The sequence below is a fragment of the Microtus pennsylvanicus genome, chromosome 4 (genome assembly GCF_037038515.1).
Source record: "Microtus pennsylvanicus isolate mMicPen1 chromosome 4, mMicPen1.hap1, whole genome shotgun sequence".
Lineage (NCBI taxonomy): Eukaryota > Metazoa > Chordata > Mammalia > Rodentia > Cricetidae > Microtus > Microtus pennsylvanicus.
This window is the reverse complement of record NC_134582.1, coordinates 97,484,718-97,628,896: the sequence shown is the minus strand read 5'-3', so window position 1 is coordinate 97,628,896 and position 144,179 is coordinate 97,484,718. Positions and strand designations below refer to the sequence as shown.

The 144,179-nt window shown below is 42.1% G+C and overlaps 7 protein-coding genes across 7 annotated transcripts in view; all 7 read left to right on the top strand.

Annotated features, from left to right (window-relative positions):
• Positions 1-3,750, top strand: part of LOC142848205 (serpin B9-like) — a 10,837-nt gene extending 7,087 nt beyond the window's left edge. The window contains exons 6-7 of the mRNA XM_075969942.1: positions 421-576; positions 2,015-3,750. Of these exons, the coding sequence (XP_075826057.1) occupies positions 421-576; positions 2,015-2,419 (561 nt within the window). The 3' untranslated portion in view covers positions 2,420-3,750. The remainder of the gene's footprint in view (positions 1-420; positions 577-2,014) is intronic.
• Positions 3,751-29,685: 25,935 nt separating this feature from the next.
• On the top strand, positions 29,686-36,952 carry LOC142848792 (serpin B9-like). The gene is made up of 6 exons (XM_075970969.1): positions 29,686-29,859; positions 30,543-30,680; positions 31,136-31,253; positions 33,414-33,556; positions 35,152-35,307; positions 36,548-36,952. Exons 1-6 carry the CDS (start codon positions 29,692-29,694, stop codon positions 36,950-36,952), a joined length of 1,128 nt encoding a protein of 375 aa, XP_075827084.1. The 5' UTR covers positions 29,686-29,691.
• An 11,667-nt stretch (positions 36,953-48,619) lies between these two features.
• LOC142848791 (serpin B9-like) lies at positions 48,620-56,504 on the top strand. Its single transcript, XM_075970968.1, has 6 exons — positions 48,620-48,790; positions 49,476-49,613; positions 50,069-50,186; positions 52,338-52,480; positions 54,076-54,231; positions 55,468-56,504. Exons 1-6 carry the CDS (start codon positions 48,623-48,625, stop codon positions 55,870-55,872), a joined length of 1,128 nt encoding a protein of 375 aa, XP_075827083.1. The 5' UTR covers positions 48,620-48,622; the 3' UTR covers positions 55,873-56,504.
• Positions 56,505-68,012: 11,508 nt separating this feature from the next.
• On the top strand, positions 68,013-75,264 carry LOC142848790 (serpin B9-like). The gene is made up of 6 exons (XM_075970967.1): positions 68,013-68,186; positions 68,869-69,006; positions 69,462-69,579; positions 71,726-71,868; positions 73,462-73,617; positions 74,860-75,264. Exons 1-6 carry the CDS (start codon positions 68,019-68,021, stop codon positions 75,262-75,264), a joined length of 1,128 nt encoding a protein of 375 aa, XP_075827082.1. The 5' UTR covers positions 68,013-68,018.
• Positions 75,265-86,966: 11,702 nt separating this feature from the next.
• On the top strand, positions 86,967-97,424 carry LOC142848789 (serpin B9-like). The gene is made up of 6 exons (XM_075970966.1): positions 86,967-87,140; positions 91,031-91,168; positions 91,623-91,740; positions 93,882-94,024; positions 95,619-95,774; positions 97,020-97,424. The coding sequence occupies exons 1-6, from the start codon at positions 86,973-86,975 to the stop codon at positions 97,422-97,424; spliced, it is 1,128 nt and encodes a 375-aa protein (XP_075827081.1). The 5' UTR covers positions 86,967-86,972.
• Positions 97,425-111,647: 14,223 nt separating this feature from the next.
• Positions 111,648-118,898, top strand: LOC142848788 (serpin B9-like). The gene is made up of 6 exons (XM_075970965.1): positions 111,648-111,821; positions 112,504-112,641; positions 113,097-113,214; positions 115,360-115,502; positions 117,096-117,251; positions 118,494-118,898. Exons 1-6 carry the CDS (start codon positions 111,654-111,656, stop codon positions 118,896-118,898), a joined length of 1,128 nt encoding a protein of 375 aa, XP_075827080.1. The 5' UTR covers positions 111,648-111,653.
• Positions 118,899-130,589: 11,691 nt separating this feature from the next.
• Positions 130,590-141,046, top strand: LOC142848787 (serpin B9-like). The gene is made up of 6 exons (XM_075970963.1): positions 130,590-130,763; positions 134,654-134,791; positions 135,246-135,363; positions 137,504-137,646; positions 139,241-139,396; positions 140,642-141,046. Exons 1-6 carry the CDS (start codon positions 130,596-130,598, stop codon positions 141,044-141,046), a joined length of 1,128 nt encoding a protein of 375 aa, XP_075827078.1. The 5' UTR covers positions 130,590-130,595.
• The last annotated feature ends 3,133 nt before the right edge of the window (positions 141,047-144,179 follow it).

Sequence of the window (144,179 nt, the reverse complement as noted above, 5' to 3'; positions counted from 1 at the left end):
TTAATATTGAAATTGAGTGATTAAGATTTCCATTTTAATTAGAGTATAATTTGAATTAAAGTAGATATTAGAATACTTTTCCCAATCCCTATAAAATATAATTTAATGCCATTTGAAGTGTTATGAATGTTAACCTGAGAGCTGTAAGAGCAAAATGAACCCTTTCTTCCTCGTGTTGTTTTGGTCAAGGTGTTTTATCACCACTGTAGAATCCTATCTGCAATAGTCCTCTATCTGCTTACACTCGATTTCTTAAATAAACCAGGAAGAGGCTGGCAGACATTGACTAAGTGTTCACTGGACTATGAATAATGTTTTCATTGTGGTGCTGAGAACACTGCTGACATTAACTTCAGCTCATCTGGAAACCTTCTGACCCCTCTAAACAACATCTTTTATGCTTTGGATTCTTCTGTACAGAATGAAGAAAGACCAGTGCAGATGATGTATCAGAAAGGCACATTTAAATGCGCCCTCGTGAAGGAAGTACAGGCACAGGTGCTGGAGATGCCCTATGAGGGCCTGGAGCTGAGCTTGTTGGTCCTGCTCCCGGATGATGGTGTGGACCTCAGCCAGGTGAGGCAGGAGAATCCTTAGCAGTAACCACTCTAAATGTCTCCTAGAAGAATCCAGGACCGCCGTTATCCTTCCTTATTAGAACAGAACTCATTGTTTTTACCTTTCCAACTGCTATTTGAGCAAGTGGTATTCCCAGACTAAGCCTCAAGCTGTGTGCAGTTTCTATGTTTGGGGACCGCCCCCCATTGTGGGCAGTGTGACCTTGTCATATGACATAACTTCATCACTAGAACAGAAGATGGTACCTGATAGGATGAAATGGGGGCAACTCGAGCAAGAAACTTAACACAGTGCTTAGAAAATAGTCCCTCTCTGTAAATAGAATGGTATGGTGGTCTATGCCAGTGTTTTAATGTCTGAGAACATAAAACAGACAGAAAAAGTATTGCAGTTCACCGAAGATAGAGGACGAGGAGAGGTGCCAGCTGGGCAGGACAGAGTCAGGCACACCATAATGGCGCATCTTGGTCTTCCTTGCAGCAGGATACCCCACAGTCTGTCATCCATCCTCTGAAAGGAGGGCAGAGCAGTGTGCATGACCCAAGGGGTCTTTGTAAGCAGAACAGCTCCCTTGGCTCTTCTCATCCAGCTCCCTAGCTGTGGCATTGCTTCTCTGGTGTTAGTTAGTTTTCCATCACTGACAAAAATGCCTGACATGAATAACCTAGGAGAGGAAGCATTTATTCAGGCTCACAGATTCAGAGGACCATTTTAAGTTACCTGGCACATTCTTGGTTTCCACTGTAACAGGTGCATGTGGCAGAGATTTCAGACTTTTTAGTGAACAGGAAGCGGAGAAAGGAGAAGAGATATGGACTGAGGACCAAGGATGACCTTCATGGGCACACTTCCAGTAACTACTTCCTTCAGTCAGCTAGAGCCCTCATGCATACATAATAGAATCCTCCGAAAATGTTGTTACCAGCTTCAGAATAAGAATTCACTATGTGAGCCTTTAGATGGAATATCTCATTAAAGCCACAACAGTTCACAAAATACATAGCATCTCAACCTGGATAGACCTTCCTTCTGGTGTGGCTCACACCAAAAGTCTTTTTCAATTTTATTTTATAATTTTTGTTTTAGCATCTGTGGTTTATTGCCTTCACAACTAGGTCTAGATCAAGAGAACAAAAGCAAACACAACTTAAACCATGAACACCTAGATACAGACGCCTGTCAGAATAAAAGATATCTTGGAAGGGATTTAGGAGAGGATAGCCAAGTCTTCCTACCTCTGGGCTGTTGGCCACCATGCCCACCAGGGAAGTCACGCGCAAACTAGCTAGATAGTTGGACACTCACACTGTCTGGCCCTGTGAATAGGCAGTGCCCCAAGTAGGATGATAGAGGGTTCTGTGAGCAAGAAGTTATTATGAACCTCTGGGTAAGACCTCAACTGTGAATCTGACAGTCTCTAATTCTATTTTATCAGGTGGAAAATGGTCTCACTTTTGAGAAGTTAATGGCCTGGACCGAACCAGGCTTTATGAAAAGCACTGATATTAAGGTTTTCCTTCCAAAATTTAAACTGAAAGAGGATTATGACATGGAGTCTGTGTGTCAGCACCTGGGAATGGTGGACGTCTTCCAAGGCAGCAAGGCTGATTTATCAGGAATGTCTCCAGAGAGAGACCTGTGTGTGTCCAAGTGTGTTCACAAGTGTGTTATGGAGGTCAATGAAGAAGGCGCCGAGGCTGCAGCAGCTTCTTCAATGATGGTTCGAGGTTGCGGCGTCGCCGTTGATCCAACGTTCCGTGCAGACCACCCCTTCCTTTTCTTCATCAGGCACAACAAAACCAATAGCCTCCTGTTCTGTGGCAGGTTCTCCTCTCCATAGGGGCCCAGGTACCATGTGGGGGAACAATTATCTCTTCAGTATCTTCACCGCTCTTACAGCTGTGAGGATGATGTATGAGGGACACCAAGTCCCAAGATGAGGGCACTTTCCTCCCCTGCCAGTCTCATCTTACAATGACAGCATTAGTCTCCCCCTCTCCCGACTTTCATCTGTGCCCTTTGTCACAGGACTATGGAGTGCTTTGGTTTTTGTTATGGGAACAACAAAGAAGGCAAACTAATCCCACAAGATAGCCTATAAAGTTCTCTAAGGTTACCCTAAACAAACACCGCCACTTTCTGCAAGACAAGCCATGCCAACTATATAAGCTGTGCTTTCCTGGCTCCTCACCTCTTGCCATCGCTTGCCTTAACCTGCTTGCATCCTAGTAAATGCTTCTGTGGATGATGACGACTACTGCAGTTTTCCTAGTGAGTGGTCCTTAATGCACATTGTAACTTTAGTTGCTTTGCTGTTTGCTGCTCACCAGGTCTATGCCCACCACTGTGTTAGGCTTGGGGGTGTGTGCGGACATGTGGTCCTCAATTGATAACCTTGAATATCTGCTTTCAACTTATCTATCTAGCTGTCATGACAGCTAGCTTGAACTACTACATGTTCCCTTGCAGAAGTCATGCTTCTGTAGACTATTGTCTTTCTCCCTCACTATCTATTATAGTTAAATTCTATGAAGTCCTTAAATGCTATTTCAAAATAAAATTATTTTTCTCACCAACCATGTATGCATTTTGAACATTAATTGGACCACTTAGAGTTTTTGCTTTATCTGTTAGCTTTCTGCATCTTAGAAAACCTCCCAGCTAGAAGCTATAGTCACCAAGGGCCAGGATTATCTCTTACTCTGCTGTATAGCCACTTACAGGCAGTTATAAGTGATTTCACTGTGTGTAATAATGCCATGTGGGACTGGAGAGCTGGCTCAGATGTTTTGGCTTCTACTGGCTCCTGTATGCATATAGTGTATGTATCCTTACTCAGACTCCTGGATCCTATATACATATAGTACAGACTCCTGGATCCTGTATACATGTAGTACATGATCTTCAGTCAGACTCGTGGAACCTGTGTGCATATAGTGCATGTATCTTCACTCAGACTCTTGAATCCTGTATACATATAGTGCATGTATCCTTACTCAGACTCCTGGATCCTGTATACATATAGTGCAGACTCCCGGATCCTGTATACATATAGTGTATGTAACTTCACTCAGACTCCTGGGTCCTGTATGCATATAGTGCATTTATCCTCACTCAGACTCATACACAGACAAGTAAATTTAAAAATAAAGGAAATTTTTAAACAAGAGTGCCATAAGTTTTATTAATGGTCGGATAATATCTACTACTATGACTCTTTATGTTTATTGCGGTTATTCTTGTAACAAAATCAGCACTTTATGGGTAAGCATCCATGTCTGTCAGTGACATTCTATTATCATATTGTCATCCCCTTTCAAACACACTGTGTCACCATCAAGAAATTCCTTCCCATTCTTCCTTCTTCTGTCCGTGTAACCATCAAACTCCCCGAGTCTGTAGGTTTACTGACTCTGGAATTTTATATAGATTGTGTCTTTGTTTTCTTCATAGTGCTCTGGATGCCCACAGATTTCTTTTTTCAGTGAAGTTCCACTCATTTCCTATTGTTTTTGTCACTCAGTCTCTCTGTGCCTCAGCTAAGAATCCCACAGCCAAACTCAAGGTTTCAAAGACCTGCCCCTCTTTCCCTCCAAGGCTTTCATGGCTTGTGCCTTTATATTTAGATCACTGATCCAGTTTGAATTAAATTTTATAAAGGTTGTGAAGTAAGAGCCCAATGTGATTCTTTTGTATATGAACATTAGGTTGTCCCAGGACTTGTGATTGTTTTTGAGTTGAAGAAAAAGTATTGATGACCAAGGAAAAGAAAAAGTAATGCTTCAAGTCATGGGGTAGGGTAGAAGTTCGTCATTTACTTATATTGAACAACACTGTAAGACTGAAAAAAATATCGGAAATCAGTAGGACACGAACAGGGACAGATAAAAATTTCTGCAAGTTGACTCAGTAGCTGAAGGTGCTTGCTGCCATGCCTGACTGTTGAGTGATTGCTGGAATGCTCATGGAGGAAGAAGAGAACTGATTCCAGCAGGCTGACCTCTAACCTCACTGTGAGCACCACAGCTTGTACACACACACACACACACAAATAATTACGGTAAGTCAGATAAAATGAATCAGTAAGTTCATAATCAGAAAAATACACATAAAGCATCATCAGTTTCCTGTCATGAAGTTAATCTTACCAGAAGCCGGAAAGTAGGGTCATAGAGGCCCATGGGATCATGAAAGTGGTAAGGCTAACCCACGACATACTCTGGCACTATCCTCAGTCAGCATGTGTCATGGGTTCCAGAAGATTCACTCTAGGACATATCCCAGTCATGTCTCACACAAGTCCATGAAAGGACAGTGAGTTAGTTGGATGTTCTCTGTTACCACATTTGTAGCAGCAAATAATGGACCCAGGTGTGCAACAAACACAGTCGATACAGAAAGATGTACACTAAATACTGAATAGGTGCCGGAAAATTGTTCTGATTGAATCACTGCTGAGTTCTTCTGGACCCTCAAAGAACTGGAACACCAATGTTCCTCAAACTATTATGTAAATAAAAAAAAAGGAAGGAACTCTACCAAGCTTTTACTCAGCGCTAGCATTATCTTGATACCAAAATGAGATCAAGAGAGAAAACAGATATAAAAAAGCAAATTATGGACAAATCTCCCTTTACATAGGTGAACGCAGATGCAAAGAAAAACAAAACAAAAAACAAACCATACAACAAAAACCTGAACAAAATCCTTGCAATCAGGAAATATGAAGAAGACCATTTATAGGATTAGCAGGTTTGTTCCAGAGATTGGTGATGGTATGCTGATTAGTTTGCATCAACTTGACAGAAACCAGAATCACCCAGGAAGAGGGACCCTCAGTTGAAGAATTACCCCCATCAGATAGGCCTGTGAGCTTCTCTGTTGGACATTTTCCCTTTTTAAAATCGTATTTATTGAGTTATTGAGCTGTATATATTTCTGTCCACTCCCCTCAGTGTCTAGCCTCTCCCATGATCCCCACGATCCCAATTTACTCAGGAGATCTTGTCTTTTTCTACCCTCAACGTATATTAGATCCATGTATGTCTCTCTTAGGGTCCTCTTTGTTGTCTAGGTTCTCTGGGATTGTGAATTGTGGGATGGTTTTTCTTTGCTTTCTGTCTGAAAGTCACTTATGAGTGAGTACATATGATATTTGTCTTTCTGGGTCTGGGTTACCTCACTTAATATGATGCTTTCTAGATATATCCATTTGCCCGCAAATTTCAAGATGTCATTTTTTTTCCACTATGTAGTACTCCAATGTGTAAATGTACCAATTTTCCTTATCCATTCTTCAGTTGAGGGGCACTTAAGTTGTTTCCAGGCTCTGGCTATGACAAATAATGCTGCTATGAATATAGTTGAGCACATGTCCTTGTGGTATGATTGAGCATGCTTTGGGTATACACCCAAAAGTGGTATTGTTGGGTTTTGAGGTGGGTTGTTTCCCGATTTTCTGAGAAATTACCATAGTTATATCTGAAGTGGTTGTGCCAGTTTTCACTCCCACCAGGAATGGAGGAGTGTCCCTTTTACCTCTACGGGACATTTTCTTAATTAAAAATTGATGTGGGAAAGCCCAGAGCACTAGGGGACATGCTATCCCTGACAATGTGGTCCTGGATTATATAAGAAAGCAGGCTTAGTCAGGTATGGGTAGCAAGCCAGTGAGAAGCTTGGCCAGTCGTGGGGAACCAGCCAGTGAACAGTGTCCCCCATTGTTTCTGCTTCAGTTCCTGTCAGAAGAAACTGCTTTGAGCTCCAGCTCTGGCTTCTCTTATGATGTAACCATGTAACCTATGAACTTAAATAAGTTCTTTCCCCCAAATTGCTTGTGGTCAGTGCTTTATCAAAGCGACAGAGAGCAAGCTAGAGCAGGTAGTTCAATACATTCAAATCAACAGTTATAATCCATGACATAAATGGACCCAGGGACACAATCATGTGATCATCCGGATAAATACAGAAAAGGCTCTTGACAAAAACCTATATCCCTTCATGATAAAAGTCCTGAAGAAACACGAAATAAAGGAAACATATCAGAATATAATAAAGCCTATATCTGCTGGACATGTAGCTAGTATTATGCTTCAGAATATTAATAATAGTATAGGAAAAAGTATTTGTACTCAAATCAGGAAAATGATGAAGGTGTCCACTTGCTGCATCATGCCAATGCAGTGTTGACAATACTAATAAAGCAATAGAAGACAGTCAAATAGAAAGGCCATAAATAGGAAAGGAAGAAGTTAAAGTATTATTATTTGCAGATGAAATGATTCTGTGTGAAAGAGATCCTAAAGAATCCACTAGAATGTTCTTTTTTAAACTTGTTCATTGTTTGTAGGTGCATGAGTGTTTTACCTGCATGTATGTATTTGCACCAAGTATATGCCTGGTGGATTCCCTGGGACTGCAGTTACAGACAGTTATGAGCTACCATGTGGGTGATAGAAATCAAACCTGGGTCCTCTAGAAGAGTATCCAGCATTCTTAATCATTGAGCAATCTCTTTGGCCCCCAGAAAATTCCTAGAGCCTGTGCATACTTTAAACAAAGTGGCAGATTAAGAAATTAGCATAGAAAATCAGCATCATAATAAACATGCTGAGGGAAAAACCAAGCAAAGGATCCCATTCAAAACAGCCTAAGAAAATGACTCTGAATAAGCCCAACGGAAGACGTCAACAACCTCTGTAATGAAACCTTTAAAATACTCAAAAGGGAAACTGAAGAAGACACTAGAAGATGTATAGTACTCTTTCAGGCTCTTTGGAAGCATCTACAGTGTGAAATGTTCATCTCCTATAGGCTTTATTATGTCCAGATAGGTTTCTTTTATTTTGTGTTTCTTCGGGACTTCTTCATGTAGAAAGGAGACAGCAGATCCTTTTCTTTGACCTTACACAAAAATTAACTCCAAATAGGCCTTAGTGTAAGACCTAATTCTCTGAAACTTCTGGAAAAGAAAGTGAAGAATGCCTTAAGAATGGGAGGCAGAGCATTAATACCCAGAATAAAGAACTCAAAAGCTAAACAAGAAAAGAATTCGTTAAAAATGAACTAAAGGGCTGAACATGAGTTTTCAAGAAAGTCAGATGAGCAGTCAGTGAATACATCTGGAGGTTTTAAACATACTTGGATAGCAGGGAAATGCAGCTAAAACTACTTTGAAATTCCTTATCAGTATGACCGCCATGAATAAAACCAATGCCAACAAGTACTGGTGAGGATGGGGAAAGAAGAGCCCATATGCTCTCACTGTTTGTGTGATTAGAGCAGCCACTAAAAAAATCAGCACAGAGCTTCCTCAAAGAGCTAAACAGAGCGACCATGCAACTCCTGGGCCTATTCCTACAGGACTCTACGTATTCATAATATCAAGGAAATGGAATCGGCCTGGATGACCATCGAGAGATAGGTTGCCAGAACTATGAAATTCCCAGTTCCTCTTGTGTCACTTTCGATGGCAGTGCTCTGGTACAGAGGCCACACTACCACTGACATAGAAGTTGAGAGTCACAATCATTCCCCTAGGGTTTTCGGTGTAAACAAATAGCCAAACACCAGAGCCTGGCTTCCCTTTGGTGGTGTGTGAAAATCCTGAATCAAGTTCATGTTTCAGTGAGTTGAACTTTCTACCTCCTCCTTCTTGTTTTCAGTAACATCTGCTTCCTTTTTTTTTTTTTCATGGTATGTCTTCTTCTTTTAACATGCAGTTTTTCTTTCATCTTTAATAAATGGTAAATTTTTAGTCTTTCTTTTCATTTTTAATTGTTTTCTTTTTTATTGTGCTATATATTTTTCTCTGCTCCCCTCCCTTCCTCCCTGTACCCCTCTACCCTGTCCTATGCTTCCTTTTAAATGAGCACTCCAACCCAGATCACTTGTCAAGGGGCTCAGGTTTCAGGTCCCGACTCAGGAGACTTCCTTGGCACTGGGCCCATGTATCCCCCTGGAAAATGCTGCCTTCTCGCCACTTGCTCATGAAGATTAGGAGTAGTTTGCTTTAAAACGGAAACAATAAACCACAAAGCACATTAAAATTTTAGGGAGCATATTTGAACCTTCATGAACTGGGTTCACTTGGAGAGACTGATGGGAAATATAGAAAGTGTCTGCAGAATCCAAATTTTTTTAAAAAAAAAATTAGTTCCCCGGGGTTAGAGAGGAAAGTTCTACTTAGAGGTTAATTAACAGCTAATAAAATTCCAGGTTGTTGCTTATTGGGGAGGAGTGAGTTCTCGGTCTAGGCCCTAACTACCTTCACCTGAGTGGCCTGGGTCCTGGAACCGAGATTGGGGACTGCAAGGGAATGAAGAAAGGACAGAAATACAGACACATGTTCATAAAAGCTGGTGTCCAGTAGGGTATGGATACTCTGATGGAACCATACCAGCTACCATGGCAACCCAGAACCTCAGCATCTTTATCATGTACAGCACAGGGAGAGGGTTGGCTAGTGTAGGTATGAGATCTCTGCAGGCAAGCAGTCTCAGGCTGCAATTCCCTGGCAGGAAGAAGCTGCCATTGTTTGTTTTTGTACACCGTGGTCTTATGTCACACACAAGCCCAGGAGGAAAGCTTTGCCGTTCCTCTAAGCCTCATCCAGGTAAAGCGTTGCCCCTATCATGGGACTGAGACATTGGGGTCCTTGACACCTAGCCATGCCTATGTCAACAATACTCATTCATTCGGGGCTCTACTAACACAAGACTTCCTCCAGTCCCCATCCTAACCGAGCAAATGAAAAATCTAGATGGAGTCCATCACAGTAATCAAAGCTACCAAGTCAAATCTAAGTTGCCTTGTGACCTTCAGACAAGGCAGGAGAGAAAGGTAACAGCCAAGTTTCCCAAATCTGCACAGCCACGAAGTCCCTCTGCTTTGACTCTTACAAAAGGAAGTCAACTTTCTCTGCTGTGACAGAATCAACGATTAAAACAAAAACAATCAACAAAACTACCACTGTACTCGAAGGCCAGGCTCACTGTGAATCGCAGTTTCAGAGGTCCGGATCTGTGATTTCAGTAGTTTGGAGGCCCACAGTACAGGAGAGCATCATGGCAGAGGTGCAAGGTGTAGGAAGCTGTGCCTTCACAGTGGCTATGAAACATGAGAGGAAGAAGCCCCAGATCTAACAGTCCTTCCAGCATACCCCCAATGACCTTCAGATTTTTTCCTCTAAAGGTTCTGTCACCACTCAGTTGTGCCACAAGCCGGTGACTAAGCTTTTGGGGTAGAATTCAGGTCCAAAACCTAGCACTGAGGTCAGTTAGTTTTCTACTTTTCTGTCTCCTTGTCCCTGGCTTATCAGGAAAATAATCTGCTTTTAGTTCTATGTTTATTCATTTTTTATCTTGTTCTTTGCCCAGGAACCCAGCCTCCTCTGCTCAGCTTTCCAAAATTCACGTGACTCCTAGGAATGAGGAATGCTGGACAACGTGGAGATAATTAGAACATGTGTCACTCTTCAAAGGAGTATGTTGTGTATTTCAAAAGAAAAACATACCTGGCTATAATACGAGCTGTGGCACAGTAAGGCTGTGTGTAGAACACGTCTACAACCGGAAGTGAAGATCTCTGAGGACAATAGTTGGGCTCAGCTCAGATGTTCTTCACCCGAGGACTCAGGTACTGGACAAGCAACTGTCACCAAGTCAGCCTGGACAGTTGATTTGAGTGTGTTATGTAGTGACCTGGACAGGATCGCCATTACAAGATGGCGCCAACATCCTTTCTTGTTGGAAATAAACAACTCCATATTTGGCTATGCCTTTGAGAGCTGCGTGTCCCCTGTTTCCTGCATGCGCGGTGGATGAGGATCCTTGAGCCTATCCTGATGCGGTCTGATGTCAGCTGTTGGTGGCAGCCAATCACAGGGCGACCTGTGTGCCATTTCCCTATTTAAGCAGCTGCCTAAGAGCCCTTCACCCCTTCGCTTCATGCTGTCTCTCCCCTTAGCTCCCTGCCCCTTCGCTTCATGCTCTCCCTACCCTTCCCTTCCTGCCCCTCGTTTCCTGCCCCTTTTGTTTCATGCTCCCCATCAATCAAGGGCACTCCAGTAAAGCGTAATCTGAGTGAAATCCTGATGTGGTGGTTGTTTTTTCTCGCCGGTCGAGAAGTCCGCCACATGTTATCTGCTGCTTGTGATGACTAAGAATGAACACACACACACACACACACACACACACAGTTAGTTGTACAAGTAACTAAAGGAAAATAGAGGAACTCTCTGCAGTAGGAGGGCTTCCAAACTGAGGGAAGCACTGAATTACCTGTGTGGGAAAATCTTTAAAGGGCTTACGGCAGGAACCAGTCACAGACTGGGATAATTCCTATTGAGGTTAGTTAGTTCACTAATTAGCTAGCTCATGGGTGGAGCTAATGGGGGCTACCAGACTCTGTGCATATTCCTCTGGCCCAGGCAGGGAGATGAACAAGTGAGCATCTTTCTCTCTCCACCCTTGATTCAAAAGAGAAGTTTTCTAAATACCTCCCTTCTCTTTCCTGTGTCTCTCTATTTGTCCTTGGTTCCCAAAGCCTCTATGGCTAATTTTGGTCAATTATTAGCTAGTTCAAAACTCTAATTCAACATAAGCTTTATTGTCAGGCTATGGAGTACCAGAATACAATCAAAATTTCCACAACAGTCCCCTCTAGAAGTTAGCATCTGAATTCTGTATGTCTACCAGGTAGACTTAACAGGACACCTGGAGCAAACACCTTCACAGCTGAATTCCTGGACTGAACAGAGGTTTGGGATAAACCATGGACAGCCACTGTGTGCTCTTTGCATCCTATGAACTTACTCCCATTTTACCCTGCCCACCAGAGACCTAAGGTTCTCACTAGATTTTTCTTTCTCCAGGACTCATGTGTTTCCCAACCCCCAACTGTCCCAACCAAGCAGAGGCCAGACCTGGATGAGGTCAGGTAATTTCCTCCTCCCCTAGCCTGGGGCCCTGACCATGAAGTCCACACCCTGCAGAGAATAAAGAGGCTTCCTGGACAGGGAAGGCAGCAAAGCAGCACTCTGGGACCTGAAGCCTTGAACACTGTGCTGGGAGACTGTGATATTGGCAGGTGAGGGTGTCTGGCTCAGTCCAGGGTTGTGGGGGATGTAGAGGCCACCTTTAGAAGGCCCAAACTGCATCCAGAAATGGAATCCCAGGACCTTAGAATTAAAAGGGATAGAGGAAAGGTGGTGTCTGGTGGGTCTTTATAGAGGTCACTTCTCTTGAAACCCCAGTTGGGCAGTGGTAGCAATGCTGATCTTATTGTTGGGGTTCTGGAGCTGTACTGATCCATCTCAGTCAGGAATAGGTACAGCAGAACCTCAGTGGCCTTTTCCACTGTCCTCTGTTCTTCTTCCTCTCAGGTTCTACCAATTAGCCCATTTGACTAACTCTGTCCTCTACTCAAGGATCTGCAAAATATTATCTCTTACTTCTGGGCCCTTTTAGCCCTACAGGCTCTACTCCAATCTAAGCACTGCCCATTTCCCCTCTTAAAATGGCACATGTTGATTGTAACCCCAAAATTTATCCTGAACATGCTTCAAGCACTTAGCATCAGGGTGCCAGATATCTCCTATTCCTTCAGAGAACTTAAATAGTGGGGAGAACCATCAGTAAGAGAAAGGAGTGCACTTAGGAGTGAATAAAGAAATGGTTGAGGCAGGAGGATTAGACTAACACAGCAGAGACCCTGAGGTTGAAAAAGAGATGACTGAATAGCTTGAACTCACTGATAGTGATGGGGTAGATGACTTTCTCAGTGGAATAAACACCACTTTGGGAACCCAGATTTAAATTTAAAGGGACATAAGGATGGGAAAGCATGTTGGGGTGGCAAAAAGGTCAGATGAGAAGATCAGATGGTAAGTCATTGAAACAAAGCAGCCCCAACTTTCCTGAAGAGTTTTGGGGGAACTAGGGGAAGAATAAAATAACCTGAGCGCTCTCTCAAGATGCTGTGTCTTTCTGAATAGGCGGAAGGTAGAAGTCTGAGTTGTGATGTTATGAATCTGCCTAGGATGTGTGATCTGCATTTTAACACAGTGGAAAGCATTCTGGAACAAGCTTCCAGTGCTCAAGGGTCATGTGACAGGGAGCGCACAGTCATGGGATGTGCAGGGACTCGGATTTTTGTTAGGAAGTTAGGAGAAGCCATTTAGTCTGGACCAAGCTGTCCATTTATCCGGGACTGAGGCATGCTCAACAGAGAAGCAGACTTGGTGGGATCAGTTGATCATTGCCCTCCGAGCAGCCACTGCAGGTGGTGTTTCCTGCTGCACAGCAGAGCTGATGACACCAGATTGTCTTAGGGTCTCATTCAACATCTCAGGGTCTTTCCTGCAGCAACTGCAAATGTGGAGACACTGTCTAATGCACACCTGGACATCTCAGAGGAGTCTTCGCAGGCACACACAGAATGCAGCTTTGCTGAAGTCAGACTAGAAGACCTAGATACACATAGCTGTTTTTTTCTTCCCCTCCTCTTCTCTTCCTTCTCCTATCTTCAACTTCACCATCTCCAGAGAGAGGAACTGGATTGTATGGGAAGATTCCAGAGTCCACTTCTCTCAGCTGTGTTTTGTGTGTGCCGTCCTGATGATCTGACCTTCTATATATGCAGATGGGACAGATACTAGTTTGGTCTGCTTCCGTGACCACACCTAGATAATAACCTTAAAATTGGAAGGACTGTGACTGAGAATAAAACTTAAATTTGAAATATTAAGTACTTAGGAGTTTTGAAATGAGAACCAAGAGTAGAGTCCCAGATTTCCCCAAGTCAGATCAGGGAACCTCCAGCGCTGTACTGAGTACCATTTCTCCTTTGCCTCCAGACTCTGCATCATGAACACTCTGTCTGAAGCAAACGGCACCTTTGCCATCCACCTTTTAAAGATCCTTTGTCAAAACAACCCTTCGAAAAATGTATGTTACTCTCCTGTGAGCATCTCCTCTGCTCTAGCTATGGTCCTCTTGGGGCCTAAGGGAGACACTGCAGTCCAGATATCTCAGGTAAGTTACCTGTCACCTCTCACCTGTTTTACTTGCCTAAGAATTGCTGAGAAGGGAGGGTCAGAATACCACACTCTGTTTTATGAGGAAGGAAGAGAATCTCCTCCAGTAATACTTCTTAAAGGCAACGATTTTTCATGAGTAATCTTTTGGAGAGATCCCAAAATTTTATTCAGATTTCACTTAAAAAATGCTTCATGAATAGACTCATGCTAGGTCATGAGTCACACATGATAAATTCAAACTTCTAAGAGGACTGAGACAGGATGATCACAAGTCCAAGGTTACATGCACAACTTAGTTCCACATGAGGTTTGTTTTTTTGCGTGTAATCCATGGAAGGAGGGTGTTGCAATTACAACTCAATTGTAGGACTCTTGGAGCAAGTTTAAGGCCTTATATTTAGCCCAAACACTTTATTGGGGCAGGGGGGAGATGTCAAAAATATTTGAAACACCAGTTTCTTAGATAGAATTCATTTTTAGAGCAATAGATTTTGTAATTATTTATTGGAAAGGAAAACTAATACCTGCTTTTTAATTGTTTTGTTGTAAATCTTACTTATATCAGAACCTTATGTACATCACTGTCTTCACCATCTCTTTAGCTTGCAAATTCTTTTTACAACCAAAATTCTTCATTACTGATGTCATACTATTTCATTGTTTTCATTTACAGACACTTGGTTTAAACACAGAGGAAGACATTCATCGGGGCTTCCAGTGTCTTCTCAGAAATCTGAAAAAGCCAGACAGAAAGTACTTGCTTAGAATGGCCAATAGGATCTTTGCAGAGAACACTTGCGAATTACCCCCAGTAAGTTGTATCAGTAGGATGATGAAAATTGAATTAAAAAATGTGTTGCTATAGATTTCTATTGAAGGTCCTAGAGAGCTTGAGAAAATTATGAATCAATTTCTAGTGAATGTGACGATCCATTTTTATAACAGTTGCTTTTAGAATGATGAGACAGTAGGGTCCTGAGTTCTTTTTTTTTGTTTTGTTTTGTTTTGTTTTGTGTTTTTTTTTTATTGATAAAAGGAGAATAAAGAAAAAAAACAAATCTCCACCTCCTCCCAGCCTCCCATTTCCCTACCCCTCCTCCCACTCTTCTCCCCCTCCTCCCACTCTTCTCCCCCTCCTCCCACCCCTCTCCCCTTCCTCCCACTCCTCTCCCCCTCCCTCTCCAGTCCAAAGAGCAGTCAGGGTTCCCTGCCCTGTGGTAAGTCCTAAGTCATCCCCCTCCGTCCATATCTAGGAAGGTGAACATCCAAACTGGCTAGGCTCCCACCAAGCCAGCACATTGCGTAGGATCAAAACCGCGTGCCATTGTCTTTGGCGTCTCATCAGCCCTCATTGTTCGCCATGTTCAGAGATTCCAGTTTTATCCCATGCTTTTTCAGTCACAGTCCAGCTGACCTTGGTGAGCTCCCAGTAGATCAGCTCCACTGTCTCAGTGGGTGGGTGCACCCCTCGTGGTCCCGACTTCTTTGCTCATGTTCTCCCTCCTTCTGCTCCTCATTGGGACCTTGGGAGCTCAGTCCAGTGCTCCAGTGTGGGTCTCTGTCTCTATCTCCATCCATCGCCAGATGAAAGTTCTATGATGATATGCAAGATATTCGTCAGTATTGCTCTAAGATAGGGTCATTTCAGGTTCCCTATCATCAGCTGCCCAAGGAACTAACTGGGGACCTCAGCTTGGGCACCTGGGAGCCCCTCTAGGGTCAAGTCTCCTGCCCACCCTAAAGTGGGTCCCTTAACTAAAAATTGTGGTTCCATGCTCCCCTATCCAACCTTCCTTTATTAGGGTCATGAGTTCTAAGCCAATCTAAGCTACACAAGGAACCTAAACTCCATAAACTTGCCCAAAGATCACAATTTTAAAACTATACCTTGAAATATTTCAAACCTGAATACTTGTAATTTTCATTAATTTGGGTCTTATTATTCTTACTTACAAAAACCTAGTACATGAAGATGTTTGGTCTTTGCCATTATATTCAGATGACTGGGAAGCTTGCTAGCTAACAATTTATTTTGCAATGTTATTTCCCTGAACATTTTCTCTCCAAAGACCTTTAAAGAGTTCTGTCTTCAGGTCTATCACTCGGAGCTGGAGCAGCTGTCCTTTGCCAAAGATCCAGAGGAGTCCAGGAAGCACATAAACACATGGGTCTCCAAATAGACTGAAGGTCAGAATGTCAAGTTATTTCACACCCCACATTCTTATCCTTACCATCTACCCCTCACTCTTCTTCCCTCCCTCCTCTTTCCTTTTAGTTTCCCTTCTTCCTTCCCCCCCACCCTCCCCATGGACTACATGTTATTTCAGGAAATCAAAGGGATTCAGACTAACATCATTATATGTGGTATAATTCAGACCTCAGTAAATTCATAGAGGTTTTACTCAGACACTTAGTTTTGAAAATTAGACTTATTTGTATATTTCTTCAGGACAGATGGATGATACAAATGTCATGAGAACTCATGGGCCTGATTTCCAGTTGAGCAGCTTACATTAGAAGACAGGGTGGTCTGCAGGGTTGGCAGGTCATGTGACTCTACTACAAAGATTTATGTGGAGATCTTCCTCATAAGTCTTCCCTGGGCCTCTTCTTCCTACAGTTTCTATGGCACTAACCCCCACCACCATTGTGTCTTAAGAGGATTCCGCTTTCTGATTCCACCCTTCCTGCCTCAGATCCCTCACTTACATGTGGTGAAAGCAGCCTAGATTTCCATTGAAAATACTCTATCAGGGCTGCTCAGCTACATTGACCTAAAAGAACCTTTCATTTGGGTTGAACCTTTTTTGTTTTTATTTTAAAGATAATATGTTTGAGAATTGGTCTCACAGATCTTTGAGAGCATTGTCTGATAAGTAAACCAAACAGCTCTATCCCAATAAGTATATTTCTATTTGTGCTAACAGAGTGACAATAATCATGAAAACCTTTTCTTAAAGACTCCGCAATTATTTGCCCATTTCTTTTTGTTAGAAACTTACCTCTTCTACACTTTTGATATTATAAATGAGCAGGATTCTCTTGACCATTGATGGGATCTCCCTTAATGGAGAAGAAGGGAATCTGTTCTCTTGCCTATGTTGTTTCTTTTGGTGATGGAGAGTGTAGAATAGTAATAGCTATTCAACAAACTACTTTCTGCCTTTGAGTCTCTGACATGTTGTGCTATGCTAGAATTGGGCACGGCCATAGTATTGTACATAAGACTCTGTATGTAACATTAGTGTATTACTCTGTGATCTCTAGAGGAACAGAATGAATATATAATACAGATGGGATTTAAAAGATTGGCATATAAAACACAGGCTGACTGGATGTAGGGGAGATGGCCTTGGACTTCACAAAGGGCAGAGTTGCCTGCCCTCTCTTAAGGAGTAATCCCACAATGATCATCTGCATGTGGTGTGTTTGAGAATCTGGGAGCATTTCCATTCTCTGTGAGCCTGAAGATCTTATAAAACTAAGTCTGGCATAAAATCCTAGATTCTAGAAAGCCACCAGTCTTTGTCCACATGAAGGCCAAAGTTACTGAGTCCGGACTGTATGAACAGAATTTATATAAAGGTTTTCCTTCCAAAATTTAAATTGGAAGAGCATTATAAAATGGAGTCCATGTTTCAGCACTTGAGAATGGTAGATGTCTTCCAAGGAAGCAAGGCTGATTCATCAGCAATGTCTCCACAGAAAGACCTATGTCTGTCCAAGTTTGTTCACAAGAGTGTTGTGGAGGTCAATGAAGAAGGCACTGAAGCTGCTGCAGCCTCAGCCATCATTAGTTATGACTGTGGCCTTGAAACTGACTTAACATTCCATGCAGACCGCCCCTTCCTGTTCTTCATCAAGCACAAGGAAACCAATAGCCTCCTGTTCTGTGGCAGGTTCTCCTCTCCATAGGCACAATTACCATGTCAGAAGCAGTTCTCAATTCAGCATCTTGACAACTTCTGTAACGCTGTCAGGATGGGCATATGGCGGAACCATGTTCCAAGGTGAGGGCCCATTTCTCCTGGCACGCTGATATTCAGATGTCCTCATTCATCTCCCCCTTTCCTGACCACATCTATGGCATTTGCCAGGTCTCAGGGTCACACAGTGCTTTGGTTACCTGTTATGTAAAACAACAAAAGAGGCAAACAATTCCACTAGGTAACCACAAAGTTGTCTATGGTGACCCTAATAAGCACCACACACACTGCACAGACAAATCATGCCAACTATATACTCAGTGCTCTCCTGGCTATTCAACTCCTGCCATCACTTGTCCTAATCTGTACTCATCATAGTGAACACTTCTGTGGATGATGACCGCTATTGCAGTTTTCCCAGTGATTGGTCCTTAATGCACACTTTAATATTACTTTTCTTTGCTGTCCACCTGTCACCAGGGGTGTGCCCACCACTGTGCTAGACTTGGGGACAGATGCAGACAGTGTGGTCCTCTAACAGTTGGACTTCCCTACTTTCTCTCAAATTATCTATCTGCCATGACAGCTACCTTGAACTACTATATTTTTCCCTGCTGAAGTCATGATTCTGTAAACTATTGTTTTTATCCACAAGCAATTGTACTAATCGAGTTCTGTGGCATCCTAATGACCATTTCAAAATAAATTTTGTTTTCTCACCAAACATGTATGCTGCTGAATAAATAAGAGAGGGAAGTCTGAGTTTGCATTTGCTTTAATTAAAAATATCAACCTTGGATGAGGAGGCAGAGTCAGCAACTAGCTGATGGAATGAAATCATAGAGACAGAGGGCGTCTGGAAGAGAGATGGAGAGATACACAGGTTGTAGGGAGGGACTTTTAGCATGGCAGGTTTTTGGTTTTTTTTTGTTGGTTTTTGGTTTGATGGAGCAGAAGGAAGACAGTGGCAAGGAGGAATTATCAGCAAGTTGCTCTTTAATCTCTGACTTAGCAGGTTTCACCCAGCCTCTGACTTCTGGGTTTTATTAATACATAGGAACAATTGATGCTTATTTAAAACTACATCTATTGACAGAGATAGGAGGCAGATCTGGTAGGATGTAAAAGTCCTGCCGGGCGCTACTAGAGAAACACGTCAATAACTATGGAGTCGCAATTATTGGCTGAGACAGCAGTAGATGCAGAGCAAAGCCCCGCACAAAACTGAATCTGCCACCTCCATGTGTCATGGTGACTTTGATAGCCAAGTCTCAAAATCCTGTATCTCTGAGGGTTGTAATCACTGGTTCCAGTTTAGCAGGGATTTGAATGTCTTTTGGGTAATGATAATGTTAAAATATTGTTTTGTGCTATCCTGCTACATCGAAACGCTTGCTCCAGAGTTGGAAATTGACTGTACTGATAGCTGATCCACCTTAGTCTATGGCAGGAGATAAAAAAGCGAGACAAAACAGCTTTAAAAAGATAGAATATTAGCTTCACTTAACTGCCTGAAACTTTTGCTAAGATATAAACCTTATCTCAAGACTTATGCAACTATTGTATGAATTTTCTATACCCCAAGATTTAAAAGCTTATTTAAAGCCGTTAAAAATTTATAGAATCTGTAATAAAAATTGACTTAAAACTTACAACACAGAGTTAATGATTAAATATTTATACACATGATGGAGGAAGGTCATTGGCTAATAAAGGAACTGCCTTGGCCCATTTTATTGGTTAGAAGATAGGTGGGAGGAGTAAACAGAACAGAACGCTGGGAAGAAGAGGAAGTGAGCTCAGACTCCACAGCTCTCCTCTCGGGAGCAAACACCTCAGAGAGATGCAATGCTGCGCTCTCCCGGGCAGATGCACACGATGAAGCAAGCCGCCAGGTTAGACATGCTGAACCTTTCCCGGCAAGACCGGTGCTCACAGATTATTAGAGATGGGTTGATCGGGATGTGAGAATTAGCCTGAAAGGGCTAGAGCTAAAGGGCCAAGCAGTGTTTAATAGAATACAGTGTCTGTGTAATTATTTCGGGGCATAAGCTAGCCGAGCAGGCAGCCGGGGTGCTGGGGACGCAGCCCCGACGCCCCTATTACTACATACACACGTAACCTTACCATTCGGGTTGTAAAATTCAGCAATAGACAGCACCACCATCATAAATGAAAACAAAACACCCAATCAATCAAGTCTACAGTCTGGGACAGTCTCTGAATACAAAACCCTTGCTTTTCAACCTCTGTAGTTCTGCTACTGGCTAACTGTTTGTTGATTGAAAACTCCATACCTGAAACATGTTTATGTTTTATGCATAAAGCTCACCCTGAGAACACCTCGACAAAGAATCACTAAGAATGTATTTCTATCAGCTGGGAGGCAGTGGGACATGCCATTAATACCACGTGTGGGAGGCAGAGGCAGGTGGATTTTTGTGTTCAAGGCCAGCCTGGTCTACAGAGCAAGTTCCAGAACAACCAGAGCTATAAAGAGAAATCCTGTCTCAAAAGAAAAAGAAAAGAAAGAAAGAAAGAAAGAAAGAAAGAAAGAAAGAAAAAGAAAAAAGAGGATATGGCTAGCCTCCCTGACTATGAATTTTGTTAAACATTATCTATTTTTATAAATTGAGTCATAGAAAAAAAACAGTGATTTTTCTGGAAAGTACCCTATGAAAGGACCAAGAAAATTAAATCACCAGTTTCCCCCATGGACTGTACTTACAATTTATACTAAAAGAGCTATAATCAAGAATTGTAATATTTATAGGTCAAATTAACAGGTACAAAACTGTAAAATCCTAATCTACAGATTACTAACTTGTTGTAAACACTTAAAGATAATTAAGACATACAGATTAATAGTCACCTTATAAAGGATGAGATTCTAGAAAACATAAAAGTTAGTGAGTGAGGCAACCCAGAAAGACAAATATCATATATACTCACTCAAAAGTGGCTTTTAGACATAAAGCAAAGAAAAACAGCCTACAAATCACCCTCCCAGAGAACCTAGAAAACAATGAGAACCCTAATCTTCATGGGAATGAGGATCTAATCTACATGGGAAGTAGAAAAAGACAAGATCTTCTGAGTAAATTGGAAGCATGGGGACCATGTGAGAGGGTTGAATGGGAGGAGAGAGGCAGGGAGGGGAGCAGAGAAAAATGTATAGCTCAATAAAATAAATAAATAAATAAACCATCAGATTCTTTAATATGTTCAGAACAAAACCTGTGCTCATGCCAAGTTCAATATAATTTTTTTTTACAAAATGAACTTTATTTAGTCTCCTGCATACGTTTTCAAGGTTAAGGCTAAAACAAGTAACTAATACAACTAAAGTTTATTTAAAATCAGGTATACTTCAAAGAGCACCCTCAAAAATTATCAGATATCTGCTGAATATGGCATTGGATATTTAACACTCTCTAACAACGTACAACATTTGATTCTTTTAACACAATCTGTTTCCTACCAAGTCTCACAAGATCTCATCAAGTTTCAGTGTATTTGGAGGCTAGTTTTCTGCACTGCCCCCACTTGGAGAAGAGCTGCTGGGTGCAAGAGGCTGTGGGAATGTACAGCAGTGACAACTAGTAATTAACAGGAAACCCTCTTGGGGAGCCCCACTTGCCAAAGCCATAGGGTTAGTGACGATAAATGACTCGTGGTTTTCTGTCCATACCTTTCTCTGGTGCCACTATCATACCTCCGTAATAAGAGCAACTGTGGGGTTCTTTCCATAAGCATTTGGTGCTGTGTTTTACACTTACTGGGCAGACACATATCTATGGATAGTCAGGAAGATGACTTCTGCTCAATTGTATAATTCTGATGAATAGATATGCTCCTATGATACTTTACATTACTTACACTGGCAAAGGATTCTCAGTCACAAAGACAGCCCTTTACACAGAGAGCTAATTTTAGATTCCAAAAGAAATTCAAGGCAGGCTAGTTGCCCCTGAAGATGAATAACCAGTTACCCAAGGAAGCAAACAGAACGGTTGAAGGTCTCAGGCTACAATCCATAGTTAAATATTCTGTTGAATGGACAAAAAAAAGTCATACTCACACCCTAGACCAAAACATTCTGTAGGCAAACCACTTCATGGGTGGAATCTAATTTTATCTCCTTAATGAAACTGGAACCTTAGTTGGATCCTTAGACTTTTGTTTGAGGTAGAAAGGTATCTACTCCTCCATTTCTGAAATACAAGGTCTATATATTAGCCACACTTGTTGACAATAACCTTGAGAGAGCAGAACTCTCTGTTCTGAATCTAGGCGGGACCTTTTATTGAGGTAGAAACACAATAACCTTGAAGAAATAGAAGTAAGTTCCAACTCTTGACTTTTGGTCAAGGTGGAAATGGGCTCACATTTTTAGACCTCCACACTTTTCCAGAAACTGGCTATCAAAGCTCAATTTGGTATTGAACTACTGAAGTCCAGCAGTCAAAAAAGTCGCGATCAACCTACCCCTGGACCCAGCCATACTACTCTTGGGAATATAGCCAAGAGAGGCCCTATCATACAACAAATGTATATGCTCAACTATGTTCATAGGAGCATTGTTTGTAATAGCCAGAACCTGGAAACAACTTAGATGCCCTTCAATGGAAGGATGGATGAAGAAAGTATGGAATATATACATATTAGGGTATTACTCAGCAGTAAAAAAACAAGGACTTCTTGAATTTTGCACACAAATGGATGGAAATAGAAAACACTATCCTGAATGAGGTAAGCCAGACCCAAAAAGAGGAACATGGGATGTACTCACTCATATTTGGTTTCTAGCCATAAATAAAGAGCATTGAGCTTATAATTCACGGTCCTAGAGAAGCTAAGTAAGAAGGTAAATTAAAAGACAAACATATAGGCATCCTCCTGGATATTAACCTTCATCAGGTGATGAAAGGAGACAGAGACAGAGACCCACATTGGAGCACCGGACAGAAAACTCAAGGTCCAAATTAGTAGCAGAAGAAGAGGGAGAACGAACAAGGAACTCAGGACCATGAGGGGTACACCCACACACTGAGACAATGGGGATGTTCTATCGGGAACTCACCAAGGCCAGCAGGCCTGGGTTAGAAAAACCATGGGATAAAACCGGACTATCTGAACATAAAGGACAATGAGGACTACTGAGAACTCAAGAACAATGGCAGTGGGTTTTCTATCCTACTGCACATACTGGCTTTGGGGGAGCCTAGGCAGTTTGGATGCTCACCTTACTAGACCTGGATAGAGGTGGGCGGTCCTTGGGCTTCCCACAGGTCAGGGAACCCTGATTGCTCTTCGAGCTGATGAGGGAGGGTGACTTGATTGGGGGAGGGGGAGGGAAATGGGAGGCGGTGGAGGGGAGGAGGCAGAAATCCTTAATAAATAAATAAATTAAAAGAAAGTCCCATTTGTCTCTCCTAATCAACATGCCCAATTAAAATTAAACACCTCATCCTAGCATGGGTTTCCCCCTTTTACCTTTATAAAGTGCCATTTTGCTATGGGCTATGATTGTTTCCTCTCCATCCAGAGATAGTCCTTTATCCCCATCCTGGAAAAAATACCCTTGCCCTCTTTCCCATGTTCCCTGCCCCTTCTACCTCACCTGCTACCTTTTGTCTTTGTCTTTTATTCCCTACCCTCCGTCCCTCTGTCCCTCTGGGGGACAAATAAATCTCCTTTGCAGTGAGAACTTGATCTTTAGGGTCCTGAGTGGATTCTGTTTCTAACAATGATGCTATGACTAAGATATTGGCCTATAGGATCCCTCCCTTGGCCCAGTTCTTGCACATTCAGACCTTAAGGTGCCAGCCTTCTCCGAATTGATGAGTTTTCCCCTAAACGCCCTATGTTCCTACAGCTGATGAGTACATTCTGTTCAGTTCATTGTAGCCGGCAAGCTTTCCTTTCTTTTGGTGAGTACACTGCTGGAATCTGGTGAACAATTCCTAACCATCCCAAAGCTCTGTTGACAGATCCAGGATTCTACTATACATACACTGGGCTCTGCCTCTTGGTGATGGAGCCTGGGTGACAACCTCTGTCCTTCCTTCCAGATATCTCTGTTCTTTGCTTCTTCAGAGAAATGAAAATGCTCTGTCTCTTGACTTTGGCTCACCAGTCTCCACTGGAAATCGGAAGGCTTTATTCACTCAAGAAACTTATAGTAATGGTGTACTTTAGCACCCAGCAATAACTTTGGTGCCTGAATGTGTCTCTGCTTCCTTTTCTGTCTGCTCCAAGACTTCTGTGTGACCCCTTCACACTCTGAACTATTACAAATAATGTAATTTTTCATCTCCTATTTAACCCTTTGAACGCTACAGGAATACTGACTGCCAGGAACTCTGTGCATGCCAGCTGCTACACTGCCTGTGCTGCCATGTCTTTCCCCATCCCAACTACATATAGCCCATGGTGCTGAGGAGCCCACCTGAACCAGAGTCTCAGCCAAGCCCCTATTGCTACCACTGCTACAGTCCCCATTGTCCACAGGTGCCCCCACTTTCCTTTCTGATCTCCTGACCTACAGTAAAGCTCCAACACCACCTCTGATTCTCCCCAACATTTGGCATCAGGCCATACACAGAGCCCCAAGCATTCTGCATGGGCCCAGTCCAGTCTAGTCCAGTCCAGCTTGACCTGGAGAGGAGGCGTCAATGCTAATCCTCAGCAGAGCATATCACTCTATCCGACATTCCTTAACAACATCAGTACTCCAGTTTCTTGCCTGTCCCTCCAGGAAAAGCAGCTTCCATAGGCCTAAGCATGGCTTTCATGAGTATTTCCTCCTCCGTCTTTCTAGGACTCTGGCCACATGCCCATCCTTCAACTTCCTCCTTAGTTCTGTAGCTTCCTTAGACTAGTGTAGAGCTACTGAGATGTTTTGCCACCTCTGCCTCTGGTGTAGGAGTGCCTTCGGTCAATGTGTTGCTTTCATTGGTTAATGAATAAAGAAACTGCATTGGGCCTGATGATAGGGCAGAACTTAGGCAGGCAGAAAGGACAGAACTGAATTCTGGGAGGAAGAAAGCAGAGTCAGAAGAGAAGCCATGGATCCTCTGCCTGAGACAGACACCAGTTTGAATGTCTGGTGAGCCACTGCCACGTGGCAATACACAGATTAACAGAAATGGGTTAAACTAATATGTAAGAATTAGCCAATAAGAAATTAGACCTAATGGCCAAGCAGTGATTTAATTAATACAGTTTCTGTGTGGTTATTTCAGGTGTAAGCTAGCTGGGTGGCTGGGACAAACAAACAGCCCTCTCCTTACAACATGCCTCCATAACTTTCAGAGTTTGTTCCAACTGTATCACATCAGTACTCCAAGCAATTTCTTGCCTGTCCCTCCAGGAAAAGCAGCTTCCATAGGCCTATGCATGACTTTTGTGAGCATTTCTCCTCTGTCCTTCTAGGACTCTGTGGCCACATAACCCATCCCTCAATTTCCTCCTTAGTTCTGTAGCTTCCTTAGGCTTGTGTAGGGCTACTGAGATGTTTTGCCCCCTCTGGTTTTCAGAGATTATTTCAACTGTATCACTCCTCAGTGCCTTCAACTCCTCCTTCCTGTTGCCATTACTCAAATAAGCTCCATCTGGTTGAATTAAATATCACCATCCTCACCCTGAAACTAAACTTTCCTGCCACCCACGAACCTGCACCCAGGGTATGCTTAACGCCCAACGTCAGCTCTGCCTCTGCTGTTGCACTGTTACAGATGCCTTGCCCTCCCCCACTCCCTTCCAGAAGTCAAATTCTCCACTTTTAATTATGTTATGGCTCTTCTTATCTCAAACCTCACTCTGTCAGAGCTCTTGCCATTTTCCCAAATTATTACCCAATTCCTGTCCTGACACTGCCTACAGGTTAAACTGAGTCATACAAAGATAAATGATTTACCTGAGATTGACAAGATGTTCATTATAATTACTAGCAGAATGGTAATTCATATTTTACCCTTAATAGCCGTACTGTGACAAATATGAAAAGTAAATTGATGAGATACAAACCTTAGAAAGACAAATAAATAAAAATAATAGAAATAATCAGATGCAAACAGAAGAATTTAGACAAGAAACTACTGAGTCACCAAATGATCAAACTGGAGAGGGGTGGCCTAACATGGTTAGAAAATCAACTTTAGGCTATCCAGTTACTATACAAGAACTACCAGAAAACAATGATCACCATCAATGGTATCAAGAAGTAAAATGGAATCCTATCGAAATATAAGATTTAAAGAGATTTATGAAAGTGGTCATTTCATACAGTATGCAGTCACCCTATGTGAAGCAGTTGTTAAATTCACGGGGAAATCAGAATAGAATTTCCCTGAAGACTGGAAAGATTTGGAAACAGTGATATTGGAAGCTGGTCTTCAGTTACAAAGGCAAACATGGTGGAAAGGGGAAGTTGGGTCATAGAACAATGAAATAGGGCTTGAAGTATTAATATTTTCCAAGATTAGTTTCTAGGTAAAAGTCAATGTGCTGAGTTACAAAGTCAGCTTGAATCTGTTAGTTTCACCTTGGTGCTATGTTTTTTAGAAATTTTAAATGCTTGGGATTGGGATGAAGAATCAGGAAAGTGGTTTGAGTCATTTACTAAAATTTTCCAAGGCACAAAAGAAGTCTTGACTGATTTCTTGAAAGATTGACGTCATCTATAAATAGAAAAGTATCTGATCCAGAAGTCAGACAAATATTAATAGAATTTTTGGCTTTTGAAAATGTTAATTCAGAATGCAAAGCTATTATTAGGCCTTTAAAGGGAAGATTGGAACCAATAAACGAATGGATTCAAAATACGGATGATAGTGGATTTTACATTCATGATGCTATTCTGATAGAAGTAATTTCTAAAAGTTTGATGAAAAAGCAAAATGTCATATGTTCCAGTTGTGGTAAACAGGGTCATGTGAAAAGGAATTGTAGGCAAGGTATTCCTAGAAACAATGTTTTTTTTTTCAGGAATAATTTAAAAATAAGTCCCCAGGATTCTAGAGTATGCAGAAGGTGTGGCAAATGCTGGTATTAAACTGATTAATGCAGATCAATAAGCAACAGGTAAGGTAACACTAGGAATAGGGAAGGTTAAAATCGCCTTCAGGGTGGAGAACACAGGGTGACTGAGGAAGCAGATGCTGCTCTGCACGTAAATGACCTAACCCTTCCCTCAAGCAAGATGAGAAAGCAAGCTTCAAGCTGACATAACTTCAGCTGCTCTCACTTCCTGCTGGGTCTGGGGTTGGAAGACAAGTGGTGTGAGCAACCTCTGTGGACACATGGAGCCAAGCAAGAAGATATGAACTCCCTGAAGAAACCAATGGCACCAGGAACTTTCTGGAAGGAAGAGATTGGTGGGAAGCTGGGCATCCATAAGACAGGAAGGAGAGCACATGGAGAGGAAGGCTTTCTAGACTGAGTCTGACACAGGGATTGGGGAACTGAGTGAGCTCTCAATCTCAGCAGAATAAAACCTTGACCTTGGGGAGAACGGGATGTGTGATCCTGTATATGGTATTAGCTGATCATTTGTGTATGTGTGCGCGTGCGTGTGTGTGTGTGTGTGTGTGTGTGTGTGTGTGTGAAGTCTCCAATGATCCTATTTCCCAACAACTCATCTTGAAGTTCTGTTTATGTGTCTTGGTCTCATGTGGGTTAAATTATTATAGTTTTACAATTTGTTCTTAAATAACTGAACAAATAGAAATTGACCTCAAGTAAATAAAATGGGGGTAGGGTACTTTATCATCATTTTAGGATGTAATTTTGGAGACTCACTAAAGCCAGATGTGTAGCTACTGCTAAGACACTGAAGCCAAGCTCTCCTTGAGACACATGAATGCTCATATGTGTCCCATTCTCTCTTTTCCTACTGGGTCTTTCTTTGTATGTTACGTGTGTGTGTGTGTGTGTGTGTGTGTGTGTGTGTGTGTGTGTGTGTGTGTCTGTCTGTCTGTCTGTCTGTGTGTATGTTTGTGTTTCTTAATAATCCAACTCTGAGTTACACTGGCTCATCCTGAAATTCCTTTCTGGGGGAAGCCAAGAACTATGGCTTGACCTGAGTTTAGGTCTTTGAAAAGAACTCAGCCTGTTGAAGGTGGCAGTGTGCAGCGTGTCGGTGGCCCTCACCCCAATCATGGGCACATGAAACAGTAACAATGAACCTAGGAAACATCAAGGTACTTAAAAAAGACCACACACATGACCACATATTTCATTCACAAGAAATAAATGGTCATTACTGGCAAACACCGGCAGAAAGCAGATTACTCATTGATAGGCAGGAGGGTGCGTGTGGGAAATGGATATTGATAATCAGAAGAAAACATAAAAATCAGGGATTGGATGGTGATGACTGTCATATAGCTACACAAGTATACTCAAAGGCACAGAACATATGTTTTAAACTATTAGTATCTTGAGAACAAGGGTTTCTGATATAAATACATCTGTCCTGGGTCATAGTTCCTAACCTGACATCACCATAGCCAGGTGGACAAGCATCCCCAGGATCTCAGAAACACTCCAATCCAGGGTTCTGACCTCTGTGGGCATCAGACATGCAATTAGTGCACAGACATACATGCAGACAAAACGTTCACATACATAAAATACATTACTTTAATTTAAAGTTAAAGAATGTAAAGCACCTAAGGTGCCAAATTTGAGGAGGACTCTCATTAGATGTTCAAATACACTGTGCCCTGTCCAGGGATGGAGGACACAATGTTCTGTGCAAGTATGCCTCCATGTCTGTTTCTGCCATTTGACAAGGAGAAGTCCTCCAATGGAGCAGTATATACTCCAGCATTTGCGAAGGTCTCTTCTGGAAGTTAGCACCAGGATTGTGTGTCAGGGTCTATGCTAGTGCAAACCTAACAGGACACCTGGAGCCAACTTCTTCACAGCTGAACCTCTTGCATGGAAGGAGGCTTGTAATCAGCTACAGCTTCTGGACTCTTTTGGCACCCTGGAGAAGCTTCTCCCTTGGGGCCCTGTCATTCAGAGACCCTAAGCTTTCACTGTTTTTTCTTTCCTTTCTTCAGGGCCCAGGTGTTCCCCACCCCCACCCATCCTCAGCCAGCAGAGGACAGAGCTGGATGAGATCAGGTCCGGTCACCGTCTCCACCCTTGGCTTGGGGCTCTGAGATGATGTCACCACCCTGCAGTGAATAAAGAAGCTTCCTGAACAGGGTAGGCTGCTAGACTGCACTCCAGGAGCATCAAGCCTTGAACACTGCACTTGGAGGCTGTAAAGGAGACAGGTAAGAATGCCTGGCTCAGTCCAAGTCTATGGGACCAGCAGAGTCCATGTTTAGTAGAACCAGCCTGAGTCGGGGGAAGGAACTCCAGGAAACGAATGTTAGTAAAAGTGACAGAGGGCACGTGGTATCTGGTGGGTATTCACATAAGAAAATTTTCTAGAAACGCAGTTGGCATTGGCAGTGAGCCTGGGCTTAGTGCTGGAATCCTTACGCTGTATTGATTCATCTCAGTCAGGCATAGGTGCTGCTGGGTCTCAGTGGTTTTCTCCATTGTCTTCTCTCCTGTTTCCTCTCTGGTCCTATCACCGAGCCCATTTGACTACCTCAGCCCTCTCCTCAAGTATCTGTGAATTAACTCCTTTCTTCTGTGTGCTCTAAAGGTCAGCTGGCTTGCTCCAATCTGAGCTCTCCTCATTCCCTCCTTAAAATAAGTGATCCCATGTTGACTGCATGTGACCTAGATGTTCATGTCTGTTTTCTTCTTCCCTTCCTCTCTCTTCCTTCTCCTCTTTATCCATGACCTCACCATCTTCACAGAGAAAAGCTAGACTGTATGGAAGGAGAATAGAGTCCCTCTCTCTCAGCTGTGTCCTGTGCGTGCAGTCCTGAAGATCTGACCTTCTACCTACACATATGGGACAGATGCTAGTTTGGTCTGCTGCCATGACCACACTTAGATAATAACCTTAAAATTGGAAGGACTGTGACTGAGAACGAATTTGTAAAATCCAATTTTATGTTCTTATAACTTTGAAATGAGAACCAAGAGTAGAGTCCCAGATTTCCCTGAGTCAGATCAGTGAACCTCCAACGCTGTACTGAGTACCATTTCTCCTTTGCCTCCAGACTCTGCATCATGAACACTCTGTCTGAAGCAAACGGCACCTTTGCCATCCACCTTTTAAAGATCCTTTGTCAGAACAACCCTTCGAAAAATGTATGTTACTCTCCTGTGAGCGTCTCCTCTGCTCTAGCTATGGTCCTCTTGGGGGCGAAGGGAGACACCGCAGTCCAGATATCTCAGGTAAGTTCCCTGTCACCTGACACCCATTTCACATACCTAAGAGCTGCAGAGAAGCAAGGATAGGCATATGCATAACCAGTTTCATGGGACAGGGGCTAAAATGAAGGAAGAGAATATTCTCCAGTAAGACTTCTTTAAAGCAATGATTTTTTTCATGAGTAATGACTTGGTAATGTCTCAAAATTGTCTCCAGACTTCACTTAGAAAATGGTGCATAAATAGATTCATGGTAGGTATTGTGGCAAGGCTTTAAATTCCAGCTTCTAAGGAGATGTAGACAGGATGATCACAAGTTCAAGGCTACCTGCACAACTTAGTTCCACATGAGGTTTGTCTGTATTTTTATGTAATGGAAGGAGGGTGTTGCAATTACAACTCAGTTGTAGGACTCCTGGAGAATGTTTAAGGCCTTTTGTTTAGTCCCAAGTACTTCAGAGAAAAAAAATGACAAAAATATTTGAAACACAGATTTCTTAGATCTAATTCATTTTTAGAGCAATAGAGTTTGTAATTATTTATTAGAAAGTGAGACTAATGCCTGCTTTTAATTATTTTGATATCAATTGTCTTTACATCAGAACCTCGTATCCTACCTTAAACATCTCTTATTAGCTTGCAAATTCTGGTTACAACCAAAATTCTTCATTACTGATGTCATGCTATTTCATTGTTTTCATTCACAGACACTTGGTTTAAACACAGAAGAAGACATTCATCAGGGCTTCCAGTGGCTTCTAAGAAACCTGAACAAGCCAGAAAAAAAATACTTGCTTAGAATGGCCAATAGGATCTTTGCAGACAACACTTGTGAATTACCCCCAGTAAGTTGAATCAGTAGAATGACATCAATTGCTTTGAAAATAATTGTTGCTATAGAGAAGGATCCCAGAGATCTTGAGGAAATGAAGGGCAAACTTTTAGCCAGAGCGATTGTACAAATCTATAAGACCTCCATTTAGAAGACTGAGACAAGACAGACACGCGCTCTAGGACAGCATAGTCTCCATAGTGAGACTCGACTCCCTAACTTTGACCAAGACCAAAATTCTATAACGATACTTTGAAATATTTTAAATCTAATTTTGTGTAATTTTTATTTATTCAGGTCTGGCTATTCTCACTTACAAAGGCCTAGTACAAAAAGATGCTTGCTCTTTAAAGTGATATCTACACTCATTTTAGTTTTGTTCTTTAATGTCTTAATATTCAGAAGGTCAGGTTCCTTGCAGACACTTTATTTGCCCATGTTACCTTTCTGAACATTTTCTCTCCAAAGACCTATAAGGAGTCCTGTCTTCAGTTCTATCACTCGGAGCTGGAGCAGCTGTCCTTTGCCAAAGATCCAGAGGAGTCCAGGAAGCACATAAACACGTGGGTCTCCAAACAGACTGAAGGTCAGAATTTCAAGTTATTTCACACCCCACATTCTTGTCCTTTCCATCCACCCCTCTCTCTTCTTCCTTCCCTCCTCTTTCTTTTAACTTCCCTTCTCCCTCATGGACTAATCTCATGTTATTTCAGGGAGTCAAAGAGATGCAGACTCACATCATGATATGTGGTATAATTTAGACCTTAGTGAATTCATGGAGGTTTTATTCAGACAGTTAGATTTGAAACATAGGGTTATTTGTATATTTCTTTCTTTTTAAAAATGGTTTCTATTTATTTTATGTGCATTGGTTTTTGGCTACATGTGTATCTGTGTAAGGGTGTTGTATTCCCAGGAACTGGAGTTACACACAGCTAGGAGCTACCGTGGGGGTGCTGGGAACTGAACTTGGGACCTCTTGAAGAACAGTCAGTGCTCTGAACCGCTGAGCCATCTCTCCAGCCCAGTTTTGTGTATTTCTACAGGACAGAGGGATGATAGAAATGCCATGAGAAATCATTGGTCTGATTGCAAGTTGAACAGCTTACATTAGAAGACAGGGGTGGTCTGCGGTGTTGACAGGTCATGTGATTCCAACATAGAGATTCATGTAGAGATCTTCCTCATAAGTCTTCTCTGGGCTCCCTCTTCCTAAGGTCTGTATTGCCCCGCGCCCCCCCAACCATTATGTAGAAGAGGATTCCTGCTTCTGATTCCACCCTTCCTGCCCCAGATCCCTCACTTACATGTGGTGAAAGCAGCCTTGATTTCCATTGAAAATACTCTATCAGGGCTGCTCAGCTACATTGACCTAAAAGATCCTTTCGATTGGGTTAAGCCGTATTTGTTTCTATTTTAAAGATAACTGCTTGAGAATTGGTCTCACAGATCTTTGAGAGCATTGTCTGATATTTAAACCATCCAAACAGCTCTATCCCAATAAGTACATTCCTATTTGTGCTAACAGAGTGACGATAAGAATGAGAATCTTTTCTTAAAGACTCCGCAATTATTTGCCCATTTATTTTGTTAGAATCTTACCTCTTCTACACTTTTGATATTATAAATGAGCAAGATTCTCTTGACCATTGATGGGATCTCCCTTAATGGAGAAGAAGGGAATCTGTTCTCTTGCCTATGTTGTTTCTTTCGGTGATGGAGAGTGTAGAATAGTGATAGCTATTCAACAAACTACTTTCTGCCTTTGAGTCTCTGACATGTTGTGCTATGCTAGAATTGGGCATGGCCATGGTATTCTAGATAAGACTCTGTATCTAACATTAGTGTATTACTCCGTGATCTCTAGAGGAACAAAATGAATATATAAAACAGATGGGATTTAAAAGATTGGCATATAAAATACAGGCTGATGAGTGTATGGGGGATGGCCTTGGACTTCACAAAGGGCAGAGTTGCCTGCCCTCTCTTAAGGAGTAATCCCACAACGATCATCTGCACGTGGTGTGTTTGAGAATCTGGGAGCATTTCCATTCTCTATGAGCCTGAAGATCTTATAAGACTCGGTCTGGCATGGAAAGCCTAGAAGATTCTAGAAAGCCACCAGTCTTTGTCCACATGAAGGCCAAAGTTACTGAGTCCCAGCGTCAGCTAAAAACGGTAGGCCTAGGGCACAAAGAGAATAGATGCACTCATCAGCGAGGGCTGAAGGCAGGCAGGCAAAAGCAGTGCTGCTTCTCCCTCAGTCCTTTAGTCAGGGCAGCACAGGAAGGCATTGCCCACTCTGGGGAGTGTCTTCCCCCTTAGTCACTTTCCTAGGAAATGTCTCCACGGGACTGCGCAGAGACATGTCTCTTAGTTGATTCAGACTGTCAAGATAGTAACCACCAGAGCATCCAAGGTTAAACATTAGTCCCCGGTGACCCCTTCCACATTTCCTGCTTCTTTATTCTCCATTCTGGAGTCACTTTTTCTGCTTTTTCCAAACCTGCTTTCTGTGAGAGACTTGGAAATCGTTCAGCATCCTCATCTTGAGGATGGTCATTCGGTGCACATGATCTCCAGTCATACATGGATGCTGGCATCCTGTTTTCTTTTCTTTTCTTTTATTTCCTTTTTTTAAGCAAAATTTGAAAGTGATTCTTGAATCTGCCCAGATGTAACATCATCTTATTTCTCATGCGTGTGTATAAAACGAACCTGAATGATGTCTCTGCTTTTTCAAAAGGGAAAATTCCAGAGTTGTTGTCAGATGGTTCAGTTGATTCAGAGACCAGGCTGGTTCTTGTCAACGCCTTATATTTCAAAGGAAAGTGGCATCAACAGTTTTACAAAGAAAGCACGAGGGAAATGCCCTTTAAAATAAACCAGGTAAGGAACAGTATCCAAAAGTTCATGCCAGTGTGTCAAAGAACTTGCATGGAAATGTGTAAAGGTGAGTGTGTAGCTCTGGGGTTCAGTGGTAGATATCGCATGTCTTGTGGGGTGCTGAGCTTGATCCTCAGCCTAGACAGATGGAGAATAGGAAGGCACATAAAACCATTAGAAACTAATATTTTTGAATGCAAGGTTAAAATATAGAAAATTGATAGGAATATGGAACATTAACGGCCTATATTATTTTTCATCCTTTTGGGGGCAATTTCCACTTTTGACAATTTCTTGTGTGACCATTGCTTCTACCTCTCTCTAAACTAAATTTTCCTTATGTACAAAAATGTCAGATATGACTTCTTATATTATATTAGTATAATATATAGATGAAGCATGATACATAGTAGAAAGGCTGTTTTCTGAGAAGATGTATCTGTCTGCACTATCATTTACACCACTATGGAAATATCCCAGTCTAATGTATGAAAACTTTTCTTTTAACTACAATTGATTATGCCTCCTTAGATACAATGACTGACAATAGTAAATGGTGAAAGCCTATTTCTGGTGTGATCTTAGCTGACTTTCTATTAGTGAAACAAACTATCTCAGATAATCAACATAAAGTAGGAAATATTTAATGGAGCTCATGATCCCAGTAGTTTCAGTTTGGGTCAGTGGGTCCAAGCACTTAGGGTTTCAGTGGTACAGTACAACATGCAGTGAAAATGCATGGTGGTGTTTGGTCACCTCACAGCAGTCAGGAAGCAAAAGGAAGAGGGGTGCATTGTCAAAATCCTCTTCAGGGGCAGCCCCTCTCCAAAACCTAACTCTTCTCTAATAGGCCCTGTGTCCTAATGGATTGTTCAGACCCCAGTAGTGTGAACCTGTGGACAATGGCTTTGAAACATGAGACTTGGTGGAACATTATTGGCCCAACTATGACTTTAAAATATTAATAATTGAATGACACATTTCTCCTGCTGGTAACACGTGAGATTTCCTAAATAAATGTCTGCTAGGTTGCTGTTTTGTTAACTGGAGACAAACCAGAGCCATTTAAGAAGACTGACGCTACATGGAGAAACTGCCTCCATAAGATTGGCATTGAGACAAGTCTATGGGGCACATTTCTTAATAATTGGTGTGGATCCATGCCACTCTGGCTAGTGCCAACCCTGGGCAGGAGGTCATAAACTGTATAAGAAATCAGGCTGAGAAATCCATGGGGAACAATCCAATAAGCAGCACTCCTCTATGGTTTCTGCCTCAGCTCCTGCTCAGAATTCCCTCAGGGAGGGAATGTGCCCTGAGAGTTGTAAGAAGAAGAACCCGTTTCTAACCAAGCTGTTTTGTTCAAGGCCTTTTACCACCGTGTAGAATCCTATCTACTACAGTTCCATATCTGCTTACAACAACTATTTTAATGAAAGCAGGAAGAGACTGGTAGACTTTAACTAAGTGTTCACTGGGTCATGATTAGTGTTGTCATTGTGAGTGATGAGAACACTGCTGGCATTAACTTCAGCTCATTTGGAAACCTTTTGACCTCTCTCAATAATGTATTTTATGTCCTGCGTTCATCTGTTCAGAGTGAGAAAAGACCAGTGCAGATGATGTATCAGGAAGACACATTTAACCACGCCTACGTGAATGAAGTGCAGGCACAGGTGCTGGTGATGCCCTATGAGGGCCTGGAGCTGAGCTTTGTGGTCCTGCTCCCGGATGATGGTGTGGACCTCAGCCAGGTGAGGCAGGAGAGGTTGTGTTATTCGACACTCTAAATGTCTTCTAGAAGAGTCCAGTGTCTGTTCTCATTAGACGATAATTAATTCTTTTCATCTTGGCAACTTCATGGAGAGTGGGTAGTTCTAACAGACTGAGCTTTGAATTGTGTCCAGGTACAAGGTTTTAATGTGTTCAAGACTCCTATTGTGGGTTGGGTGACTTTGCCATATATTATAACTTCATCACAAGGATATGATATGATGATCACTATCTGATAGGATGAAATAGAAATTCAGGCAGCAAACTTAGCATAGTGCTTGGAAAATAACACCACTCTGTAAAGAGAACTTCATCGTCATCCTTCTTATTATTTTATTTTAAAATATTAGAACATAAAATATACAGAAAAATAATGCACTTAAACCTAACAAAGTGGAAGAGGAGGAGCTACATCTGCAGATAGAAGAGTCAGGCAGATCATTATGGGACTTCTTGCTCTTCATTGCAGCTGGATGCCCCACTATATCACAGCCAGACTCTGAATGGAGGGCAGTGCAGTGTGAAAGATCTAAGGGGTCTTTGTAATCAAACAGATTCCCTGGCTCTTCTCATCCAGCTCCCTAACAGTGGCATGGCATATGTAGTGTTAGTTTTTCATCACTGATAAAATGCCTAACAAAAATAACATTGGAGGGGAAGGATTTATGTAGGCATACAGATTTAGAGAGCTCCTTTCAAATTACCTGTCCGCATCTTACAGTTCCATTGAGGCAGGTGCATTTGGCAGACATCACAGGCCTCTTAGTAATCAGGAAGCAGAAAAATAAGAAGGGACGAAAAACCAAGGACGTCCTTCATAGGTAACCTCCAGGAACTGCTTCCTTCATTCTTCTAGATCCCCCTGATGCCTAAAAAAAGGTACAAAGAGCTGCAGAGCAAGCATTTACTATGAGAGTTTTTTTGAGAAATTTCACATTTAAGTTACACAACCCACAAAACACAATCTACCCTGGAATAGACCTCCCTTCCAGGGGGTTGAGGAGAAGGTGGCCAGGTCTTCCTACCTCTCAGGCTGATGGCCTCCATACCCATCAGGGAGCCGCACACTATCAGGACAGTGGGACACTCATGCTGTCTGGCCATGTGAAGAGGCTGTGCCCCATGTGGGATAATGGCTCAGTCTGTGTGCAGGAAGTGACTATGAAACTCTGGGTAAGACCTCAACAGTGAATCTGACAGTCTCTAATTCTAATTTGTCAGGTGGAAAACAATCTCACCTTTGAGAAGTTAACAGCCTGGACCAAACCAGACTATATGAAGACAATTAATATGAAGGTTTTCTTTCCAAAATTTAAATTGGAAGAGGATTATAAAATGGAGTCCGTATTTCAGCACTTGAGAAGGATGGATGTCTTGCAAGGAAGCAAGGCTGATTCATCAGCAATGTCTCCAGAGAAAGACCTATGTCTGTCCAAGTTTGTTCACAAGAGTGTTGTGGAGGTCAATGAAGAAGGCACCGAAGCTGCAGCAGCCTCGGCCTTCATAAGTTATTTCTGTGCATGTAAACCTGACCTAACATTCCGTGCAGACCGCCCCTTCCTGTTCTTCATCAGGCACAATGAAACCAATAGCCTCCTGTTCTGTGGCAGGTTCTCCTCTCCATAGGCACAATTACCATGTCAGGAACAGTTCTCAATTCAGCATCTTGACAACTTCTGTAACGCTGTGAAGATGGGCATATGGTGGAACATGTTTCAAGGTGAGGGTACATTTCTCCTGGCACTCTGATCTTCAGATGTCCTCATTCATCTCCCCCTTTCCTGACCACATCTATGGCATTTGCCAGGTCTCAGGGTCACAGAGTGCTTTTGTTCCCTGTTATGTAAAACAACAAAAGAGGCAAACAATTCCACTAGGTAACCACAAAGTTGTCTATGGTGACCCTAATAAGCACCACACACACTGCACAGACAAATCATGCCAACTATATACTCAATGCTCTCCTGGCTCCTCACCTCCTGCCATCACTTGTCTTAATCTGTACTCATCATAGTGAACACTTCTGTGGATGATGACAGCTATTGCAGTTTTCCCAGTGATTGGTCCTTAATGCACACTTTAATATTACTTTTCTTTGCTGTCCACCAGTCACCAGGTATGTGCCCACCACTGTGCTAGACTTGGGGACAGATGCAGACAGTGTGGTCCTCTAACAGCTGGACTTTACTACTTTCTCTCAAATTATCTATCTGCCATGACAGCCACCTTGAACTACTATATTTTCTCCTTGCTGAAGTTATGATTTTGTAAACTATTGTTTTTCTCCACAAGCAATTGTACCAGTCAAGTTCTGTCACATCCTTAAAGACCATTTCAAAACAAATGTTCTAGAAAACATAAAAGTGAGTGAGTGAGGCAACCCAGAAAGACAAATATCATATATACTCACTCAAAAGTGGCTTTTAGACATAAAGCAAAGAAAAACAGCCTACAAATCACCCTCCCAGAGAACCTAGAAAACAGTGAGAACCCTAATCTACATGGGAATGAGGATCTAATCTACATGGGAAGTAGAAAAAGACAAGATCTTCTGAGTAAATTGGAAGCATGGGGACCATGTGAGAGGGTTGAATGGGAGGAGAGAGGCAGGGAGGGGAGCAGAGAAAAATGTATAGCTCAATAAAATTAATAAATAAATAAACGAATAAACAGATTCTTTAATATGTTCAGAACAAAACTTGTGCTCATGCTAAGTTCAATATAATTTTTTTTTTACAAAATGAACTTTATTTAGTCTCCTGCATACGTTTTCAAGGTTAAGGCTAAAACAAGTAACTAATACAACTAAAGTTTATTTAAAATCAGGCATACTTCAAAGATTGCCCTCAAAAATTATCAAAGATCTGCTGAATATGGCATTGGATATTTAACACTCTCTAACAATGTACAACATTTGATTCTTTTAACACAATCTGTTTCCTACCAAGTCTCACAAGATCTCATCAAGTTTCGGTGTATTTGGAGGCTACTTTTCTGCACTGCCCCCACTTGGAGAAGAGCTGCTGGGTGCAAGAGGCTGTGGGAGTGTACAGCAGTGACAACTAGTATTTAACAGGGAAACCCTCTTGGGGAGCCCCAATGCCAAAGCCATAGGGTTAGTGACAATAAATGACTTGTGGTTTTCTGTCCATACCTTTCTCTGGTGCCACTATCATACCTCCCCAATAGAGCAACTGTGGGGTTCTTTCCATAAGCATTTGGTGCTGTGCTTTACATTTACTGGGCAGACACATATCTATGGATATTCAGGAAGATGACTTCTGCTCAATTGTATAATTCTGATGAATAGATATGCTCCTATGATACTTTACATTACTTACACTGGCAAAGGATTCTCAGTCACAAAGACAGCCTTTACACAGAGAGCTAACTTTAGATTCCAAAAGAAATTCAAGGCAGGCTAGTTGCCCCTGAAGATGAATAACCAGTTACCCAAGGAATCAAACAGAACGGTTGAAGGTCTCAGGCTACAATCCATAGTTAAATATTCTGTTGATAGGACAAAAAAAAAGTCATACTCACACCCTAGACCAAAACATTCTGTAGGCAAACCACTTCCTGGGTGGAATCTAATTTTATCTCCTTAAAGAAACTGGAACCTTAGTTGGATCCTTAGACTATTGTTTGAGGTAGAAAGGTATCTACTCCTCCATTTCTGAAATACAAGGTCTATATATTAGCCACACCTGTTGACAATAACCTTGAGAGAGCAGAACTCTCTGTTCTGAATCTAGGCGGGACCTTTTATTGAGGTAGAAACACAATAACCTTGAAGAAATAGAAGTAAGTTCCAAATCTTGACTTTTGGTCAAGGTGGAAATGGGCTCACATTTTTAGACCTCCACACTTTTCCAGAAACTGGCTATCAAAGCTCAATTTGGTATTGAACTACTGAAGTCCAGCAGTCAAAAAAGTTGGGATTAACCTACTCCTGGACCAAGCAATACCACTCTTGGGAATATACCCAAGAGAGGCCCTATCATACAACAAATGTATATGCTCAACTATGTTCATAGCAGCATTGTTTGTAATAGCCAGAACCTGGAAACAACCTAGATGCCCTTCAATGGAAGAATGGATGAAGAAAGTATGGAATATATACATATTAGAGTATTACTCAGCAGTAAAATCAAGGACTTCTTAAATTTTGCACACAAATGGATGGAAATAGAAAACACTATCCTGAATGAGGTAAGCCATACCCAAAAAGAGGAACATGGGATGTACTCACTCATATTTGGTTTCTAGCCATAAATAAAGGGCATTGAGCTTATAATTCACAGTCCTAGAGAAGCTAAATAAGAAGGTGAATCCAAAGACAAACATATAGGCATCCTCCTGAATATTAACCTTCATCAGGCGATGAAAGTAGACAGAGACCCACATTGGAGCACCGGACAGAAATATCAAGGTCCAAATCAGGAGCAGAAGGAGAGAGAGCACGAACAAGAAACTCAGGACCATGAGGGGTACACCCACACACTGAGACAATGGGGATGTTCTATTGGGAACTCACCAAGGCCAGCAGGCCTGGGTCTGAAACCATGGGATAAAACCGGACTAGCTGAACATAAAGGACAATGAGGACTACTGAGAACTCAAAAACAATGGAAGTGGGTTTTCGATCCTACTGCACATACTGGCTTTGGGGGAGCCTAGGCAGTTTGGATGCTCACCTTACTAGACCTGGATAGAGGTGGGCGGTCCTTGGGCTTCCCCAGGTCAGGGAACCCTGATTGCTCTTCGAGCTGATGAGGGAGGGTGACTTGATTGGGGGAGGGGGAGGGAAATGGGAGGCGGTGGAGGGGAGGAGGCAGAAATCCTTAATAAATAAATAAATTTAAAGAAAGTCCCATTTGTCTCTCCTAATCAACATGCCTAATTAAAATTAAACACCTCATCCTAGCATGGGTTTTCCCCCTTTTACCTTTATAAAGTGCCATTTTGCTATGGGCTATGATTGTTTCCTCTCCATCCAGAGGTAGTCCTTTATCCCCATCCTGGAACAAATACCCTTGCCCTCTTTCCCATGTTCCCTGCCCCTTCTACCTCACCTGCTACCTTGCGTCTTTGTCTTTTATTCCTTACCCTCTGTCCCTCTGTCCCTCTGGGGGACAAATAAATCTCCTTTGCAGTGAGAACTTGATCTTTAGGGTCCTGAGTGGATTCTGTTTCTAACAATGATGCTATGACTAAGATATTGGCCTATAGGATCCCTCCCTTGGCCCAGTTCTTGCACATTCAGACCTTAAGGTGCCAGCCTTCTCCGAATTGATGAGTTTTGCCCTAAACACCCTATGTTCCTACAGCTGATGAGCACATTCTGTTCAGTTCATTGTAGCCGGCAAGCTTTCCTTTCTTTTGGTGAGTACACTGCTGGAATCTGGTGAACAATTCCTAACCATCCCAAAGCTCTGTTGACAGATCCAGGATTCTTCTATACATATACTGGGCTCTGCCTCTTGGTGATGGAGCCTGGGTGACAACCTCTGTCCTTCCTTCCAGATATCTCTGTTCTTTGCTTCTTCAGAGAAATGAGAATGCTCTGTCTCTTGACTTTGGCTCACCAGTCTCCACTGGAAATAGAAAGGCTTTATTCACTCAAGAAACTCATAGTAATGGTGCACTTTAGCACCCAGCAATAACTTTGGTGCCTGAATGTGTCTCTGCTTTTTTTTGTCTGCTCCAAGACCTCTGTGTGACACCTTCACACTCTGAACTATTACAAATAATGTAATATTTCATCTCGTATTTAACCCTTTGAACGCTACAGGAATACTGACTGCCAGGAACTCTGTGCATGCCAGCTGCTACACTGCCTGTGCTGCCATGTCTTTCCCCAATCCAACTACATATAGCCCATGGTGCTGGGGAGCCCACCTGAACCAGAGTCTCAGCCAAGCCCCTATTGCTACCACTGCTACAGTCCCCATTGTCCACAGGTGCCCCCACTTTCCTTTCAGATCTCCTGACCTACAGTAAAGCTCCAACACCACCTCTGATTCTCTCCACCCATTTGGCATCAGTCCATACACAGAGCCCCAAGCATTCTGCATGACCCCAGTCCAGTCTAGTCCAGTCCAGCTTGGCCTGGAGAGGAGGCGTCAATGCTAATCATCAGCAGAGCATACCACTCTATCCGAAATTTCTTAACAACATCAGTACTCCAGGTTCTTGCCTGTCCCTCCAGGAAAAGCAACTTCCATAGTCCTATGCATGGCTTTCATGAGTATTTCCTCCTCTGTCCTTCAAGGACTCTGTGGCCACATGCCCATCCTTCAACTTCCTCCTTAGTTCTGTAGCTTCCTTAGACTAGTGTAGAGCTACTGAGATGTTTTGCCAATCTGCCTCTGTTGTAGGAGTTCCTTCTGTCAATGTGTTGCTTTCAATGGTTAATGAATAAAGAAACTGCATTGGCCCTGATGATGGGGCAGAACTTAGGCAGGCAGAGAGAACAGAACTGAATTCTGGGAGGAAGAAAGCAGAGTCAGAAGAGAAGCCATGGATCCTCTGCCTGAGACAGACACCAGTTTGAATGTCTGGTTAGCCACTGCCACATGGCAATACACAGATTAACGGGAATGGGTTTAACTAATATGTAAGAATTAGCCAATAAGAAATTAGACCTAATGGCCAAGCAGTGATTTAATTAATACAGTTTCTGTGTGGTTATTTCAGGTGTAAGCTAGCTGGGTGGCTGGGACAAACAAACAGCCCTCTCTTTACAACATGCCTCCATAACTTTCAGAGTTTGTTCCAACTGTATCACATCAGTACTCCAAGCAATTTCTTGCCTGTCCCTCCAGGAAAAGCAGCTTCCATAGGCCTATGCATGGCGTTTGTGAGCATTTCTCCTCTGTCCTTCTAGGACTCTGTGGCCACATACCCATCCCTCAATTTCCTCCTTAGTTCTGTAGCTTCCTTAGGCTTGTGTAGGGCTACTGAGATGCTTTGCCCCCTCTGGTTTTCCTAGATTATTTCAACTGTATCACTCCTCAGTGCCTTCAACTCCTCCTTCCTGTTGCCATTACTCAAATAAGCTCCATCTGGTTGAATTAAATATCCCATCCTCACCCTGAAACTAAACTTTCCAGCCACCCACCAACCTACCCAGGGTATGCTTAATGCCCAACGTCAGCTCTGCCTCTGCTGTTGCACTGTTACAGATGCCTTGCCCTCCCCCACTCCCTTCCAGAAGTCAAATTCTCCACTTTTAATTATGTTATGGCTCTTCTTATCTCAAACCTCACTCTGTCAGAGCCCTTGCCATTTTCCCAAATTATTACCCAATTCCTGTCCTGACACTGCCTACAGGTTAAACTGAGTCATACAAAGATAAATGATTTACCTGAGATTGACAAGATGTTCACTATAATTACTAGCAGAATGGTAATTCATATTTTACCCTTAATAGCCGTACTGTGACAAATATGACAAGTAAATTGATGAGATACAAACCTTAGAACGACAAATAAATAAAAATAATAGAAATAATCAGACACAAACAGAGGAATTTAGACAAGAACCTACTGAGTCACCAAATGATCAAACTGGAGAGGGGTGGCCTAACATGGTTAGAAAATCAACTTTAGGCTACCCAGTTACTATACAAGAACTACCAGAAAACAATGATCACCATCAACGGTATCAAGAAGTAAAATGGAATCCTATCGAAATATAAGATTTGAAGAGATTTATGAAATGGTCATTTCATACAGTATGCAGTCACCCTATGTGAAGCAGTTGTTAAATTCACGGGGAAATCAGAATAGAATTTTCCTGAAGACTGGAAAGATTTGGCAACAGTGATATTGGAAGCTGATCTTCAGTTACAAAGGCAAACATGGTGGAAAGGGGAAGTTGGGTCATAGAACAATGAAATAGGGCTTGAAGTATTAATATTTTCCAAGATTAGTTTCTAGGTAAAAGTCAATGTGCTGAGTTACAAAGTCAGCTTGAATCTGTTAGTTTCACCTTGGTGCTATGTTTTTTAGAAGTTTTAAATGCTTGGGATTGGGATGAAGAATCAGAAAAGTTGGGTTGGTGAAGATCTTCTCCCAGTCAGTAGGTTGCCTTTTTGTCTTAGTGACAGTGTCCTTTGCTTTACAAAAGCTTCTCAGTTTTAGAATGTCCCATTTATTCAATGTTGCCCTTAATGTCTGTGCTGCTGCGGTTATACATAGGAAGCGATCTCCTGTGCCCATCTGTTGTAGGGTACTTCCCACATTCTCTTCTATCAGGTTCAGTGTGTTCGGGCTGATATTGAGGTCTTTAATCCATTTGGACTTAAGTTTTGTGCATGGTGATAGATAGGGGTCTATTTTCATTCTTCTACAGGTTGACATCCAGTTGTGCCAGCACCATTTGTTGAAGATGCTTTCTTTCTTCCATTGTATACTTTTAGGTCCTTTATCGAAAATTAGTTGATCATAGGTTTGTGGGTTAAAATTCGGGTCTTCTATACGATTCCATTGGTCGACTTCTCTGTTTTATGCCAGTACCACACTGTTTTCATTACTGGAGCCCTGTAATAGAGTTTGAAGTAAGGGATGGTAATGCCTCCAGAAGATCCTTTATTGTATAGGATTGTTTTGGCTATCCTGGGTTTTTTGTTTTTCCATATAAAGTTGATTATTGTCCTCTCAAGATCTGTGAAGAATTTTGATGGGATCTTGATGGGGATTGCATTGAATCTATAAATTGCCTTTGGTAGAATTGCCATTTTTACTATGTTAATCTTCCCAATCAAAGAGCAAGGGAGGTCCTTCACCAACCCCGCGACAGACAAAGGTCTGATCTCCAAAATATATAGAGAACTCAAGAAACTAGACTTTAAAATGCTAATTAACCCAATTAAAAAATGGGGCACTGAACTGAACAGAGAATTCTCAACAGAAGAAGTTCAACTGGCCAAAAGACACTTAAGGTCATGCTCAACCTCCTTAGCAATCAGGGAAATGCAAATCAAAACAACTTTGAGATATCATCTTACACCTGTCAGAATGGCTAAAGTCAAAAACACCAATGATAGCCTTTGCTGGAGAGGCTGTGGAGGAAGGGGTTCCCTCATCCATTGTTGGTGGGAATGCAATCTTGTGCAACCACTCTGGAAAGCAGTGTTTCGGTTTCTCAGGAAATTCGGGATCAACCCACCCCTGGACCCACCAATACCACTCTTGGGAATATACTCAAGAAATGCCCTATCACATGACAAAAGCATTTGTTCAACTATTTTCATAGCAGTATTATTTGTAATAGCCAGAACCTGGAAACAACCTAGATGCCCTTCAATGAAAGAATGGATGAAGAAAGTATGGAATATATACATATTAGAGTATTACTCAGCAGTAAAAAACAAGGACTTCGTGAATTTTGCACACAAATGGATGGAAATAGAAAACACTATCCTGAATGAGGTAAGCCAGACCCAAAAAGAGGAACATGGGATGTACTCACTCATATTTGGTTTCTAGCTATAAATAAAGGGCATTGAGCTTATAATTTACAGTCCTAGAGAAGCTAAATAAGAAGGTGAACCCAAAGACAAACATATAGGCATCCTCCTGAATATTAACCTGCATCAGGCGATGAAAGGAGACAGAGATAGAGACCCACATTGGAACACCAGACAGAAATCTCAAGGTCCAAATCAGGAGCAGAAGGAGACGAAGCACGAACAAGGAACTCAGGACTGCGAGGGGTACACCCACACACTGAGACAACGGGGATGTTCTATCGGGAACTCACCAAGGACAGCTGGACTGTGACTGAAAAAGCATGGGATAAAACCGTACTCTCTGAACATGGCGAACAATGAGGGCTGATGAGAAGCCAAGGACAATGGCACGGGGTTTTAACCCTATTTCATGTTCTGGCTTTGTGGGAGCCTAGCCAGTTTGGATGTTCACCTTCCTAGACATGGAAGGAACGGGGAGGATCTTGGACTTTCCACAGGGCAGGGAAACCTGACTGCTCTATGGACTGGAGAGGGAGGGAGAGGAGCTTGGGGTAGGGGGAGAAGGGTGGGAGGAGGGGGAGGGAAATGGGAGGCTGGGAGGAGGCAGATACTTTTTTTTCTATTCTCAATAAAAAAAAGAATTGGGGAAGTGGTTTGAGTCATTTACTAAAATTATACAAGGCACAAAAGAAGTCTTGACTGATTTCTTGAAAGATTGACGTCAACTATAAATAGAAAAGTATCTGATCCAGAAGTCAGACAAATATTAATAGAATTTTTGGCTTTTGAAAATGTTAATTCAGAATGCAAAGCTATTATTAGGCCTTTAAAGGGAAGATTGAAACCAATAAACGAATGGATTGAAAATACGGATGATAGTGGATTTTACATTCATGATGCTATTCTGATAGGAGAAGTAATTTCTAAAAGTTTGAAGAAAAAGCAAAATGTCATATGTTCCAGTTGTGGTAAACAGGGTCACGTGAAAAGGAATTGTAGGCAAGGTATTCCTAGAAACAATGTTTTTTTTTTCAGGAATAATTTAAAAATAAGTCCCCAGGATTCTAGAGTATGCAGAAGGTGTGGCAAATGCTGGTATTAAACTGATTAATGCAGATCAATAAGCAGCAGGTAAGGTAACACTAGGAATAGGGAAGGTTAAAATCTCCTTCAGGGTGGAGAACACAGGGTGACTGAGGAAGCAGATGCTGCTCTGCACGTAAATGAACTAACCCTTCCCTCAAGCAAGATGAGAAAGCAAGCTTCAAGCTGACATACCTTCAGCTGCTGTCACTTCCTGCTGGGTCAAGGGTTGGAAGACAAGTGGTGTGAGCAGCCTCTGTGGACACATGGAGCCAAGCAACAAGATATGAACTCCCTGAAGAAACCAATGGCACCAGGAACCTTCTGGGAGGAAGAGATTGGGGGGAAGCTGGGCATCCATAAGACAGGAAGGAGAGCACACGGAGAGGAAGGCTTTCTAGACTGAGTCTGACACAGGGTGTGGGGAACTGAGTGAGATCTCAATCTCAGCAGAATAAAACCTTGACCTTGGGGATAACGGGATGTGTGATCCTGTAAATGGTGTTAGCTGATCATGTGTGTGTGTGTGTGTTTGTGTCTGTGTGTGTGTCTCTGTGTTTGTGTGTGTCTCTGTGTGTGTATGTTTGTGTTTCTTAATAATCCAACTCTGAGTTACACTGGCTCATCCTGAAATTCCTTTCTGGGGGAAGCCAAGAACTATGGCTTGACCTGACTTTAGGTCTTTGAAAAGAACTCAGCCTGTTGAAGGTGGCAGTGTGCAGCATGTCGGTGGCCCTCACCCCAATCATGGGCACATGAAACAGTAAGAATGAACCTAGGAAATATCAAGGTACTTAAAAAAGACCACACACATGACCACATATTTCATTCACAAGAAATGGTCATTACTGGCAAACACCGGCAGAAAGCAGATTACTCATTGATAGGCAGGAGGGTGCGTGTGGGAAATGGATATTGATAATCAGAAGAAAACATAAAAATCAGGGATTGGATGGTGATGACTGTCATATAGCTACACAAGCATACTCAAAGGCACAGAATATATGTTTTAAACTATTAGTATCTTGAGAACAAGGGTTTCTGATATAAATACATCTGTCCTGGGTCATAGTTCCTAACCTGACATCACCATAGCCAGGTGGACAAACATCCCCAGGATTTCAGAAGCACTAAAATCCAGGGGTTCTCATGCTGTCTTCTGAACTCTGTGGGAATCAGACATGCAATTAGTGCACAGACATACATGCAGACAAAACGTTCACATACATAAAATACATTACTTTAATTTAAAGTTAAAGAATGTAGGCACCTAAGGTGCCAAATTTGAGGAGGACTCTCATTAGTTGTTCAAATACACTGTGCCCTGTCCAGGGATGGAGGACTCGATGTTCTGTGCAAATTTGCCTCCATGTCTGTTTCTGCCATTTGACAAGGAGAAGTCCTCCAATGGAGCAGTATATACTCCAGCATTTGCGAAGGTCTCTTCTGGAAGTTAGCACCAGGATTGTGTGTCAGGGTCTATGCTAGTGCAAACCTAACAGGACACCTGGAGCCAACTTCTTCACAGCTGAACCTCTTGCATGGATGGAGGCTTGTAATCAGCTACAGCTTCTGGACTCTTTTGGCACCCTGGAGAAGCTTCTCCCTTGGTGCCCTGTAATTCAGAGACCCTAAGCTTTCACTGTTTTTTTTTTCCATTCTTCAGGGCCCAGGTGTTCCCCACTCCCACCCATCCCCAGCCAGCAGAGGACAGAGCTGGATGAGATTGGTCAGGTCACTGTCTCCACCCTTGGCTTGGGGCTCTGAGATGATGTCACCACCCTGCAGTGAATAAAGAAGCTTCCTGAACAGGGTAGGCTGCTAGACTGCACTCCAGGAGCATCAAGCCTTGAACACTGCACTTGGAGGCTGTAAAGGAGACAGGTAAGAATGCCTGGCTCAGTCCAAGTCTATGGGACCAGCAGAGTCCATGTTTAGTAGAACCAGCCTGAGTCGGGGGAAGGAACTCCAGGAAACGAATGTTAGTAAAAGTGACAGAGGGCACGTGGTATCTGGTGGCTATTCACATAAGAAAATTCTCTAGAAACGCAGTTGGCCATTGGCAGTGAGCCTGGGCTTAGTGCTGGAATCCGGACGCTGTATTGATTCATCTCAGTCAGGCATAGGTGCTGCTGGGTCTCAGTGGTTTTCTCCATTGTCTTCTCTCCTGTTTCCTCTCTGGTCCTATCACCGAGCCCATTTGACTACCTCAGCCCTCTCCTCAAGTATCTGTGAATTCACTCCTTTCTTCTGTGTGCTCTAAAGGTCAGCTGGCTTGCTCCAATCTGAGCTCTCCTCATTCCCTCCTTAAAATAAGTGATCCCATGTTAACTGCATGTGACCTGGATGTTCATGGCTGTTTTCTTCTTCCCTTCCTCTGTCTTCCTTCTCCTCTTTATCCTTGACCTCACCATCTTCACAGAGAAATCTAGACTGTATGGAAGGAGACTAGAGTCCCTCTCTCTCAGCTGTGTCCTGTGCGTGCAGTCCTGAAGATCTGACCTTCTACCTACACATATGGGACAGATGCTAGTTTGGTCTGCTGCCGTGACCACACTTAGATAATAACCTTAAAATTGGAAGGACTGTGACTGAGAATGAATTTGTAAAATCCAATTTTATGTTCTTATAACTTTGAAATGAGAACCAAAACTCCCAGATTTCCCTGAGTCAGATCAGTGAACCTCCAGCTCTGTACTGAGTACCATTTCTCTTTTGCCTCCAGACTCTGCATCATGAACACTCTGTCTGAAGCAAACGGCACCTTTGCCATCCACCTTTTAAAGATCCTTTGTCAGAACAACCCTTTGAAAAATGTATGTTACTCTCCTGTGAGCGTCTCCTCTGCTCTAGCTATGGTCCTCTTGGGGGCGAATGGAGACACCGCAGTCCAGATATCACAGGTAAGTTCCCTGTCACCTGACACCCATTTCACATACCTAAGAGCTGCAGAGAAGCAAGGATAGGAATATGCATAACCAGTTTCGTGGGACAGGGGCTAAAATGAAGGAAGACAATATTCTCCAGTAAGACTTCTTTAAAGCAATGATTTTTTTTCCATGAGTAATGACTTGGTAAGGTCTCAAAATTGTCTCCAGACTTCACTTAGAAAATGGTGCATAAATAGATTTATGGTAGGTATTGTGGCAAGGCTTTAAATTCCAGCTTCTAAGGAGATGTAGACAGGATGATCACAAGTTCAAGGCTACCTGCACAACTTAGTTCCACATGAGGTTTGTCTGTATTTTTGTGTAATGGAAGGAGGGTGTTGCAATTACAACTCAGTTGTAGGACTCCTGGAGAATGTTTAAGGCCTTTTGTTTAGTCCCAAGTACTTCAGAGAAAAAAAATGACAAAAATATTTGAAACACAGATTTCTTAGATCTAGTTCATTTTTAGAGCAATAGAGTTTGTAACAATTTATTAGAAAGTGACACTAATACCTGCTTTTAATTATTTTGATATCAATTGTCTTTACATCGGAATCTCATATCCTGCCTTAAACATCTCTTATTTGCTTGCAAATTCTGTTTACAACCAAAATTCTTCATTACTGATGTCATACTATTTCATTGTTTTCATTCACAGACACTTGGTTTAAACACAGAAGAAGACATTCATCAGGGCTTCCAGTGGCTTCTAAGAAACCTGAACAAGCCAGAAAAAAAATACTTGCTTAGAATGGCCAATAGGATCTTTGCAGACAACACTTGTGAATTACCCCCAGTAAGTTGAATCAGTAGAATGACATCAATTGCTTTGAAAATAATTGTTGCTATAGAGAAGGATCCCAGAGATCTTGAGGAAATGAAGGGCAAACTTTTAGCCAGAGCGATTGTACAAATCTATAAGACCTCCATTTAGAAGACTGAGACAAGACAGACACGCGCTCTAGGACAGCATAGTCTCCATAGTGAGACTCGACTCCCTAACTTTGACCAAGACCAAAATTCTATAACGATACTTTGAAATATTTTAAATCTAATTTTGTGTAATTTTTATTTATTCAGGTCTGGCTATTCTCACTTACAAAGGCCTAGTACAAAAAGATGCTTGTTCTTTAAAGTGATATCTACACTCATTTTAGTTTTGTTCTTTAATGTCTTAATATTCAGAAGGTCAGGTTCCTTGCAGACACTTTATTTGCCCATGTTACCTTTCTGAACATTTTCTCTCCAAAGACCTATAAGGAGTCCTGTCTTCAATTCTATCACTCGGAGCTGGAGCAGCTGTCCTTTGCCAAAGATCCAGAGGAGTCCAGGAAGCACATAAACACGTGGGTCTCCAAACAGACTGAAGGTCAGAATTTCAAGTTATTTCACACTCACATTCTTGTCCTTTCCATCCACCCCTCCCTCTTCTTCCTTCCCTCCTCTTTCTTTTAACTTCCCTTCTCCCTCATGGACTAATCTCATGTTATTTCAGGGAGTCAAAGAGATGCAGACTCACATCATGATATGTGGTATAATTTAGACCTTAGTGAATTCATGGAGGTTTTATTCAGACAGTTAGATTTGAAACATAGGGTTATTTGTATATTTCTTTCTTTTTAAAAATGGTATCTATTTATTTTATGTGCATTGGTTTTTGGCTACATGTGTATCTGTGTAAGGGTGTTGTATTCCCAGGAACTGGAGTTACAGACAGCTAGGAGCTACCATGGGGGTGCTGGGAACTGAACTTGGGACCTCTTGAAGAACAGTCAGTGCTCTGAACCACTGAGCCATCTCTCCAGCCCAGTTTTGTGTATTTCTTCAGGACAGAGGGATGATAGAAATGCCATGAGAAATCATTGGCCTGATTGCAAGTTGAACAGCTTACATTAGAAGACAGGGGTGGTCTGCGGTGTTGAAAGGTCATGTGATTCCAACATAGAGATTCATGTAGAGATCTTCCTCATAAGTCTTCTCTCGGCTCGCTCTTCCTAAGGTCTGTATTGCCCCGGCCACCACCACCATTATGTAGAAGAGGATTCCTGTTTCTGATTCCACCCTTCCTGCCTCAGATCCCTCACTTACATGTGGTGAAACCAGCCTTGATTTCCATTGAAAATACTCTATCAGGGCTGCTCAGCTACATTGACCTAAAAGAACTTTCCATTGGGTTAAGCCGTATTTGTTTCTATTTTAAAGATAACTGTTTGAGAATTGGTCTCACAGATCTTTGAGAGCATTGTCTGATATGTAAACCATCCAAACAGTTCTATCCCAATAAGTACATTCCTATTTGTGCTAACAGAGTGACGATAAGAATGAGAATCTTTTCTTAAAGACTCCGCAATTATTTGCCCATTTTTTTTGTTAGAATCTTACCTCTTCTACACTTTTGATATTATAAATGAGCAGGATTCTCTTGACCATTGATGGGATCTCCCTTAATGGAGAAGAAGGGAATCTGTTCTCTTGCCTATGTTGTTTCTTTTGTTGATGGAGAGTTTAGAATAGTAATAGCTATTCAACAAACTACTTTCTGCCTTTGAGTCTCTGACATGTTGTGCTATGCTAGAATTGGGCATGGCCATGGTATTCTAGATAAGACTCTGTATCTAACATTAGTGTATTACTCCGTGATCTCTAGAGGAACAGAATGAATATATAATACGGATGGGATTTAAAAGATTGGCATATATAATACAGGCTGACTGGATGTAGGGGGGATGGATTTGGACTTCACAAAGGGCAGAGTAGCCTGCCCTCTCTTAAGGAGTAATCCCACAACGATCATCTGCACGTGGTGTGTTTGAGAATCTGGGAGCATTTCCATTCTCTATGAGCCTGAAGATCTTATAAGACTCAGTCTGGCATGGAAAGCCTAGAAGATTCTAGAAAGCCACCAGTCTTTGTCCACATGAAGGCCAAAGTTACTGAGTCCCAGTGTCAGCTAAAAACGATAGGCCTGGGGCACAAAGAGCATAGATGCACTCATCAGCGAGGGCTGAAGACAGGCAGGCAAAAGCAGTGCTGCTTCTCCCTCAGTCCTTTAGTCAGGGCAGCACAGGAAGGCATTGCCCACTCTGGGGAGTGTCTTCCCCCTTAGTTACTTTCCTAGGAAATGTCTCCACAGGACTGCCTTGAGACATGTCTCTTAGTTGATTCAGACTGTCAAGATAGTACCCACCAGAGCATCCAAGGTTAAACATTAGTCTCCGGTGACCCCTTTCCTGCTTCTTTATTCTCCATTCTGGAGTCACTTTTTCTGCTTTTTCCAAACCTGCTTTCTGTGAGAGACTTGGAAATCGTTCAGCATCCTCATCTTGAGGATGGTCATTCGGTGCACATGATCTCCAGTCATACATGGATGCTGGCATCCTGTTTTCTTTTCTTTTCTTTTATTTTCTTTTTTTAAGCAAAATTTGAAAGTGATTCTTGAATCTGCCCAGATGTAACATCATCTTATTTCTCATGCGTGTGTATACAATGAACCTGAATGATGTCTCTGCTTTTTCAAAAGGGAAAATTCCAGAGTTGTTGTCAGATGGTTCAGTTGATTCAGAGACCAGGCTGGTTCTAGTCAATGCCTTATATTTCAAAGGAAAGTGGCATCAACAGTTTTACAAAGAAAGCACAAGGGAAATGCCCTTTAAAATAAACCAGGTAAGGAACAGTATCCAAAAGTTCATGCCAGTGTGTCAAAGAACTTGCATGGAAATGTGTAAAGGTGAGTGTGTAGCTCTGGGGTTCAGTGGTAGATATCGCATGTCTTGTGGGGTGCTGAGCTTGATCCTCAGCCTAGAAACATGGAGAATAGGAAGGCACACAAAACCATTAGAAACTAATATTTTTGAATGCAAGGTTAAAATATAGAAAATTGATAGGAATATAGAACATTAATGGCCTATATTATTTTTCATCCTTTTGAGGGCAATTTCCACTTTTGACAATTTCTTGTGTGACCATTGCTTCTACCTCTCGCTAAACTAAATTTTCCTTATGTACAAAAATGTCAGATATGACTTCTTATATTATATTAGTATAATATATAGATGAAGCATGATACATAGTAGAAAGGATGCTTTCTGAGAAGATGTATCTGTCTGCACTATCATTTACACCACTATAGAAATATCCCAGTCTAATGTATGAAAACTTTTCTTTTAACTACAATTGATTATGCCTCCTTAGATACAATGACTGACAATAGTGAATGATGAAATCCTATTTCTGGTGTGATAGTAGCTGACTTTCTATTAGTGAAACAAATTATCTCAGATAATCAATTTAAGTAGGAAATATTTAATGGAGCTCATGATCCCAGTAGTTTCAGTCTGAGTCAGTGGATCCAATCACTTAGGGTTTCGGTGGTACAGTACAACATGCAGTGAAAATGCATGGTGGTGTTTGGTCACCTCACAGCAGTCAGGAAGCAAAAGGAAGAGGGGTACATTGTCAAAATCCTCTTCAGGGGCAGCCCCTCTCCAAAACCTAACTCTTCTCTAATAGGCCCTGTGTCCTAATGGATTGTTCAGACCCCAGTAGTGTGAACCTGTGGACAATGGCTTTGAAACATGAGACTTGGTGGAACATTATTGGCCCAACTATGACTTTGAAATATTAATAATTGAATGACACATTTCTCCTGCTGGTAACGCATGATGTTTCCTAAGTACATCTCTGCTAGGTTGCTGTTTTGTTAACTGGAGACAAACCAGAGCCATTTGAGAAGACTGACGCTACATGGAGAAACTGCCTCCATAAGATTGGCATTGAGACAAGTCTATGGGGCACATTTCTTAATAATTGGTGTGGATCCATCCCACTCTGGCTAGTGCCAACTCTGGGGAGGAGGTCATAAACTGTATAAGAAATCAGGCTGAGAAATCCATGGGGAACAAGCCAATAAGCAGCACTCCTCTATGGTTTCTGACTCAGCTCCTGCTCAGAATTCCCTCAGGGATGGAATGTGCCCTGAGAGTTGTGAGATGAAAGACCCCGTTTCTCCCCACGCTGTTTTGTTCAAGGTCTTTTACCACCACGTAGAATCCTATCTACTACAGTTCCATATCTGCTGACAACAACTATTTTAATCAAAGCAGGAAGAGACTGGTAGACGTTAACTAAGTGTTCACTGGGTCATGATTAGTGTTGTCATTGTGAGTGATGAGAACACTGCTGGCATTAACTTCAGCTCATTTGGAAACCTTTTGACCTCTCTCAATAATGTATTTTATGTCCTGGGTTCATCTGTTCAGAGTGAGAAAAGACCAGTGCAGATGATGTATCAGGAAGACACATTTAACCACGCCTACGTGAATGAAGTACAGGCACAGGTGCTGGTGATGCCCTATGAGGGCCTGGAGCTGAGCTTTGTGGTCCTGCTCCCAGATGATGGTGTGGACCTCAGCCAGGTGAGGCAGGAGAGGTTGTGTTATTCGACACTCTAAATGTCTTCTAGAAGAGTCCAGTGTCTGTTCTCATTAGACGATAATTAATTCTTTTCATCTTAACAAATTCATGGAGAGTGGGTAGTACTAACAGACTGAGCTTCGAATTGTGTCCAGGCACAAGGTTTTAGTGTTTTCATGACTCCTGTTGTGGGTTGTGTGACTTTGCCATATATTATAACTTCATCACAAGGATATGATATGATGATCACTATCTGATAGGATGAAATGAGAGAAATTCAGGCAGCAAACTTAGCACAGTGCTTGGAAAATAACACCACTCTGTAAAGAGAACTTTATCATGATCCTTGTTATTATTTTATTTTAATATATTAGAACATAAAATATACAGAAAAATATTGCACTTTAACGTAACAAAGTGGAAGAGGAGGAGCAACATCTGCAGATGTCAGGCAGATCATTATGAAACTTCTTGGCCTTCCTTGCAGCTGGATGCCCCACTATATCACAGCCAGACTATGAATGGAGGGCAGTGCAGTGTGAAAGATCTAAGGGTCTTTGTAATCAGAACAGATTCCCTGGCTCTCCTCATCCAGCTCCCTAACAGTGGCATGGCATATGTAGTGTTAGTTTTTCATCACTGATAAAATGCCTAACAAAAATAACATAGGAGGGGAAGGATTTATGTAGGCATACAGATTTAGAGAGCTCCTTTCAAATTACCTGTCCGCATCTTACAGTTCCATTGAGGCAGGTGCATTTGGCAGACATCACAGGCCTTTTAGTAATCAGGAAGCAGAAAAATAAGAAGGGACGAAAAACCAAGGACATCCTTCATAGGTAACCTCCAGAAACTGCTTCCTTCATTCTTCTAGACCCCCCTGATGCCTAAAAAAAGGTACAAAGAGCTGCAGAGCAAGCATTTACTATGAGAGTTTTTTTGAGAAATTTCACATTTAAGTTACACAACCCACAAAACACAATCTACCCTGGAATAGACCTCCCTTCTAGGGGGTTGAGGAGAAGGTGGCCAGGTCTTCCTACCTCTCAGGCTGATGGCCTCCATACCCATCAGGGAGCTGCACACTAGCAGGACAGTGGGACACTCATGCTGTCTGGCCATGGGAAGAGGCAGTGCCCCATGTGGGATAATGGCACAGTCTGTGAGCAGGAAGTGGCTATGAAACTCTGGGTAAGACCTAACTGTGAATCTGACAGTCTCTAATTCTAATTTGTCAGGTGGAAAACAATCTCACCTTTGAGAAGTTAACAGCCTGGACCAAACCAGACTATATGAAGAGAATTTATATAAAGGTTTTCCTTCCAAAATTTAAATTGGAAGAGGATTATAAAATGGAGTCCGTGTTTCAGCACTTGAGAATGGGAGATGTCTTCCAAGGAAGCAAGACTGATTCATCAGCAAAGTCTCCACAGAAAGACCTATGTCTGTCCAAGTTTGTTCACAAGAGTGTTGTGGAGGTCAATGAAGAAGGCACTGAAGCTGCAGCAGCCTCGGCCATCATTAGTTATGACTGTGGCCTTGAAACTGACTTAACATTCCGTGCAGACCGCCCCTTCCTGTTCTTCATCAAGCACAATGAAACCAATAGCCTCCTGTTCTGTGGCAGGTTCTCCTCTCCATAGGCACAATTACCATGTCAGAAGCAGTTCTCAATTCAGCATCTTGACAACTTCTGTAACGCTGTGAGGATGGGCATATGGCGGAACCATGTTCAAAGGTGAGGGCCCATTTCTCCTGGCACTCTGATATTCAGATGTCCTCATTCATCTCCCCCTTTCCTGACCACATCTATGGCATTTGCCAGGTCTTAGGGCCACAGAGTGCTTTGGTTACCTGTTATGTAAAACAACAAAAGAGGCAAACAATTCCACTAGGTAACCACAAAGTTGTCTATGGTGACCTTAATAAGCACCACACACAGTGCACAGACAAATCATGCCAACTATATACTCAGTGCTCTCCTGGCTCCTCACCTCCTGCCATCACTTGTCTTAATCTGTACTCATCATAGTGAACACTTCTGTGGATGATGACCGCTATTGCAGTTTTCCCAGTGATTGGTCCTTAATGCACACTTTAATATTACTTTTCTTTGCTGTCCACCAGTCACCAGGGGTGTGCCCACCACTGTGCTAGACTTGGGGACAGATGCAGACAGTGTGGTCCTCTAACAGTTGGACTTCCCTACTTTCTCTCAAATTATCTATCTGCCATGACAGCTACCTTGAACTACTATATTTTCCCCTGCTGAAGTCATGATTCTGTAAACTATTGTTTTTATCCACAAGCAATTGTACTAATCAAGTTCTGTGGCATCCTAATGACCATTTCAAAATAAATTTTGTTTTCTCACCAAACATGTATGCTGCTGAATAAATAAAGGAGGGAAGTCTGAGTTTGCATTTGCTTTAATTAAAAATATCAACCTTGGATGAGGAGGCAGAGTCAGCAACTAGCTGATAGAATGTAATCATAGAGACAGAGGGCGTCTGGAAGACAGATGGAGAGATACACAGGTGGTAGGGAGGGACTTTCAGCATGGCAGGTTTTTGGTTTTTTGTTTGTTGGTTTTTGGTTTGATGGACCAGAAGGAAGACAGTGGCAAGGAGGAATTATCAGCAAGTTGCTCTTTAATCTCTGACTTAGCAGGTTTCACCCAGCCTCTGACTTCTGGGTTTTATTAATACATAGGAACAATTGATGCTTATTTAAAACTACATCTATTGACAGTGATAGGAGCAGATCTGGTAGGATGTAAAAGTCCTGCCGGGTGGCTACTAGAGAAACACGTCAATAACTATGGAGTCGCAATTATTGACTGAGACAGCAGTAGATGCAGAGCAAAGCCCCGCACAAAACTGAATCTGCCACCTCCATGTGTCATGGTGACTTTGATAGCCAAGTCTCAAAATCCTGTATCTCTGAGGGTTGTAATCACTGGTTCCAGTTTAGCAGGGATTTGAATGTCTTTTGGGTAATGATAATGTTAAAATATTGTTTTGTGCTATCCTGCTACATCGAAACGCTTGCTCCAGAGTTGGAAATTGACTGTACTGATAGCTGATCCACCTTAGTCTATGGCAGGAGATAAAAAAGCGAGACAAAACAGCTTTAAAAAGATAGAATATTAGCTTCACTTAACTGCCTGAAACTTTTGCTAAGATATAAACTTTATCTCAAGACTTATGCAACTATTGTATGAATTTTCTATACCCCAAGATTTAAAAGCTTATTTAAAGCCGTTAAAAATCTATAGAATCTGTAATAAAAATTGCCTTAAAACTTACAACACAGAGTTAATGATTAAATATTTATACACATGATGGAGGAAGGTCATTGGCTAATAAAGGAACTGCCTTGGCCCATTTTATTGGTTAGAAGATAGGTGGGAGGAGTAGACAGAACAGAATGCTGGGAGGAAGAGGAAGTGAGCTCAGACTCCACAGCTCTCCTCTCAGGAGCAGACACCTCAGAGAGATGCAATGCTCCGCTCTCCCAGGCAGATGCACGTGATGTAGCAAGCCGCCAGGTTAGACATGCTGAACCTTTCCCGGTAAGACCGGTGCTCACAGATTATTAGAGATGGGTTGATCGGGATGTGAGAATTAGCCTGTAAGGGCTAGAGCTAAAGGGCCAAGCAGTGTTTAAAAGAATACAGTGTACGAGTAATTATTTCGGGGCATAAGCTAGCCGAGCAGGCAGCCGGGGTGCTGGGGATGCAGCCCCGACGCCCCTTATTACTACATACACACGTAACCTTACCATTCGGGTTGTAAAATTCAGCAATAGACAGCACCACCATCATAAATGAAAACAAAACACCCAATCAATCAAGTCTACAGTCTGGGAAAGTCTCTGAATACAAAACCCTTGCTTTTCAACCTCTGTAGTTCTGCTTCTGGCTAACTGTTTGTTGATTGAAAACTCCATACCTGAAACATGTTTATGTTTTATGCATAAAGCTCACCCTGAGAACACCTCGACAAAGAATCACTAAGAATGTATTTCTATCAGCTGGGAGGCAGTGGCACATGCCATTAATACCACGTGTGGGAGGCAGAGGCAGGTGGATTTTTGTGTTCAAGGCCAGCCTGGTCTACAGAGCAAGTTCCAGAACAACCAGAGCTATAAAGAGAAATCCTGTCTCAAAAGAAAAAGAAAGAAAGAAAGAAAGAAAGAAAGAAAGAAAGAGAAAAAAGAGGATATGTCTAGCCTCCCTGACTATGAATTTTGTTAAACATTATCTATTTTTATAAATTGAGTCACAGAAAAAAAACAGTGATTTTTCTGGAAAGTACCCTATGAAAGGACCAAGAAAGTTAAATCACCAGTTTCCCCCATGGACTGTATTTACAATTTACACTAAAAGAGCTATAATCAAGAATTGTAATATTTATAGGTCAAATTAACAGGTACAAAACTGTAAAATCCTAATCTACAAATTACTAACTTGTTGTAAACACTTAAAGATAATTAAGACATACAGATTAATACTCACCTTATAAAGGATGAGATTCTAGAAAACATAAAAGTGAGTGAGGCAACCCAGAAAGACAAATATCATATATACTCACTCAAAAGTGGCTTTTAGACATAAAGCAAAGAAAAACAGCCTACAAATCACCCTCCCAGAGAACCTAGAAAACAATGAGAACCCTAATCTACATGGGAATGAGGATCTAATCTACATGGGAAGTAGAAAAAGACAAGATCTTCTGAGTAAACTGGAAGCATGGGGACCATGTGAGAGGGTTGAATGGGAGGAGAGAGGCAGGGAGGGGAGCAGAGAAAAATGTATAGCTCAATAAAATAAATAAATAAATAAACCATCAGATTCTTTAATATGTTCAGAACAAAACTTGTGCTCATGCTTAGTTCAATATAATTTTTTTTTTTACAAAATGAACTTTATTTAGTCTCCTGCATACATTTTCAAGGTTAAGGCTAAAACAAGTAACTAATACAACTAAAGTTTATTTAAAATCAGGCATGCTTCAAAGATTGCCCTCAAAAATTATCAGAGATCTGCTGAATATGGCATTGGATATTTAACACTCTCTAACAACGTACAACATTTGATTCTTTTAACACAATCTGTTTCCTACCAAGTCTCACAAGATCTCATCAAGTTTCAGTGTATTTGGAGGCTAGTTTTCTGCACTGCCCCCACTTGGAGAAGAGCTGCTGGGTGCAAGAGGCTGTGGGAATGTACAGCAGTGACTACTAGTAATTAACAGGAAACCCTCTTGGGGAGCCCCACTTGCCAAAGCCATAGGGTTAGTGACGATAAATGACTCGTGGTTTTCTGTCCATACCTTTCTCTGGTGCCACTATCATACCTCCGTAATAAGAGCAACTGTGGGGTTCTTTCCATAAGCATTTGGTGCTGTGTTTTACACTTACTGGGCAGACACATATCTATGGATAGTCAGGAAGATGACTTCTGCTCAATTGTATAATTCTGATGAATAGATATGCTCCTATGATACTTTAAATTACTTACACTGGCAAAGGATTCTCAGTCACAAAGACAGCCCTTTACACAGAGAGCTAACTTTAGATTCCAAAAGAAATTCAAGGCAGGCTAGTTGCCCCTGTAGATGAATAACCAGTTACCCAAGGAAGCAAACAGAACGGTTGAAGGTCTCAGGCTACAATCCATAGTTAAATATTCTGTTGAATGGACAAAAAAAAGTCATACTCACACCCAAGACCAAAACATTCTGTAGGCAAACCCCTTCCTGGGTGGAATCTAATTTTATCTCCTTAAAGAAACTGGAACCTTAGTTGGATCCTTAGACTTTTGTTTGAGGTAGAAAGGTATCTACTCCTCCATTTCTGAAATACAAGGTCTATATATTAGCCACACCTGTTGACAATAACCTTGAGAGAGCAGAACTCTCTGTTCTGAATCTAGGTGGGACCTTTTATTGAGGTAGAAACACAATAACCTTGAAATAATAGAAGTAAGTTCCAACTCTTGACTTTTGGTCAAGGTGGAAATAGGCTCACATTTTTAGACCTCCACACTTTTCCAGAAACTGGCTATCAAAGCTCAATTTGGTATTGAACTACTGAAGTCCAGCAGTCAAAAAAGTCGCGATCAACCTACCCCTGGACCCAGCAATACTACTCTTGGGAATATACCCAAGAGAGGCCCTATCATACAACAAATGTATATGCTCAACTATGTTCATAGCAGCATTGTTTGTAATAGCCAGAACCTGGAAACAACCTAGATGCCCTTCAATGGAAGGATGGATGAAGAAAGTATGGAATATATACATATTAGGGTATTACTCAGCAGTAAAAAAACAAGGACTTCTTGAATTTTGCACACAAATGGATGGAAATAGAAAACACTATCCTGAATGAGGTAAGCCAGACCCAAAAAGAGGAACATGAGATGTACTCACTCATATTTGGTTTCTAGCCATAAATAAAGAGCATTGAGCTTATAATTCACGGTCCTAGAGAAGCTAAGTAAGAAGGTAAATTCACAGACAAACATATAGGCATCATCCTGAATATTAACCATCATCAGGCGATGAAAGGAGACAGAGACAGAGACCCACATTGGAGCACCGGACAGAAAACTCAAGGTCCAAATTAGGAGCAGAAGGAGAGGGAGAACGAACAAGGAACTCAGGACCACGAGGGGTACACCCACACACTGAGACAATGGGGATGTTCTATCGGGAACTCACCAAGGCCAGCAGGCCTGGGTCTGAAAATCCATGGGATAAAACCGGACTAGCTGAACATAAAGGACAATGAGGACTACTGAGAACTCAAGAACAATGGCAGTGGGTTTTCTATCCTACTGCACATACTGGCTTTGGGGGAGCCTAGGCAGTTTGGATGCTCACCTTACTAGACCTGGATAGAGGTGGGCGGTCCTTTGGCTTCCCACAGGTCAGGGAACCCTGATTGCTCTTCGAGCTGATGAGGGAGGGGGACTTGATTGGGGGACGGGGAGGGAAATGGGAGGCGGTGGAGGGGAGGAGGCAGAAATCCTTAATAAATAAATAAATTTAAAGAAAGTCCCATTTGTCTTTCCTAATCAACATGCCCAATTAAAATTAAACACCTCATCCTAGCATGGGGTTTCCCCTTTTACCTTTATAAAGTGCCATTTAGCTATGGGCTATGATTATTTCCTCTCCATCCAGAGGTAGTCCTTTATCCCCATCCTGGAACAAATACCCTTGCCCTCTTTCCCATGTTCCCTGCCCCTTATACCTCACCTGCTACCTTTTGTCTTTGTCTTTTATTCCCTACCCTCCGTCCCTCTGTCCCTCTGGGGGACAAATAAATCTCCTTTGCAGTGAGAACTTGATCTTTAGGGTCCTGAGTGGATTCTGTTTCTAACAATGATGCTATGACTAAGATATTGGCCTGTAGGATCCCTCCCTTGGCCCCGTTCTTGCACATTCAGACCTTAAGGTGCCAGCCTTCTCCTAATTGATGAGTTTTGCCCTAAACACCCTATGTTCCTACAGCTGAAGAGCACATTCTGTTCAGTTCATTGTAGCCGGCAAGCTTTCCTTTCTTTTGGTGAGTACACTGCTGGAATCTGGTGAACAATTCCTAACCATCCCAAAGCTCTGTTGGCAGATCCAGGATTCTTCTATACATACACTGGGCTCTGCCTCTTGGTGATGGAGCCTGGGTGACAACCTCTGTCCTTCCTTCCAGATATCTCTGTTCTTTGCTTCTTCAGAGAAATGAGAATGCTCTGTCTCTTGACTTTGGCTCACCAGTCTCCACTGGAAATAGGAAGGCTTTATTCACTCAAGAAACTCATAGTAATGGTGTACTTTAGCACCCAGCAATAACTTTGGTGCCTGAATGTGTCTCTGCTTCCTTTTCTGTCTGCTCCAAGACCTCTGTGTGACCCCTTCACACTCTGAACTATTACAAATAATGTAATATTTCATCTCCTATTTAACCCTTTGAACGCTACAGGAATACTGGCTGCCAGGAACTCTGTGCATGCCAGCTGCTACACTGCCTGTGCTGCCATGTCTTTCCCCATCCCAACTACATATAGCCCATGGTGCTGAGGAGCCCACCTGAACCAGTGTCTCAGCCAAGCCCCTATTGCTACCACTGCTAAAGTCCTCATTGTCCACAGGTGCCCCCACTTTCCTTTCAGATCTCCTGACCTACAGTAAAGCTCCAACACCACCTCTGATTCTCCCCACCCATTTGGCATCAGGCCATACACAGAGCTCCAAGCATTCTGCATGACCCCAGTCCAGTCTAGTCCAGTCCAGCTTGGCCTGGATAGGAGGCGTCAATGCTAATCATCAGCAGAGCATATCACTCTATCCGACATTCCTTAACAACATCAGTACTCCAGTTTCTTGCCTGTCCCACCAGGAAAAGCAGCTTCCATAGGCCTATGCATGGCTTTCGTGAGCATTTCCTCCTTTGTCCTTGTAGGACTCTGGCCACATGCCCATCCTTCAACTTCCTCCTTAGTTCTGTAGCTTCCTTAGACTAGTGTAGAGCTACTGAGATGTTTTGCCAATCTGCCTCTGGTGTAGGAGTTCCTTCTGTCAATGTGTTGCTTTCATTGGTTAATGAATAAAGAAACTGCATTGGGCCTGATGATAGGGCAGAACTTAGGCAGGCAGAGAGGAAAGAACTGAATTCTGGGAGGAAGAAAGCAGAATCAGAAGAGAAGCCATGGATCCTCTGCCTGAGACAGACACTTGTTAGAATGTCTGGAGAGCCACTGCCACGTGGCAATACACAGATTAACGGGAATGGGTTAAACTAATATGTAAGAATTAGCCAATAAGAAATTAGACCTAATGGCCAAGCAGTGATTTAATTAATACAGTTTCTGTGTGGTTATTTCAGGTGTAAGCTAGCTGGGTGGCTAGGACAAACAAACAGCTCTCTCCTTACAACATGCCTCCATGGCTTTCAGAGTTTGTTCCAACTGTATCACATCAGTACTCCAAGCAATTTCTTGCCTGTCCCTCCAGGAAAAGCAGCTTCCATAGGCCTATGCATGGCTTTTGTGAGCATTTCTCCTCTGTCCTTCTAGGACTCTGTGGCCACATACCCATCCCTCAATTTCCTCCTTAGTTCTTCTGTAGCTTCCTTAGGCTTGTGTAGGGCTACTGAGATGTTTTGCCCCCTCTGTTTTTCAGAGATTATTTCAACTGTATCACTCCTCAGTGCCTTCAACTCCTCCTTCCTGTTGCCATTACTCAAATAAGCTCCATCTGGTTGAATTAAATATCCCCATCCTCACCCTGAAACTAAACTTTCCAGCCACCCACCAACCTGCACCCAGGGTATGCTTAACGCTCAACGTCAGCTCTGCCTCTGCTGTTGCACTGTTACAGATGCCTTGCCCTCCCCCACTCCCTTCCAGAAGTCAAATTCTCCACTTTTAATTATGTTGTGGCTCTTCTTATCTCAAACCTCACTCTGTCAGAGCCCTTGCCATTTTCCCAAATTATTACCCAATTCCTGTCCTGACACTGCCTACAGGTTAAACTGAGTCATACAAAGATAAATGATTTACCTGAGATTGACAAGATGTTCATTATAATTACTAGCAGAATGGTAATTCATATTTTACCCTTAATAGCCATACTGTGACAAATATGAAAAGTAAGTTGATGAGATACAAACCTTAGAAAGTCAAATAAATAAAAATAATAGAAATAATCAGACGCAAACAGAGGAATTTAGACAAGAAACTACTGAGTCACCAAATGATCAAACTGGAGAGGGGTGGCCTAACATGGTTAGAAAATCAACTTTAGGCTACCCAGTTACTATACAAGAACTACCAGAAAACAATGATCACCATCAATGGTATCAAGAAGTAAAATGGAATCCTATCGAAATATAAGATTTGAAGAGATTTATGAAAGTGGTCATTTCATACAGTATGCAGTCACCCTATGTGAAGCAGTTGTTAAAATCACGGGGAAATCAGAATAGAATTTCCCTGAAGACTGGAAAGATTTGGCAACAGTGATATTGGAAGCTGGTCTTCAGTTACAAAGGCAAACATGGTGGAAAGGGGAAGTTGGGTCATAGAACAATGAAATAGGGCTTGAAGTATTAATATTTTCCAAGATTAGTTTCTAGGTAAAAGTCAATGTGCTGAGTTACAAAGTCAGCTTGAATCTGTTAGTTTCACCTTGGTGCTATGTTTTTTAGAAGTTTTAAATGCTTGGGATTGGGATGAAGAATCGGGAAAGTGGTTTGAGTCATTTACTAAAATTATACAAGGCACAAAAGAAGTCTTGACTGATTTCTTGAAAGATTGACATCAGCTATAAATAGAAAAGTATCTGATCCAGAAGTCAGACAAATATTAATAGAATTTTTGGCTTTTGAAAATGTTAATTCAGAATGCAAAGCTATTATTAGGCCTTTAAAGGGAAGATTGGAACCAATAAACGAATGGATTCAAAATACGGATGATAGTGGATTTTACATTCATGATGCTATTCTGATAGGAGAAGTAATTTCTAAAAGTTTGAAGAAAAAGCAAAATGTCATATGTTCCAGTTGTGGTAAACAGGGTCATGTGAAAAGGAATTGTAGGCAAGGTATTCCTAGAAACAATGTTTTTTTTTTCAGGAATAATTTAAAAATAAGTCCCCAGGATTCTAGAGTATGCAGAAGGTGTGGCAAATGCTGGTATTAAACTGATTAATGCAGATCAATAAGCAACAGGTAAGGTAACACTAGGAATAGGGAAGGTTAAAATCTCCTTCAGGGTAGAGAACACAGGGTGACTGAGGAAGCAGATGCTGCTCTGCACGTAAATGACCTAACCCTTCCCTCAAGCAAGATGAGAAAGCAAGCTTCAAGCTGACATACCTTCAGCTGCTGTCACTTCCTGCTGGGTCAGGGGTTGGAAGACAAGTGGTGTGAGCAGCCTCTGTGGACACATGGAGCCAAGCAACAAGATATGAACTCCCTGAAGAAACCAATGGCACCAGGAACCTTCTGGGAGGAAGAGATTGGTGGGAAGCTGGGCATCCATAAGACTGGAAGGAGAGCACATGGAGAGGAAGGCTTTCTAGACTGAGTCTGACACAGGGAGTGGGGAACTGAGTGAGCTCTCAATCTCAGCAGAATAAAACCTTGACCTTGGGGATAACGGGATGTGTGATCCTGTAGATGTTATTAGCTGATCATTTGTGTGTGTGTGTGTGTGTGTGTGTGTGTGTGTGTGTGTGTGTGTGTGAAGTCTCTAATGATCCTATTTCCCAACTACTCATCTTGAAGTTCTGTTTATGTGTCTTGGTCTCATGTGGGTTAAATTATTATAGTTTTACAATTTGTTCTTAAATAACTGAACAAATAGAAATTGACCTCAAGTAAATAAAATGGGGGTAGGGTTCTTTAGCATCATTTTAGGATGTAATTTTGGAGACTCACTAAAGCCACATGTGTAGCTACTGCTAAGACACTGAAGCCAAGCTCTCCTTGAGACACATGAATGCTCATATGTGTCCCATTCTCTCTTTTCCTACTGGGTCTTTCTTTGTATGTTACGTGTGTGTGTGTGTGTGTGTGTGTGTGTGTGTGTGTGTGTGTGTGTGTGTGTGTTTGTGTGTGTGTGTCTGTGTGTATGTTTGTGTTTCTTAATAATCCAACTCTGAGTTACACTGGCTCATCCTGAAATTCCTTTCTGGGGGGAAGCCAAGAACTATGGCTTGACCTGAGTTTAGGTCTTTGAAAAGAACTCAGCCTGTTGAAGGTGGCAGTGTGCAGCGTGTCTGTGGCCCCAAACCCAATCATGGGCACGTGAAACAGTAAGAATGAACCTAGGAAATATCAAGGTACTTAAAAAAGACCACACACATGACCACATATTTCATTCACAAGAAATGGTCATTACTGGCAAACACCGACAGAAAGCAGATTACTCATTGATAGGCAGGAGGGTGCGTGTGGGAAATGAATATTGATAATCAGAAGAAAACATAAAAGTCAGGGATTGGATGGTGATGACTGTCATATAGCTACACAAGCATACTCAAAGGCACAGAACATATTTTTTAAACTATTAATGTCTTGAGAACAAGGGTTTCTGATATAAATACATCTGTCCTGGATCATAGTTCCTAATCTGACATCACCATAGCCAGGTGGACAAATATCCCCAGGATCTCAGAAACACTCCAATCCAAGGTTCTGACCTCTGTGGGCATCAGACATGCAATTAGTGCACAGACATACATGCAGACAAAACGTTCACATACATAAAATACATTACTTTAATTTAAAGTTAAAGAATGTAAGGCACCTAAGGTGCCAAATTTGAGGAGGACTCTCATTAGTTGTTCAAATACACTGTGCCCTGTCCAGGGATGGAGGACACGATGTTCTGTGCAAATTTGCCTCCATGTCTGTTTCTGCCATTTGACAAGGAGAAGTCCTCCAATGGAGCAGTATATACTCCAGCATTTGCGAAGGTCTCTTCTGGAAGTTAGCACCAGGATTGTGTGTCAGGGTCTATGCTAGTGCAAACCTAACAGGACACCTGGAGCCAACTTCTTCACAGCTGAACCTCTTGCATGGAAGGAGGCTTGTAATCAGCTACAGCTTCCGGGCTCTTTTGGCTCCCTGGAGAAGTTTCTCCCTTGGTGCCCTGTCATTCAGAGACCCTAAGCTTTCACTGTTTTTTTTTCCTTTCTCAGGGCCCAGGTGTTCCCCACCCCCACCCATCCCCAGCCAGCAGAGGACAGAGCTGGATGAGATCTGGTCAGGTCACTGTCTCCACCCTTGGCTTGGGGCTCTGAGATGATGTCACCACCCTGCAGTGAATAAAGAAGCTTCCTGAACAGGGTAGGCTGCTAGACTGCACTCCAGGAGCATCAAGCCTTGAACACTGCACTTGGAGGCTGTAAAGGAGACAGGTAAGAATGCCTGGCTCAGTCCAAGTCTATGGGACCAGCAGAGTCCATGTTTAGTAGAACCAGCCTGAGTCGGGGGAAGGAACTCCAGGAAACGAATGTTAGTAAAAGTGACAGAGGGCACGTGGTATCTGGTGGCTATTCACATAAGAAAATTCTCTAGAAACGCAGTTGGCCATTGGCAGTGAGCCTGGGCTTAGTGCTGGAATCCTGACGCTGTATTGATTCATCTCAGTCAGGAATAGGTGCTGCTGGGTCTCAGTGGTTTTCTCCATTGTCTTCTCTCCTTTTTCCTCTCTGGTCCTATCACCGAGCCCATTTGACTACCTCAGCCCTCTCCTCAAGTATCTGTGAATTAACTCCTTTCTTCTGTGTGCTCTAAAGGTCAGCTGGCTTGCTCCAATCTGAGCTCTCCTCATTCCCTCCTTAAAATAAGTGATCCCATGTTAACTGCATGTGACCTGGATGTTCATGGCTATTTTCTTCTTCCTTTCCTCTCTCTTCCTTCTCCTCTTTATCCTTGACCTCACCATCTTCACAGAGAAAAGCTAGACTGTATGGAAGGAGACTAGAGTCCCTCTCTCTCAGCTGTGTCCTGTGCGTGCAGTCCTGAAGATCTGACCTTCTACCTACACATATGGGACAGATGCTTGTTTGGTCTGCTGCCGTGACCACACTTAGATAATAACCTTAAAATTGGAAGGACTGTGACTGAGAACGAATTTGTAAAATCCAATTTTATGTTCTTATAACTTTGAAATGAGAACCAAGAGTAGAGTCCCAGATTTCCCTGAGTCAGATCAGTGAACCTCCAGCGCTGTACTGAGTACCATTTCTCCTTTGCCTCCAGACTCTGCATCATGAACACTCTGTCTGAAGCAAACGGCACCTTTGCCATCCACCTTTTAAAGATCCTTTGTCAGAACAACCCTTCGAAAAATGTATGTTACTCTCCTGTGAGCGTCTCCTCTGCTCTAGCTATGGTCCTCTTGGGGGCGAAGGGAGACACCGCAGTCCAGATATCACAGGTAAGTTCCCTGTCACCTGACACCCATTTCACATACCTAAGAGCTACAGAGAAGCAAGGATAGGAATATGCATAACCAGTTTCATGGGACAGGGGCTAAAATGAAGGAAGAGAATATTCTGCAGTAAGACTTCTTTAAAGCAATGATTTTTTCATGAGTAATGACTTGATAAGGTCTCAAAATTGTCTCCAGACTTCACTTAGAATATGGTGCATAAATAGATTCATGGTAGGTATTGTGGCAAGGCTTTAAATTCCAGCTTCTAAGGAGATGTAGACAGGATGATCACAAGTTCAAGGCTACCTGCACAACTTAGTTCCACATGAGGTTTGTCTGTATTTTTGTGTAATGCAAGGAGGGTGTTGCAATTACAACTCAGTTGTAGGACTCCTGGAGAATGTTTAAGGCCTTTTGTTTAGTCCCAAGTACTTCAGAGAAAAAAAATGACAAAAATATTTGAAACACAGATTTCTTAGATCTAATTCATTTTTAGAGCAAGAGAGTTTGTAACAATTTATTAGAAAGTGAGACTAATACCTGCTTTTAATTAGTTTGATATCAATTGTCTTTACATCGGAATCTCATATCCTGCCTTAAACATCTCTTAATTGCTTGCAAATTCTGTTTACAACCAAAATTCTTCATTACTGATGTCATACTATTTCATTGTTTTCATTCACAGACACTTGGTTTAAACACAGAAGAAGACATTCATCAGGGCTTCCAGTGGCTTCTAAGAAACCTGAACAAGCCAGAAAAAAAATACTTGCTTAGAATGGCCAATAGGATCTTTGCAGACAGCACTTGTGAATTACCCCCAGTAAGTTGAATCAGTAGAATGACATCAATTGCTTTGAAAATAATTGTTGCTATAGAGAAGGATCCCAGAGATCTTGAGGAAATGAAGGGCAAACTTTTAGCCAGAGCGATTGTACAAATCTATAAGACCTCCATTTAGAAGACTGAGACAAGACAGACACGCGCACTAGGACAGCATAGTCTCCATAGTGAGACTCGACTCCCTAACTTTGACCAAGACCAAAATTCTATAACGATACTTTGAAATATTTTAAATCTAATTTTGTATAATTTTTATTTATTCAGGTCTGGCTATTCTCACTTACAAAGGCCTAGTACAAAAAGATGCTTGTTCTTTAAAGTGATATCTACACTCATTTTAGTTTTGTTCTTTAATGTCTTAATATTCAGAAGGTCAGGTTCCTTGCAGACACTTTATTTGCCCATGTTACCTTTCTGAACATTTTCTCTCCAAAGACCTATAAGGAGTCCTGTCTTCAGTTCTATCACTCGGAGCTGGAGCAGCTGTCCTTTGCCAAAGATCCAGAGGAGTCCAGGAAGCACATAAACACGTGGGTCTCCAAACAGACTGAAGGTCAGAATTTCAAGTTATTCACACCCCACATTCTTGTCCTTTCCATCCACCCCTCTCTCTTCTTCCTTCCCTCCTCTTTCTTTTAACTTCCCTTCACCCTCATGGACTAATCTCATGTTATTTCAGGGAGTCAAAGAGATGCAGACTCACATCATGCTATGTGGTATAATTTAGACCTTAGTGAATTCATGGAGGTTTTATTCAGACAGTTAGATTTGAAACATGGGGTTATTTGTATATTTCTTTCTTTTTAAAAATGGTTTCTATTTATTTTATGTGCATTGGTTTTTGGCTACATGTGTATCTGTGTAAGGGTGTTGTATTCCCAGGAACTGTAGTTACAGACAGCTGGGAGCTACCATGGGGGTGCTGGGAACTGAACTTGGGACCTCTTGAAGAACAGTCAGTGCTCTGAACCGCTGAGCCATCTCTCCAGCCCAGTTTTGTGTATTTCTTCAGGACAGAGGGATGATAGAAATGTCATGAGAAATCATGGGCCTGATTTCAAGTTGAACAGCTTACATTAGAAGACAGGGGTGGTCTGGGGTGTTGACAGGTCATATGATTCCACCATGGAGATTCATGTAGAAATCTTCCTCATAAGTCTTCTCTGGGCTCCCTCTTCCTAAGGTCTGTATTGCCCCGCGCCCCCCCAACCATTATGTAGAAGAGGATACCTGTTTCTGATTTCACCTTTCCTGCCCCAGATCCCTCACTTACATGTGGTGAAAGCAGCCTTGATTTCCATTGAAAATACTCTATCAGGGCTGCTCAGCTACATTGACCTAAAGGAACTTTCCATTGGGTTAAGCCGTATTTGTTTCTATTTTAAAGATAACTGCTTGAGAATTGGTCTCACAGATCTTTGAGAGCATTGTCTGATATTTAAACCATCCAAACAGCTCTATCCCAATAAGTACATTCCTATTTGTGCTAACAGAGTGACGATAAGAATGAGAATCTTTTCTTAAAGACTCCGCAAATATTTGCCCATTTTTTTTGTTAGAATCTTACCTCTTCTACACTTTTGATATTATAAATGAGCAGGATTCTCTTGACCATTGATGGGATCTCCCTTAATGGAGAAGAAGGGAATCTGTTCTCTTGCCTATGTTGTTTCTTTCGGTGACGGAGAGTGTAGAATAGTAATAGCTATTCAACAAACTACTTTCTGCCTTTGAGTCTCTGACATGTTGTGCTATGCTAGAATTGGGCATGGCCATGGTATTCTAGATAAGACTCTGTATCTAACATTAGTGTATTACTCCGTGATCTCTAGAGGAACAAAATGAATATATAAAACAGATGGGATTTAAAAGATTGGCATATAAAATACAGGCTGATGAATGTAGGGGGGATGGCCTTGGACTTCACAAAGGGCAGAGTTGCCTGCCCTCTCTTAAGGAGTAATCCCACAACGATCATCTGCATGTGGTGTGTTTGAGAATCTGGGAGCATTTCCATTCTCTATGAGCCTGAAGATCTTATAAGACTCGGTTTGGCATGGAAAGCCTAGAAGATTCTAGAAAGCCACCAGTCTTTGTCCACATGAAGGCCAAAGTTCTGAGTCCCAGTGTCAGCTAAAAACCATAGGCCTGGGGCACAAAGAGCATAGATGCACTCATCAGCGAGGGCTGAAGGCAGGCAGGCAAAAGCAGTGCTGCTTCTCCCTCAGTCCTTTAGTCAGGGCAGCACAGGAAGGCATTGCCCACTCAGGGGAGTGTCTTCCCCCTTAGTCACTTTCCTAGGAAATGTCTCCACAGGACTGCGCAGAGACATGTCTCTTAGTTGATTCAGACTGTCAAGATAGTACCCACCAGAGCATCCAAGGTTAAACATTAGTCCCCGGGGACCCCTTCCACATTTCCTGCTTCTTTATTCTCCATCCTGGAGTCACTTTTTCTGCTTTTTCCAAACCTGCTTTCTGTGAGAGACTTGGAAATCATTCAGCACCCTCATCTTCAGGATGGTCATTCGGTGCACATGGTCTCCAGTCATGCATTAATGCTGGCTTCCTGTTTTCTTTTGTTTCTTTTTTTTTGTAGCAAATTTGAAAGTGATTCTTGAATCTGCCCAGATGTAATATCATCTTATTTCTCATGCGTGTATAAAATGAACCTGAATGATGTCTCTGCTTTTTCAAAAGGGAAAATTCCAGAGTTGTTGTCAGATGGTTCAGTTGATTCAGAGACCAGGCTGGTTCTTGTCAACGCCTTATATTTCAAAGGAAAGTGGCATCAACAGTTTTACAAAGAAAGCACAAGGGAAATGCCCTTTAAAATAAACCAGGTAAGGAACAGTATCCAAAAGTTCATGCCAGTGTGTCAAAGAACTTGCATGGAAATGTGTAAAGGTGAGTGTGTAGCTCTGGGGTTCAGTGGTAGATATCGCATGCCTGGTGGGTGCTGAGCTTGATCCTCAGCCTAGAAACATGGAGAATAGGAAGGCACATAAAACCATTAGAAACTAATATTTTTGAATGCAAGGTTAAAATATAGAAAATTGATAGGAATATAGAACATTAACGGCCTATATTATTTTTCATCCTTTTGGGGGCAATTTCCACTTTTGACAATTTCTTGTGTGACCATTGCTTCTACCTCTCTCTAAACTAAATTTTCCTTATGTACAAAAATGTCAGATATGACTTCTTATATTATATTAGTATAATATATAGATGAAGCATGATACATAGTAGAAGGCTGTTTTCTGAGAAGATGTATCTGCCTGCAGTATCATTTACACCACTATGGAAATATCCCAGTCTAATGTATGAAAACTTTTCTTTTAACTACAATTGATTATGCCTCCTTAGATACAATGACTGACAATAGTAAATGGTGAAATCCTATTTCTGGTGTGATAGTAGCTGACTTTCTATTAGTGAAACAAACTATCTCAGATAATCAACTTTAAGTAGGAAATATTTAATGGAGCTCATGATCCCAGTAGTTTCAGTCTGGGTCAGTGGGTCCAAGAACTTAGGGTTTCGGTGGTACAGTACAACATGCAGTGAAAATGCATGGTGGTGTTTGGTCACCTCACAGCAGTCAGGAAGCAAAAGGAAGAGGGGTGCATTGTCAAAATCCTCTTCAGGGGCAGCCCCTCTCCAAAACCTAACTCTTCTCTAATAGGCCCTGTGTCCTAATGGATTGTTCAGACCCCAGTAGTGTGAACCTGTGGACAATGGCTTTGAAACATGAGACTTGGTGGAACATTATTGGCCCAACTATGACTTTAAAATATTAATAATTGAATGACACATTTCTCCTGCTGGTAACATATGAGGTTTCCTAAATAAATGTCTGCTAGGTTGCTGTTTTGTTAACTGGAGACAAACCAGAGCCATTTAAGAAGACTGACGCTACATGGAGAAACTGCCTCCATAAGATTGGCATTGAGACAAGTCTATGGGGCACATTTCTTAATAATTGGTGTGGATCCATGCCACTCTGGCTAGTGCCAACCCTGGGCAGGAGGTCATAAACTGTATAAGAAATCAGGCTGAGAAATCCATGGGGAACAAGCCAATAAGCAGCACTCCTCTATGGTTTCTGCCTCAGCTCCTGTTCAGAATTCCCTCAGGGAGGGAATGTGCCCTGAGAGTTGTAAGAAGAAGAACCCGTTTCTAACCAAGCTGTTTTGTTCAAGGCCTTTTACCACCACATAGAATCCTATCTACTACAGTTCCATATCTGCTTACAACAACTATTTTAATGAAAGCAGGAAGAGACTGGTAGACTTTAACTAAGTGTTCACTGGGTCATGATTAGTGTTGTCATTGTGAGTGATGAGAACACTGCTGGCATTAACTTCAGCTCATTTGGAAACCTTTTGACCTCTCTCAATAATGTATTTTATGTCCTGGGTTCATCTGTTCAGAGTGAGAAAAGACCAGTGCAGATGATGTATCAGGAAGACACATTTAACCACGCCTACGTGAATGAAGTACAGGCACAGGTGCTGGTGATGCCCTATGAGGGCCTGGAGCTGAGCTTTGTGGTCCTGCTCCCGGATGATGGTGTGGACCTCAGCCAGGTGAGGCAGGAGAGGTTGTGTTATTCGAGACTCTAAATTTTTTCTAGAAGAGTCCAGTGTCTGTTCTCATTAGACGATAATTAATTCTTTTCATCTTGGCAACTTCATGGAGAGTGGTTGGTACTAAAAGACTGAGCTTCGAATTGTGTCCAGGCACAAGGTTTTAGTGTTTTGAAGACTCCTATTGTGGGTTGTGTGACTTTGCCATATATTATAACTTCATCACAAGGATATGATATGATGATCACGATCTGATAGGATGAAATGAGAGAAATTCAGGCAGCAAACTTAGCATAGTGCTTGGAAAATAACACCACTCTGTAAAGAGAACTTCATCGTGACCCTTGTTATTATTTTATTTTAAAATATTAGAACATAAAATATACAGAAAAATAATGCACTTAAACCTAACAAAGTGGAAGAGGAGGAGCTACATCTGCAGATAGAAGAGTCAGGCAGATCATTATGGGACTTCCTGCTCTTCCTTGCAGCTAGATGCACCACTATATGACAGCCAGACTCTGAATGGAGGGCAGTGCAGTGTGAAAGATCTAAGGGGTCTTTGTAATCAGAACAGATTCCCTGGCTCTTCTCATCCAGCTCCCTAACAGTGGCATGGCATATGTAGTGTTAGTTTTTCATCACTGATAAAATGCCTAACAAAAATAACATTGGAGGGGAAGGATTTATGTAGGCATACAGATTTAGAGAGCTCCTTTCAAATTACCTGTCCGCATTTTACAGTTCCATTGAGGCAGGTGCATTTGGCAGACATCACAGGCCTTTTAGTAATCAGGAAGCAGAAAAATAAGAAGGGACGAAAAACCAAGGACGTCCTTCATAGGTAACCTCCAGGAACTGCTTCCTTCATTCTTCTAGATCCCCCTGATGCCTAAAAAAGGTACAAAGAGCTGCAGAGCAAGCATTTACTATGAGAGTCTTTTGAGAAATTTCACATTTAAGTCACACAACCCACAAAACACAATCTACCCTGAAATAGACCTCCCTTCCAGTGGGTTGAGGAGAAGGTGGCCAGGTCTTCCTACCTCTCAGGCTGATGGCCTCCATACCCATCAGGGAGCCGCACACTATCAGGACAGTGGGACACTCATGCTGTCTGGCCATGTGAAGAGGCAGTGCCCCATGTGGGATAATGGCACAGTCTGTGTGCAGGAAGTGACTATGAAACTCTGGGTAAGACCTCAACAGTGAATCTGACAGTCTCTAATTCTAATTTGTCAGGTGGAAAACAATCTCACCTTTGAGAAGTTAACAGCCTGGACCAAACCAGACTATATGAAGACAATTAATATGAAGGTTTTCCTTCCAAAATTTAAATTGGAAGAGGATTATAAAATGGAGTCCGTATTTCAGCACTTGAGAAGGATGGATGTCTTGCAAGGAAGCAAGGCTGATTCATCAGCAATGTCTCCAGAGAAAGACCTATGTCTGTCCAAGTTTGTTCACAAGAGTGTTGTGGAGGTCAATGAAGAAGGCACCGAAGCTGCAGCAGCCTCGGCCTTCATAAGTTATTTCTGTGCATGTAAACCTGACCTAACATTCCGTGCAGACCGCCCCTTCCTGTTCTTCATCAGGCACAATGAAACCAATAGCCTCCTGTTCTGTGGCAGGTTCTCCTCTCCATAGGCACAATTACCATGTCAGGAACAGTTCTCAATTCAGCATCTTGACAACTTCTGTAACGCTGTAAAGATGGGCATATGGTGGAACATGTTTCAAGGTGAGGGTACATTTCTCCTGGCACTCTGATCTTCAGATGTCCTCATTCATCTCCCCCTTTCCTGACCACATCTATGGCATTTGCCAGGTCTCAGGGTCACAGAGTGCTTTTGTTCCCTGTTATGTAAAACAACAAAAGAGGCAAACAATTCCACTAGGTAACCACAAAGTTGTCTATGGTGACCCTAATAAGCACCACACACAGTGCACAGACAAATCATGCCAACTATATACTCAGTGCTCTCCTGGCTCCTCACCTCCTGCCATCACTTGTCTTAATCTGTACTCATCATAGTGAACACTTCTGTGGATGATGACAGCTATTGCAGTTTTCCCAGTGATTGGTCCTTAATGCACACTTTAATATTACTTTTCTTTGCTGTCCACCAGTCACCAGGTATGTGCCCACCACTGTGCTAGACTTGGGGACAGATGCAGACAGTGTGGTCCTCTAACAGCTGGACTTTACTACTTTCTCTCAAATTATCTATCTGCCATGACAGCTACTTTGAACTACTATATTTTCTCCTTGCTGAAGTTATGATTTTGTAAACTATTGTTTTTCTCCACAAGCAATTGTACCAGTCAAGTTCTGTCACATCCTTAAAGACCATTTCAAAACAAATGTTCTAGAAAACATAAAAGTGAGTGAGTGAGGCAACCCAGAAAGACAAATATCATATATACTCACTCAAAAGTGGCTTTTAGACATAAAGCAAAGAAAAACAGCCTACAAATCACCCTCCCAGAGAACCTAGAAAACAGTGAGAACCCTAATCTACATGTGAATGAGGATCTAATCTACATGGGAAGTAGAAAAAGACAAGATCTTCTGAGTAAATTGGAAGCATGGGGACCATGTGAGAGGGTTGAATGGGAGGAGAGAGGCAGGGAGGGGAGCAGAGAAAAATGTATAGCTCAATAAAATTAATAAATAAATAAACGAATAAACAGATTCTTTAATATGTTCAGAACAAAACTTGTGCTCATGCTAAGTTCAATATAATTTTTTTTTTTACAAAATGAACTTTATTTAGTCTCATGCATACGTTTTCAAGGTTAAGGCTAAAACAAGTAACTAAAACAACTAAAGTTTACTTAAAATCAGGCATACTTCAAAGATTGCCCTCAAAAATTATCAGAGATCTGCTGAATATGGCATTGGATATTTAACACTCTCTAACAATGTACAACATTTGATTCTTTTAACACAATCTGTTTCCTACCAAGTCTCACAAGATCTCATCAAGTTTGGGTGTATTTGGATGCTACTTTTCTGCACTGCCCCCACTTGGAGAAGAGCTGCTGGGTGCAAGAGGCTGTGGGAATGTACAGCAGTGACAACTAGTATTTAACAGGGAAACCCTCTTGGGGAGCCCCACTTGCCAAAGCCATAGGGTTAGTGACGATAAATGACTCGTGGTTTTCTGTCCATACCTTTCTCTGGTGCCACTATCATACCTCCGTAATAAGAGCAACTGTGGGGTTCTTTCCATAAGCATTTGGTGCTGTGCTTTACATTTACTGGGCAGACACATATCTATGGATAGTCAGGAAGATGACTTCTGCTCAATTGTATAATTCTGATGAATAGATATGCTCCTATGATACTTTAAATTACTTACACTGGCAAAGGATTCTCAGTCACAAAGACAGCCTTTACACAGAGAGCTAACTTTAGATTCCAAAAGAAATTCAAGGCAGGCTATTTGCCCCTGAAGATGAATAACCAGTTACCCAAGGAATCAAACAGAACGGTTGAAGGTCTCAGGCTACAATCCATAGTTAAATATTCTGTTGATAGGACAAAAAAAAAGTCATACTCACACCCTAGACCAAAACATTCTGTAGGCAAACCACTTTCTGGGTGGAATCAAATTTTATCTCCTTAAAGAAACTGGAACCTTAGTTGGATCCTTAGACTTTTGTTTGAGGTAGAAAGGTATCTACTCCTCCATTTCTGAAATACAAGGTCTATATATTAGCCACACCTGTTGACAATAACCTTGAGAGAGCAGAACTCTCTGTTCTGAATCTAGGTGGGACCTTTTATTGAGGTAGAAACACAATAACCTTGAAGAAATAGAAGTAAGTTCCAAATCTTGACTTTTGGTCAAGGTGGAAATAGGCTCACATTTTTAGACCTCCACACTTTTCCAGAAACTGGCTATCAAAGCTCAATTTGGTATTGAACTACTGAAGTCCAGCAGTCAAAAAAGTTGGGATCAACCTACTCCTGGACCAAGCAATACCACTCTTGGGAATATACCCAAGAGAGGCCCTATCATACAACAAATGTATATGCTCAACTATGTTCATAGCAGCATTGTTTGTAATAGCCAGAACCTGGAAACAACCTAGATGCCCTTCAATGGAAGAATGGATGAAGAAAGTATGGAATATATACATTTTACAGTATTACTCAGCAGTAAAATCAAGGACTTCTTAAATTTTGCACACAAATGGATGGAAATAGAAAACACTATCCTGAATGAGGTAAGCCATACCCAAAAAGAGGAACATGGGATGTACTCACTCATATTTGGTTTCTAGCCATAAATAAAGGACATTGAGCTTATAATTCACAGTCCTAGAGAAGCTAAATAAGAAGGTGAATCCAAAGACAAACATATAGGCATCATCCTGAATATTAACCTTCATCAGGCGATGAAAGGAGACAGAGACACACATTGGGGCACCGGACAGAAATATCAAGGTCCAAATCAGGAGCAGAAGGAGAGAGAGCACGAACAAGAAACTCAGGACCATGAGGTGTACACCCACACACTGAGACAATGGGGATGTTCAATTGGGAACTCACCAAGGCCAGCAGGCCTGGGTCTGAAAAACCATGGGATAAAACCGGACTAGCTGAACATAGAGGACAATGAGGACTACTGAGAACTCAAGAACAATGGAAGTGGGTTTTCGATCCTACTGCACGTACTGGCTTTGGGGGAGCCTAGGCACTTTGGATGCTCACCTTACTAGACCTGGATAGAGGTGGGCGGTCCTTGGGCTTCCCACAGGTCAGGGAACCCTGATTGCTCTTCTAGCTGATGAGGGAGAGGGACTTGATTGGGGGAGGGGGAGGGAAATGGGAGGCGGTGGAGGGGAGGTGGCAGAAATCCTTAATAAATAAATAAATTTAAAGAAAGTCCCATTTGTCTCTCCTAATCAACATGCCTAATTAAAATTAAACACCTCATCCTAGCATGGGGTTTCCCCCTTTTACCTTTATAAAGTGCCATTTTGCTATGGGCTATGATTGTTTCCTCTCCATTCAGAGGTAGTCCTTTATCCCCATCCTGGAACAAATACACTTGCCCCCTTTCCCATGTTCCCTGCCCCTTCTACCTCACCTGCTACCTTTTGTCTTTGTCTTTTATTCCTTACCCTCTGTCCCACTGTCCCTCTGGGGGACAAATAAATCTCCTTTGCAGTGAGAACTTGATCTTTAGGGTCCTGAGTGGATTCTGTTTCTAACAATGATGCTATGACTAAGATATTGGCCTATAGGATCCCTCCCTTGGCCCAGTTCTTGCACATTCAGACCTTAAGGTGCCAGCCTTCTCCGAATTGATGAGTTTTGCCCTAAACACCCTATGTTCCTACAGCTGATGAGCACATTCTGTTCAGTTCATTGTAGCCAGCAAGCTTTCCTTTCTTTTGGTGAGTACACTGCTGGAATCTGGTGAACAATTCCTAACCATCCCAAAGCTCTGTTGACAGATCCAGGATTCTTCTATACATACACTGGGCTCTGCCTCTTGGTGATGGAGCCTGGGTGACAACCTCTGTCCTTCCTTCCAGATATCTCTGTTCTTTGCTTCTTCAGAGAAATGAGAATGCTCTGTCTCTTGACTTTGGCTCACCAGTCTCCATTGGAAATAGAAAGGCTTTATTCACTCAAGAAACTCATTGTAATGGTGCACTTTAGCACCCAGCAATAACTTTGGTGCCTGAATGTGTCTCTGCTTTTTTTTTGTCTGCTCCAAGACCTCTGTGTGACCCCTTCACACTCTGAACTATTACAAATAATGTAATATTTCATCTCGTATTTAACCCTTTGAACGCTACAGGAATACTGACTGCCAGGAACTCTGTGCATGCCAGCTGCTACACTGCCTGTGCTGCCATGTCTTTCCACATCCCAACTACATATAGCCCATGGTGCTGAGGAGCCCACCTGAACCAGTGTCTCAGCCAAGCCCCTATTGCTACCACTGCTACAGTCCCCATTGTCCACAGGTGCCCCCACTTTCCTTTCAGATCTCCTGACCTACAGTAAAGCTCCAACACCACCTCTGATTCTCTCCACCCATTTGGCATCAGTCCATACACAGAGCCCCAAGCATTCTGCATGGGCCCAGTCCAGTCTAGTCCAGTCCAGCTTGGCCTGGAGAGGAGGCGTCAATGCTAATCATCAGCAGAGCATACCACTCTATCCGAAATTTCTTAACAACATCAGTACTCCAGTTTCTTGCCTGTCCCTCCAGGAAAAGCAGCTTCCATAGGCCTATGCTTGGCTTTCATGAACATTTCCTCCTCTGTCCTTCAAGGACTCTGTGGCCACATGCCCATCCTTCAACTTCCTCCTTAGTTCTGTAGCTTCCTTAGACTAGTGTAGAGCTACTGAGATGTTTTGCCAATCTGCCTCTGGTGTAGGAGTTCCTTCTGTCAATGTGTTGCTTTCAATGGTTAATGAATAAAGAAACTGCATTGGCCCTGATGATGGGGCAGAACTTAGGCAGGCAGAGAGAACAGAACTGAATTCTGGGAGGAAGAAAGCAGAGTCAGAAGAGAAGCCATGGATCCTCTGCCTGAGACAGACACCAGTTTGAATGTCTGGTAAGCCACTGCCACATGGCAATACACAGATTAAAGGGAATGGGTTAAACTAATATGTAAGAATTAGCCAATAAGAAATTAGACCTAATGGCCAAGCAGTGATTTAATTAATACAGTTTCTGTGTGGTTATTTCAGGTGTAAGCTAGCTGGGTGGCTGGGACAAACAAACAGCCCTCTCCTTACAACATGCCTCCATAACTTTCAGAGTTTGTTCCAACTGTATCACATCAGTACTCCAAGCAATTTCTTGCCTGTCCCTCCAGGAAAAGCAGCTTCCATAGGCCTATGCAGGGCTTTTGTGAGCATTTCTCCTCTGTCCTTCTAGGACTCTGTGGCCACATACCCATCCCTCAATTTCCTCCTTAGTTCTGTAGCTTCCTTACGCTTGTGTAGGGCTACTGAGATGTTTTGCCCCCTCTGGTTTTCAGAGATTATTTCAACTGTATCACTCCTCAGTGCCTTCAACTCCTCCTTCTTGTTGCCATTACTCAAATAACCTCCATCTGGTTGAATTAAATATCCCATCCTCACCCTGAAACTAAACTTTCCAGCCACCCACCAACCTACCCAGGGTATGCTTAACGCCCAACGTTAGCTCTGCCTCTGCTGTTGCACTGTTACAGATGCCTTGCCCTCCCCCACTCCCTTCCAGAAGTCAAATTCTCCACTTTTAATTATGTTGTGGCTCTTCTTATCTCAAACCTCGCTCTGTCAGAGCCCTTGCCATTTTCCCAAATTATTACCCAATTCCTGTCCTGACACTGCCTACAGGTTAAACTGAGTCATACAAAGATAAATGATTTACCTGAGATTGACAAGATGTTCACTATAATTACTAGCAGAATGGTAATTCATATTTTACCCTTAATAGCCGTACTGTGACAAATATGAAAAGTAAATTGATGAGATACAAACCTTAGAACGACAAATAAATAAAAATAATAGAAATAATCAGACGCAAACAGAGGAATTTAGACAAGAAACTACTGAGTCACAAAATGATCAAACTGGAGAGGGGTGGCCTAACATGGTTAGAAAATCAACTTTAGGCTACCCAGTTACTATACAAGAACTACCAGAAAACAATGATCACCATCAACGGTATCAAGAAGTAAAATGGAATCCTATCGAAATATAAGATTTGAAGAGATTTATGAAAATGGTCATTTCATACAGTATGCAGTCACCCTATGTGAAGCAGTTGTTAAATTCACGGGGAAATCAGAATAGAATTTCCCTGAAGACTGGAAAGATTTGGCAACAGTGATATTGGAAGCTGATCTTCAGTTACAAAGGCAAACATGGTGGAAAGGGGAAGTTGGGTCATAGAACAATGAAATAGGGCTTGAAGTATTAATATTTTCCAAGATTAGTTTCTAGGTAAAAGTCAATGTGCTGAGTTACAAAGTCAGCTTGAATCTGTTAGTTTCACCTTGGTGCTATGTTTTTTAGAAGTTTTAAATGCTTGGGATTGGGATGAAGAATCAGAAAAGTGGGGTTGCTGAAGATCTTCTCCCAGTCAGTAGGTTGCCTTTTTGTCTTAGTGACAGTGTCCTTTGCTTTACAAAAGCTTCTCAGTTTTAGCATGTCCCATTTATTCAATGTTGCCCTTAATGTCTGTGCTGCTGGGGTTATACATAGGAAGCGATCTCCTGTGCCCATCTGTTGTAGGGTACTTCCCACATTCTCTTCTATCAGGTTCATTGTGTTCGGGCTGATATTGAGGTCTTTAATCCATTTGGACTTAAGTTTTGTGCATGGTGATAGATAGGGGTCTACTTTCATTCTTCTACAGGTTGACATCCAGTTGTGCCAGCACCATTTGTTGAAGATGCTTTCTTTCTTCCATTGTATACTTTTAGGTCCTTTATCGAAAATTAGTTGATCATAGGTTTGTGGGTTAAAATTCGGGTCTTCTATACGATTCCATTGGTCGACTTCTCTGTTTTATGCCAGTACCACACTGTTTTCATTACTGGAGCCCTGTAATAGAGTTTGAAGTAAGGGATGGTAATGCCTCCAGAAGATCCTTTATTGTATAGGATTGTTTTGGCTATCCTGGGTTTTTTGTTTTTCCATATAAAGTTGATTATTGTCCTCTCCAGATCTGTGAAGAATTTTGATGGGATCTTGATGGGGATTGCATTGAATCTATAAATTGCCTTTGGTAGAATTGCCATTTTTACTATGTTAATCTTCCCAATCAAAGAGCAAGGGAGGTCCTTCACCAACCCCGCGACAGACAAAGGTCTGATCTCCAAAATATATAGAGAACTCATGAAACTAGACTTTAAAATGCTAATTAACCCAATTAAAAAATGGGGCACTGAACTGAACAGAGAATTCTCAACAGAAGAAGTTCAAATGGCCAAAAGACACTTAAGGTCATGCTCAACCTCCTTAGCAATCAGGGAAATGCAAATCAAAACAACTTTGAGATATCATCTTACACCTGTCAGAATGGCTAAAGTCAAAAACACCAATGATAGCCTTTGCTGGAGAGGCTGTGGAGGAAGGGGTTCCCTCATCCATTGCTGGTGGGAATGCAATCTTGTGCAACCACTCTGGAAAGCAGTGTTTCGGTTTCTCAGGAAATTCGGGATCAACCTACCCCTGGACCCACCAATACCACTCTTGGGAATATACCCAAGAAATGCCCTATCACATGACAAAAGCATTTGTTCAACTATTTTCATAGCAGTATTATTTGTAATAGCCAGAACCTGGAAACAACCTAGATGCCCTTCAATGAAAGAATGGATGAAGAAAGTATGGAATATATACATATTAGAATATTACTCAGCAGTAAAAAACAAGGACTTCGTGAATTTTGCACACAAATGGATGGAAATAGAAAACACTATCCTGAATGAGGTAAGCCAGACCCAAAAAGAGGAACATGGGATGTACTCACTCATATTTGGTTTCTAGCCATAAATAAGGGGCATTGAGCTTATAATTTACAGTCCTAGAGAAGCTAAATAAGAAGGTGAACCCAAAGAAAAACATATAGGCATCCTCCTGAATATTAACCTGCATCAGGCGATGAAAGGAGACAGAGATAGAGACCCACATTGGAGCACCAGACAGAAATCTCAAGGTCCAAATCAGGAGCAGTAGGAGACGAAGCACGAACAAGGAACTCAGGACTGCGAGGGGTACACCCACACACTGAGACAATGGGGATGTTCTATCGGGAACTCACCAAGGACAGCTGGACTGTGACTGAAAAAGCATGGGATAAAACCGTACTCTCTGAACATGGCGAACAATGAGGGCTGATGAGAAGCCAAGGACAATGGCACGGGGTTTTAACCCTACTTCATGTTCTGGCTTTGTGGGAGCCTAGCCAGTTTGGATGTTCACCTTCCTAGACATGGAAGGAACGGGGAGGATCTTGAACTTTCCACAGAGCAGGGAACCCTGACTGCTCTATGGACTGGAGAGGGAGGGAGAGGAGCTTGGGGTAGGGGGAGAAGGGTGGGAGGAGGGGGAGGGAAATGGGAGGCTGGGAGGAGGCAGATACTTTTTTTTTCTATTCTCAATAAAAAAAAGAATTGGGAAAGTGGTTTGAGTCATTTACTAAAATTATACAAGGCACAAAAGAAGTCTTGACTGATTTCTTGAAAGATTGACCTCAGATATAAATAGAAAAGTATCTGATCCACAAGTCAGACAAATATTAATAGAGTTTTTGGCTTTTGAAACTATTAATTCAGAATGCAAAGCTATTATTAGGCCTTTAAAGGGAAGATTGGAACCAATAAACGAATGGATTCAAAATACGGATGATAGTGGATTTTACATTCATGATGCTATTCTGATAGGAGAAGTAATTTCTAAAAGTTTGAAGAAAAAGCAAAATGTCATATGTTCCAGTTGTGGTAAACAGGGTCACGTGAAAAGGAATTGTAGGCAAGGTATTCCTAGAAACAATGTTTTTTTTTCAGGAATAATTTAAAAAGAAGTCCCCAGGATTCTAGAGTATGCAGAAGGTGTGGCAAATGCTGGTATTAAACTGATTAATGCAGATCAATAAGCAACAGGTAAGGTAACACTAGGAATAGGGAAGGTTAAAATCGCCTTCAGGGTGGAGAACACAGGGTGACTGAGGAAGCAGATGCTGCTCTGCACGTAAATGACCTAACCCTTCCCTCAAGCAAGATGAGAAAGCAAGCTTCAAGCTGACATACCTTCAGCTGCTGTCACTTCCTGCTGGGTCAGGGGTTGGAAGACAAGTGGTGTGAGCAGCCTCTGTGGACACATGGAGCCAAGCAACAAGATATGAACTCCCTGAAGAAACCAATGGCACCAGGAACCTTCTGGGAGGAAGAGATTGGTGGGAAGCTGGGCATCCATAAGACAGGAAGGAGAGCACACGGAGAGGAAGGCTTTCTAGACTGAGTCTGACACAGGGAGTGGGGAACTGAGTGAGCTCTCAATCTCAGCAGAATAAAATCTTGACCTTGCAGAGAACAGGATGTGTGATCCTGTAGATGGTGTTAGCTGATCATGTGTGTGTGAGTGTGTGTGTGTGTGTGTGTGTGTGTGTGTGTGTGTCTGTGTCTGTGTGTGTGTCTGTGTGTGTGTGTGTGTGTGTGTGTGTCTGTGTGTGTATGTTTGTGTTTCTTAATAATCCAACTCTGAGTTACACTGGCTCATCCTGAAATTCCTTTCTGGGGGAAGCCAAGAAATATGGATTGACCTGAGTTTAGGTCTTTGAAAAGAACTCAGCCTGTTGAAGGTGGCAGTGTGCAGCGTGTCTGTGGCCCTCACCCCAATCATGGGCATGTGAAACAGTAAGAATGAACCTAGGAAATATCAAGGTACTTAAAAAAGACCACACACATGACCACATATTTCATTCACAAGAAATGGTCATTACTGGCAAACACCGGCAGAAAGCAGATTACTCACTGATAGGCAGGAGGGTGCGTGTGGGAAATGGATATTGATAATCAGAAGAAAACATAAAAATCAGGGATTGGATGGTGATGACTATCATATAGCTACACAAGCATACTCAAAGGCACAGAACATATGTTTTAAACTATTAGTATCTTGAGAACAAGGGTTTCTGATATAAATACATCTGTCCTGGGTCATAGTTCCTAACCTGACATCACCATAGCCAGGTGGACAAACATCCCCAGGATCTCAGAGACACTCCAATCCAGGGTTCTGACCTCTGTGGGCATCAGACATGCAATTAGTGCACAGACATACATGCAGACAAAACATTCACATACATAAAATACATTACTTTAATTTAAAGTTAAAGAATGTAAGGCACCTAAGGTGCCAAATTTGAGGAGGACTCTCATTAGTTGTTCAAATACACTGTGCCCTGTCCAGGGATGGAGGACTCGATGTTCTGTGCAAGTATGCCTCCATGTCTGTTTCTGCCATTTGACAAGGAGAAGTCCTCCAATGGAGCAGTATATACTCCAGCATTTGCGAAGGTCTCTTCTGGAAGTTAGCACCAGGATTGTGTGTCAGGGTCTATGCTAGTGCAAACCTAACAGGACACCTGGAGCCAACTTCTTCACAGCTGAACCTCTTGCATGGAAGGAGGCTTGTAATCAGCTACAGCTTCTGGACTCTTTTGGCACCCTGGAGAAGCTTCTCCCTTGGTGCCCTGTCATTCAGAGACCCTAAGCTTTCACTGTTTTTTTTTCCATTCTTCAGGACCCAGGTGTTCCCCACTCCCACCCATCCCCAGCCAGCAGAGGACAGAACTGGATGAGATCTGGTCAGGTCACTGTCTCCACCCTTGGCTTGGGGCTCTGAGATGATGTCACCACCCTGCAGTGAATAAAGAAGCTTCCTGAACAGCTTAGGCTGCTAGACTGCACTCCAGGAGCATCAAGCCTTGAACACTGCACTTGGAGGCTGTAAAGGAGACAGGTGAGGATGCCTGGCTCAGTCCAATTCTATGGGACCAGCAGAGTCCATGTTTAGTAGAACCAGCCTGAGTCGGGGGAAGGAACTCCAGGAACCGAACGTTAGTGAAAGTGACAGAGGGCACGTGGTACCTGGTGGCTATTCACATAAGAAAATTCTCTAGAAACCCAGTTGGCCATTGGCAGTGAGCCTGGGCTTAGTGCTGTAATCCTGACGCTGTATTTATTCATCTCAGTCAGGCATAGGTGCTGCTGGGTCTCAGTGGTTTTCTCCATTGTCTTCTCTCCTGTTACCTCTCTGGTCCGATCACCAAGCCCATTTGACTACCTCAGCCCTCTCCTCAAGTATCTGTGAATTAACTCCTTTCTTCTGTGTGCTCTAAAGGTCAGCTGGCTTGCTCCAATCTGAGCTCTGCTCATTCCCTCCTTAAAATAAGTGATCCCATGTTAACTGCATGTGACCTGGATGTTCATGGCTGTTTTCTTCTTCCCTTCCTCTGTCTTCCTTCTCCTCTTTATCCTTGACCTCACCATCTTCACAGAGAAAAGCTAGACTGTATGGAAGGAGACTAGAGTCCCTCTCTCTCAGCTGTGTCCTGTGCGTGCAGTCCTGAAGATCTGACCTTCTACCTACCTACACATATGGGACAGATGCTAGTTTGGTCTGCTGCCGTGACCACACTTAGATAATAACCTTATAATTGGAAGGACTGTGACTGAGAACGAATTTGTAAAATCCAATTTTATGTTCTTATAACTTTGAAATGAGAACCAAGAGTCCCAGATTTCCCTTAGTCAGATCAGTGAACCTCCAGCGCTGTACTGAGTACCATTTCTTCTTTGCCTCCAGACTCTGCATCATGAACACTCTGTCTGAAGCAAACGGCACCTTTGCCATCCACCTTTTAAAGATCCTTTGTCAGAACAACCCTTCGAAAAATGTATGTTACTCTCCTGTGAGCGTCTCCTCTGCTCTAGCTATGGTCCTCTTGGGGGCGAATGGAGACACCGCAGTCCAGATATCACAGGTAAGTTCCCTGTCACCTGACACCCATTTCACATACCTAAGAGCTGCAGAGAAGCAAGGATAGGAATATGCATAACCAGTTTCATGGGACAGGGGCTAAAATGAAGGAAGAGAATATTCTCCAGTAAGACTTCTTTAAAGCAATGATTTTTTCATGAGTAATGACTTGATAAGGTCTCAAAATTGTCTCCAGACTTCACTTAGAATATGGTGCATAAATACATTCATGGTAGGTATTGTGGCAAGGCTTCAAATTCCAGTTTCTAAGGAGATGTAGACAGGATGATCACAAGTTCAAGGCTACCTGCACAACTTAGTTCCACACGAGGTTTGTCTGTATTTTTGTGTAATGGAAGGAGGGTGTGGCAATTACAACTCAGTTGTAGAACTCCTGGAGAATGTTTTTTTTTTTCCATTGATGTTTTTATTTTATTTTATTTTTTTTAAATTTTTTTATTGATAAAAGGAGGATAAAGAAAAGAAAAAAAAACAAATTTCCACCTCTTCCCACCAGCCTCCCATTTCCCTCCCCCTCCTCCCACTCTTCTCCCCCTCCTCCCACCCCTCTCCCCTTTCCCCCACTCCTCTCCCCCTCCCTTTCCAGTCCAAAGAGCTGTCAGGGTTCCCTGCCCTGTGGTACGTCCTAGGTCCTCCCCCCTCCATCCATATCTAGGAAGGTGAACATCCAGACTGGCTAGGCTCCCACCAAGCCAGCACATTGCGTAGGATCAAAACCGCGTGCCATTGTCCTTGGCGTCTCATCAGCCCTCATTGTTCGCCATGTTCCGAGAGTCCAGTTTTATCCCATGCTTTTTCTGGTAACAGTCCAGCTGGCCTTGGTGAGCTCCCAGTAGATCATCTCCACTGTCTCAGTGGGTGGGTGCACTCCTCGTGGTCCCGACATCTTTGCTCATGTTCTCACTCCTTCTGCTCCTCATTGGGACCTTGGGAGCTCAGTCCAGTGCTCCAGTGTGGGTCTCTGTCTCTATCTCCATCCATCGCCAGATGCACGTTCTAGGATGATATGCAATATATTCGTCAGTATTGCTCTAGGGTAGGGTCATTTCAGGTTCCCTATCCTCAGCTGCCCAGGGAACTAACTGGGGACCTCAGCTTGGGCACCTGGGAGCCCCTCTAGGGTCAAGTCTCCTGCCCACCCTAAAGTGGGTCCCTTAACTAAGAATTGTGGTTCCGTGCTCCCCTATCCAACCTTCCTTTATCCCGATCCTCCTGTTTCCCCAAGTCCACCCTCCTTCCCTTCTACCTTTTCTCTCCCCATCTCCCCTAACCCCCATCCCACCCCACCCCCAAGATCCCACTTTTCCCCCCGGCAATTTTGTCTACTTCCCTTATCCAAGAGGATAACTATATGTTTTTCCTTGGGTTCACCGTCTTACTTAGCTTCTTTAGATTTGCCTATTGTAGACTCCGTGAACCCTATTTATGGCTAGAAACCAATTATGAGTGAGTACATCCCATGTTCGTCTTTTTGGGCCTGGGATACCTCACTCAGGATAGTGTTTTCTATTTCCATCCATTTGCATGCAAAATTCGAGAAGTCATTGTTTTTTACCGCAGCGTAGTACTCTAGTGTGTATATATTCCATACTTTCTTCATCCATTCTTCCATTGAAAGGCATCTAGGTTGTTTCCAGGTTCTGGCTATTACAAATAATACTGCTATGAACATAGTTGAACAAATGCTTTTGACATGTGATAGAGCATCTCTTGGGTAAATTCCCAAGAGTGGTATTGCTGGGTCCAGGGGTAGGTTGATCCCGAATTTCCGGAGAAACCGAAACACTGACTTCCACAGTGGTTGCACAAGATTGCATTCCCACCAGCAATGGATGAGGGTACCCCTTCCTCCACAGCCTCTCCAGCAAAGGCTATCCTTGGTGTTTTTGACTTTAGCCAATCTTACAGGTGTAAGATGATATCTCAAAGTTGTTTTGATTTGCATTTCCCTGATCGCTAAGGAGGTTGAGCATGACCTTAAGTGTCTTTTGGCCATTTGAACTTCTTCTGTTGAGAATTCTCTGTTCAGTTCAGCACCCCATTTTTTAATTGGGTTAATTAGCATTTTAAAGTCTAGTTTCATGAGTTCTCTATATATTTTGGAGATCAGACCTTTGTCTGTTGCAGGGTTGGTGAAGATCTTCTCCCAGTCAGTAGGTTGCCTTTGTGTCTTAGTGACAGTGTCCTTTGCTTTACAGAAGCTTCTCAGTTTTAGTAGGCCCCATTTATTCAATGTTGCCCTTAATGTCTGTGCTTCTGGGGTTATACCTAAGAAGCGATCGCCTGTGCCCATCTGTTGTAGAGTATTGCCCACTTTCTCTTCTATCAGATTCAGTGTTTTCGGGCTGATATTGAGGTCTTTAATCCATTTGGACTTGAGTTTTGTGCACGGTGATAGATATGGGTCTATTTTCATTCTTCTACAGGTTGACATCCAGTTGTGCCAGCACCATTTGTTGAAGATGCTTTCTTTCTTCCAATGTAAACTTTTAGCTCCTTTATCGAAAATGAGGTGTTCATAGGTTTGTGGGATAAAGTCCGGGTCTTCTATACGATTCCATTGGTCGACTTCTCTGTTTTTATGCCAGTACCACCCTGTTTTCATTACTGTAGCTCGGTAATAGAGTTTGAAGTCAGGGATGGTAATGCCTCCAGAAGATCCTTTATTGTATAGGATTGTTTTGGCTATCCTGGGTTTTTTGTTTTTCCATATAAAGTTGATTATTGTCCTCTCCAGATCTGTGAAGAATTTTGATGGGATCTTGATGGGGATTGCATTGAATCTATAAATTGCCTTTGGTAGAATTGCCATTTTTACTATGTTGATCCTCCCAATCCAAGAGCAAGGGATGTCCATCCATTTTTAGGTATCCTCTTCAATTTCTTTCTTCAATGCCTTAAAGTTCTTGTCAAATAGATCTTTCACTTCCTTGGTTAGATTTACCCCAAGATATTTTATGCTGTTTGTGGCTATCGTGAATGGAGAAGCTTCTCTGATTTCCCTCTCTGCTTCCATATCCTTTGAGTATAGGAGGGCGACTGATTTTTTGGAGTTGATCTTGTATCCTGCCACATTACTAAAGCTGTTTATCAGCTGTAAAAGTTCTTTGGTGGAATTTTAGGGGTCGCTTATGTACACTATCATATCATCTGCGAATAACGAAAGTTTAACTTCTTCATTTCCAATTCGAATCCCCTTGATCCCATTATGCTGTCTTATTGCTATTGCTAGAACTTCCAGCACTATATTGAAGAGGTATGGCGAAAGTGGGCAGCCTTGTCGTGTTCCTGAGTTAAGCGGGATGGCTTTGAGTTTCTCTCCATTTAATTTGATGTTAGCTGTCGGCTTGCTGTATATAGCTTTTATTATATTTAGTAATGACCCTTGAATCCCTAATCTCTCCAAGACTTTTAACATAAATGGATGTTGAATTTTGTCAAATGCTTTTTCAGCATCTAATGAAATGATCATATGGTTTTTTTCTTTCAGTTTATTTATATGATGGATTACATTGATAGATTTTCGTATGTTGAACCAGCCCTGCATCTCAGGAATGAAGCCTACTTGATCATAATGGATACTGGAGAATGTTTAAGGCCTTTTGTTTAGTCCCAAGTACTTCAGAGAAAAAAAATGACAAATATATTTGAAACACAGATTTCTTAGATCTAATTCATTTTTAGAGCAATAGAGTTTGTTACAATTTATTAGAAAGTGAGACTAATACCTGCTTTTAATTATTTTGATATCAATTGTCTTTACATCGGAATCTCATATCCTGCCTTAAACATCTCTTATTTGCTTGCAAATTCTGTTTACAACCAAAATTCTTCATTACGGATGTCATACTATTTCATTGTTTTCATTCACAGACGCTTGGTTTAAACACAGAAGAAGACATTCATCAGGGCTTCCAGTGGCTTCTAATAAACCTGAACAAGCCAGAAAAAAAATACTTGCTTAGAATGGCCAATAGGATCTTTGCAGACAACACTTGTGAATTACCCCCAGTAAGTTGAATCAGTAGAATGACATCAATTGCTTTGAAAATAATTGTTGCTATAGAGAAGGATCCCAGAGATCTTGAGGAAATGAAGGGCAAACTTTTAGCCAGAGCGATTGTACAAATCTATAAGACCTCCATTTAGAAGACTGAGACAAGACAGACACGCGCTCTAGGACAGCATAGTCTCCATAGTGAGACTCGACTCCCTAACTTTGACCAAACCAAAATTCTATAACGATACTTTGAAATATTTTAAATCTAATTTTGTGTAATTTTTATTTATTCAGGTCTGGCTATTCTCACTTACAAAGGCCTAGTACAAAAAGATGCTTGTTCTTTAAAGTGATATCTACACTCATTTTAGTTTTGTTCTTTAATGTCTTAATATTCAGAAGGTCAGGTTCCTTGCAGACACTTTATTTGCCCATGTTACCTTTCTGAACATTTTCTCTCCAAAGACCTATAAGGAGTCCTGTCTTCAGTTCTATCACTCGGAGCTGGAGCAGCTGTCCTTTGCCAAAGATCCAGAGGAGTCCAGGAAGCACATAAACACGTGGGTCTCCAAACAGACTGAAGGTCAGAATTTCAAGTTATTTCATATCCCACATTCTTGTCCTTTCCATCCACCCCTCCCTCTTCTTCCTTCCCTCCTCTTTCTTTTAACTTCCCTTCTCCCTCATGGACTAATCTCATGTTATTTCAGGGAGTCAAAGAGATGTAGACTCACATCATGATATGTGGTATAATTTAGACCTTAGTGAATTCATGGAGGTTTTATTCAGACAGTTAGATTTGAAACATAGGGTTATTTGTATATTTCTTTCGTTTTAAAAATGGTTTGTATTTATTTTATGTGCATTGGTTTTTGCCTATATGTGTATCTGTAAGGGTGTTGTATTCCCTGGAACTGGAGTTACAGACAGCTGGGAGCTACCATGGGGGTGCTGGGAACTGAACTTGGGACCTCTTGAAGAGCAGTCAGTGCTCTGAATTGCTGAGCCATCTCTCCTGCCCAGTTTTGTGTATTTCTTCAGGACAGAGGGATGATAGTAATGCCATGAGAAATCATGGGCCTGATGTCAAGTTGAACAGCTTACATTAGAAGACAGGGGTGGTCTGCGGTGTTGACAGGTCATGTGATTCCACCATGGAGATTCATGTAGAGATCTTCCTCATAAGTCTTCTCTAGGCTCCCACTTCCTAAGGTCTGTATTGCCCCGGGCCCCACCACCATTATGTAGAAGAGGATTCCTGTTTCTGATTCTACCCTTCCTGCCTCAGATCCCTCACTTACATGTGGTGAAATCAGCCTTAATTTCCATTGAAAATACTCTATCAGGGCTGCTCAGCTACATTGATCTAAAAGAACTTTCCATTGGGTTAAGCCGTATTTGTTTCTATTTTAAAAATAACTGTTTGAGAATTGGTCTCACAGATCTTTGAGAGCATTGTCTGATATTTAAACCATCCAAACAGCTCTACCCAAATAAGTACATTCCTATTTGTGCTAACAGAGTGACAATAAAAATGAGAATCTTTTCTTAAAGACTCCGCAATTATTTGCCCATTTCTTGTTAGAGTCTTACCTCTTCTATACTTTTAATATTATAAATGAGCAGGATTCTCTTGACCATTGATGGGATCTCCATTAAAGGAGAAGAAGGGAATCTGTTCTCTTGCCTATGTTGTTTCTTTTGGTGTTGGAGAGTGTAGAATAGTAATAGCTATTCAACAAACTACTTTCTGCCTTTGAGTCTCTGACATGTTGTGCTATGCTAGAATTGGGCATGGCCATGGTATTCTAGATAAGACTCTGTATGTAACATTAGTGTATTACTCTGTGATCTCTAGAGGAACAAAATGAATATATAATACAGAAGGGATTTAAAAGATTGGCATATAAAACACAGGCTGACTGGATGTAGGGGGGATGGCCTTGGACTTCACAAAGGGCAGAGTTGCCTGCCCTCTCTTAAGGAGTAATCCCACAATGATCATCTGCCCGTGGTATGTTTGAGAATCTGGGAGCATTTCCATTCTCTATGAGCCTGAAGATCTTATAAGACTCAGTCTGGCATGGAAAGCCTAGAAGATTCTAGAATGCCACTAGTCTTTGTCCACATGAAGGCCAATGTTACTGAGTCCCAGTGTCAGCTAAAAACGGTAGGCCTAGGGCACAAAGAGCATAGATGCACTCAACAGTGAGGGCTGAAGGCAGGCAGGCAAAAGCAGTGCTGCTTCTCCCTCAGTCCTTTAGTCGGGGCAGCAAGAAAGGCATTGCCCACTTTGGGGAGTGTCTTCCCTCTTAGTCACTTTCCTGAAAAATGTCTCCACAGGACTGCCCAGAGACATGTCTCTTAGTTGATTCAGACTGTCAAGACAGTAACCACCAGAGCATCCAAGGTTAATCATTGGTCCCCTGTGACCCCTTCTTCTGCTTCTTTATTCTCCATCCTGGAGTCACTTTTTCTGCTTTTTCCAAACCTGCTTTCTGTGAGAGACTTGGAAATCATTCAGCACCCTCATCTTCAGGATGGTCATTCGGTGCACATGATCTCCAGTCATGCAATGATGCTGGCTTCCTGTTTTCTTTTGTTTCTTTTTTTTTTTTTTAGCAAAATTTGAAAGTGATTCTTGAATCTGCCCAGATGTAACATCATCTTATTTCTCACGACTGTATAAAACGAACCTGAATGATGTCTCTGCTTTTTCAAAAGGGAAAATTCCAGAGTTGTTGTCAGATGGTTCAGTTGACTCAGAGACCAGGCTGGTTCTTGTCAACGCCTTATATTTCAAAGGAAAGTGGCATCAACAGTTTTACAAAGAAAGCACAAGGGAAATGCCCTTTAAAATAAACCAGGTAAGGAACAGTATCCAAAAGTTATGCCAGTGTGTCAAAGAACTTGCATGGAAATGTGTAAAGGTGAGTGTGTAGCTCTGGGGTTCAGTGGTAGATATCGCATGTCTTGTGGGGTGCTGAGCTTGATCCTCAGCCTAGAAACATGGAGAATAGGAAGGCACATAAAACCATTAGAAACTAATATTTTTGAATGCAAGGTTAAAATATAGAAAATTGATAGGAATATAGAACATTCACGGCCTATATTATTTTTTATCCTTTTGGGGGCAATTTCCACTTTTGACAATTTCTTGTGTGACCATTGCTTCTACCTCTCTCTAAACTAAATTTTCCTTATGTACAAAAATGTCAGATATGATTTCTTATATTATATTAGTATAATATATAGATGAAGCATGATACATAGTAGAAAGGCTGTTTTCTGAGAAGATGTATCTGTCTGGAGTATCATTTACACCACTATGGAAATATCCCAGTCTAATGTATGAAAACTTTTCTTTTAAACACAGTTGATTATGCCTCCTTAGATACAATGACTGACAATAGTGGATGGTGAAATCCTATTTCTGGTGTGATAGTAGCTGACTTTCTATTAGTGAAACAAACTATCTCAGATAATCAACTTAAAGTAGGAAATATTTAATGGAGCTCATGATCCCAGTAGTTTCAGTCTGAGTCAGTGGGTGCAAGAACTTAGGGTTTCGGTGGTACAGTACAACATGCAGTGAAAATGCATGGTGGTGTTTGGTCACCTCACAGCAGTCAGGAAGCAAAAGAAAGAGGGTGCATTGTCAAAATCCTCTTCGGGGGCAGCCTCTCTCCAAAACCTAACTCTTCTCTAATAGGCCCTGTGTCCTAATGGATTGTTCAGACCCCAGTAGTGTGAACCTGTGGACAATGGCTTTGAAACATGAGACTTGGTGGAACATTATAGGTCCAACTATGACTTTAAAATATTAATAATTGAATGACACATTTCTCCTGCTGGTAACGCATGATGTTTCCTAAGTACATCTCTGCTAGGTTGGTGTTTTGTTAACTGGAGACAAAACAGAGCCATTTGAGAAGACTGATGCTACATGGAGAAACTGCCTCCATAAGATTGGCATTGAGACAAGTCTATGGGGCACATTTCTTAATAATTGGTGTGGATCCATCCCACTCTGGCTAGTGCCAACCCTGGGCAGGAGGTCGTGAGCTGTGTATGAAAGCTGGCTGAGAAATCCATGGGGAACAAGCCAATAAGCAGCACTCCTCCGTGGTTTCTGACTCAGCTCCTGCTCAGAATTCCCTCAGGGATGGAATGTGCCCTGAGAGTTGTAAGATGAGAGACCCCGTTTCTACCCATGCTGTTTTGGTCAAGGACTTTTACCACCACATAGAATCCTATCTACTACAGTTCCATATCTGCTTACAACAACTATTTTAATGAAAGCAGGAAGAGACTGGTAGACTTTAACTAAGTGTTCACTGGGTCATGATTAGTGTTGTCATTGTGCGTGATGAGAACACTGCTGGCATTAACTTCAGCTCATTTGGAAACGTTTTGACCTCTCTTAATAATGTATTTTATGTCCTGGGTTCATCTGTTCAGAGTGAGAAAAGACCAGTGCAGATGATGTATCAGGAAGACACATTTAACCACGCCTACATGAATGAAGTACAGGCACAGGTGCTGGTGATGCCCTATGAGGGCCTGGAGCTGAGCTTTGTGGTCCTGCTCCCGGATGATGGTGTGGACCTCAGCCAGGTGAGACCGTAGAGGTTGTATTATTAGACACTCTAAATGTCTTCTATAAGAATGCAGTGTCTGTTCTCATTAGACAATAATTAATTCTTTTCATCTTGGCAACTTCATGGAGAGGGGGTAGTTCTAACAGACTGAGCTTCGAATTGTGTCCAGGTACAAGGTTTTAATGTGTTCAAGACTCCTATTGTGGGTTGTGTGACTTTGCCATATATTATAACTTCATCACAAGGATATGATATGATGATCACTATCTGACAGGATGAAATGAGAGAAATTCAGGCAGCAAACTTAGCATAGTGCTTGGAAAATAACACCACTCTGTAAAGAAAACTTCATCGTGATCCTTGTTATTATTTTATTTTAAAATATTAGAACATAAAATATACAGAAAAATAATGCACTTTAACCTAACAAAGTGGAAGAGGAGGAGCTACATCTGCAGATAGAAGAGTCAGGCAGATCATTATGAAACTTCTTGCTCTTCCTTGCAGCTGGATGCCCCACTATATGACAGCCAGACTCTGAATGGAGGGCAGTGCAGTGTGAAAGATCTAAGGGGTCTTTGTAATCAGAACAGATTCCCTGGCTCTTCTCATCCAGCTCCCTAACAGTGGCATGGCATATGTAGTGTTAGTATTTCATCACTGATAAAATGCCTAACAAAAATAACATTGGAGGGGAAGGATTTATGTAGGCATACAGATTTAGAGAGCTCCTTTCAAATTACCTGTCCGCATTTTACAGTTCCATTGAGGCAGGTGCATTTGGCAGACATCACAGGCCTTTTAGTAATCAGGAAGCAGAAAAATAAGAAGGGACGAAAAACCAAGGACATCCTTCAAAGGTAACCTCCAGGAACTGATTCCTTCATTCTTCTAGACCCCCCTGATGCCTAAAAAAAAGGTACAAAGAGCTGCAGAGCAAGCATTTACTATGAGAGTTTTCTGAGAAATTTCACATTTAAGTCACGCAACCCAAAAAACACAATCTAAACTGGAATAGACCTCCCTTCCAGTGGGTTGAGGAGAAGATGGCCAGGTCTTCCTACCTCTCAGGCTGATGACCTCCATACACATCAGGGGAGCCACACACTAGCAGGACAGTGGGACACTCATGCTGTCTGGCCATGTGAAGAGACAGTGCCCCATGTGGGATAATGGCACAGTCTGTGAGCAGGAAGTGGCTATGAAACTCTGGGTAAGACCTCAACTGTGAATCTGACAGTCTCTAAATCTGATTTGTCAGGTGGAAAACAATCTCACCTTTGAGAAGTTAACAGCCTGGACCAAACCAGACTATATGAAGAGAATTTATATAAAGGTTTACCTTCCAAAATTTAAATTGGAAGAGGATTATAAAATGGAGTCCGTGTTTCAGCACTTGAGAATGGTAGATGTCTTCCAAGGAAGCAAGGCTGATTCATCAGCAATGTCTCCACAGAAAGACCTATGTCTGTCCAAGTTTGTTCACAAGACTGTTGTGGAGGTCAATGAAGAAGGCACTGAAGCTGCAGCAGCCTCGGCCATCATTAGTTATGACTGTGGCCTTGAAACTGACTTAACATTCCGTGCAGACCGCCCCTTCCTGTTCTTCATCAAGCACAATGAAACCAATAGCCTCCTGTTCTGTGGCAGGTTCTCCTCTCCATAGGCACAATTACCATGTCAGGAACAGTTCTCAATTCAGCATCTTGACAACTTCTGTAACGCTGTAAAGATGGGCATATGGCGGAACCATGTTCCAAGGTGAGGGCCCATTTCTCCTGGCACGCTGATATTCAGATGTCCTCATTCATCTCCCCCGTTCCTGACCTCATCTATGGCATTTGCCAGGTCTTAGGGCCACAGAGTGCTTTGGTTCCCTGTTATGTCAAACAACAGAAGAGGCAAACAATTCCACTAGGTAGCCACAAAGTTGTCTATGGTGACCCTAATAAGCACTACACACAGTGCACAGACAAATCATGCCAACTATATACTCAGTGCTCTCCTGGCTCCTCACCTCCTGCCATCACTTGTCCTAATCTGTACTCATCATAGTGAACACTTCTGTGGATGATGACAGCTATTGCAGTTTTCCCAGTGATTGGTCCTTAATGCACACTTTAATATTACTTTTCTTTGCTGTCCACCAGTCACCAGGGGTGTGCCCACCACTGTGCTAGACTTGGGGACAGATGCAGACAGTGTGGTCCTCTAACAGTTGGACTTCCCTACTTTCTCTCAAATTATCTATCTGCCATGACAGCTACCTTGAACTACTATATTTTCCCCTGCTGAAGTCATGATTCTGTAAACTATTGTTTTTATCCACAAGCAATTGTACTAATCAAGTTCTGTGGCATCCTAATGACCATTTCAAAATAAATTTTGTTTTCTCACCAAACATGTATGTTGCTGAATAAATAAGAGAGGGACGTCTGAGTTTGCATTTGCTTTAATTAAAAATATCAACCTTGGATGAGGAGGCAGAGTCAGCAACTAGCTGATAGAATGTAATCATAGAGACAGAGGTCGTCTGGAAGACAGATGGAGAGATACACAGGTGGTAGGGACGGACTTTCAGCATGGCAGGTTTTTGGTTTTTTGTTTCTTGGTTTTTGGTTTGATGGACCAGAAGGAAGACAGTGGCAAGGAGGAATTATCAGCAAGTTGCTCTTTAATCTCTGACTTAGCAGGTTTCACCCAGCCTCTGACTTCTGGGTTTTATTAATACATAGGAACAATTGATGCTTATTTAAAACTACATCTATTGACAGTGATAGGAGCAGATCTGGTAGGATGTAAAAGTCCTGCCGGGTGGCTACTAGAGAAACACGTCAATAACTATGGAGTCGCAATTATTGGCTGAGACAGCAGTAGATGCAGAGCAAAGCCCCGCACAAAACTGAATCTGCCACCTCCATGTGTCATGGTGACTTTGATAGCCAAGTCTCAAAATCCTGTATCTCTGAGGGTTGTAATCACTGGTTCCAGTTTAGCAGGGATTTGAATGTCTTTTGGGTAATGATGATATTAAAATATTGTTTTGTGCTATCCTGCTACATCAAAACGCTTGCTCCAGAGTTGGAAATTGACTGTACTGATAGCTGATCCACCTTAGTCTATGGCAGGAGATAAAAAAGCGAGACAAAACAGCTTTTAAAAGATAGAATATTAGCTTCACTTAACTGCCTGAAACTTTTGCTAAGATATAAACCTTATCTCAAGACTTATGCAACTATTGTATGAATTTTCTATACCCCAAGATTTAAAAGCTTATTTAAAGCCGTTAAAAATCTATAGAATCTGTAATAAAAATTGCCTTAAAACTTACAACACAGAGTTAATGATTAAATATTTATACACATGATGGAGGAAGGTCATTGGCTAATAAAGGAACTGCCTTGGCCCATTTTATTGGTTAGAAGATAGGTGGGAAGAGTAAACAGAACAGAACGCTGGGAGGAAGAGGAAGTGAGCTCAGACTCCACGGCTCTCCTCTCGGAAGCAGACACCTCAGAGAGATGCACTGCTCTGCTCTCCCGGGCAGACGCACGTGATGAAGCAAGATGCCAGGTTAGACATGCTGAACCTTTCCCGGTAAGACCGGTGATCACAGATTATTAGAGATGGGTTGATCGGGATGTGAGAATTAGCCTGAAAGGGCTAGAGCTAAAGGGCCAAGCAGTGTTTAAAAGAATACAGTGTCCGTGTAATTATTCCGGGGCATAAGCTAGCAGAGCAGGCAGCCGGGGTGCTGGGGACGCAGCCCCAACGCCCCTTATTACTACATACACACGTAACCTTACCATTCGGGTTGTAAAATTCAGCAATAGACAGCACCACCATCATAAATGAAAACAAAACATCCAATCAATCAAGTCTACAGTCTGGGACAGTCTCTGAATACAAAACCCTTGCTTTTCAACCTCTGTAGTTCTGCTTCTGGCTAACTGTTTGTTGATTGAAAACTCCATACCTGAAACACGTGTTTTATGCATAAAGCTCACCCTGAGAACACCTCGACAAAGAATCACTAAGAATGTATTTCTATCAGCTGGGAGGCAGTGGGACATGCCATTAATACCACGTGTGGGAGGCAGAGGCAGGTGGATTTTTGTGTTCAAGGCCAGCCTGGTCTACAGAGCAAGTTCCAGAACAACCAGAGCTATAAAGAGAAATCCTGTCTCAAAAGAAAAAAAAAGAAAGAAAGAAAGAAAGAAAGAGAAAAAAGAGGATATGTCTAGCCTCCCTGACTATGAATTTTGTTAAACATTATCTATTTTTATAAATTGAGTCATAGAAAAAAAACAGGGATTTTTCTGGAAAGTGCCCTATGAAAGGACCAAGAAAATTAAATCACCAGTTTCCCCCATGGACTGTACTTATAATTTATACTAAAAGAGCTATAATCAAGAATTGTAATATTTATAGGTCAAATTAACAGGTACAAAACTGTAAAATCCTAATCTACAAATTACTAACTTGTTGTAAACATTTAAAGATAATTAAGACATACAGATTAATAGTCACCTTATAAAGGATGAGATTCTAGAAAACATAAAAGTTAGTGAGTGAGGCAACCCAGAAAGACAAATATCATATATACTCACTCAAAAGTGGCTTTTAGACATAAAGCAAAGAAAAACAGCCTACAAATCACCCTCCCAGAGAACCTAGAAAACAATGAGAACGCTAATCTACATGGGAATGAGGATCTAATCTACATGGGAAGTAGAAAAAGACAAGATCTTCTGAGTAAATTGGAAGCATGGGGACCATGTGAGAGGGTTGAATGGGAGGAGAGAGGCAGGGAGGGGAGCAGAGAAAAATGTATAGCTCAATAAAATAAATAAATAAATAAATAAATAAATAAATAAACAATCAATCAGATTCTTTAATATGTTCAGAACAAAACTTGTGCTCATGCTTAGTTCAATATAATTTTTTTTTACAAAATGAACTTTATTTAGTCTCCTGCATACGTTTTCAAGGTTAAGGCTAAAACAAGTAACTAATACAACTAAAGTTTATTTAAAATCAGGCATACTTCAAAGAGCGCCCTCAAAAATTATCAGAGATCTGCTGAATATGGCATTGGATATTTAACACTCTCTAACAACGTACAACATTTGATTCTTTTAACACAATCTGTTTCCTACCAAGTCTCACAAGATCTCATCAAGTTTCAGTGTATTTGGAGGCTAGTTTTCTGCACTGCCCCCACTTGGAGAAGAGCTGCTGGGTGCAAGAGGCTGTGGGAATGTACAGCAGTGACAACTAGTAATTAACAGGAAACCCTCTTGGGGAGCCACACTTGCCAAAGCCATAGGGTTAGTGACGATAAATGACTCGTGGTTTTCTGTCCATACCTTTCTCTGGTGCCACTATCATACCTCCCCAATAAGAGCAACTGTGGGGTTCTTTCCATAAGCATTTGGTGCTGTGTTTTACACTTACTGGGCAGACACATATCTATGGATAGTCAGGAAGATGACTTCTGCTCAATTGTATAATTCTGATGAATAGATATGCTCCTATGATACTTTACATTACTTACACTGGCAAAGGATTCTCAGTCACAAAGACAGCCCTTTACACAGAGAGCTAACTTTAGATTCCAAAAGAAATTCAAGGCAGGCTAGTTGCCCCTGGAGATGAATAACCAGTTACCCAAGGAAGCAAACAGAACGGTTGCAGGTCTCAGGATACAATCCATAATTAAATATTCTGTTGAATGGACAAAAAAATGTCATACTCACACCCTAGACCAAAACATTCTGTAGGCAAACCCCTTCCTGGGTGGAATCTAATTTTATCTCCTTAAAGAAACTGGAACCTTAGTTGGATCCTTAGACTTTTGTTTGAGGTAGAAAGGTATCTACTCCTCCATTTCTGAAATACAAGGTCTATATATTAGCCACACTTGTTGACAATAACCTTGAGAGAGCAGAACTCTCTGTTCTGAATCTAGGTGGGACCTTTTATTGAGGTAGAAACACAATAACCTTGAAGAAATAGAAGTAAGTTCCAACTCTTGACTTTTGGTCAAGGTGGAAATAGGCTCACATTTTTAGACCTCCACACTTTTCCAGAAACTGGCTATCAAAGCTCAATTTGGTATTGAACTACTGAAGTCCAGCAGTCAAAAAAGTCGCGATCAACCTACCCCTGGACCCAGCAATACTACTCTTGGGAATATACTCAAGAGAGGCCCTATCATACAACAAATGTATATGCTCAACTATGTTCATAGCAGCATTGTTTGTAATAGCCAGAACCTGGAAACAACCTAGATGCCCTTCAATGGAAGGATGGATGAAGAAAGTATGGAATATATACATATTAGGGTATTACTCAGCAGTAAAAAACAAGGACTTCTTGAATTTTGCACACAAATGGATGGAAATAGAACACACTATCCTGAATGAGGTAAGCCAGACCCAAAAAGAGGAACATGGGATGTACTCACTCATATTTGGTTTCTAGCCATAAATAAAGAGCATTGAGCTTATAATTCACGGTCCTAGAGAAGGTAAGTAAGAAGGTAAATTAAAAGACAAACATATAGGCATCCTCCTGGATATTAACCTTCATCAGGCGATGAAAGGAGACAGAGACAGAGACCCACATTGGAGCACCGGACAGAAATATCAAGGTCCAAATCAGGAGCAGAAGGAGAGGGAGCACGAACAAGGAACTCAGGACCACGAGGGGTACACCCACACACTGAGACAATGGGGATGTTCTATCGGGAACTCACCAAGGCCAGCAGGCCTGGGTCTGAAAAACCATGGGATAAAACCGGACTAGCTGAACATAGAGGACAATGAGGACTACTGAGAACTCAAGAACAATGGCAGTGGGTTTTCTATCCTACTGCACATACTGGCTTTGGGGGAGCCTAGGCACTTTGGATGCTCACCTTACTAGACCTGGATAGAGGTGGGCGGTCCTTGGGCTTCCCACAGGTCAGGGAACCCTGATTGCTCTTCGAGCTGATGAGGGAGGGTGACTTGATTGGGGGAGGGGGAGGGAAATGGGAGGCGGTGGAGGGGAGGTGGCAGAAATCCTTAATAAATAAATAAATTTAAAGAAAGTCCCATTTGTCTCTCCTAATCAACATGCCCAATTAAAATTAAACACCTCATCCTAGCATTGGTTTCCCCCTTTTACCTTTATAAAGTGCCATTTTGCTATGGGCTATGATTGTTTCCTCTCCATCCAGAGGTAGTCCTTTATCCCCATCCTGGAACAAATACCCTTCCCCTCTTTCCCATGTTCCCTGCCCCTTCTACCTCACCTGCTACCTTTTGTCTTTGTCTTTTATTCCCTACCCTCTGTCCCTCTGTCCCTCTGGGGGACAAATAAATCTCCTTTGCAGTGAGAACTTGATCTTTAGGGTCCTGAGTGGATTCTGTTTCTAACAATGATGCTATGACTAAGATATTGGCCTGTAGGATCCCTCCCTTGGCCCAGTTCTTGCACATTCAGACCTTAAGGTGCCAGCCTTCTCCGAATTGATGAGTTTTGCCCTAAACACCCTATGTTCCTACAGCTGATGAGCACATTCTGTTCAGTTCATTGTAGCCAGCAAGCTTTCCTTTCTTTTGGTGAGTACACTGCTGGAATCTGGTGAACAATTCCTAACCATCCCAAAGCTCTGTTGACAGATCCAGGATTCTTCTATACATATACTGGGCTCTGCCTCTTGGTGATGGAGCCTGGGTGACAACCTCTGTCCTTCCTTCCAGATATCTCTGTTCTTTGCTTCTTCAGAGAAATGAGAATGCTCTGTCTCTTGACTTTGGCTCACCAGTCTCCATTGGAAATAGAAAGGCTTTATTCACTCAAGAAACTCATTGTAATGGTGCACTTTAGCACCCAGCAATAACTTTGGTGCCTGAATGTGTCTCTGCTTTTTTTTTTTGTCTGCTCCAAGACCTCTGTGTGACACCTTCACACTCTGAACTATTACAAATAATGTAATATTTCATCTCGTATTTAACCCTTTGAACGCTACAGGAATACTGACTGCCAGGAACTCTGTGCATGCCAGCGGCTACACTGCCTGTGCTGCCATGTCTTTCCCCATCCCAACTACATATAGCCCATGGTGCTGAGGAGCCCACCTGAACCAGAGTCTCAGCCAAGCCCCTATTGCTACCACTGCTACAGTCCCCATTGTCCACAGGTGCCCCCACTTTCCTTTCAGATCTCCTGACCTACAGTAAAGCTCCAACACCACCTCTGATTCTCTCCACCCATTTGGCATCAGTCCATATTCAGAGCCCCAAGCATTCTGCATGGGCCCAGTCCAGTCTAGTCCAGTCCAGCTTGGCCTGGAGAGGAGGCGTCAATTCTAATCATCAGCAGAGCATACCACTCTATCCGAAATTTCTTAACAACATCAGTACTCCAGTTTCTTGCCTGTCCCTCCAGGAAAAGCAGCTTCCATAGGCCTATGCATGGCTTTCATGAGCATTTCCTCCTCTGTCCTTCAAGGACTCTGTGGCCACATGCCCATCCTTCAACTTCCTCCTTAGTTCCTTAGCTTCCTTAGACTAGTGTAGAGCTACTGAGATGTTTTGCCAATCTGCCTCTGGTGTAGGAGTTCCTTCTGTCAATGTGTTGCTTTCAATGGTTAATGAATAAAGAAACTGCATTGGCCCTGATGATGGGGCAGAACTTAGGCAGGCAGAGAGAACAGAACTGAATTCTGGGAGGAAGAAAGCAGAGTCAGAAGAGAAGCCATGGATCCTCTGCCTGAGACAGACACCAGTTTGAATGTCTGGTAAGCCACTGCCACATAGCAATACACAGATTAACGGGAATGGGTTAAACTAATATGTAAGAATTATCCAATAAGAAATTAGACCTAATGGCCAAGCAGTGATTTAATTAATACAGTTTCTGTGTGGTTATTTCAGGTGTAAGCTAGCTGGGTGGCTGGGACAAACAAACAGCCCTCTCCTTACAACATGCCTCCATAACTTTCAGAGTTTGTTCCAACTGTATCACATCAGTACTCCAAGCAATTTCTTGCCTGTCCCTCCAGGAAAAGCAGCTTCCATAGGCCTATGCATGGCTTTTGTGAGCATTTCTCCTCTGTCCTTCTAGGACTCTGTGGCCACATACCCATCCCTCAATTTCCTCCTTAGTTCTGTAGCTTCCTTACGCTTGTGTAGGGCTACTGAGATGTTTTGCCCCCTCTGGTTTTCAGAGATTATTTCAACTGTATCACTCCCCAGTGCCTTCAACTCCTCCTTCCTGTTGCCATTACTCAAATAAGCTCCATCTGGTTGAATTAAATATCCCATCCTCACCCTGAAACTAAACTTTCCAGCCACCCACCAACCTACCCAGGGTATGCTTAACGCCCAACATCAGCTCTGCCTCTGCTGTTGCACTGTTACAGATGCCTTGCCCTCCCCCACTCCCTTCCAGAAGTCAAATTCTCCACTTTTAATTATGTTATGGCTCTTCTTATCTCAAACCTCACTCTGTCAGAGCTCTTGCCATTTTCCCAAATTATTACCCAATTCCTGTCCTGACACTGCCTACAGGTTAAACTGAGTCATACAAAGATAAATGATTTACCTGAGATTGACAAGATGTTCACTATAATTACTAGCAGAATGGTAATTCATATTTTACCCTTAATAGCCGTACTGTGACAAATATGAAAAGTAAATTGATGAGATACAAACCTTAGAACGACAAATAAATAAAAATAATAGAAATAATCAGACGCAAACAGAGGAATTTAGACAAGAAACTACTGAGTCACCAAATGATCAAACTGGAGAGGGGTGGCCTAACATGGTTAGAAAATCAACTTTAGGCTACCCAGTTACTATACAAGAACTACCAGAAAACAATGATCACCATCAACGGTATCGAGAAGTAAAATGGAATCCTATCGAAATATAAGATTTGAAGAGATTTATGAAAATGGTCATTTCATACAGTATGCAGTCACCCTATGTGAAGCAGTTGTTAAATTCACGGGGAAATCAGAATAGAATTTCCCTGAAGACTGGAAAGATTTGGCAACAGTGATATTGGAAGCTGATCTTCAGTTACAAAGGCAAACATGGTGGAAAGGGGAAGTTGGGTCATAGAACAATGAAATAGGGCTTGAAGTATTAATATTTTCCAAGATTAGTTTCTAGGTAAAAGTCAATGTGCTGAGTTACAAAGTCAGCTTGAATCTGTTAGTTTCACCTTGGTGCTATGTTTTTTAGAAGTTTTAAATGCTTGGGATTGGGATGAAGAATCAGAAAAGTGGGGTTGCTGAAGATCTTCTCCCAGTCAGTAGGTTGCCTTTTTGTCTTAGTGACAGTGTCCTTTGCTTTACAAAAGCTTCTCAGTTTTAGCATGTCCCATTTATTCAATGTTGCCCTTAATGTCTGTGCTGCTGGGGTTATACATAGGAAGCGATCTCCTGTGCCCATCTGTTGTAGGGTACTTCCCACATTCTCTTCTATCAGGTTCAGTGTGTTCGGGCTGATATTGAGGTCTTTAATCCATTTGGACTTGAGTTTTGTGCATGGTGATAGATAGGGGTCTATTTTCATTCTTCTACAGGTTGACATCCAGTTGTGCCAGCACCATTTGTTGAAGATGCTTTCTTTCTTCCATTGTATACTTTTAGGTCTTTTATCGAAAATTAGTTGATCATAGGTTTGTGGGTTAAAATTCGGGTCTTCTATACGATTCCATTGGTCGACTTCTCTGTTTTATGCCAGTACCACACTGTTTTCATTACTGGAGCCCTGTAATAGAGTTTGAAGTAAGGGATGGTAATGCCTCCAGAAGATCCTTTATTGTATAGGATTGTTTTGGCTATCCTGGGTTTTTTGTTTTTCCATATAAAGTTGATTATTGTCCTCTCAAGATCTGTGAAGAATTTTGATGAGATCTTGATGGGGATTGCATTGAATCTATAAATTGCCTTTGGTAGAATTGCCATTTTTACTATGTAAATCTTCCCAATCAAAGAGCAAGGGAGGTCCTTCACCAACCCCGCGACAGACAAAGGTCTGATCTCCAAAATATATAGAGAACTCAAGAAACTAGACTTTAAAATGCTAATTAACCCAATTAAAAAATGGGGCACTGAACTGAACAGAGAATTCTCAACAGAAGAAGTTCAAATGGCCAAAAGACACTTAAGGTCATGCTCAACCTCCTTAGCAATCAGGGAAATGCAAATCAAAACAACTTTGAGATATCATCTTACACCTGTCAGAATGGCTAAAGTCAAAAACACCAATGATAGCCTTTGCTGGAGAGGCTGTGGAGGAAGGGGTTCCCTCATCCATTGCTGGTGGGAATGCAATCTTGTTCAACCACTCTGGAAAGCAGTGTTTCGGTTTCTCAGGAAATTCGGGATCAACCTACCCCTGGACCCACCAATACCACTCTTGGGAATATACCCAAGAAATGCCCTATCACATGACAAAAGCATTTGTTCAACTATTTTCATAGCAGTATTATTTGTAATAGCCAGAACCTGGAAACAACCTAGATGCCCTTCAATGAAAGAATGGATGAAGAAAGTATGGAATATATACATATTAGAGTATTACTCAGCAGTAAAAAACAAGGACTTCGTGAATTTTGCACACAAATGGATGGAAATAGAAAACACTATCCTGAATGAGGTAAGCCAGACCCAAAAAGAGGAACATGGGATGTACTCACTCATATTTGGTTTCTAGCCATAAATAAAGGGCATTGAGCTTATAATTTACAGTCCTAGAGAAGCTAAATAAGAAGGTGAACCCAAAGACAAACATATAGGCATCCTCCTGAATATTAACCTGCATCAGGCGATGAAAGGAGACAGAGATAGAGACCCACATTGGAGCACCAGACAGAAATCTCAAGGTCCAAATCAGGAGCAGAAGGAGACGAAGCACGAACAAGGAACTTCGGACTGCGAGGGGTACACCCACACACTGAGACAATGGGGATGTTCTATCGGGAACTCACCAAGGACAGCTGGACTGTGACTGAAAAAGCATGGGATAAAACCGTACTCTCTGAACATGGCGAACAATGAGGGCTGATGAGAAGCCAAGGACAATGGCACGGGGTTTTAACCCTACTTCATGTTCTGGCTTTGTGGGAGCCTAGCCAGTTTGGATGTTCACCTTCCTAGACATGGAAGGAACGGGGAGGATCTTGGACTTTCCACAGGGCAGGGAACCCTGACTGCTCTATGGACTGGAGAGGGAGGGAGAGGAGCTTGGTGTAGGGGGAGAAGGGTGGGAGGAGGGGGAGGGAAATGGGAGGCTGGGAGGAGGCAGATACTTTTTTTTTCTATTCTCAATAAAAAAAAGAATTGGGAAAGTGGTTTGAGTCATTTACTAAAATTATACAAGGCACAAAAGAAGTCTTGACTGATTTCTTGAAAGATTGACGTCAACTATAAATAGAAAAGTATCTGATCCAGAAGTCAGACAAATATTAATAGAATTTTTGGCTTTTGAAAATGTTAATTCAGAATGCAAAGCTATTATTAGGCCTTTAAAGGGAAGATTGAAACCAATAAACGAATGGATTGAAAATATCGATGATAGTGGATTTTACATTCATGATGCTATTCTGATAGGAGAAGTAATTTCTAAAAGTTTGAAGAAAAAGCAAAATGTCATATGTTCCAGTTGTGGTAAACAGGGTCATGTGAAAAGGAATTGTAGGCAAGGTATTCCTAGAAACAATGTTTTTTTTTTCAGGAATAATTTAAAAATAAGTCCCCAGGATTCTAGAGTATGCAGAAGGTGTGGCAAATGCTGGTATTAAACTGATTAATGCAGATCAATAAGCAACAGGTAAGGTAACACTAGGAATAGGGAAGGTTAAAATCTCCTTCAGGGTAGAGAACACAGGGTGACTGAGGAAGCAGATGCTGCTCTGCACGTAAATGACCTAACCCTTCCCTCAAGCAAGATGAGAAAGCAAGCTTCAAGCTGACATACCTTCAGCTGCTGTCACTTCCTGCTGGGTCAGGGGTTGGAAGACAAGTGGTGTGAGCAGCCTCTGTGGACACATGGAGCCAAGCAACAAGATATGAACTCCCTGAAGAAACCAATGGCACCAGGAACCTTCTGGGAGGAAGAGATTGGTGGGAAGCTGGGCATCCATAAGACTGGAAGGAGAGCACATGGAGAGGAAGGCTTTCTAGACTGAGTCTGACACAGGGAGTGGGGAACTGAGTGAGCTCTCAATCTCAGCAGAATAAAACCTTGACCTTGGGGATAACGGGATGTGTGATCCTGTAGATGTTATTAGCTGATCATTTGTGTGTGTGTGTGTGTGTGTGTGTGTGTGTGTGTGTGTGTGTGTGAAGTCTCTAATGATCCTATTTCCCAACTACTCATCTTGAAGTTCTGTTTATGTGTCTTGGTCTCATGTGGGTTAAATTATTATAGTTTTACAATTTGTTCTTAAATAACTGAACAAATAGAAATTGACCTCAAGTAAATAAAATGGGGGTAGGGTTCTTTAGCATCATTTTAGGATGTAATTTTGGAGACTCACTAAAGCCACATGTGTAGCTACTGCTAAGACACTGAAGCCAAGCTCTCCTTGAGACACATGAATGCTCATATGTGTCCCATTCTCTCTTTTCCTACTGGGTCTTTCTTTGTATGTTACGTGTGTGTGTGTGTGTGTGTGTGTGTGTGTGTGTGTGTGTGTGTGTGTGTGTGTGTTTGTGTGTGTGTGTCTGTGTGTATGTTTGTGTTTCTTAATAATCCAACTCTGAGTTACACTGGCTCATCCTGAAATTCCTTTCTGGGGGGAAGCCAAGAACTATGGCTTGACCTGAGTTTAGGTCTTTGAAAAGAACTCAGCCTGTTGAAGGTGGCAGTGTGCAGCGTGTCTGTGGCCCTCACCCCAATCATGGGCACGTGAAACAGTAAGAATGAACCTAGGAAATATCAAGGTACTTAAAAAAGACCACACACATGACCACATATTTCATTCACAAGAAATGGTCATTACTGGCAAACACCGACAGAAAGCAGATTACTCATTGATAGGCAGGAGGGTGCGTGTGGGAAATGAATATTGATAATCAGAAGAAAACATAAAAGTCAGGGATTGGATGGTGATGACTGTCATATAGCTACACAAGCATACTCAAAGGCACAGAACATATTTTTTAAACTATTAATGTCTTGAGAACAAGGGTTTCTGATATAAATACATCTGTCCTGGATCATAGTTCCTAATCTGACATCACCATAGCCAGGTGGACAAATATCCCCAGGATCTCAGAAACACTCCAATCCAAGGTTCTGACCTCTGTGGGCATCAGACATGCAATTAGTGCACAGACATACATGCAGACAAAACGTTCACATACATAAAATACATTACTTTAATTTAAAGTTAAAGAATGTAAGGCACCTAAGGTGCCAAATTTGAGGAGGACTCTCATTAGTTGTTCAAATACACTGTGCCCTGTCCAGGGATGGAGGACACGATGTTCTGTGCAAATTTGCCTCCATGTCTGTTTCTGCCATTTGACAAGGAGAAGTCCTCCAATGGAGCAGTATATACTCCAGCATTTGCGAAGGTCTCTTCTGGAAGTTAGCACCAGGATTGTGTGTCAGGGTCTATGCTAGTGCAAACCTAACAGGACACCTGGAGCCAACTTCTTCACAGCTGAACCTCTTGCATGGAAGGAGGCTTGTAATCAGCTACAGCTTCCGGGCTCTTTTGGCTCCCTGGAGAAGTTTCTCCCTTGGTGCCCTGTCATTCAGAGACCCTAAGCTTTCACTGTTTTTTTTTCCTTTCTCAGGGCCCAGGTGTTCCCCACCCCCACCCATCCCCAGCCAGCAGAGGACAGAGCTGGATGAGATCTGGTCAGGTCACTGTCTCCACCCTTGGCTTGGGGCTCTGAGATGATGTCACCACCCTGCAGTGAATAAAGAAGCTTCCTGAACAGGGTAGGCTGCTAGACTGCACTCCAGGAGCATCAAGCCTTGAACACTGCACTTGGAGGCTGTAAAGGAGACAGGTAAGAATGCCTGGCTCAGTCCAAGTCTATGGGACCAGCAGAGTCCATGTTTAGTAGAACCAGCCTGAGTCGGGGGAAGGAACTCCAGGAAACGAATGTTAGTAAAAGTGACAGAGGGCACGTGGTATCTGGTGGCTATTCACATAAGAAAATTCTCTAGAAACGCAGTTGGCCATTGGCAGTGAGCCTGGGCTTAGTGCTGGAATCCTGACGCTGTATTGATTCATCTCAGTCAGGAATAGGTGCTGCTGGGTCTCAGTGGTTTTCTCCATTGTCTTCTCTCCTTTTTCCTCTCTGGTCCTATCACCGAGCCCATTTGACTACCTCAGCCCTCTCCTCAAGTATCTGTGAATTAACTCCTTTCTTCTGTGTGCTCTAAAGGTCAGCTGGCTTGCTCCAATCTGAGCTCTCCTCATTCCCTCCTTAAAATAAGTGATCCCATGTTAACTGCATGTGACCTGGATGTTCATGGCTATTTTCTTCTTCCTTTCCTCTCTCTTCCTTCTCCTCTTTATCCTTGACCTCACCATCTTCACAGAGAAAAGCTAGACTGTATGGAAGGAGACTAGAGTCCCTCTCTCTCAGCTGTGTCCTGTGCGTGCAGTCCTGAAGATCTGACCTTCTACCTACCTACACATATGGGACAGATGCTTGTTTGGTCTGCTGCCGTGACCACACTTAGATAATAACCTTAAAATTGGAAGGACTGTGACTGAGAACGAATTTGTAAAATCCAATTTTATGTTCTTATAACTTTGAAATGAGAACCAAGAGTAGAGTCCCAGATTTCCCTGAGTCAGATCAGTGAACCTCCAGCGCTGTACTGAGTACCATTTCTCCTTTGCCTCCAGACTCTGCATCATGAACACTCTGTCTGAAGCAAACGGCACCTTTGCCATCCACCTTTTAAAGATCCTTTGTCAGAACAACCCTTCGAAAAATGTATGTTACTCTCCTGTGAGCGTCTCCTCTGCTCTAGCTATGGTCCTCTTGGGGGCGAAGGGAGACACCGCAGTCCAGATATCACAGGTAAGTTCCCTGTCACCTGACACCCATTTCACATACCTAAGAGCTACAGAGAAGCAAGGATAGGAATATGCATAACCAGTTTCATGGGACAGGGGCTAAAATGAAGGAAGAGAATATTCTGCAGTAAGACTTCTTTAAAGCAATGATTTTTTCATGAGTAATGACTTGATAAGGTCTCAAAATTGTCTCCAGACTTCACTTAGAATATGGTGCATAAATAGATTCATGGTAGGTATTGTGGCAAGGCTTTAAATTCCAGCTTCTAAGGAGATGTAGACAGGATGATCACAAGTTCAAGGCTACCTGCACAACTTAGTTCCACATGAGGTTTGTCTGTATTTTTGTGTAATGCAAGGAGGGTGTTGCAATTACAACTCAGTTGTAGGACTCCTGGAGAATGTTTAAGGCCTTTTGTTTAGTCCCAAGTACTTCAGAGAAAAAAAATGACAAAAATATTTGAAACACAGATTTCTTAGATCTAATTCATTTTTAGAGCAAGAGAGTTTGTAACAATTTATTAGAAAGTGAGACTAATACCTGCTTTTAATTAGTTTGATATCAATTGTCTTTACATCGGAATCTCATATCCTGCCTTAAACATCTCTTAATTGCTTGCAAATTCTGTTTACAACCAAAATTCTTCATTACTGATGTCATACTATTTCATTGTTTTCATTCACAGACACTTGGTTTAAACACAGAAGAAGACATTCATCAGGGCTTCCAGTGGCTTCTAAGAAACCTGAACAAGCCAGAAAAAAAATACTTGCTTAGAATGGCCAATAGGATCTTTGCAGACAGCACTTGTGAATTACCCCCAGTAAGTTGAATCAGTAGAATGACATCAATTGCTTTGAAAATAATTGTTGCTATAGAGAAGGATCCCAGAGATCTTGAGGAAATGAAGGGCAAACTTTTAGCCAGAGCGATTGTACAAATCTATAAGACCTCCATTTAGAAGACTGAGACAAGACAGACACGCGCACTAGGACAGCATAGTCTCCATAGTGAGACTCGACTCCCTAACTTTGACCAAGACCAAAATTCTATAACGATACTTTGAAATATTTTAAATCTAATTTTGTATAATTTTTATTTATTCAGGTCTGGCTATTCTCACTTACAAAGGCCTAGTACAAAAAGATGCTTGTTCTTTAAAGTGATATCTACACTCATTTTAGTTTTGTTCTTTAATGTCTTAATATTCAGAAGGTCAGGTTCCTTGCAGACACTTTATTTGCCCATGTTACCTTTCTGAACATTTTCTCTCCAAAGACCTATAAGGAGTCCTGTCTTCAGTTCTATCACTCGGAGCTGGAGCAGCTGTCCTTTGCCAAAGATCCAGAGGAGTCCAGGAAGCACATAAACACGTGGGTCTCCAAACAGACTGAAGGTCAGAATTTCAAGTTATTCACACCCCACATTCTTGTCCTTTCCATCCACCCCTCTCTCTTCTTCCTTCCCTCCTCTTTCTTTTAACTTCCCTTCACCCTCATGGACTAATCTCATGTTATTTCAGGGAGTCAAAGAGATGCAGACTCACATCATGCTATGTGGTATAATTTAGACCTTAGTGAATTCATGGAGGTTTTATTCAGACAGTTAGATTTGAAACATGGGGTTATTTGTATATTTCTTTCTTTTTAAAAATGGTTTCTATTTATTTTATGTGCATTGGTTTTTGGCTACATGTGTATCTGTGTAAGGGTGTTGTATTCCCAGGAACTGTAGTTACAGACAGCTGGGAGCTACCATGGGGGTGCTGGGAACTGAACTTGGGACCTCTTGAAGAACAGTCAGTGCTCTGAACCGCTGAGCCATCTCTCCAGCCCAGTTTTGTGTATTTCTTCAGGACAGAGGGATGATAGAAATGTCATGAGAAATCATGGGCCTGATTTCAAGTTGAACAGCTTACATTAGAAGACAGGGGTGGTCTGGGGTGTTGACAGGTCATATGATTCCACCATGGAGATTCATGTAGAAATCTTCCTCATAAGTCTTCTCTGGGCTCCCTCTTCCTAAGGTCTGTATTGCCCCGCGCCCCCCCAACCATTATGTAGAAGAGGATACCTGTTTCTGATTTCACCTTTCCTGCCCCAGATCCCTCACTTACATGTGGTGAAAGCAGCCTTGATTTCCATTGAAAATACTCTATCAGGGCTGCTCAGCTACATTGACCTAAAGGAACTTTCCATTGGGTTAAGCCGTATTTGTTTCTATTTTAAAGATAACTGCTTGAGAATTGGTCTCACAGATCTTTGAGAGCATTGTCTGATATTTAAACCATCCAAACAGCTCTATCCCAATAAGTACATTCCTATTTGTGCTAACAGAGTGACGATAAGAATGAGAATCTTTTCTTAAAGACTCCGCAAATATTTGCCCATTTTTTTTGTTAGAATCTTACCTCTTCTACACTTTTGATATTATAAATGAGCAGGATTCTCTTGACCATTGATGGGATCTCCCTTAATGGAGAAGAAGGGAATCTGTTCTCTTGCCTATGTTGTTTCTTTCGGTGACGGAGAGTGTAGAATAGTAATAGCTATTCAACAAACTACTTTCTGCCTTTGAGTCTCTGACATGTTGTGCTATGCTAGAATTGGGCATGGCCATGGTATTCTAGATAAGACTCTGTATCTAACATTAGTGTATTACTCCGTGATCTCTAGAGGAACAAAATGAATATATAAAACAGATGGGATTTAAAAGATTGGCATATAAAATACAGGCTGATGAATGTAGGGGGGATGGCCTTGGACTTCACAAAGGGCAGAGTTGCCTGCCCTCTCTTAAGGAGTAATCCCACAACGATCATCTGCATGTGGTGTGTTTGAGAATCTGGGAGCATTTCCATTCTCTATGAGCCTGAAGATCTTATAAGACTCGGTTTGGCATGGAAAGCCTAGAAGATTCTAGAAAGCCACCAGTCTTTGTCCACATGAAGGCCAAAGTTCTGAGTCCCAGTGTCAGCTAAAAACCATAGGCCTGGGGCACAAAGAGCATAGATGCACTCATCAGCGAGGGCTGAAGGCAGGCAGGCAAAAGCAGTGCTGCTTCTCCCTCAGTCCTTTAGTCAGGGCAGCACAGGAAGGCATTGCCCACTCAGGGGAGTGTCTTCCCCCTTAGTCACTTTCCTAGGAAATGTCTCCACAGGACTGCGCAGAGACATGTCTCTTAGTTGATTCAGACTGTCAAGATAGTACCCACCAGAGCATCCAAGGTTAAACATTAGTCCCCGGGGACCCCTTCCACATTTCTGCTTCTTTATTCTCCATCCTGGAGTCACTTTTTCTGCTTTTTCCAAACCTGCTTTCTGTGAGAGACTTGGAAATCATTCAGCACCCTCATCTTCAGGATGGTCATTCGGTGCACATGGTCTCCAGTCATGCATTAATGCTGGCTTCCTGTTTTCTTTTGTTTCTTTTTTTTTGTAGCAAATTTGAAAGTGATTCTTGAATCTGCCCAGATGTAATATCATCTTATTTCTCATGCGTGTATAAAATGAACCTGAATGATGTCTCTGCTTTTTCAAAAGGGAAAATTCCAGAGTTGTTGTCAGATGGTTCAGTTGATTCAGAGACCAGGCTGGTTCTTGTCAACGCCTTATATTTCAAAGGAAAGTGGCATCAACAGTTTTACAAAGAAAGCACAAGGGAAATGCCCTTTAAAATAAACCAGGTAAGGAACAGTATCCAAAAGTTCATGCCAGTGTGTCAAAGAACTTGCATGGAAATGTGTAAAGGTGAGTGTGTAGCTCTGGGGTTCAGTGGTAGATATCGCATGTCTGGTGGGTGCTGAGCTTGATCCTCAGCCTAGAAACATGGAGAATAGGAAGGCACATAAAACCATTAGAAACTAATATTTTTGAATGCAAGGTTAAAATATAGAAAATTGATAGGAATATAGAACATTAACGGCCTATATTATTTTTCATCCTTTTGGGGGCAATTTCCACTTTTGACAATTTCTTGTGTGACCATTGCTTCTACCTCTCTCTAAACTAAATTTTCCTTATGTACAAAAATGTCAGATATGACTTCTTATATTATATTAGTATAATATATAGATGAAGCATGATACATAGTAGAAGGCTGTTTTCTGAGAAGATGTATCTGCCTGCAGTATCATTTACACCACTATGGAAATATCCCAGTCTAATGTATGAAAACTTTTCTTTTAACTACAATTGATTATGCCTCCTTAGATACAATGACTGACAATAGTAAATGGTGAAATCCTATTTCTGGTGTGATAGTAGCTGACTTTCTATTAGTGAAACAAACTATCTCAGATAATCAACTTTAAGTAGGAAATATTTAATGGAGCTCATGATCCCAGTAGTTTCAGTCTGGGTCAGTGGGTCCAAGAACTTAGGGTTTCAGTGGTACAGTACAACATGCAGTGAAAATGCATGGTGGTGTTTGGTCACCTCACAGCAGTCAGGAAGCAAAAGGAAGAGGGGTGCATTGTCAAAATCCTCTTCAGGGGCAGCCCCTCTCCAAAACCTAACTCTTCTCTAATAGGCCCTGTGTCCTAATGGATTGTTCAGACCCCAGTAGTGTGAACCTGTGGACAATGGCTTTGAAACATGAGACTTGGTGGAACATTATTGGCCCAACTATGACTTTAAAATATTAATAATTGAATGACACATTTCTCCTGCTGGTAACATATGAGGTTTCCTAAATAAATGTCTGCTAGGTTGCTGTTTTGTTAACTGGAGACAAACCAGAGCCATTTAAGAAGACTGACGCTACATGGAGAAACTGCCTCCATAAGATTGGCATTGAGACAAGTCTATGGGGCACATTTCTTAATAATTGGTGTGGATCCATGCCACTCTGGCTAGTGCCAACCCTGGGCAGGAGGTCATAAACTGTATAAGAAATCAGGCTGAGAAATCCATGGGGAACAAGCCAATAAGCAGCACTCCTCTATGGTTTCTGCCTCAGCTCCTGTTCAGAATTCCCTCAGGGAGGGAATGTGCCCTGAGAGTTGTAAGAAGAAGAACCCGTTTCTAACCAAGCTGTTTTGTTCAAGGCCTTTTACCACCACATAGAATCCTATCTACTACAGTTCCATATCTGCTTACAACAACTATTTTAATGAAAGCAGGAAGAGACTGGTAGACTTTAACTAAGTGTTCACTGGGTCATGATTAGTGTTGTCATTGTGAGTGATGAGAACACTGCTGGCATTAACTTCAGCTCATTTGGAAACCTTTTGACCTCTCTCAATAATGTATTTTATGTCCTGGGTTCATCTGTTCAGAGTGAGAAAAGACCAGTGCAGATGATGTATCAGGAAGACACATTTAACCACGCCTACGTGAATGAAGTACAGGCACAGGTGCTGGTGATGCCCTATGAGGGCCTGGAGCTGAGCTTTGTGGTCCTGCTCCCGGATGATGGTGTGGACCTCAGCCAGGTGGGGCAGGAGAGGTTGTGTTATTCGAGACTCTAAATTTTTTCTAGAAGAGTCCAGTGTCTGTTCTCATTAGACGATAATTAATTCTTTTCATCTTGGCAACTTCATGGAGAGTGGTTGGTACTAAAAGACTGAGCTTCGAATTGTGTCCAGGCACAAGGTTTTAGTGTTTTGAAGACTCCTATTGTGGGTTGTGTGACTTTGCCATATATTATAACTTCATCACAAGGATATGATATGATGATCACGATCTGATAGGATGAAATGAGAGAAATTCAGGCAGCAAACTTAGCATAGTGCTTGGAAAATAACACCACTCTGTAAAGAGAACTTCATCGTGACCCTTGTTATTATTTTATTTTAAAATATTAGAACATAAAATATACAGAAAAATAATGCACTTAAACCTAACAAAGTGGAAGAGGAGGAGCTACATCTGCAGATAGAAGAGTCAGGCAGATCATTATGGGACTTCCTGCTCTTCCTTGCAGCTAGATGCACCACTATATGACAGCCAGACTCTGAATGGAGGGCAGTGCAGTGTGAAAGATCTAAGGGGTCTTTGTAATCAGAACAGATTCCCTGGCTCTTCTCATCCAGCTCCCTAACAGTGGCATGGCATATGTAGTGTTAGTTTTTCATCACTGATAAAATGCCTAACAAAAATAACATTGGAGGGGAAGGATTTATGTAGGCATACAGATTTAGAGAGCTCCTTTCAAATTACCTGTCCGCATTTTACAGTTCCATTGAGGCAGGTGCATTTGGCAGACATCACAGGCCTTTTAGTAATCAGGAAGCAGAAAAATAAGAAGGGACGAAAAACCAAGGACGTCCTTCATAGGTAACCTCCAGGAACTGCTTCCTTCATTCTTCTAGATCCCCCTGATGCCTAAAAAAGGTACAAAGAGCTGCAGAGCAAGCATTTACTATGAGAGTCTTTTGAGAAATTTCACATTTAAGTCACACAACCCACAAAACACAATCTACCCTGAAATAGACCTCCCTTCCAGTGGGTTGAGGAGAAGGTGGCCAGGTCTTCCTACCTCTCAGGCTGATGGCCTCCATACCCATCAGGGAGCCGCACACTATCAGGACAGTGGGACACTCATGCTGTCTGGCCATGTGAAGAGGCAGTGCCCCATGTGGGATAATGGCACAGTCTGTGTGCAGGAAGTGACTATGAAACTCTGGGTAAGACCTCAACAGTGAATCTGACAGTCTCTAATTCTAATTTGTCAGGTGGAAAACAATCTCACCTTTGAGAAGTTAACAGCCTGGACCAAACCAGACTATATGAAGACAATTAATATGAAGGTTTTCCTTCCAAAATTTAAATTGGAAGAGGATTATAAAATGGAGTCCGTATTTCAGCACTTGAGAAGGATGGATGTCTTGCAAGGAAGCAAGGCTGATTCATCAGCAATGTCTCCAGAGAAAGACCTATGTCTGTCCAAGTTTGTTCACAAGAGTGTTGTGGAGGTCAATGAAGAAGGCACCGAAGCTGCAGCAGCCTCGGCCTTCATAAGTTATTTCTGTGCATGTAAACCTGACCTAACATTCCGTGCAGACCGCCCCTTCCTGTTCTTCATCAGGCACAATGAAACCAATAGCCTCCTGTTCTGTGGCAGGTTCTCCTCTCCATAGGCACAATTACCATGTCAGGAACAGTTCTCAATTCAGCATCTTGACAACTTCTGTAACGCTGTAAAGATGGGCATATGGTGGAACATGTTTCAAGGTGAGGGTACATTTCTCCTGGCACTCTGATCTTCAGATGTCCTCATTCATCTCCCCCTTTCCTGACCACATCTATGGCATTTGCCAGGTCTCAGGGTCACAGAGTGCTTTTGTTCCCTGTTATGTAAAACAACAAAAGAGGCAAACAATTCCACTAGGTAACCACAAAGTTGTCTATGGTGACCCTAATAAGCACCACACACAGTGCACAGACAAATCATGCCAACTATATACTCAGTGCTCTCCTGGCTCCTCACCTCCTGCCATCACTTGTCTTAATCTGTACTCATCATAGTGAACACTTCTGTGGATGATGACAGCTATTGCAGTTTTCCCAGTGATTGGTCCTTAATGCACACTTTAATATTACTTTTCTTTGCTGTCCACCAGTCACCAGGTATGTGCCCACCACTGTGCTAGACTTGGGGACAGATGCAGACAGTGTGGTCCTCTAACAGCTGGACTTTACTACTTTCTCTCAAATTATCTATCTGCCATGACAGCTACTTTGAACTACTATATTTTCTCCTTGCTGAAGTTATGATTTTGTAAACTATTGTTTTTCTCCACAAGCAATTGTACCAGTCAAGTTCTGTCACATCCTTAAAGACCATTTCAAAACAAATGTTCTAGAAAACATAAAAGTGAGTGAGTGAGGCAACCCAGAAAGACAAATATCATATATACTCACTCAAAAGTGGCTTTTAGACATAAAGCAAAGAAAAACAGCCTACAAATCACCCTCCCAGAGAACCTAGAAAACAGTGAGAACCCTAATCTACATGTGAATGAGGATCTAATCTACATGGGAAGTAGAAAAAGACAAGATCTTCTGAGTAAATTGGAAGCATGGGGACCATGTGAGAGGGTTGAATGGGAGGAGAGAGGCAGGGAGGGGAGCAGAGAAAAATGTATAGCTCAATAAAATTAATAAATAAATAAACGAATAAACAGATTCTTTAATATGTTCAGAACAAAACTTGTGCTCATGCTAAGTTCAATATAATTTTTTTTTTTTACAAAATGAACTTTATTTAGTCTCATGCATACGTTTTCAAGGTTAAGGCTAAAACAAGTAACTAAAACAACTAAAGTTTACTTAAAATCAGGCATACTTCAAAGATTGCCCTCAAAAATTATCAGAGATCTGCTGAATATGGCATTGGATATTTAACACTCTCTAACAATGTACAACATTTGATTCTTTTAACACAATCTGTTTCCTACCAAGTCTCACAAGATCTCATCAAGTTTGGGTGTATTTGGATGCTACTTTTCTGCACTGCCCCCACTTGGAGAAGAGCTGCTGGGTGCAAGAGGCTGTGGGAATGTACAGCAGTGACAACTAGTATTTAACAGGGAAACCCTCTTGGGGAGCCCCACTTGCCAAAGCCATAGGGTTAGTGACGATAAATGACTCGTGGTTTTCTGTCCATACCTTTCTCTGGTGCCACTATCATACCTCCGTAATAAGAGCAACTGTGGGGTTCTTTCCATAAGCATTTGGTGCTGTGCTTTACATTTACTGGGCAGACACATATCTATGGATAGTCAGGAAGATGACTTCTGCTCAATTGTATAATTCTGATGAATAGATATGCTCCTATGATACTTTAAATTACTTACACTGGCAAAGGATTCTCAGTCACAAAGACAGCCTTTACACAGAGAGCTAACTTTAGATTCCAAAAGAAATTCAAGGCAGGCTATTTGCCCCTGAAGATGAATAACCAGTTACCCAAGGAATCAAACAGAACGGTTGAAGGTCTCAGGCTACAATCCATAGTTAAATATTCTGTTGATAGGACAAAAAAAAAGTCATACTCACACCCTAGACCAAAACATTCTGTAGGCAAACCACTTTCTGGGTGGAATCAAATTTTATCTCCTTAAAGAAACTGGAACCTTAGTTGGATCCTTAGACTTTTGTTTGAGGTAGAAAGGTATCTACTCCTCCATTTCTGAAATACAAGGTCTATATATTAGCCACACCTGTTGACAATAACCTTGAGAGAGCAGAACTCTCTGTTCTGAATCTAGGTGGGACCTTTTATTGAGGTAGAAACACAATAACCTTGAAGAAATAGAAGTAAGTTCCAAATCTTGACTTTTGGTCAAGGTGGAAATAGGCTCACATTTTTAGACCTCCACACTTTTCCAGAAACTGGCTATCAAAGCTCAATTTGGTATTGAACTACTGAAGTCCAGCAGTCAAAAAAGTTGGGATCAACCTACTCCTGGACCAAGCAATACCACTCTTGGGAATATACCCAAGAGAGGCCCTATCATACAACAAATGTATATGCTCAACTATGTTCATAGCAGCATTGTTTGTAATAGCCAGAACCTGGAAACAACCTAGATGCCCTTCAATGGAAGAATGGATGAAGAAAGTATGGAATATATACATTTTACAGTATTACTCAGCAGTAAAATCAAGGACTTCTTAAATTTTGCACACAAATGGATGGAAATAGAAAACACTATCCTGAATGAGGTAAGCCATACCCAAAAAGAGGAACATGGGATGTACTCACTCATATTTGGTTTCTAGCCATAAATAAAGGACATTGAGCTTATAATTCACAGTCCTAGAGAAGCTAAATAAGAAGGTGAATCCAAAGACAAACATATAGGCATCATCCTGAATATTAACCTTCATCAGGCGATGAAAGGAGACAGAGACACACATTGGGGCACCGGACAGAAATATCAAGGTCCAAATCAGGAGCAGAAGGAGAGAGAGCACGAACAAGAAACTCAGGACCATGAGGTGTACACCCACACACTGAGACAATGGGGATGTTCAATTGGGAACTCACCAAGGCCAGCAGGCCTGGGTCTGAAAAACCATGGGATAAAACCGGACTAGCTGAACATAGAGGACAATGAGGACTACTGAGAACTCAAGAACAATGGAAGTGGGTTTTCGATCCTACTGCACGTACTGGCTTTGGGGGAGCCTAGGCACTTTGGATGCTCACCTTACTAGACCTGGATAGAGGTGGGCGGTCCTTGGGCTTCCCACAGGTCAGGGAACCCTGATTGCTCTTCTAGCTGATGAGGGAGAGGGACTTGATTGGGGGAGGGGGAGGGAAATGGGAGGCGGTGGAGGGGAGGTGGCAGAAATCCTTAATAAATAAATAAATTTAAAGAAAGTCCCATTTGTCTCTCCTAATCAACATGCCTAATTAAAATTAAACACCTCATCCTAGCATGGGGTTTCCCCCTTTTACCTTTATAAAGTGCCATTTTGCTATGGGCTATGATTGTTTCCTCTCCATTCAGAGGTAGTCCTTTATCCCCATCCTGGAACAAATACACTTGCCCCCTTTCCCATGTTCCCTGCCCCTTCTACCTCACCTGCTACCTTTTGTCTTTGTCTTTTATTCCTTACCCTCTGTCCCACTGTCCCTCTGGGGGACAAATAAATCTCCTTTGCAGTGAGAACTTGATCTTTAGGGTCCTGAGTGGATTCTGTTTCTAACAATGATGCTATGACTAAGATATTGGCCTATAGGATCCCTCCCTTGGCCCAGTTCTTGCACATTCAGACCTTAAGGTGCCAGCCTTCTCCGAATTGATGAGTTTTGCCCTAAACACCCTATGTTCCTACAGCTGATGAGCACATTCTGTTCAGTTCATTGTAGCCAGCAAGCTTTCCTTTCTTTTGGTGAGTACACTGCTGGAATCTGGTGAACAATTCCTAACCATCCCAAAGCTCTGTTGACAGATCCAGGATTCTTCTATACATACACTGGGCTCTGCCTCTTGGTGATGGAGCCTGGGTGACAACCTCTGTCCTTCCTTCCAGATATCTCTGTTCTTTGCTTCTTCAGAGAAATGAGAATGCTCTGTCTCTTGACTTTGGCTCACCAGTCTCCATTGGAAATAGAAAGGCTTTATTCACTCAAGAAACTCATTGTAATGGTGCACTTTAGCACCCAGCAATAACTTTGGTGCCTGAATGTGTCTCTGCTTTTTTTTTGTCTGCTCCAAGACCTCTGTGTGACCCCTTCACACTCTGAACTATTACAAATAATGTAATATTTCATCTCGTATTTAACCCTTTGAACGCTACAGGAATACTGACTGCCAGGAACTCTGTGCATGCCAGCTGCTACACTGCCTGTGCTGCCATGTCTTTCCACATCCCAACTACATATAGCCCATGGTGCTGAGGAGCCCACCTGAACCAGTGTCTCAGCCAAGCCCCTATTGCTACCACTGCTACAGTCCCCATTGTCCACAGGTGCCCCCACTTTCCTTTCAGATCTCCTGACCTACAGTAAAGCTCCAACACCACCTCTGATTCTCTCCACCCATTTGGCATCAGTCCATACACAGAGCCCCAAGCATTCTGCATGGGCCCAGTCCAGTCTAGTCCAGTCCAGCTTGGCCTGGAGAGGAGGCGTCAATGCTAATCATCAGCAGAGCATACCACTCTATCCGAAATTTCTTAACAACATCAGTACTCCAGTTTCTTGCCTGTCCCTCCAGGAAAAGCAGCTTCCATAGGCCTATGCTTGGCTTTCATGAACATTTCCTCCTCTGTCCTTCAAGGACTCTGTGGCCACATGCCCATCCTTCAACTTCCTCCTTAGTTCTGTAGCTTCCTTAGACTAGTGTAGAGCTACTGAGATGTTTTGCCAATCTGCCTCTGGTGTAGGAGTTCCTTCTGTCAATGTGTTGCTTTCAATGGTTAATGAATAAAGAAACTGCATTGGCCCTGATGATGGGGCAGAACTTAGGCAGGCAGAGAGAACAGAACTGAATTCTGGGAGGAAGAAAGCAGAGTCAGAAGAGAAGCCATGGATCCTCTGCCTGAGACAGACACCAGTTTGAATGTCTGGTAAGCCACTGCCACATGGCAATACACAGATTAAAGGGAATGGGTTAAACTAATATGTAAGAATTAGCCAATAAGAAATTAGACCTAATGGCCAAGCAGTGATTTAATTAATACAGTTTCTGTGTGGTTATTTCAGGTGTAAGCTAGCTGGGTGGCTGGGACAAACAAACAGCCCTCTCCTTACAACATGCCTCCATAACTTTCAGAGTTTGTTCCAACTGTATCACATCAGTACTCCAAGCAATTTCTTGCCTGTCCCTCCAGGAAAAGCAGCTTCCATAGGCCTATGCAGGGCTTTTGTGAGCATTTCTCCTCTGTCCTTCTAGGACTCTGTGGCCACATACCCATCCCTCAATTTCCTCCTTAGTTCTGTAGCTTCCTTACGCTTGTGTAGGGCTACTGAGATGTTTTGCCCCCTCTGGTTTTCAGAGATTATTTCAACTGTATCACTCCTCAGTGCCTTCAACTCCTCCTTCTTGTTGCCATTACTCAAATAACCTCCATCTGGTTGAATTAAATATCCCATCCTCACCCTGAAACTAAACTTTCCAGCCACCCACCAACCTACCCAGGGTATGCTTAACGCCCAACGTTAGCTCTGCCTCTGCTGTTGCACTGTTACAGATGCCTTGCCCTCCCCCACTCCCTTCCAGAAGTCAAATTCTCCACTTTTAATTATGTTGTGGCTCTTCTTATCTCAAACCTCGCTCTGTCAGAGCCCTTGCCATTTTCCCAAATTATTACCCAATTCCTGTCCTGACACTGCCTACAGGTTAAACTGAGTCATACAAAGATAAATGATTTACCTGAGATTGACAAGATGTTCACTATAATTACTAGCAGAATGGTAATTCATATTTTACCCTTAATAGCCGTACTGTGACAAATATGAAAAGTAAATTGATGAGATACAAACCTTAGAACGACAAATAAATAAAAATAATAGAAATAATCAGACGCAAACAGAGGAATTTAGACAAGAAACTACTGAGTCACAAAATGATCAAACTGGAGAGGGGTGGCCTAACATGGTTAGAAAATCAACTTTAGGCTACCCAGTTACTATACAAGAACTACCAGAAAACAATGATCACCATCAACGGTATCAAGAAGTAAAATGGAATCCTATCGAAATATAAGATTTGAAGAGATTTATGAAAATGGTCATTTCATACAGTATGCAGTCACCCTATGTGAAGCAGTTGTTAAATTCACGGGGAAATCAGAATAGAATTTCCCTGAAGACTGGAAAGATTTGGCAACAGTGATATTGGAAGCTGATCTTCAGTTACAAAGGCAAACATGGTGGAAAGGGGAAGTTGGGTCATAGAACAATGAAATAGGGCTTGAAGTATTAATATTTTCCAAGATTAGTTTCTAGGTAAAAGTCAATGTGCTGAGTTACAAAGTCAGCTTGAATCTGTTAGTTTCACCTTGGTGCTATGTTTTTTAGAAGTTTTAAATGCTTGGGATTGGGATGAAGAATCAGAAAAGTGGGGTTGCTGAAGATCTTCTCCCAGTCAGTAGGTTGCCTTTTTGTCTTAGTGACAGTGTCCTTTGCTTTACAAAAGCTTCTCAGTTTTAGCATGTCCCATTTATTCAATGTTGCCCTTAATGTCTGTGCTGCTGGGGTTATACATAGGAAGCGATCTCCTGTGCCCATCTGTTGTAGGGTACTTCCCACATTCTCTTCTATCAGGTTCATTGTGTTCGGGCTGATATTGAGGTCTTTAATCCATTTGGACTTAAGTTTTGTGCATGGTGATAGATAGGGGTCTACTTTCATTCTTCTACAGGTTGACATCCAGTTGTGCCAGCACCATTTGTTGAAGATGCTTTCTTTCTTCCATTGTATACTTTTAGGTCCTTTATCGAAAATTAGTTGATCATAGGTTTGTGGGTTAAAATTCGGGTCTTCTATACGATTCCATTGGTCGACTTCTCTGTTTTATGCCAGTACCACACTGTTTTCATTACTGGAGCCCTGTAATAGAGTTTGAAGTAAGGGATGGTAATGCCTCCAGAAGATCCTTTATTGTATAGGATTGTTTTGGCTATCCTGGGTTTTTTGTTTTTCCATATAAAGTTGATTATTGTCCTCTCAAGATCTGTGAAGAATTTTGATGGGATCTTGATGGGGATTGCATTGAATCTATAAATTGCCTTTGGTAGAATTGCCATTTTTACTATGTTAATCTTCCCAATCAAAGAGCAAGGGAGGTCCTTCACCAACCCCGCGACAGACAAAGGTCTGATCTCCAAAATATATAGAGAACTCAAGAAACTAGACTTTAAAATGCTAATTAACCCAATTAAAAAATGGGGCACTGAACTGAACAGAGAATTCTCAACAGAAGAAGTTCAAATGGCCAAAAGACACTTAAGGTCATGCTCAACCTCCTTAGCAATCAGGGAAATGCAAATCAAAACAACTTTGAGATATCATCTTACACCTGTCAGAATGGCTAAAGTCAAAAACACCAATGATAGCCTTTGCTGGAGAGGCTGTGGAGGAAGGGGTTCCCTCATCCATTGCTGGTGGGAATGCAATCTTGTGCAACCACTCTGGAAAGCAGTGTTTCGGTTTCTCAGGAAATTCGGGATCAACCTACCCCTGGACCCACCAATACCACTCTTGGGAATATACCCAAGAAATGCCCTATCACATGACAAAAGCATTTGTTCAACTATTTTCATAGCAGTATTATTTGTAATAGCCAGAACCTGGAAACAACCTAGATGCCCTTCAATGAAAGAATGGATGAAGAAAGTATGGAATATATACATATTAGAATATTACTCAGCAGTAAAAAACAAGGACTTCGTGAATTTTGCACACAAATGGATGGAAATAGAAAACACTATCCTGAATGAGGTAAGCCAGACCCAAAAAGAGGAACATGGGATGTACTCACTCATATTTGGTTTCTAGCCATAAATAAGGGGCATTGAGCTTATAATTTACAGTCCTAGAGAAGCTAAATAAGAAGGTGAACCCAAAGAAAAACATATAGGCATCCTCCTGAATATTAACCTGCATCAGGCGATGAAAGGAGACAGAGATAGAGACCCACATTGGAGCACCAGACAGAAATCTCAAGGTCCAAATCAGGAGCAGTAGGAGACGAAGCACGAACAAGGAACTCAGGACTGCGAGGGGTACACCCACACACTGAGACAATGGGGATGTTCTATCGGGAACTCACCAAGGACAGCTGGACTGTGACTGAAAAAGCATGGGATAAAACCGTACTCTCTGAACATGGCGAACAATGAGGGCTGATGAGAAGCCAAGGACAATGGCACGGGGTTTTAACCCTACTTCATGTTCTGGCTTTGTGGGAGCCTAGCCAGTTTGGATGTTCACCTTCCTAGACATGGAAGGAACGGGGAGGATCTTGAACTTTCCACAGAGCAGGGAACCCTGACTGCTCTATGGACTGGAGAGGGAGGGAGAGGAGCTTGGGGTAGGGGGAGAAGGGTGGGAGGAGGGGGAGGGAAATGGGAGGCTGGGAGGAGGCAGATACTTTTTTTTTCTATTCTCAATAAAAAAAAGAATTGGGAAAGTGGTTTGAGTCATTTACTAAAATTATACAAGGCACAAAAGAAGTCTTGACTGATTTCTTGAAAGATTGACCTCAGATATAAATAGAAAAGTATCTGATCCACAAGTCAGACAAATATTAATAGAGTTTTTGGCTTTTGAAACTATTAATTCAGAATGCAAAGCTATTATTAGGCCTTTAAAGGGAAGATTGGAACCAATAAACGAATGGATTCAAAATACGGATGATAGTGGATTTTACATTCATGATGCTATTCTGATAGGAGAAGTAATTTCTAAAAGTTTGAAGAAAAAGCAAAATGTCATATGTTCCAGTTGTGGTAAACAGGGTCACGTGAAAAGGAATTGTAGGCAAGGTATTCCTAGAAACAATGTTTTTTTTTCAGGAATAATTTAAAAATAAGTCCCCAGGATTCTAGAGTATGCAGAAGGTGTGGCAAATGCTGGTATTAAACTGATTAATGCAGATCAATAAGCAACAGGTAAGGTAACACTAGGAATAGGGAAGGTTAAAATCGCCTTCAGGGTGGAGAACACAGGGTGACTGAGGAAGCAGATGCTGCTCTGCACGTAAATGACCTAACCCTTCCCTCAAGCAAGATGAGAAAGCAAGCTTCAAGCTGACATACCTTCAGCTGCTGTCACTTCCTGCTGGGTCAGGGGTTGGAAGACAAGTGGTGTGAGCAGCCTCTGTGGACACATGGAGCCAAGCAACAAGATATGAACTCCCTGAAGAAACCAATGGCACCAGGAACCTTCTGGGAGGAAGAGATTGGTGGGAAGCTGGGCATCCATAAGACAGGAAGGAGAGCACACGGAGAGGAAGGCTTTCTAGACTGAGTCTGACACAGGGAGTGGGGAACTGAGTGAGCTCTCAATCTCAGCAGAATAAAATCTTGACCTTGCAGAGAACAGGATGTGTGATCCTGTAGATGGTGTTAGCTGATCATGTGTGTGTGAGTGTGTGTGTGTGTGTGTGTGTGTCTGTGTCTGTGTGTGTGTCTGTGTGTGTGTGTGTGTGTGTGTGTGTCTGTGTGTGTATGTTTGTGTTTCTTAATAATCCAACTCTGAGTTACACTGGCTCATCCTGAAATTCCTTTCTGGGGGAAGCCAAGAACTATGGCTTGACCTGAGTTTAGGTCTTTGAAAAGAACTCAGCCTGTTGAAGGTGGCAGTGTGCAGCGTGTCTGTGGCCCTCACCCCAATCATGGGCATGTGAAACAGTAAGAATGAACCTAGGAAATATCAAGGTACTTAAAAAAGACCACACACATGACCACATATTTCATTCACAAGAAATGGTCATTACTGGCAAACACCGGCAGAAAGCAGATTACTCACTGATAGGCAGGAGGGTGCGTGTGGGAAATGGATATTGATAATCAGAAGAAAACATAAAAATCAGGGATTGGATGGTGATGACTATCATATAGCTACACAAGCATACTCAAAGGCACAGAACATATGTTTTAAACTATTAGTATCTTGAGAACAAGGGTTTCTGATATAAATACATCTGTCCTGGGTCATAGTTCCTAACCTGACATCACCATAGCCAGGTGGACAAACATCCCCAGGATCTCAGAGACACTCCAATCCAGGGTTCTGACCTCTGTGGGCATCAGACATGCAATTAGTGCACAGACATACATGCAGACAAAACATTCACATACATAAAATACATTACTTTAATTTAAAGTTAAAGAATGTAAGGCACCTAAGGTGCCAAATTTGAGGAGGACTCTCATTAGTTGTTCAAATACACTGTGCCCTGTCCAGGGATGGAGGACTCGATGTTCTGTGCAAGTATGCCTCCATGTCTGTTTCTGCCATTTGACAAGGAGAAGTCCTCCAATGGAGCAGTATATACTCCAGCATTTGCGAAGGTCTCTTCTGGAAGTTAGCACCAGGATTGTGTGTCAGGGTCTATGCTAGTGCAAACCTAACAGGACACCTGGAGCCAACTTCTTCACAGCTGAACCTCTTGCATGGAAGGAGGCTTGTAATCAGCTACAGCTTCTGGACTCTTTTGGCACCCTGGAGAAGCTTCTCCCTTGGTGCCCTGTCATTCAGAGACCCTAAGCTTTCACTGTTTTTTTTTCCATTCTTCAGGACCCAGGTGTTCCCCACTCCCACCCATCCCCAGCCAGCAGAGGACAGAACTGGATGAGATCTGGTCAGGTCACTGTCTCCACCCTTGGCTTGGGGCTCTGAGATGATGTCACCACCCTGCAGTGAATAAAGAAGCTTCCTGAACAGCTTAGGCTGCTAGACTGCACTCCAGGAGCATCAAGCCTTGAACACTGCACTTGGAGGCTGTAAAGGAGACAGGTGAGGATGCCTGGCTCAGTCCAATTCTATGGGACCAGCAGAGTCCATGTTTAGTAGAACCAGCCTGAGTCGGGGGAAGGAACTCCAGGAACCGAACGTTAGTGAAAGTGACAGAGGGCACGTGGTACCTGGTGGCTATTCACATAAGAAAATTCTCTAGAAACCCAGTTGGCCATTGGCAGTGAGCCTGGGCTTAGTGCTGTAATCCTGACGCTGTATTTATTCATCTCAGTCAGGCATAGGTGCTGCTGGGTCTCAGTGGTTTTCTCCATTGTCTTCTCTCCTGTTACCTCTCTGGTCCGATCACCAAGCCCATTTGACTACCTCAGCCCTCTCCTCAAGTATCTGTGAATTAACTCCTTTCTTCTGTGTGCTCTAAAGGTCAGCTGGCTTGCTCCAATCTGAGCTCTGCTCATTCCCTCCTTAAAATAAGTGATCCCATGTTAACTGCATGTGACCTGGATGTTCATGGCTGTTTTCTTCTTCCCTTCCTCTGTCTTCCTTCTCCTCTTTATCCTTGACCTCACCATCTTCACAGAGAAAAGCTAGACTGTATGGAAGGAGACTAGAGTCCCTCTCTCTCAGCTGTGTCCTGTGCGTGCAGTCCTGAAGATCTGACCTTCTACCTACCTACACATATGGGACAGATGCTAGTTTGGTCTGCTGCCGTGACCACACTTAGATAATAACCTTATAATTGGAAGGACTGTGACTGAGAACGAATTTGTAAAATCCAATTTTATGTTCTTATAACTTTGAAATGAGAACCAAGAGTCCCAGATTTCCCTTAGTCAGATCAGTGAACCTCCAGCGCTGTACTGAGTACCATTTCTTCTTTGCCTCCAGACTCTGCATCATGAACACTCTGTCTGAAGCAAACGGCACCTTTGCCATCCACCTTTTAAAGATCCTTTGTCAGAACAACCCTTCGAAAAATGTATGTTACTCTCCTGTGAGCGTCTCCTCTGCTCTAGCTATGGTCCTCTTGGGGGCGAATGGAGACACCGCAGTCCAGATATCACAGGTAAGTTCCCTGTCACCTGACACCCATTTCACATACCTAAGAGCTGCAGAGAAGCAAGGATAGGAATATGCATAACCAGTTTCATGGGACAGGGGCTAAAATGAAGGAAGAGAATATTCTCCAGTAAGACTTCTTTAAAGCAATGATTTTTTCATGAGTAATGACTTGATAAGGTCTCAAAATTGTCTCCAGACTTCACTTAGAATATGGTGCATAAATACATTCATGGTAGGTATTGTGGCAAGGCTTCAAATTCCAGTTTCTAAGGAGATGTAGACAGGATGATCACAAGTTCAAGGCTACCTGCACAACTTAGTTCCACACGAGGTTTGTCTGTATTTTTGTGTAATGGAAGGAGGGTGTGGCAATTACAACTCAGTTGTAGAACTCCTGGAGAATGTTTTTTTTTTTCCATTGATGTTTTTATTTTATTTTATTTTTTTTAAATTTTTTTATTGATAAAAGGAGGATAAAGAAAAGAAAAAAAAACAAATTTCCACCTCTTCCCACCAGCCTCCCATTTCCCTCCCCCTCCTCCCACTCTTCTCCCCCTCCTCCCACCCCTCTCCCCTTTCCCCCACTCCTCTCCCCCTCCCTTTCCAGTCCAAAGAGCTGTCAGGGTTCCCTGCCCTGTGGTACGTCCTAGGTCCTCCCCCCTCCATCCATATCTAGGAAGGTGAACATCCAGACTGGCTAGGCTCCCACCAAGCCAGCACATTGCGTAGGATCAAAACCGCGTGCCATTGTCCTTGGCGTCTCATCAGCCCTCATTGTTCGCCATGTTCCGAGAGTCCAGTTTTATCCCATGCTTTTTCTGGTAACAGTCCAGCTGGCCTTGGTGAGCTCCCAGTAGATCATCTCCACTGTCTCAGTGGGTGGGTGCACTCCTCGTGGTCCCGACATCTTTGCTCATGTTCTCACTCCTTCTGCTCCTCATTGGGACCTTGGGAGCTCAGTCCAGTGCTCCAGTGTGGGTCTCTGTCTCTATCTCCATCCATCGCCAGATGCACGTTCTAGGATGATATGCAATATATTCGTCAGTATTGCTCTAGGGTAGGGTCATTTCAGGTTCCCTATCCTCAGCTGCCCAGGGAACTAACTGGGGACCTCAGCTTGGGCACCTGGGAGCCCCTCTAGGGTCAAGTCTCCTGCCCACCCTAAAGTGGGTCCCTTAACTAAGAATTGTGGTTCCGTGCTCCCCTATCCAACCTTCCTTTATCCCGATCCTCCTGTTTCCCCAAGTCCACCCTCCTTCCCTTCTACCTTTTCTCTCCCCATCTCCCCTAACCCCCATCCCACCCCACCCCCAAGATCCCACTTTTCCCCCCGGCAATTTTGTCTACTTCCCTTATCCAAGAGGATAACTATATGTTTTTCCTTGGGTTCACCGTCTTACTTAGCTTCTTTAGATTTGCCTATTGTAGACTCCGTGAACCCTATTTATGGCTAGAAACCAATTATGAGTGAGTACATCCCATGTTCGTCTTTTTGGGCCTGGGATACCTCACTCAGGATAGTGTTTTCTATTTCCATCCATTTGCATGCAAAATTCGAGAAGTCATTGTTTTTTACCGCAGCGTAGTACTCTAGTGTGTATATATTCCATACTTTCTTCATCCATTCTTCCATTGAAAGGCATCTAGGTTGTTTCCAGGTTCTGGCTATTACAAATAATACTGCTATGAACATAGTTGAACAAATGCTTTTGACATGTGATAGAGCATCTCTTGGGTAAATTCCCAAGAGTGGTATTGCTGGGTCCAGGGGTAGGTTGATCCCGAATTTCCGGAGAAACCGAAACACTGACTTCCACAGTGGTTGCACAAGATTGCATTCCCACCAGCAATGGATGAGGGTACCCCTTCCTCCACAGCCTCTCCAGCAAAGGCTATCCTTGGTGTTTTTGACTTTAGCCAATCTTACAGGTGTAAGATGATATCTCAAAGTTGTTTTGATTTGCATTTCCCTGATCGCTAAGGAGGTTGAGCATGACCTTAAGTGTCTTTTGGCCATTTGAACTTCTTCTGTTGAGAATTCTCTGTTCAGTTCAGCACCCCATTTTTTAATTGGGTTAATTAGCATTTTAAAGTCTAGTTTCATGAGTTCTCTATATATTTTGGAGATCAGACCTTTGTCTGTTGCAGGGTTGGTGAAGATCTTCTCCCAGTCAGTAGGTTGCCTTTGTGTCTTAGTGACAGTGTCCTTTGCTTTACAGAAGCTTCTCAGTTTTAGTAGGCCCCATTTATTCAATGTTGCCCTTAATGTCTGTGCTTCTGGGGTTATACCTAAGAAGCGATCGCCTGTGCCCATCTGTTGTAGAGTATTGCCCACTTTCTCTTCTATCAGATTCAGTGTTTTCGGGCTGATATTGAGGTCTTTAATCCATTTGGACTTGAGTTTTGTGCACGGTGATAGATATGGGTCTATTTTCATTCTTCTACAGGTTGACATCCAGTTGTGCCAGCACCATTTGTTGAAGATGCTTTCTTTCTTCCAATGTAAACTTTTAGCTCCTTTATCGAAAATGAGGTGTTCATAGGTTTGTGGGATAAAGTCCGGGTCTTCTATACGATTCCATTGGTCGACTTCTCTGTTTTTATGCCAGTACCACCCTGTTTTCATTACTGTAGCTCGGTAATAGAGTTTGAAGTCAGGGATGGTAATGCCTCCAGAAGATCCTTTATTGTATAGGATTGTTTTGGCTATCCTGGGTTTTTTGTTTTTCCATATAAAGTTGATTATTGTCCTCTCCAGATCTGTGAAGAATTTTGATGGGATCTTGATGGGGATTGCATTGAATCTATAAATTGCCTTTGGTAGAATTGCCATTTTTACTATGTTGATCCTCCCAATCCAAGAGCAAGGGATGTCCATCCATTTTTAGGTATCCTCTTCAATTTCTTTCTTCAATGCCTTAAAGTTCTTGTCAAATAGATCTTTCACTTCCTTGGTTAGATTTACCCCAAGATATTTTATGCTGTTTGTGGCTATCGTGAATGGAGAAGCTTCTCTGATTTCCCTCTCTGCTTCCATATCCTTTGAGTATAGGAGGGCGACTGATTTTTTGGAGTTGATCTTGTATCCTGCCACATTACTAAAGCTGTTTATCAGCTGTAAAAGTTCTTTGGTGGAATTTTAGGGGTCGCTTATGTACACTATCATATCATCTGCGAATAACGAAAGTTTAACTTCTTCATTTCCAATTCGAATCCCCTTGATCCCATTATGCTGTCTTATTGCTATTGCTAGAACTTCCAGCACTATATTGAAGAGGTATGGCGAAAGTGGGCAGCCTTGTCGTGTTCCTGAGTTAAGCGGGATGGCTTTGAGTTTCTCTCCATTTAATTTGATGTTAGCTGTCGGCTTGCTGTATATAGCTTTTATTATATTTAGTTATGACCCTTGAATCCCTAATCTCTCCAAGACTTTTAACATAAATGGATGTTGAATTTTGTCAAATGCTTTTTCAGCATCTAATGAAATGATCATATGGTTTTTTTCTTTCAGTTTATTTATATGATGGATTACATTGATAGATTTTCGTATGTTGAACCAGCCCTGCATCTCAGGAATGAAGCCTACTTGATCATAATGGATACTGGAGAATGTTTAAGGCCTTTTGTTTAGTCCCAAGTACTTCAGAGAAAAAAAATGACAAATATATTTGAAACACAGATTTCTTAGATCTAATTCATTTTTAGAGCAATAGAGTTTGTTACAATTTATTAGAAAGTGAGACTAATACCTGCTTTTAATTATTTTGATATCAATTGTCTTTACATCGGAATCTCATATCCTGCCTTAAACATCTCTTATTTGCTTGCAAATTCTGTTTACAACCAAAATTCTTCATTACGGATGTCATACTATTTCATTGTTTTCATTCACAGACGCTTGGTTTAAACACAGAAGAAGACATTCATCAGGGCTTCCAGTGGCTTCTAATAAACCTGAACAAGCCAGAAAAAAAATACTTGCTTAGAATGGCCAATAGGATCTTTGCAGACAACACTTGTGAATTACCCCCAGTAAGTTGAATCAGTAGAATGACATCAATTGCTTTGAAAATAATTGTTGCTATAGAGAAGGATCCCAGAGATCTTGAGGAAATGAAGGGCAAACTTTTAGCCAGAGCGATTGTACAAATCTATAAGACCTCCATTTAGAAGACTGAGACAAGACAGACACGCGCTCTAGGACAGCATAGTCTCCATAGTGAGACTCGACTCCCTAACTTTGACCAAACCAAAATTCTATAACGATACTTTGAAATATTTTAAATCTAATTTTGTGTAATTTTTATTTATTCAGGTCTGGCTATTCTCACTTACAAAGGCCTAGTACAAAAAGATGCTTGTTCTTTAAAGTGATATCTACACTCATTTTAGTTTTGTTCTTTAATGTCTTAATATTCAGAAGGTCAGGTTCCTTGCAGACACTTTATTTGCCCATGTTACCTTTCTGAACATTTTCTCTCCAAAGACCTATAAGGAGTCCTGTCTTCAGTTCTATCACTCGGAGCTGGAGCAGCTGTCCTTTGCCAAAGATCCAGAGGAGTCCAGGAAGCACATAAACACGTGGGTCTCCAAACAGACTGAAGGTCAGAATTTCAAGTTATTCACACCCCACATTCTTGTCCTTTCCATCCACCCCTCCCTCTTCTTCCTTCCCTCCTCTTTCTTTTAACTTCCCTTCTCCCTCATGGACTAATCTCATGTTATTTCAGGGAGTCAAAGAGATGTAGACTCACATCATGATATGTGGTATAATTTAGACCTTAGTGAATTCATGGAGGTTTTATTCAGACAGTTAGATTTGAAACATAGGGTTATTTGTATATTTCTTTCGTTTTAAAAATGGTTTGTATTTATTTTATGTGCATTGGTTTTTGCCTATATGTGTATCTGTAAGGGTGTTGTATTCCCTGGAACTGGAGTTACAGACAGCTGGGAGCTACCATGGGGGTGCTGGGAACTGAACTTGGGACCTCTTGAAGAGCAGTCAGTGCTCTGAATTGCTGAGCCATCTCTCCTGCCCAGTTTTGTGTATTTCTTCAGGACAGAGGGATGATAGTAATGCCATGAGAAATCATGGGCCTGATGTCAAGTTGAACAGCTTACATTAGAAGACAGGGGTGGTCTGCGGTGTTGACAGGTCATGTGATTCCACCATGGAGATTCATGTAGAGATCTTCCTCATAAGTCTTCTCTAGGCTCCCACTTCCTAAGGTCTGTATTGCCCCGGGCCCCACCACCATTATGTAGAAGAGGATTCCTGTTTCTGATTCTACCCTTCCTGCCTCAGATCCCTCACTTACATGTGGTGAAATCAGCCTTAATTTCCATTGAAAATACTCTATCAGGGCTGCTCAGCTACATTGATCTAAAAGAACTTTCCATTGGGTTAAGCCGTATTTGTTTCTATTTTAAAAATAACTGTTTGAGAATTGGTCTCACAGATCTTTGAGAGCATTGTCTGATATTTAAACCATCCAAACAGCTCTACCCAAATAAGTACATTCCTATTTGTGCTAACAGAGTGACAATAAAAATGAGAATCTTTTCTTAAAGACTCCGCAATTATTTGCCCATTTCTTGTTAGAGTCTTACCTCTTCTATACTTTTAATATTATAAATGAGCAGGATTCTCTTGACCATTGATGGGATCTCCATTAAAGGAGAAGAAGGGAATCTGTTCTCTTGCCTATGTTGTTTCTTTTGGTGTTGGAGAGTGTAGAATAGTAATAGCTATTCAACAAACTACTTTCTGCCTTTGAGTCTCTGACATGTTGTGCTATGCTAGAATTGGGCATGGCCATGGTATTCTAGATAAGACTCTGTATGTAACATTAGTGTATTACTCTGTGATCTCTAGAGGAACAAAATGAATATATAATACAGAAGGGATTTAAAAGATTGGCATATAAAACACAGGCTGACTGGATGTAGGGGGGATGGCCTTGGACTTCACAAAGGGCAGAGTTGCCTGCCCTCTCTTAAGGAGTAATCCCACAATGATCATCTGCCCGTGGTATGTTTGAGAATCTGGGAGCATTTCCATTCTCTATGAGCCTGAAGATCTTATAAGACTCAGTCTGGCATGGAAAGCCTAGAAGATTCTAGAATGCCACTAGTCTTTGTCCACATGAAGGCCAATGTTACTGAGTCCCAGTGTCAGCTAAAAACGGTAGGCCTAGGGCACAAAGAGCATAGATGCACTCAACAGTGAGGGCTGAAGGCAGGCAGGCAAAAGCAGTGCTGCTTCTCCCTCAGTCCTTTAGTCGGGGCAGCAAGAAAGGCATTGCCCACTTTGGGGAGTGTCTTCCCTCTTAGTCACTTTCCTGAAAAATGTCTCCACAGGACTGCCCAGAGACATGTCTCTTAGTTGATTCAGACTGTCAAGACAGTAACCACCAGAGCATCCAAGGTTAATCATTGGTCCCCTGTGACCCCTTCTTCTGCTTCTTTATTCTCCATCCTGGAGTCACTTTTTCTGCTTTTTCCAAACCTGCTTTCTGTGAGAGACTTGGAAATCATTCAGCACCCTCATCTTCAGGATGGTCATTCGGTGCACATGATCTCCAGTCATGCAATGATGCTGGCTTCCTGTTTTCTTTTGTTTCTTTTTTTTTTTTTTAGCAAAATTTGAAAGTGATTCTTGAATCTGCCCAGATGTAACATCATCTTATTTCTCACGACTGTATAAAACGAACCTGAATGATGTCTCTGCTTTTTCAAAAGGGAAAATTCCAGAGTTGTTGTCAGATGGTTCAGTTGACTCAGAGACCAGGCTGGTTCTTGTCAACGCCTTATATTTCAAAGGAAAGTGGCATCAACAGTTTTACAAAGAAAGCACAAGGGAAATGCCCTTTAAAATAAACCAGGTAAGGAACAGTATCCAAAAGTTATGCCAGTGTGTCAAAGAACTTGCATGGAAATGTGTAAAGGTGAGTGTGTAGCTCTGGGGTTCAGTGGTAGATATCGCATGTCTTGTGGGGTGCTGAGCTTGATCCTCAGCCTAGAAACATGGAGAATAGGAAGGCACATAAAACCATTAGAAACTAATATTTTTGAATGCAAGGTTAAAATATAGAAAATTGATAGGAATATAGAACATTCACGGCCTATATTATTTTTTATCCTTTTGGGGGCAATTTCCACTTTTGACAATTTCTTGTGTGACCATTGCTTCTACCTCTCTCTAAACTAAATTTTCCTTATGTACAAAAATGTCAGATATGATTTCTTATATTATATTAGTATAATATATAGATGAAGCATGATACATAGTAGAAAGGCTGTTTTCTGAGAAGATGTATCTGTCTGGAGTATCATTTACACCACTATGGAAATATCCCAGTCTAATGTATGAAAACTTTTCTTTTAAACACAGTTGATTATGCCTCCTTAGATACAATGACTGACAATAGTGGATGGTGAAATCCTATTTCTGGTGTGATAGTAGCTGACTTTCTATTAGTGAAACAAACTATCTCAGATAATCAACTTAAAGTAGGAAATATTTAATGGAGCTCATGATCCCAGTAGTTTCAGTCTGAGTCAGTGGGTGCAAGAACTTAGGGTTTCGGTGGTACAGTACAACATGCAGTGAAAATGCATGGTGGTGTTTGGTCACCTCACAGCAGTCAGGAAGCAAAAGAAAGAGGGTGCATTGTCAAAATCCTCTTCGGGGGCAGCCTCTCTCCAAAACCTAACTCTTCTCTAATAGGCCCTGTGTCCTAATGGATTGTTCAGACCCCAGTAGTGTGAACCTGTGGACAATGGCTTTGAAACATGAGACTTGGTGGAACATTATAGGTCCAACTATGACTTTAAAATATTAATAATTGAATGACACATTTCTCCTGCTGGTAACGCATGATGTTTCCTAAGTACATCTCTGCTAGGTTGGTGTTTTGTTAACTGGAGACAAAACAGAGCCATTTGAGAAGACTGATGCTACATGGAGAAACTGCCTCCATAAGATTGGCATTGAGACAAGTCTATGGGGCACATTTCTTAATAATTGGTGTGGATCCATCCCACTCTGGCTAGTGCCAACCCTGGGCAGGAGGTCGTGAGCTGTGTATGAAAGCTGGCTGAGAAATCCATGGGGAACAAGCCAATAAGCAGCACTCCTCCGTGGTTTCTGACTCAGCTCCTGCTCAGAATTCCCTCAGGGATGGAATGTGCCCTGAGAGTTGTAAGATGAGAGACCCCGTTTCTACCCATGCTGTTTTGGTCAAGGACTTTTACCACCACATAGAATCCTATCTACTACAGTTCCATATCTGCTTACAACAACTATTTTAATGAAAGCAGGAAGAGACTGGTAGACTTTAACTAAGTGTTCACTGGGTCATGATTAGTGTTGTCATTGTGCGTGATGAGAACACTGCTGGCATTAACTTCAGCTCATTTGGAAACGTTTTGACCTCTCTTAATAATGTATTTTATGTCCTGGGTTCATCTGTTCAGAGTGAGAAAAGACCAGTGCAGATGATGTATCAGGAAGACACATTTAACCACGCCTACATGAATGAAGTACAGGCACAGGTGCTGGTGATGCCCTATGAGGGCCTGGAGCTGAGCTTTGTGGTCCTGCTCCCGGATGATGGTGTGGACCTCAGCCAGGTGAGACCGTAGAGGTTGTATTATTAGACACTCTAAATGTCTTCTATAAGAATGCAGTGTCTGTTCTCATTAGACAATAATTAATTCTTTTCATCTTGGCAACTTCATGGAGAGGGGGTAGTTCTAACAGACTGAGCTTCGAATTGTGTCCAGGTACAAGGTTTTAATGTGTTCAAGACTCCTATTGTGGGTTGTGTGACTTTGCCATATATTATAACTTCATCACAAGGATATGATATGATGATCACTATCTGACAGGATGAAATGAGAGAAATTCAGGCAGCAAACTTAGCATAGTGCTTGGAAAATAACACCACTCTGTAAAGAAAACTTCATCGTGATCCTTGTTATTATTTTATTTTAAAATATTAGAACATAAAATATACAGAAAAATAATGCACTTTAACCTAACAAAGTGGAAGAGGAGGAGCTACATCTGCAGATAGAAGAGTCAGGCAGATCATTATGAAACTTCTTGCTCTTCCTTGCAGCTGGATGCCCCACTATATGACAGCCAGACTCTGAATGGAGGGCAGTGCAGTGTGAAAGATCTAAGGGGTCTTTGTAATCAGAACAGATTCCCTGGCTCTTCTCATCCAGCTCCCTAACAGTGGCATGGCATATGTAGTGTTAGTATTTCATCACTGATAAAATGCCTAACAAAAATAACATTGGAGGGGAAGGATTTATGTAGGCATACAGATTTAGAGAGCTCCTTTCAAATTACCTGTCCGCATTTTACAGTTCCATTGAGGCAGGTGCATTTGGCAGACATCACAGGCCTTTTAGTAATCAGGAAGCAGAAAAATAAGAAGGGACGAAAAACCAAGGACATCCTTCAAAGGTAACCTCCAGGAACTGATTCCTTCATTCTTCTAGACCCCCCTGATGCCTAAAAAAAAGGTACAAAGAGCTGCAGAGCAAGCATTTACTATGAGAGTTTTCTGAGAAATTTCACATTTAAGTCACGCAACCCAAAAAACACAATCTAAACTGGAATAGACCTCCCTTCCAGTGGGTTGAGGAGAAGATGGCCAGGTCTTCCTACCTCTCAGGCTGATGACCTCCATACACATCAGGGGAGCCACACACTAGCAGGACAGTGGGACACTCATGCTGTCTGGCCATGTGAAGAGACAGTGCCCCATGTGGGATAATGGCACAGTCTGTGAACAGGAAGTGGCTATGAAACTCTGGGTAAGACCTCAACTGTGAATCTGACAGTCTCTAAATCTGATTTGTCAGGTGGAAAACAATCTCACCTTTGAGAAGTTAACAGCCTGGACCAAACCAGACTATATGAAGAGAATTTATATAAAGGTTTACCTTCCAAAATTTAAATTGGAAGAGGATTATAAAATGGAGTCCGTGTTTCAGCACTTGAGAATGGTAGATGTCTTCCAAGGAAGCAAGGCTGATTCATCAGCAATGTCTCCACAGAAAGACCTATGTCTGTCCAAGTTTGTTCACAAGACTGTTGTGGAGGTCAATGAAGAAGGCACTGAAGCTGCAGCAGCCTCGGCCATCATTAGTTATGACTGTGGCCTTGAAACTGACTTAACATTCCGTGCAGACCGCCCCTTCCTGTTCTTCATCAAGCACAATGAAACCAATAGCCTCCTGTTCTGTGGCAGGTTCTCCTCTCCATAGGCACAATTACCATGTCAGGAACAGTTCTCAATTCAGCATCTTGACAACTTCTGTAACGCTGTGAGGATGGGCATATGGCGGAACCATGTTCCAAGGTGAGGGCCCATTTCTCCTGGCACGCTGATATTCAGATGTCCTCATTCATCTCCCCCGTTCCTGACCTCATCTATGGCATTTGCCAGGTCTTAGGGCCACAGAGTGCTTTGGTTCCCTGTTATGTCAAACAACAGAAGAGGCAAACAATTCCACTAGGTAGCCACAAAGTTGTCTATGGTGACCCTAATAAGCACTACACACAGTGCACAGACAAATCATGCCAACTATATACTCAGTGCTCTCCTGGCTCCTCACCTCCTGCCATCACTTGTCCTAATCTGTACTCATCATAGTGAACACTTCTGTGGATGATGACAGCTATTGCAGTTTTCCCAGTGATTGGTCCTTAATGCACACTTTAATATTACTTTTCTTTGCTGTCCACCTGTCACCAGGGGTGTGCCCACCACTGTGCTAGACTTGGGGACAGATGCAGACAGTGTGGTCCTCTAACAGTTGGACTTCCCTACTTTCTCTCAAATTATCTATCTGCCATGACAGCTACCTTGAACTACTATATTTTCCCCTGCTGAAGTCATGATTCTGTAAACTATTGTTTTTATCCACAAGCAATTGTACTAATCAAGTTCTGTGGCATCCTAATGACCATTTCAAAATAAATTTTGTTTTCTCACCAAACATGTATGCTGCTGAATAAATAAGAGAGGGACGTCTGAGTTTGCATTTGCTTTAATTAAAAATATCAACCTTGGATGAGGAGGCAGAGTCAGCAACTAGCTGATAGAATGTAATCATAGAGACAGAGGTCGTCTGGAAGACAGATGGAGAGATACACAGGTGGTAGGGACGGACTTTCAGCATGGCAGGTTTTTGGTTTTTTGTTTGTTGGTTTTTGGTTTGATGGACCAGAAGGAAGACAGTGGCAAGGAGGAATTATCAGCAAGTTGCTCTTTAATCTCTGACTTAGCAGGTTTCACCCAGCCTCTGACTTCTGGGTTTTATTAATACATAGGAACAATTGATGCTTATTTAAAACTACATCTATTGACAGTGATAGGAGCAGATCTGGTAGGATGTAAAAGTCCTGCCGGGTGGCTACTAGAGAAACACGTCAATAACTATGGTGTCGCAATTATTGGCTGAGACAGCAGTAGATGCAGAGCAAAGCCCCGCACAAAACTGAATCTGCCACCTCCATGTGTCATGGTGACTTTGATAGCCAAGTCTCAAAATCCTGTATCTCTGAGGGTTGTAATCACTGGTTCCAGTTTAGCAGGGATTTGAATGTCTTTTGGGTAATGATAATGTTAAAATATTGTTTTGTGCTATCCTGCTACATCGAAACGCTTGCTCCAGAGTTGGAAATTGACTGTACTGATAGCTGATCCACCTTAGTCTATGGCAGGAGATAAAAAAGCGAGACAAAACAGCTTTAAAAAGATAGAATATTAGCTTCACTTAACTGCCTAAAACTTTTGCTAAGATATAAACTTTATCTCAAGACTTATGCAACTATTGTATGAATTTTCTATACCCCAAGATTTAAAAGCTTATTTAAAGCCGTTAAAAATCTATAGAATCTGTAATAAAAATTGACTTAAAACTTACAACACAGAGTTAATGATTAAATATTTATACACATGATGGAGGAAGGTCATTGGCTAATAAAGGAACTGCCTTGGCCCATTTTATTGGTTAGAAGATAGGTGGGAGGAGTAGACAGAACAGAATGCTGGGAGGAAGAGGAAGTGAGCTCAGACTCCACAGCTCTCCTCTCAGGAGCAGACACCTCAGAGAGATGCAATGCTCCGCTCTCCCCGGCAGATGCACGCGATGTAGCAAGCCGCCAGGTTAGACATGCTGAACCTTTCCCGGTAAGACCGGTGCTCACAGATTATTAGAGATGGGTTGATCGGGATGTGAGAATTAGCCTGTAAGGGCTAGAGCTAAAGGGCCAAGCAGTGTTTAAAAGAATACAGTGTACGAGTAATTATTTCGGGGCATAAGCTAGCCGAGCAGGCAGCCGGGGTGCTGGGGATGCAGCCCCGACGCCCCTTATTACTACATACACACGTAACCTTACCATTCGGGTTGTAAAATTCAGCAATAGACAGCACCACCATCATAAATGAAAACAAAACACCCAATCAATCAAGTCTACAGTCTGGGACAGTCTCTGAATACAAAACCCTTGCTTTTCAACCTCTGTAGTTCTGCTTCTGGCTAACTGTTTGTTGATTGAAAACTCCATACCTGAAACATGTTTATGTTTTATGCATAAAGCTCACCCTGAGAACACCTCGACAAAGAATCACTAAGAATGTATTTCTAGCAGCTGGGAGGCAGTGGCACATGCCATTAATACCACGTGTGGGAGGCAGAGGCAGGTGGATTTTTGTGTTCAAGGCCAGCCTGGTCTACAGAGCAAGTTCCAGAACAACCAGAGCTATAAAGAGAAATCCTGTCTCAAAAAAAAAAAAAGAAAAGAAAGAAAGAAAGAAAAAGAAAAAAGAGGATATGTCTAGCCTCCCTGACTATGAATTTTGTTAAACATTATCTATTTTTATAAATTGAGTCATAGAAAAAAACAGTGATTTTTCTGGAAAGTACCCTATGAAAGGACCAAAAAAGTTAAATCACCAGTTTCCCCCATGGACTGTATTTACAATTTACACTAAAAGAGCTATAATCAAGAATTGTAATATTTATAGGTCAAATTAACAGGTACAAAACTGTAAAATCCTAATCTACAAATTACTAACTTGTCGTAAACACTTAAAGATAATTAAGACATACAGATTAATACTCACCTTATAAAGGATGAGATTCTAGAAAACATAAAAGTGAGTGAGGCAACCGAGAAAGACAAATATCATATATACTCACTCAAAAGTGGCTTTTAGACATAAAGCAAAGAAAAACAGCCTACAAATCACCCTCCCAGAGAACCTAGAAAACAATGAGAACCCTAATCTACATGGAAATGAGGATCTAATCTACATGGGAAGTAGAAAAAGACAAGATCTTCTGAGTAAACTGGAAGCATGGGGACCATGTGAGAGGGTTGAATGGGAGG

Bases quoted from the DNA above. Each gene is read 5' to 3' on its own strand.
- LOC142848790 (XM_075970967.1), top strand. From the start codon at position 68,019: ATGAACACTCTGTCTGAAGCAAACGGCACCTTTGCCATCCACCTTTTA. The intron at 68,187-68,868 runs GTAAGTTCCCTG...TTTCATTCACAG, and splicing joins CCGCAGTCCAGATATCACAG to ACACTTGGTTTAAACACAGA. The intron at 69,007-69,461 runs GTAAGTTGAATC...TTCTCTCCAAAG, and splicing joins GCACTTGTGAATTACCCCCA to ACCTATAAGGAGTCCTGTCT.
- LOC142848792 (XM_075970969.1), top strand. From the start codon at position 29,692: ATGAACACTCTGTCTGAAGCAAACGGCACCTTTGCCATCCACCTTTTA. The intron at 31,254-33,413 runs GTCAGAATTTCA...CTTTTTCAAAAG, and splicing joins GGTCTCCAAACAGACTGAAG to GGAAAATTCCAGAGTTGTTG. The intron at 33,557-35,151 runs GTAAGGAACAGT...TCATCTGTTCAG, and splicing joins TGCCCTTTAAAATAAACCAG to AGTGAGAAAAGACCAGTGCA.
- LOC142848787 (XM_075970963.1), top strand. From the start codon at position 130,596: ATGAACACTCTGTCTGAAGCAAACGGCACCTTTGCCATCCACCTTTTA. The intron at 134,792-135,245 runs GTAAGTTGAATC...TTCTCTCCAAAG, and splicing joins ACACTTGTGAATTACCCCCA to ACCTATAAGGAGTCCTGTCT. The intron at 135,364-137,503 runs GTCAGAATTTCA...CTTTTTCAAAAG, and splicing joins GGTCTCCAAACAGACTGAAG to GGAAAATTCCAGAGTTGTTG.
- LOC142848789 (XM_075970966.1), top strand. From the start codon at position 86,973: ATGAACACTCTGTCTGAAGCAAACGGCACCTTTGCCATCCACCTTTTA. The intron at 91,169-91,622 runs GTAAGTTGAATC...TTCTCTCCAAAG, and splicing joins ACACTTGTGAATTACCCCCA to ACCTATAAGGAGTCCTGTCT. The intron at 91,741-93,881 runs GTCAGAATTTCA...CTTTTTCAAAAG, and splicing joins GGTCTCCAAACAGACTGAAG to GGAAAATTCCAGAGTTGTTG.
- LOC142848791 (XM_075970968.1), top strand. From the start codon at position 48,623: ATGAACACTCTGTCTGAAGCAAACGGCACCTTTGCCATCCACCTTTTA. The intron at 48,791-49,475 runs GTAAGTTCCCTG...TTTCATTCACAG, and splicing joins CCGCAGTCCAGATATCACAG to ACACTTGGTTTAAACACAGA. The intron at 50,187-52,337 runs GTCAGAATTTCA...CTTTTTCAAAAG, and splicing joins GGTCTCCAAACAGACTGAAG to GGAAAATTCCAGAGTTGTTG.
- LOC142848788 (XM_075970965.1), top strand. From the start codon at position 111,654: ATGAACACTCTGTCTGAAGCAAACGGCACCTTTGCCATCCACCTTTTA. The intron at 112,642-113,096 runs GTAAGTTGAATC...TTCTCTCCAAAG, and splicing joins GCACTTGTGAATTACCCCCA to ACCTATAAGGAGTCCTGTCT. The intron at 115,503-117,095 runs GTAAGGAACAGT...TCATCTGTTCAG, and splicing joins TGCCCTTTAAAATAAACCAG to AGTGAGAAAAGACCAGTGCA.